The 109,872-nt window shown below is 37.7% G+C and overlaps 4 protein-coding genes and 2 long non-coding RNA genes across 7 annotated transcripts; 2 read left to right on the top strand and 4 right to left on the bottom strand.

Annotated features, from left to right (window-relative positions):
- Positions 1-1,373: 1,373 nt before the first annotated feature.
- LOC117296881 lies at positions 1,374-4,342 on the top strand. Its single transcript, XR_004519809.1, has 3 exons — positions 1,374-1,458; positions 2,000-2,078; positions 4,224-4,342. It is a non-coding gene; the product is annotated as an uncharacterized LOC117296881 (long non-coding RNA).
- Positions 4,343-7,023: 2,681 nt separating this feature from the next.
- Positions 7,024-10,654, bottom strand: LOC117296314. The gene is made up of 4 exons (XR_004519740.1): positions 10,606-10,654; positions 9,305-9,430; positions 8,391-8,518; positions 7,024-7,358 (listed from the first exon to the last, which is right to left on the bottom strand). It is a non-coding gene; the product is annotated as an uncharacterized LOC117296314 (long non-coding RNA).
- Positions 10,655-19,748: 9,094 nt separating this feature from the next.
- LOC117296258 (trophoblast glycoprotein-like) lies at positions 19,749-36,144 on the bottom strand. Its single transcript, XM_033779102.1, has 4 exons — positions 35,957-36,144; positions 25,814-26,631; positions 24,350-24,867; positions 19,749-20,063 (listed from the first exon to the last, which is right to left on the bottom strand). Exons 2-3 carry the CDS (start codon positions 26,489-26,491, stop codon positions 24,355-24,357), a joined length of 1,191 nt encoding a protein of 396 aa, XP_033634993.1. The 5' UTR covers positions 26,492-26,631; positions 35,957-36,144; the 3' UTR covers positions 19,749-20,063; positions 24,350-24,354.
- Positions 36,145-39,053: 2,909 nt separating this feature from the next.
- On the bottom strand, positions 39,054-63,702 carry LOC117296894 (inhibitor of Bruton tyrosine kinase-like). The gene is made up of 20 exons (XM_033780000.1): positions 63,578-63,702; positions 61,988-62,608; positions 61,586-61,807; positions 60,976-61,172; positions 60,200-60,402; positions 59,483-59,654; positions 58,845-58,968; positions 57,937-58,120; positions 57,072-57,282; positions 56,184-56,289; positions 55,148-55,650; positions 54,271-54,475; positions 53,508-53,706; positions 52,610-52,788; positions 51,425-52,026; positions 49,847-50,071; positions 49,391-49,534; positions 40,855-40,956; positions 40,408-40,534; positions 39,054-39,551 (listed from the first exon to the last, which is right to left on the bottom strand). The coding sequence occupies exons 2-20, from the start codon at positions 62,312-62,314 to the stop codon at positions 39,417-39,419; spliced, it is 4,167 nt and encodes a 1,388-aa protein (XP_033635891.1). The 5' UTR covers positions 62,315-62,608; positions 63,578-63,702; the 3' UTR covers positions 39,054-39,416.
- A 1,774-nt stretch (positions 63,703-65,476) lies between these two features.
- On the bottom strand, positions 65,477-77,052 carry LOC117296740 (sulfotransferase 1C2-like). Its single transcript, XM_033779783.1, has 7 exons — positions 76,991-77,052; positions 75,742-75,957; positions 69,101-69,318; positions 68,723-68,846; positions 68,204-68,301; positions 67,650-67,839; positions 65,477-67,425 (listed from the first exon to the last, which is right to left on the bottom strand). The coding sequence occupies exons 2-7, from the start codon at positions 75,920-75,922 to the stop codon at positions 67,316-67,318; spliced, it is 921 nt and encodes a 306-aa protein (XP_033635674.1). The 5' UTR covers positions 75,923-75,957; positions 76,991-77,052; the 3' UTR covers positions 65,477-67,315.
- Positions 77,053-83,549: 6,497 nt separating this feature from the next.
- Positions 83,550-108,074, top strand: LOC117296344 (xaa-Pro aminopeptidase 1-like). Of its 2 annotated transcripts, none has more exons than XM_033779217.1 (22): positions 83,550-83,792; positions 85,504-85,598; positions 86,053-86,169; positions 86,772-86,832; positions 87,138-87,263; positions 87,767-87,877; positions 88,188-88,430; positions 88,763-88,876; positions 89,413-89,494; positions 90,150-90,238; positions 90,666-90,808; positions 91,091-91,177; positions 91,525-91,590; positions 91,905-91,975; positions 92,708-92,785; positions 102,511-102,582; positions 103,463-103,523; positions 104,381-104,450; positions 104,878-105,054; positions 105,895-105,989; positions 106,433-106,531; positions 107,154-108,074. In XM_033779217.1, the coding sequence occupies exons 1-22, from the start codon at positions 83,738-83,740 to the stop codon at positions 107,361-107,363; spliced, it is 2,322 nt and encodes a 773-aa protein (XP_033635108.1). In that variant the 5' UTR covers positions 83,550-83,737; the 3' UTR covers positions 107,364-108,074. The 2 variants fall into 2 exon arrangements, with proteins under 2 accessions (XP_033635108.1, XP_033635107.1); XM_033779216.1 differs by having other exon boundaries at positions 85,501-85,598.
- The last annotated feature ends 1,798 nt before the right edge of the window (positions 108,075-109,872 follow it).

The following is a 109,872-nucleotide window of genomic DNA, read 5'->3' as shown; positions in this document are numbered from 1 at the left end:
GGCGGACAGGAACCTTCCAAAAGAGAGATACCATGGCCCTCATGAGAGCGTATTGGGCTGGGATCCCTGGACCCTCACAAGTAGCCCTGCTTATTAAATAAACCTTACCTCGATGAATAGACCAAATTTGAATCTAAAATAGATTGCTTGGAGTGGTGTACTTAATTAAGATCATGAGTCCATTGAGAAATCACTATTGCATTAGAATCATTCTCTGTTCAATAAGAACAAAGCAAGACTAATGCTAGAATAGTTGCTTTATTTTACATAGGACCCAACTGCAAGGTGGTCTAACAACTGCATCTCCTAAGGAGCGCTTGTCACCCACAAAGCAGCTCCTAAGTCAACAGTGTCAGTTCGTCAACGAGGCCTGAATGAAGGAACCCAGGTAGAGGCACGCTCTACTGAATGGAGGGCTGATGTGTATACGTTGAGGTAAAAATAAACTTAGCAAAAATGTTTTGTTTGATGCAACTTTAAAGAAACAAGTTTGTTTTTCATTTTTGGCCCAAGTTTGGATAATTTGCTGGAATTACCCCCTGTGATTGTTAAAATAATTTGCAAAAAATGATTAAGCTGCTTGACTTGCCCCTTGTGTTTTTTGTTACAATTATAGGCCCAAACCTGCTGGACTTACCCAGGGTTTTTTCTTCTAAATTTTAGGCCCAAATTTGATAAACCCTTCAGTTTTGTTCAATTTTTGGCCCAAATAAAAAAAAAAACAGCCCGGACTAGTTGAATACCAACTTGCGATTTTTTGTCTTCATTTGGGGCCAAAATTTGATTTAACTTGTAACCCCCCCCCCCCCCCCCCCCTGCTGGTAACCCCTTTGATTTTTCACATGTTTGGCCTGAATGTTATTAAACTGGTGAACTTGCCCCTTTTTCTTGTATTGTTGTGTCGTTATGCTTGTAGTGGTGTTATTATTGTCCCCTTATATTTATGTTGTTGTAGTTTATATAGTGTACTTCTTTGTAAAGCGCTTAGAGAATTACGTGTTAATTATTAGGCGCTATATAAATCGAAAGTTATTATTATTATTTTTGTTTCTTTGATTTGTTGCTCAAATTTGATAAAACCTCTGGTTTTACTACCCCTTTTGATTGTTTTATTTATTAATTTTTGCCCAAAATTTGATTCAACTACTAGACATAACCCCTTGTGATTTTTTGCCCAAATTTGATTCAACTGCTTGAGTTGTCTCATTTTCCCTTGAATCAGAAGTTTGTTGTAGGGGATGTATTTGTAAGGGTTACCCTTTTGATTTTTGAATTTGTTTTGCCAAAATTTGATTAAATTGCTGGACTTGCCCCTTGTAGCAATCTTTGTATAATGTGTGAATCTTTGGTTTTTATTTCAGGAGTTCACATATCTGAAGACAACTCCTCATTTTACAAATCACGAAGAAGTTCACCTTCAGAGAAATCAGCCATCTACAATTACAACTTTAATCAGAGGTAAGATGTGTATTTATTTTACATTTTAAATGACCTAGGTTTGGATTGAATATTTGGGAAGAGGTAACCTCTAGAAATACTTCCCATAAAACAAACTTTTCTGTTTTAAGGGAAAAAGTGAAGCACCTAACAAAGCCTATAGTAAACAAGGTTATCTCGATCAGAGCTGAGGGACATTAGAAAATGTTTTTGTCTTTTCATGCTTTATTTGAATGAAATCAACTGAAGGCATCGGCCATGAAGGTAAATAAATTGTAAACCAAAGATGATTCTGGTCTTAACCTATGGGGACTTATTTGAATCACAATGGGTAGTTCATTTCTTTTGGAATATTTTAGTTTGGCACAAATGTAAGAGAATTTTTTTTCAACCAAGGTAAGGGCTAATCTTATACAGGACTCTTCCTCTGTTCTGTGGTTTAATACAAAAGTGAAATGATGCAGGGCTACCTTACTCAATGCGTCTTAGTTTTTAGTCAAACATTTTTGTGCATTATTTTCATGATTGATTAACTATGCCAATCTTTTGTCTTGTCTTTCAGAAAGCTGCTCAATTGACATCAACTACACGTACATTTATCATTAGTACAAGAAATGTCTGAAATGAGAGTCAAGGAGCTGGTAAGATTGGCATTAATTATGGCCATCCATAATGGTTATTATATTGGAAAAAAATTCCAGATGGAGCCACCACTTTTTCATTCAATATGAAATAATATATTATCTAATTTACCTCAATGAGATATCCCTTTTTGTAAAAATGAGTGAAAAGGGGAGGTGACGATATAATTCAAAATAAATGTTGATGGTCTTGAAAAATTCTATTCTCTGTACAACCTTGATAACTGTGACCGTTCTGGATGACTGGAATTAGTTAATCTTTAGAGAAATTCTATAAAGCAAAATTTATGATCACAAATTCATTAGTATGCATTGTGCGAAGGGTTTTGGTGTTATAAGAAAATTTTAAACCTAAAATACACTTATTTAAAGTCTATATACTAGTATAATCCTCCTAGTTGCAGAATTAATTCCATCTGAATTCAAGAAAATATTGTTTAGAAGATCGGTTTGGTTGGTTTCCACAATCAAAATAAGCCAAATATGAACATGCAAAAAATCACTGTAAAACATTCAACACTAAAACTGTGACCCAGATGACATTGGTTTTTATGTTCATTGTTAAACTAGAGGATGGGAGTTAATTTATTCTTCCAAGAAACAATGATGTACTTTTCATTTAAGTTTCATCAGAACTTAATCAAACCCTACACTCAAATAGAAAGAGTTTTTGTTTTATTTGGGACAAACGCTTATTTGTCTTGTAATAAATTAGTATCGACTGCTTGTAATAAATTAGTATCGACTGTTCAGAACTCTTGGTTGGAATATGAAACACTTTGTAAAACACGTTTGTGTAAATAAACAGCGATCTCTTATTTTTTATGCCTGGTGTCAGAAATCTAGTAAACCAATTTTAGTTGCCTGTGTCCATTTCTAACATGTCCAGAATTTACAATCTTCCCCTTAGCAAACACTACCCAAACCCCATCCAGTCACTTCATCCCATTACTTACCACTGAGCTGAAAGAGTGAAACTTACTAAGTACAAACTTCCCCCTGGAAGACACTACCAAAACCCCATCCAATCTCCAGTCACTTCATCCCATTACTTAGTAATGAGCTGAATGAGTGAAGACTTTCCCCATAGGCCTTACCTTGTCCTGTCCCAATACCTAGTCATTAGACTCCTGCGCCTGCTGTATACTTAATGCACTGAGCCAAGTTAAGAAAATTTTCTAAGTATAAATTTATTCTTTATATATTAGAAACAAACACATTTTGACGGGGGGACCCGATTGCTCAACAGGGTAGACCGTGCGTTAGGAACCAACTGACCCAGGTTCAAATCCAGTGCGTGGACGCCGAACCTGAGGTCCGAGCTTAGGAAACTAGAATAAGAATAAGAAAAAGAAAAAGCTCCTTTTGCTAAAATTTTACTTTTTCAATTTAATTCGTTTTTATAAAAAGCCCAGAGTTACACTCAGGGGAATTGAACCCAGGACCATAGCGCCTGGAGTCACTGAGTCCTTCCACTGGACCACAAACTCCTCTTAAGAAACTTGCATCTGACGTTAATTAAAACCCTTAGAATGGACACAGGCAATGAAAAAGAAAATGTAACAGAGTGGGGTTTGAACCAGGGACCCCAGCATCTGGAGTCACTGAGTCCTTCCACTGGACCACAAACTCCTCTTAAGAAACTTGCATCTGACGTTAATTAAAACCCTTAGAATGGACACAGGCAATGAAAAAGAAAATGTAACAGAGTGGGGTTTGAAACAGGGACCCAAGCATCTGGAGTCACTGAGTCCTTCCACTGGACCACAAACTCCTCTTAAGAAACTTGCATCTGACGTTAATTAAAACCCTTAGAATGGACACAGGCAATGAAAAATAAAAAATAAAACGCAGTGGGAATTGAACCCAGGACCATAGTGTCTGGGGTCACTGAGTCCTTCCACTGGACCACCAACTCTTCTTAAGAAACTTGCATCTGAGGTTTATTTAAACCATAAGAATGGACACATGCAATGAAAAAGGAACATTTACAGAGTGGGAATTTCCTGATTATCATTTTATGAAATTGGCCTCTAGACCACAAAAGTGGGCTTTGCTGTTGTGTTTAAACCATGATTCTATTTCTATGGTTTAGACTTAGAATTACCTGGTATTCATTTCACATTACTTTGTCTACTGTTACAGAAACCAACTCATGAAACCATGTTGAGCATTGATTAACTGGACATCAATCTGTAAAGCAATCCTAGAGAACTCAGCCTTGTTAACAAAGTGGTAAGCACCACATATGCAGCTACTAAGGACATCTTGCCTTGGAATAATTGTCAAAGCTAATGTGTACGTGACAACCTGTTGTGTGTAACATTTGTGATGGTGAAAAATTGGTAGAAGAATTGTGGCTAAAAAAATTTATTTGCGGTTAAACTTGTGAGCTCAGTGTTTTTTTGACCAGAAAAAACATGCATGGGCTTTTGAGCAAGGAATTTGGGTTAAAAATACTACAAGGGGTTAAACTTGTTATTTTGAGCAATTTCTGATCATTTTTGTTTTTTGGAATTTTTTTCAAAATGGGCCTTTTTGAGCCAGGGTTTTTGGTTAAAACTACTGCAAGGGGTTAAACTTGTTCTTTTGAACGATTTTGGATCATTTATTTTGTTTTGCCAACTTTTAAACATGGGCCTTTTTGAGCCAGGATTGTTGGTTAAAAATACTGCAAGGGGTTAAACTTGCTCTTTTAGGCAATTTTGGACAATTTTATTTTGGCAATTTTTTCAAAATGGGACTTTTTGAGTCAGGATTTTTTGTTAATAATACTGCAAGGGGTTAAACTTGCTCTTTTGAGCGATTTCGGACCATTATATTTTTTGGCAAGTTTTTAAAAAGCCAGGATTTTTTGTTAAAATTACTTGTTCTTTTGAGTAATTTTGGACCGTAATATATTTTGCAAAATTTTTTAAAAATTTGGGTTTTTGAGCCATGAATTTTGTTTAAAAAAATTGCAAGGGGTAAACTTGTAATTTTGAGTGATTTCAGACCATTATATTTTTTGGCAAATTTTTAAAAATGGGCCTTTTTGAGCCATGATTTTTGGTTAAAAAACTGCTAGGGGTAAAACTTGTATTTTTATAGCTATTTCAGATCATTTTATTTTTTGGCCAATTTTAAAAAATGTGCCCTTTTGAGCCAGGAATTTTGGTTAAAAATACTGCAAAGGGTTAAACTTGTTCTTTTGAGTAATTTTGGACCGTTATATTTTTGAATTTTTTTTTAAATGGGCCTTTTTGAGCCATGAATTTTGGTTAAAGAAACTGCAAGGGGTTTAACTTGTAATTTTGACTGATTTCTGACCATTGTATTTTTTGACTGATTTCTGACCATTGTATTTTTTGGCCAAATTTTTAAAATGGGACTTTTTGAGCCAGAATTTTTGTTAAAAAAAAACTGCAAGGGGTTAAACTTTTAATTTTGAGTGATTCCGGACGATTATATTTTTGGGCCAATTTTTAAAAATGGGCCTTTTTGAGCCAGGATTTTTGGTTAAAAATACTGCAAGGGGTTAAACTTGTTTTTTTAAAAGCTATTTCGGACCATTATGATTTTTGGCCAAATTTTAAAAATGGGCCTTTTTGAGCCAGGATTTTTGGTTAAAAATACTACAAGGGGTTAAACTTGTTCTTTTGACAATTTCGGATCATTTAATTTTTTTGGCCAACTTTTCAAAATGGGCCTTTTTGAGCCAGGATTTTTGGTTTAAAATACTGCAAGGGGTTAAACTTGTTCTTTTGGGCAATTTTGGATAATTTTATTTTTGCAAATTTTTCAAAATGGGACTTTTTGAGTCAGGATTTTTTGTTAATAAAACTGCAAGGGGTTAAACTTGCTCTTTTGAGCGATTTCGGACCATTAAATTTGTTGGCCAATTTTTAAAAATGGGACTTTTTGAGTCAGGATTTTTTGTTAGTAATACTGCAAGGGGTTAAACTTGCCCTTTTGAGCGATTTCGGACCATTATATTTTTTGGCAAATTTTTAAAAATGAGCCAGGATTTTTTGTTAAAATTACTGCAAGGGGTTAAACTTGTTCTTTTGAGTAATTTTGGACCGTAATATATATTTTTTTAAATTTGGCTTTTTGAGAGAGAGCCATGAAATTTGTTTTAAAAAATTGCAAGGGGTTAAACTTGTAATTTTGACTGATTTCTGACCATTGTATTTTTTGGCAAAATTTTTAAAATGGGACTTTTTGAGCCAGGATTTTTGGTTTAAAATACTGCAAGGGGTTAAACTTGTTTTTTTTAAAAGCTATTTCGGACCACTTTTTTGTGGCAAATTTTTAAAAATGAGCCCTTTTGAGCCATTTGTATTTTTTTATTCAATTTTTTTTAAATAAGTGTTTTTAAGCCATGATATTGCTGTATCCTTTTTTATAAAAAGTGATTTCCTTACATTACCGGAAGTTAAATCTTGGGCAACAATGAATTAAAAAACGGTGGAATGCCATTTTCATTTTTCTGTTTGATGGTGATTTATTCTGCAGCAACTCTTTCTTTCGAGTGTCAACCTAAATTAAAAAACTAACGGTGTATTTTTTTAATTACTTAATAAACAGTTGGAAAGACACAAGCAAACATATGGAATATAATTCTTCCCGAATTAAACAAATTGAGCATAAATATTAATAGTCTTCACTTATTACAACTAATTGTAAAAATTGTAGTTGTAAGTACAGCATTCACAAGCGCATAATTTCATCCTGGTAAGGTTAGTAGAAAGCAGGGCCACCACATGCAGGTCCCAGGATACCAGCCCCATCGTGTACTCGGAGATTGTCAAGGCCATTGCAGCTCCCCTTCGGAGGGGTCCTGTCGTCCACCACCCTGATTGCCATAGACCCAAATTCACAATAGAATCAGGAACTACTCCCTTTTGCCAACCAATTTTGTGATAACACCAGAACCATCTCCCTAAGGAGAGCCTGATGCACCTTTAAGATCAACAACCAAGTGTGCCTGGCCGGTAGTGGGACTCCACATGCCTTGGTCGCATGTGTCCAAGCCCCTTTAAACTAATCGTAACTCCGCCCATTAATCAAACACGGCGTTCTCGCAATGGTGTTCTTACAACTAGTTAAGTTTACATCAAAATAACACTGAGTCATCTTAAATCTTAAAAAACATAACAGATGTCTTGGTTGTTCATCCAAGATCCCTTGACTAGCAGGATGTCTTGAAGACGTTTGGTGTTCCCAAGCATTGACATCTTTAACACCCTGAAGCCTTTGTCATGTCAGTGGAGGTTGTTTGCTCTGCATCAAGCATTTCTGTTGAAAAAAAATGCATAAAAGTAACTTTTTCAACAATATTCTGAAATTCGTGTTTTATAGACACACAAAGGTTGTGTGCTTTCAGATGCTTGATTTCGTGACCTCAAATTCTAAATCAGAGGTCTCGCAATCAAATTAGTGGAAAATTGCTTCTTTCTCAAAAACTACGTCCCTTCTCGCAATGTTTTATCTACTAACAGCTCCCTATTACTCGTTACCAAGTAAGTTTTTATGCTAATAACTATGTTGAGTAATTACCAATAGTGTCCACTGCCTTTAAAGACACTAGACTCTATTGGTAATTGTCAAAGACCAGTCTCCTCACTTGGTGTATCTCAACATATGCATAAAAGAATAAACCATTGAAAATAATTTGGTAATGAATCTCATACTAGGTTTAAGGGAACACGTTGCCTTGGATCGGTCGAGTTGGTCTTTGAAAACCGTTTGTAACCGTTTGTTATAAAATGCATATGATTGAGAGATATTTTAAAAGTAGAATAAGATGATCCACACAAGTATCACTCAACGTTGCATGGTTTTCCGTTTACCTCGTCAAATAACACGGTTGGCCAAATTTTGGACTCCCATAAATGGGCGACCGTGTTTAGTTCACAAAGTAAAAGGAAAACCCTGCAATTTCGAGGCAAATTTGTGTGGATCATTGTACTCTACTTTTAAAACATCTTTCTAACCATATGCATTTTATATCAAATGGTTTCAAACACTTTTCAAAGACCATTTTGACCGATCCAAGGCAACGTGTTCCTACACAAGGCCTGAAGGCCACTTCAAGGTGTGGGGTACAAATTATCTGTTTTCCAGGGGCTGTTGCCGCCTACTCTGAAACAGGGTTACCTCCTTTACAGTCCATACGGATGTAGGCTTGGGTATCATCCATCAGAAGCCTGGCTGGTAGAGCAGGGCCACTACCTCCCCAACATTATCTATTAAGCGTTTTGGCATGTTACTTTGTGTACACATACAGTGCTGAAAAAGGCCCACTATACCAAAACGAGGATGACTTACTTTAAGTTACTTAAATATCAGCTTCACTGTTGTTGGACATCTATGCTGCCGACACTTTGGCACGTGGTTGATGATGCAAACTGGTGTTTCCCGGACTTCAACATTGTTGACTTGGTAGACCTGCAGTTCTACATATGCAAATAAAATAACATGTTTTGTGAACTCCCAGTCTTATGTGGGTTTTGAAAATGGGTTTTGAAAAGGCGGGCTTAATTTTAGGCTGCCCTGTCAAAGAATTGGCCACCCTTTTAAAGTAATTGATGGCCCGCCTGCCAACATTTGACAAATCATGAAAGAATTCATCGCGCAATGCTGGTTATAAGTTCCACAGACTGCTGGTTACACAGTCTTTTTCCCGCCAGGCACACACTGAAATGAGTAGTTGTTGGGGAGCTCGCAGACTGCATTGTGACCACCCTAGACCAGCCTTGCACACAGCTTAGTTGACAGCCCCAGTAAACAGCACAAGTGTGGCATCAAATGTCAACATCAAATTGGCGCTGTAAGTCCAATAAATAGTCTGGCAACAAGAACGCTGCTACACAAATCACACAGACGCACTTCGTTGGTTTGAGCTTTACTGTATGTTTTGGTTTTATTAGACTTTAAATTAAAATAAATTTAAAAAAAGGTTATTGGTTAGCATATTCCCCCCCCCCCACAATCTTTGCCTTCGCACTGAGGGCCGTTGACAAACCATTCGATGACGTCAACCACCCTCCCAACAAAAAGTCTGTGGAGAACACTATTCCCGTAAGGATTATACTAACAAAGAATTTCAACAACATTTTCAGAATGGAAACTTCCCCGAGTGAAATCTTTACTTCATCAGAATCAAACTGAATCTGGGCTATAATTATACGAAGTTATGATCCTTGTTAAAAAAACAAAACCGACATGCAAGAACTACCTACTGTTGCATCAGTGAGAGACATCTACATTTTTGGTGACTGGTAGACATTGCACAGATACTGTGATCTTGTAAGTCTCAGAGAGTGACCTTGATGTTTGGTGGATCTCATTGGAGAAGTGTGTGTCCTCTGTATGAAAACAAATAAAACAAATTAATTAATCAAAAGTAACTTGTAATTTAATATTAAAATGGATCAACTTTTGCTGGGCTTCAAACTATAACTACAAAGTGTTATGACAATCATTCAAGTCAGTCTGCCTCAAGTTCCTTTCATTGTAACCTTTTTTATAGCCCCATTATTGTTCAGACCAGTGGCCCTAATACAAAAGACTTCTTTAGGGGTTTACTTCTAAGACAATCAGTCAAATCCCTGGTAAATGTTAGACTTCAGTGTAGCCCTCAAATTTAATTGTTCCCACAATTAGCCAATAGGTTTCATAACGACCCGTTAATTCAAAGTTGAGTATAGTGATTACCAAACCTTTTGTTTTAACTCCTTATGGTAGTCCTCACTTTTGGGTGGTGGACCAGAAATTTAAGTTGTCTACAAGGTTCTCCTATCACGAGCTACCTACAAACACCAATGCTTTTGCTTTCAAGCCCCAATTACCAAAGAACTGTAAATCTACATGACAAATCATGAAGTTAACTCAAGTCTTGTGATGGCTTTTCATCAGAAACCTTAAAACTCTAATGACTTCTTTGGAAACTTATGCTTGAGCTTTCATCATCATACAAAGCACCCAAATTCAGTTTGCTCCCTTTGGTTTCCACTAACATACCCAGCAAGATTCAAGACAATCAACGCATTATTAATTATTTCTGTTGTGAAATCTTCCACGGAAAGTGCTCTAAAATAAAATCCCAAAATGGTTTAGTCCTGCAAAGACAGTCTACTGTGCCTTAGGCCCTATAGCAGGGATTGCTCACTTTTTTTGGCAGCTCAAGATATCTTTGTAGTGGATATAAACACTGAAGAATTTGTCAAAAAAGATTTTGAAATCCAGTTTTTTAGTTAACAAATTGAGGTTGATACTGTGTATGGAAAGCCTTTTGAGCACCACGCACGGCAGCTCAGGGCTAGATTCACCCCAGGGAGCTAAACAAAATGAGAGTAATGGTGCCAATAATGCCACAACATTGTTATAGTTCTCTTAATTAATAGGTAATGAAGTGTGTGTGGCTGGGGTGTCACACTAACTTTAAGAAAGGTGGACCTCTCAATGCCTTGTTACATTCAAGATGTCTAGCCTAGGACACCATTTCTTATTAAAATAAATGAATTCTACAAAGACAACTTACTTTTTGGCAGCTTTAGATATCTTCATAGTGGATGGGTAAACACTGATTTTCAGGACTGAGACATCACCTTGCTGTTGTTGTGTAATAAAATAAAAAACATACCTCAATGAAATTTCTTCCACCCTTTCACCAAATTTGTTTGAGTTCTCTTATTATTATGCCATGTGTGCAAGGGTCCACATAACAAGGACCCACAAGGTATCAGCATGGTATCACTATCAGTGACTTGTGATATTCATTTCTGGAAAGCTGTTGTAGTCTATCGAAAGACTGTGTACTTCTAAAAGCCCATTCAATTATATACATGCTTCTCCTACCCTGCCAATAGGTGGCGCTCTAATGGGACAGTCAACTCAAAATACAGGCTTTGATAGGTTTCACATGCCGTTTATGTTGCAACCAAAATGACACAAACAAACCCATGACCCATGTTTTTATTAACTCTGTTTCAAACTTTCCTACTTGAAGTTGCTTACCTCAGGCCATGGGGCGACTCTGCCAGTGTCAGTGTCAGTAGGGCGACTTTGAGAGGGGCAAGTTATGAGTGAGGTGGCGAGTTTTTGTGTGGGTGGGTAGGGGAGGGCGACTTTGTACTAGTGGGCGTGGAAAAGTTTCTGTATGGCGCCACCACTTTTTCATTCGAAATAAAATAATATAGTATCTAATTTACCTGATTGATATATCCCTTTTTGTAAAAATGAGTGAAAAAGTGGTGGCGCCATACGGAAAGTTATCCGTGGGCGTTTTTGCCGGGGGCTAGTCCTGGCTTTCGAAGGGAAAACAACAAACTGTCATTGCCTTCCGCTCATAAAACCATTTCAATTGAGAAAAGTAAACAGGCCAGATCTGACATGTATTTGATCAGTTTAATATTTTTCGACAAAAACGAAAGAAGGAAACAAGCAAATCATACAAATAATATGTGGTTGGTGGGAAGCTAGGAAAGCTACTTCTAGAAACTAGCCTTATAGTTTCTATAAGTAGTGGGAAGCATTGCGCAGCTACTCTAGTACTACATGTACATGTTCCTTAGCAGATGAGCAGATGACTTGATAATTTCTGGAAAAATTGTGCATTTCTAATTTGGAATGAAACTGTTTACTTTTCAACACAATACATAGACAACAACTCACCGTAAAAAATTGCAACATTAATTGTACTTTACGAAGCTTACTTCCCATGATGTTTCCTGATGCAGTTCAGTGCATTTAGTTGTCATCTCGTGGTTGTGCAGACATTTTAGAAAAGGCCGCACGTTGCCCCTGCTGTCTGGCACCCGACTCCTTGACAGCGTAAAGACTGCATTCAAAGTGGATGCGTTAACCCGACTAAAGATGACACGTGTGATTTGTTTACCATTCTTTCAGCCAATCAAACTCAAGGATTGAGAGAACTTATTATGGGATGTCGCCTTATTGAACAATACAGTAATTAAAACTTCCATATCTGTGTGTGTACACTACGCGTAGTATAGTTCACAAATAGTTGGTGGAAGTTTTCATTATAATTTTTTTAATAGGGGCCTAGTCTACGTTGTAGTGAAGTTGAACTCGTAGCCGACCCTAGAAAAGACAAATTGTTAACTAGAAATTATAATTGTTTCCCTTTTTTCTTCGATACCCTTCTTGCGCTTTTGCCGCTATTTATATATCGAATCCTTGTAATTTTTTCAAGTTGAGAGCATGCAGTTTTCATACAGTATAGGGAATTTGTTAATGTGTTTTTCATTAAATCAATAGCGACTTTTAAACGTAAGCGATGTGGGGGGAGGGGGGCATTTTGACCTTTCTCCAATAGTTGGAGATATTTGTCTTTTTATCGGGGAAAATTATTGGATACTGGTATAGCCGCTCATGCCTTGCCCCTTAGACACAACGCCAATCAGCTATACTTAACACCTTCGCCAAAAATAGGGCTTCATCATCAGAAGCTTTCCAGACCGGCTGCAAACTGCCATCAACCCCCTGTAGAATTCATCACTCGTGCCGTCAAGCTCATCTGCCCTTCCCACAGTCCATCATCAAACATTTACAAGAATCTTAAGTTATTTATAAGAAGTGAACAACTTAGTGATGGCGGCTAGAGGCTAAAAATGTATCCAAAATTAAAACCGGAACGAATGGTCGAAACTGCATTTCACCTCCACCAATGAAAGATCGAAGTGTATTGAAATGTGGCCTGACAGAGTGGGTGGGTCGGTTATAGGGAATATTTAGTGAGTAAAACAAAGCTTTATATGTTCTATCGCATACCACATTACAACAATTTCTTCTCCATTATGTTACCAGTGGTCATGTCACGGCATCCTAGTGGAAATATTTGACTTGGCTACAATCAAGTCAAATGCCAACACAACGGTATCATCGATTAGCTCGAGAGGAAAATAATATCACATTATTCAATGGTGATTGTCTCATGAACCTGGGCAGAATTTGTTTAATGAAACAACAAATGAACACATACATGTACTCAAAATGCTTCAGTCATAAAAAAATCCGTTTCACTTAAAGGCAGTGGACACTAATAGTAATTGTCAAAGACTAGCCTTCACAGTTGGTGTATCTCAACATATGTATGAAATAACAAACCTGTGAAAATTTGAGCTCAATCGGTCATCGAACTTGCGAGATAATAAGAAAGAAAAAAACACCCTTGTCACATGAAGTTGTGTGCGTTTAGATGGTTGATTTCGAGACCTCAAATTCTAAATCTGAGGTCTCAAAATCAAATTCGTGGAAAATTACTTCTTTCTCGAAAACTACGTCACTTCAGAGGGAGCCGTTTCTCACAATGTTTTATACCATCAACCTCTCCCCATTACTCGTCACCAAGAAAGGTTTTATGCTAATAATTATTTTGTGGAATTACCAATAGTGTCCACTGCCTTGAACTGGTTCAATCGAAAACCCATAGCATCTTCTTAAATTTCTAGGCAGCACCATACATGTATATTCACTGTATGCAAATGACCAAAATACCAACTAGTACCCTACCTTTACATTTACGAACGACCCTCCTTATTAGTCAATGGATGCGTTCGTTCAGCTTCCCTGGGTCAACCCCGGTGTGTGGCGTTTTTTTTTCCAGGACGAACGTGGGTAATTATCTGCACACGTTTGTCCTGGGAAAAAAAACCTCCACACACCGGGGTCGACCCAGGGAAGCTAAACGAACGCACCCAATAATTCCAGCCAATATCAGGTTCTGTTGACACCTTTCCACAACATCGACCACCCACAACTTCTCAAGGGAAATAACTATTGCTCGGGTGGGATTGTGGGGGGAACACGTCCTAATGTAAGTTCTGGCGCCAGATGGGGAAACTGAGAAAGAAAAATATAGACATGGTAGGAAATTAAGTAATATTATAGGTTTGTCTGGAAAGGATATTACTCATTACCATGTCAAATCCCTACTTGAATGTCAAATTAGCGTTTCCTATAAGAGTATAATTACATGTATTTCATTCTAATTTAATATTTAATGGAGGCAAATTCCTTAAATGCTATGAGGAGTTTCTCATCAAAATCTATACTTAATTCAATCTTAGTGAATAAATAAGCTAGCTTAATGGTACATTCAATAGTACTTCCTCAACTGATATGGGATACACTTCATGCTCAACAGCAATCAAGTTACAAACAAATATCATATGTCATTGTCCTGTTTTGGTCTTTTAATTATTCGTAAACAGATGGCTACATAATGTTTACGCCTAATTTGAGTATAATAGTAAATCATTAAATGTTCATTGCATAATATTATGTACAACAGAATTCACATTTCTTGAAGAATACAGTGAGAGATCATCAAGATTAAGTACCACTCGAGTATATGAAACAGTAAAAATAATGACTCTTGCACCAGGCAAGGAATTGTATATAGGTGGAGTCTTATTTTAAAAAAAACACCTTAAAAACATGTTCAGTACGTACTATTGTTTTTGTGTAACAAATTGAAAAATATGATAAGGGTTCTGGGGCCAAAACGAGGTACACATGTATTTTTTAAATATTAACCTAAAGTGGACACAGTATGTGTATTGTTAAGCAGCTAAAATAATTCACATGATTGGTAAGGCAAACTGAAGCTGCATTCTTTCAAAAGTTTATTTTATAATAAACAACCAAAGAAACACGACACATAATAACAACACCAATAATCAATGAAAATTCAGCTTTATCAAATGGGTATCACTTTATATAAAAAAAAAACTAACATAGCATAACAAAATAAATGGTTCACTCAAAAGTAAATCTATTCACATTTTTTGTTCAAAAGGCGCGCCATACGAGTCACAATGTTTTTTTTCCACATGGTTGGATTTCCAAGTGGATACTATACATGTCACTAGATTATTAACAAACCTCTTTTAGAATAAATAAAGTTGATAGATACAAAGAACGGATGAGCAAACAAAATGTTTTTTGCAGGTAGTGAAATTTGTTTCCCTTTCTGAATGATTTTGTAACACCTTGGGGTGTTCTGTGCCCAATTTCAGAGCTGCTTATGCATAAAACAATGTCAACACAAGTTCTGCTGCTAAGCGCAATTTAGCAGTAAACCAGTCATAAACTGTGTATGTGAAATAGTAATTTGGTTGGAAACCTAGCTGGTTTTTTTTGTGCTTAAGCAGCTCTATGAAATTGGGCCGTGGTTACCGTCTCTGGCTGGTACCCTGTTTTAGTCTAGCTTATTTCCAATCATAAATTCAAATACATTTCAGCCTTCAATTATACTATGCATAACTTCGAAATATACATCAATGATTCCTAAACTTAAAAAACTACACTCTACAGGAATCTTAAATACTAAAAAAATATACTAAGGCAAAGTTACATTAAAAATGCAAGAACTACAGTTACTTGTCACACTAGGAAGTGTAGAAATACTGAAAATTATAATGTCCAATGTTAACAAATAACGGGAGACTTTGAAAAGTTCTAGGTGGCAGGGGACTTACCAGGTAAATCAATTGTTCAAGGAAAAGTGATCATACTCTTACTTACGCTAAAACAATGAAAGTTTACCTGGTAAGTCTGCTGCCACCTAGCATTCCAAAGTCTACCATTGTGCATAAGGCAACACAAAATTATGTACATTATTAAAAAATGAAAATGCTTCTATAAAGATGGCTATATTTACATGTTCTAAAATGCATGCCAAAAAGGTAAAAACAATGATTAAACTATCAATTACGAACTAATCATTTGGGATGTAATCTGGACTCTAATTTGAAAGAGCTGCTTATGCACAAAAGGTAGCTAAGCACAAAACACATATGCTTACCAGAATAAGGTTACCAGGCAAAATACCATTCCACATCTACTGTATTGTATGTGACTGGTTTCCTGTTAATGTTTGCTCAGCAGACAATAATAATGAAATTGGGCCATGGATTTTGAATTCATAATGGGCAATTTTGAAACTGGAAAATATCCCTAAATTCGTGTAAACTATGATTTTTTCCCCCTGCTTCGAGTCTACAAATTATTAATTCTAGACTGCAGTATTTAAAAATTATCTTAATTTGATCATCCCTGATTTCTTGCTTAATGATGCTGCATATCTAAACATTATCTTCAGGAATATCATTGTGTTGTGCTGAAACATCAAGCCATCTGAAAAATACATCAATTAAAATACTTGAATACATGTACATGTACCAAAGATGCAGAATTACTTATATGGGAGAGAAAAATCCGGCTAGAATAACTTGCCACTTTAAATTTCTTTGAATCAACATGAAGACAAATATTGCAGATACTTTGTCGAAAAGAATAATAATCCAAAACATTATGACAAGGATTTAGGGTTACTAAGAATGAAAAACAATAACATAGTTAAAAAGTTAAAGAAAGGATCTGTCCATGTGATATTAATGTCAATGCATACCTTCTATAGAATTATTAATATCAGTTGTTCTGTTATTTTAAGACACATGCAAATAATTCATGCGTGTTTGACTGAGTGACATATAAGATAGACAAACCAAAATAACAAATCCAATCAACTGTTCATTATTATCAATGCAATACTTCCATTAAATAAGATTGAGTTTTGTTATGCCATAATTCAAGGTGAAATTCATCAGTGTTCAAATTGAATTTCTGCATGCACAAAAAGGTTCATTACTTTCTCGTTACTAAATGCTAACAAACAATTATTAATAATGCGCAGTTTTGTCGTATCATTATATCATCATGAGGTCCCCAGTCAGTTGTTAGCAGCTCAAGCCATCACAACAAAGTACAGTGTATGCATTGACTTTCTCAACATCATGGATCACAAGCCGCTAGTATACAACGCACAACACAAGCAGAAATCGATAGAATTTTGTTTACATTTGTATTCATTTTAACTTTCAGATATGTTTTCATTGAAATTCATTGTTTAATGGTCAACTGTTTTCTCAATTAAGCATGCAATAAGTTTTGAAACTCAACTTTGCTCAGAATCAGTACAGCTCTTAAAGAGAATTATTTGAATGTTGATTCCGCAACCTCACCTCACTATGTCACATTTTTGACCAGAATTTATAATTTGCTTAGCAGAGAATCTTTTGGCAATACTTCTGCACAATTCACAAGAGTCATTTCAATTACAGCACAACATCAATAGTCTACCACAGATAACATTATTTGCACTTCCCCTGATACAAAATCAATTCCCGGAAATACCCCCTACACACTTTACACTGACCTTTATATTACTACATTTTAATTGCTATAGTTGTATGTAGCTTATCAAACACATTGTTGTTCCTCTCCTGACCAGTCAGAAAGCAATTATCTGAGCTAGGACCCATTGCTGTTACTACTCCCCCCCAATCTCACATACATAAATGCATTCCTGATATCCACATACTTTTAAGTGTTATACAAATGAATGAAAGTTGTGTAAATGTTAGTGCACCATTTTTAAATTTACAATCCACTCAGTCAGTTATTGACTTGTGCAATATTTTAGAACATCATAAAAACAAACATTTTCTGCATTAAATATTGATGGCATGCAGTTGCAAGTGTACTTTGAATGAGCGAAAGAGTGAAGTGTCCTCTTCAGGTAATTAGTGAGCAATTGTACACATTGTCACTGTCCTTGCTCAAATGCAAACACTGCCTGGTAAATGTTTACAACCTATCATAACATTACAATGTGCACTACGAGATTGCATATTATGTATAAAATGACAAGCAGTTTGTATAAATTAAGGGTTGAATGACATTTTACTTGATCCAATAATAAATCATGTTGCATAAACATCCATGCAATGTATTTGTATAAGAATCAAGGATGGTATAAAAACATTAAATATTTTACATGTTTTACAAGATTACCCTAGGTAAGCTTACTAGGAATTACCCATCCTTATTAACAGTTTCAACAGTGGTACATTATCCACAGCCAACCCAAATTTGATTTTTTTTTTATATTTCTTGCCATTAACTTGCTTTTGTCACTCTTAAACATGAGACTTGGCTCAAGTGAAAACCTTTCCAGAAACTTTCCACAAACTATTGCATCTTTAAAATTGTTATGATTTTGTAAACAACAGTGACACATTTACAGAGTTTTCCCCCATTGTATACAGCTTCTTTATATCTTTTAAGGTGGTGTGGGTTTTGTAACATTAGAACTACCAAAAGGGTACATTACAACTTAATGAACAGGTACAAATATAATTGGGGGAATTTTTCTTTTCTTTATGCATCCAGCAGTCGTCAAAGGAGCTTGAGACGTTGTTTAAACAGCTTAGCTATCGACAGAACTTTGAAATTGAGAGCCTAGCTATCCCATGAGAAGAAATGCTTTCTGTGGAATTGAGGATCAGGTTTCGGAAAGCAAGCCAACTAAGGGCCTTTCAGGAGTGACTCGAATAAACTCCCAAACCCGCGGGATCTTGGCTTGGTTTTTTATAAAAGATGGATCAATTCAAGAGATCAGTGGTCGATGATGGAGTAACTTTGTGAAAATATGCTAGCGGCTAGAAGCTCAATGTGAGATACACTTTACTCAAACTTGTTATTATAGCGGAGGGACCATCAAGTGTTAGGTTTTCTATAATAGTGCATTCATTCTCCTCTTAGCTGACAAAAAAACACAACCTAGGGAGATTTTGTTAGGATATCTGCTTTAAAGCTTATCAGTACATACTTTGATAGGTAGAGTTTTTTAGTGTTCTTGCAAACGGTTCATATTTTTCTGAAATTTTAGAAGCATTTTGATTTTGTGCAAGGTAGAGCAATCTTTAAAGGTAAGCAAAGACACCTAGGAATGTCCCTGCTAAATCATAATGGCTCGCAGAGAAAACTGGAACTGCAAATTTGTACACAATTTTTTTTTCTTTACAAATTCTTCTTAGAGTGTTTAAAGACAACTGATTTAATATGCATCCCTAGTGAGTCATAATTTCTAGCTTACTATAAGTTAACATCTAGAATGTAAAATGGAGGCTGGATATATAATGTCTTCAATTTAGCCCTTTGCACTTCTAAACAAGTGCCAAAACATGTAGCCTACATCCATTTCTTTCTTTAAAAAGCCCATCATGAGTACAATCCTCATTACATAAACCAAGTAGCAAAAATTCTATGTACAGAATTGTATAAAAAGGTATTAACATTTGAAGAATACAAATTTGAGCATAAAACTGATATGTTAAAAAATTGACACAAACTTAAAGCCAGTGGACACTATTGGTAATTGTCAAAGACCAGTCTTCTCACTTGGTGTATCTCAACATATGCATAAACTAACAAACCTGTGAAAATTTGAGCTCAATTGGTTGTCAGAGTTGCGAGATAACTACAAAAGATAAAACACCATTGTCACACGAAGTTGTGTGCTTTCAGATGCTTGATTTCGAGACCTCAAATTCTAAACTTGAGGTCTTGAAACCAAATTCGTGGAAAATTACTTCTTTCTCGAAAACTACGTCACTTCAAAGGGAACTGTTTCTCAAAATGTTTTATCCTATCAACCTCTCCCCATTACTCTTTACCAAATAAGGTTTTATGCTAATAATTATTTTGAGTAATTACCAACAGTGTCCACTGCCTTTAAAATGCATTCCCACTGCAAGCCATGTTTTTCATATTAAAAAAAAATACTTAATGGTGTTTCTATGCACTTTATCTTTTAAAGGAAAACAAGCTGGGCAATATTTCTGACCTTTTGTTGAATAGTATGATTAAACGGTCAACCCTGATGCTACAAGTACATGTAGTCCATACGTTTCTTTATATTCTATAATTTTACCTCTTCATTTTTATAGGTTTGCACTCTTGCTAACAAAAAAAAATATGAAAACATGTTCGCCCATATTGTTGAATACTTTTCAAAACGCTGGTGGATGTTCTGTGTAGCAAACTCTTCTCCAACTGTTAAATACTGGTCCTGGTTTTGTTGAACATGCAAAATGTCGGTTCACCAGTGTCCAAACTTTCTTTATAAATCTGGTGAGGAAGAAAAAAGTTGGGCATTAAGTTAATAAAGTTTTCATTCACAAAATATTAAATGTTATATGAATCGCCGGAATATGTCGGCAGGCTGGCACCGGATGTGGCCAGTTTGATTTCAAAATAACAAAAACATTGGTTGCTCGGCCAAGTTAAAATGGAGTAAATATTTCTCAAGTGACTATGAAAAATCTATAATAAAAAAAAAATACTTTCACAGATTTGTTATTTCATGTATATGTTGGGTCACGTTAAAGGCAGTGGACACTAGGTATAATTACTCAAAATAATTGTTATCACAAAACCTTTATTGATTACGAGTAATGTGGAGAGGTTGATTGTGAGAAATAGCTCCCTCTGAAGTGATGTAGTTTTCGAGAGAGAAGTAATTTTCCACGAATTTGATTTTGAGACCTCAGATTTAAAATTTAAGGTCTCAAAATTAAGCATCTGAAAGCACACAACTTTGTGTAACCATGGTGCGACAAGGGTGTTTTTTTCTTTCATTTATATCTAGCAACTTCAACGACCGATTGAGCTCAAATTTTCACAGGTTTGTTATTTTATGCATTTGTTGAGATCAAATTTTCACAGGTTTGTTATTTTATGCATATGTTGAGATACATCAACTCTGAAGACTAGTCTTTGACAATTACCAATAGTGTCCAGTGTCCAGTGTCTTTAAGTGTAGATACTGGTCTTTGACAATTACAAATTGTGACACATGCTTTTTAAACCTGAGCTTGGTTACACAAAACACCATGATCCATCTAGGATGTGTCAATTTTGACATCACACTTTGCTTTTAGCAATAACAATTGATACACATTTTAAGATCACTGCAGCTCTTTGTGAAATTAAAGTACACCTGGGTTTCCGATGCCTGTGTTTTGGCCTTGATTCCCTCTTAAAAAGTTCAACCCAACAATTATACATAGAACAACTGCACTTTATGTAACAAATTACGCGAAAAGCCTTTAAGCTTCACAGACTCAAATCCAGGCTTTTCATAGAGTGTACATGTGTCTTCTATGCCCAACACAAGTTTGTTCATTGAAAATACGTCGACTGCCTTCCAAAAATGACAATTAGATTTGGAATATGGCTTTTTGAACACACCTGCCTCAGCCTGCTGCTATAATTTAATAAGCTCCACTGCTGACTCAGTGTGAAGAATTTCTTCTTCATTGTTACTGTTTTGGAGGGGAGAATTATGTATCCCTACGAGAATTAGTAAATCTAGGCTGCCTTCATAGTGAAGCAACCGTCTTGTTTGTCTGTAATTCTTATCAACGGCCATTTTCTAATGAAAACAGGTTACAAACAGAATGTGCTATTGGCCATTTTCGAAGCCATGGAAAGCAAACATTCGTTTAACTGACAACGCCTAAGCCCAAGCAGTGGTTCCAAAAATGGCCAATGTTAACAAATCAAGTGAGAACTTTGTCTGGCCTCTTTTACCCAAAATGAAACAGCAAGTGCTAACTTATTACACACAGAATGTGCTATTGGATTCCGGTTGACAAATATTCAATGGTTTAGGATGTTTCTAACTTGGCGGCTGTGGCTGGATCACTGGACCAAAATGCATTGAAGAGTATGCTGCCCTTAGCTGTAGCCGCTAACTCCGCCATGGCTTTAGTTGCATGATACATAAAGGAAACTAGAATGTTTAATGGCATTCCTACTGACTTGCAAATAGCATCATCAATCACTATAATGCTGCATTACATGTACTTTAAATTACAGCAATGTAACTGTGATGTGTGTACAATATTTCAAGTTACATTTATGTACGTCGTAATTTCAAATTTATCAGCCTACTTATCTCTTATTCCAATTAAAAATTTAGGTAAATGATGCACCATTTTTCAAGTCTAAATTCTTGCTAAATATATAACATCTTGTTTTCGGCAAGAACCCATAACATATTTTGTGCAGTTTGACACACAAACTGCGAGGATTAATGAAAGAAAAAAACACCCTTGTCGCTTTCAGATGCTTGACTTTGAGACCTCAAATTCTAAATCTGAGGTCTCAAATTCAAATTTGTGGAAAATTACTTCTTTCTTGAAAACTAGAGGGAGCTGTTTCTCATAATGTTTTATACTATCAACCTCTCCCCATTACTCGTAATCAAGAAAGGTTTTATGATAATAATTATTTTGAGTAATTACCAATAGTGTCCACTGCCTTTAATACAAAAGAGTTTCTAGTGGCTTGTCATGAAATTGTATTTTTTAGTTGAACAGCGATAAAGTATGTGGCAATTCAATTACTATGTGGCTCACCATGACAAAAACACTTAAGCTTGAGGTTCATTTCCTTTGGCTTGTACATTCTGAAAGACTCAAGTCAAAATTTAATTTTCGCAACTTAATCTCACAAACAAAAGTATGCTCCTTGGGTAAGCATTAATAAGAGCCATAAAAAATGATTAAAGACGAAGTGAGATATAAAGAACAATAAGGAAATGAGTGAAACAGCTTGCCAATAAATATAATAATAATAATAAAATATCCGAGACTAGACTTTCTGCTGGTAAATAAATCCTCTTATTATTTTGTGAAATCTTTTAGAATGAATTATGCATTGAATCTAAGCCACATGGCATGGCCATCCTAAATAACAGCAAGATGTGAGGAATAAGGATGCAGGTCTGATGCTTCATTTCATTACTGTAGCGAGACTGGACTAGATTGTACATGTAGCAAAAGGATCTCTATGAGAGAAATTTAAAATTTATTTCATTTTCATTTCATTCATTATTTCTGGTTGTGAAGACTTTTTTCTGACTCTCAGACTTAACCACTGTTACAGCCCAATGGAGAGAAGACATTCTATTATTGCTAAGGTTTTAATTAGGGAATAACAGTGAGAGGACCCGGTCTTCACTGTGTGGTAATGACCAGGTTGGTGGCTGGTGCTGTTAACAGTCCGAAGTTGTAATGCTTCTTGGCAAACTCCCCTTTTTCAAATATCATAACTTTCACATGTTAACCAAAAAGCATGACATACTTTTTGTCATACTAGTTGGCCAAACGTTTAAAGACGCTGAAACTGATTAAAATTAATAAAAAAGACATTTGACCATGTAAATATCGTTTCTAAGTTCCTGTCTGTGATATTTTTTGATACTTAATATATCAGCACATCATAATAATTCATATAACCAAAACTTGGTTTTTAAAACATGGTTTGATCTGGCCTGTTTACACCACTAGTTCAGAGAGCGAACTGTACGTACTTGACCTAAATGTGTAGTGAGAAATATTGTTCACCCAATCAAAAATGTCACACCTCAGGGTCCCTAGATCCACACAGCTGGATAAATCTGGACCTACTTCTTTGCAATGTTAGTAAGCAGAAAATCAGTGCTTACCATACAGCAGAGAGAGGTGCTTGAAACTTATGTTAACCGTGCAAAATTATGCTTATCATGCAAAGCTAGCTTAGAAAAAGTGCTAACTGTATCAACAGAGACTAGTGATTGGAGATGTGTACGCACACAAGGTGCTTGTAAGAAGAAAAAAGGATGGTAAGCATAAAATAATGTGGTAAGCAGCACCATGAAACTAGGCCTTGCCTGACAGGAAGGTGAGATGTTCAATTAGAGATGCAGCATATTCCTCACAACTTCCCTGGGGTAAGGCAAATCTACCAAATCAAACTATTTATAGAAGACTAGCAAGGGAGAGTCATTGTGTGACTGATTGCTCTCCAGCATCATTCATTAACCTTGAATATTTCATTTTAGAAGGCAGATTTTCCCCAGGATTTGATTTTCATTATATTACTTTTACATTCACAGAGGGAAATCTGGAGTATTGTTAACTGATTTTCTCAGAGAGAAGTCTGTAGATTGGACCAGTAAAACCTTGTTGTGAAATGCGCTACACAATATTTTTGTTATTATTACTATATTATTAATAGTCGTTTGCAAATGACATGAGCTAGAAATCAGTTCAATATGGCCCCTCTGGTTAGCATTATCTTATTGTGCTGAGCTTTTTTTCTTGCCTAAGCAGCTCTATGAGACTAGGCCCTGCCTGCAGTGTTTACAATACAACATAGGAAGCGGCAGCCAAGAGATCAGCTTTAAGGGGCTGAACTTAATTCTCACAAAAGTATTATTTGTATTTGTGAGAGATTTTAAAACCAACTGTCCATGGCACACATCAACAATTCTCAGCAGATGTAGCCCAAACACTGGGATTAAAATAATTGGTGTATGGAGGGGATCAAAAATATGTTTTTAATAAAGCACACCAGAGATTAATTACCTCATTCAAACTTCAGTTGGTGCCATCTCAGGTGTTTCCCGACGTACCCTGTGGATTTCATCATAACCCTGGCGACTGTTAAATGCCTCTTTGCTGGTTGTGTAGAACTCCACAAAGTAGTCCTTAATGTCATTCCGCCTCATGTACAGTACAACCAATGCCAGGAGACCAACAAGAGTCAAGATGATGCTGAGTATGATGTAAGAAGATTGTAACCCATCATCAACATTGACTACTTCAATCTCGGCACATTTTAAATCGGCGTCTATGATGCTCTTATTGATGCTGGAATGCAAGACAGCATCATCACATCGCAGACCGGATTTATCAGGGACAATCGTGGTGTTGAGGAGCCAGGTTTGGAAGGCCGCCAGTTTGCAGTTGCAGAAGTAGAGATTGTTGCTGAGATCAAGAGACAGGTTTGTAAAGGTGTCAAGGTCCTGGATGGTGGTCTGATCTATGCTTTTGATCTCGTTGGAACTTAAGTTCAAATGACGAAGATTCGGGAATATCTTCCGCTACATATTTAAAAAAAAAAATAAAGAAACAAAATTTATCACATAGTTTTATGATGCTATCAAGAACGCTTAAAATAAACAAAAACCAGCAAAATATAAATAATGTACTGCAGTACTTATTGGAACTTGTTAGCATAAAATGGGGGAAAAAACATTGAATGTTACACCTTGTCCGAAGATAGCGCCCGTCTACCAATGCTTCAACACTAGCAGACACTCTAACCAACCATGGAGGAAAAGTTCCATGAACAAACTCTTGCTGAAGTCGCCGTTTCGGACTTGGCCTTTGGTTTTGATTTGTAAATAAAATATGTAAAGTGTTGTGCAAGTAAAAAATGTTTTTAAGGAACAGGTAGTGCAGTTGCTGTCCTAAACATAATTTTGTGGATTTTTGCCAATATTTACTCTGCCTTAAGTATTAACTACAAAGCCAATGTATTGTTATATTGAGTAAAAACCATAAATGTTAAATAGAGTTACCAGTCACAGATAGTGTCCAGTTAAATTCTTGATGGGTTATGAAAATTTGGCCGTGACCTCCAACAAGTGTAATAATTCTATGTTGGTGGTTTATTGTTCAATCATGCATCCCAATTCATTATGCCGGGTTTGCCCCGTAGTAAATTTGTATGAAATCTCTCAAGTTCCAGAAATTGTTTAATTTATTTAGTTTGGCCAAATTTCTCACACATTCTGTCTATATTTATCTAATTAGTATTTGCCTTTTTCAATAATGAATATGAATGTTTTATTGTCACTTGTAAAAAAACAAATGTTTGTACAGTGAAATGCATTTTGGTTTGCGTGTCTAAAATTATGTTATATAAAATACACACAAAACATTTACCATTTATAAAAAAATAAATGAAAAATAAGATGCCCATTTAAATGTGAATTTTATGAAATGTGTGCAATATTATCACAATCAATAATAATTATTTCTTACCATGAAAGTCCCCTGTAGAATTGCTATGAGGCTACTGTTGAAGAGGTTCAATCTTTGAAGTTTGGAACTCCCAGAGAACTGTAACGTGGTTGGTGTCAGTAAGCCCAACTCATTATTATCAAGGCGAATCTCAACAAGGTTGGATAAGTTTCCTTGTTGCAGAGCGTCCCTTAAATTGTTGCAGAGCATCTCCGTGTAATTCCTCTTGAGGGCGCCATTTAAACTCAGCAATCGCAGCTTTTCGGAAACGTCTCTAAATGTTTCTGCTCCGCTGAGGGTTATGTTATTGGTGTCCAGGATAAGCTCCTCCAATGCTGGGAACTTATTGCGGGTGAACCAGCGTGCGTCAATCTCTACAATAGCATTACCAGTGAGGTCTAATGTTCTGAGGTTAGGAAGGGTGGTTCTGGGTTGGATGTTTGTTCTAAGATGTCTTGTTTCTGAGCCTAAAATCCTGAGGGATGTAGTGTTTGATGGAATATGCGTCAGCAGAGATTTAGGCCATTTGCTGCAGGTCAGGCTGGTGCCTGAGCAGCTGCAATAGCTTATTGATAAAGTCAATGCACAAGGCAAGTCCTGATCGGCATTAGGCGTGTCTTGGGCGACACTGGGCACCACAGACCAGGCTAGTGCGATAACAGTAAAGAGGAAGGCAGTGTCCAAACTAAAACGTGCCATACTGCACCTCTTTATCTCACTTCGTCACTTGTCTAAGTTTGATTACCAGCAAAGCTTACTCTCAGGTCACTTATCATTTGTTGTTCACTTCAAATATCTCCTTGACTCCTTTGAAGATGAGATTCCAATAGTGTATGCACCTACAGAGTAAAACAAACCAAAACATCATAATTAAAATAAATCACACAAATCAAAAGTCCTTTTATGATTCACTTCCATTCCATCAAAGCTCTTTAAAAAACAAAATTAACAGAATGAAATGATTCAACAGCACTTTTAGATTGACTCTAGTGACTTGATGTTACACAAAGAAACATTTCCACTTTGTACAAAGCCTGAGGTGTAATATAAACGTACACACTTGAGCTTAGTCTTACTCTTAGCAACTCTTATATAAAAAAAAAAAGTGAGAACAAAAACCTGAATATACTACTCTTGATTCTTCAACCGACAAGTCCACCTACAGAACTGCATCAAGCAAACTGGTTGCTGATGCTGTTTCACTAGACATCTTCCAATGTTTTAATCAGAAATTCACATTGGTGCTTCAAACTAATGAGTCAACTGTAGCCAAGATATGCCCATAAAAGATTCTGCATCATCATGGCGCACTGGGCAAGTAGGTGTGAAATTTATGATGAAGCGTTAAACAAAGTCGACACGCTCAGGTAACTATCATGATGGGGCAAGGGCTCGAATGCCGAGTGATTGTGATATGAAGAAACTGATGATTGCATTTTGTTATCGTTAAAATAAGGTGAAACTGAGCCTTGTTAAGATCATCACTAAATGCACCAACTTTTCTTAGAAAACGGCCTTTAAAGCATTGACAAACAAGTTTTCTCAATACTGCTATTGTAGTAGATAGTTTTCTCAATATTGCTAGTATATATGTAACACAAGTTGTTCTTTCCAAAATTGATCCATTGGATGGGTAAACAACTCAGTTTATTGCAGAGTGTATATATTTACCGTATCACACATGGTGCTCTGTACCCTAATCAATGAGCACTAAGCAAGCAACACTACATCAAAATGCCATTCATGTGTACATTGCCTCCTGGAAAAGGTAAACTACTCAAAAATAATTAAGTTGCATCAAATGTTAAAGTAAACAGAATGTTTTTGTCCATTATGTATTTTAGTTTTCTATGATTTTCGGTAAATTCTGTGTATGAATTAAGTGTTTGTTTTGAAAAAGCCAATTAATCAAATAAAAACAATTAGTCAACAATCAATCAATCGATGATCAATCAATCAATCAATCAATCAACCAACAATCCATTAAACAAACTATAGTACCAACAAAATTGATCTACAAAGGTACATGTATAGCCAGAGTTAGTTTACTTGAATACTGGGTTCACCTTTATGCAAATCGAGTTTGCCCTTCAACTTGTGAGCTGAATAGCTGATCACTATGGAAGATCAGGCAGAGAACATTATTAAATAATTTAAGACAATAGCACAGCAAATTGCATAGTGGCGCTCAACAGAATAATATGATCGACATGCCTAAAAGCATAGCAAAACGTTATAAAATGTCTCACCACTTCATTATGCTTTCCTCAACATAATTCTTAACATTTAAGCAATACGGATTTCAATATGATGTACATTTAAAACACTGGCCATGTAAAGTTTCTCCCAAAAGAGCAAGGCAGTCTGAACAGGGTCTGTTTACCTAGGCTTTTATTATTTCAGGAAATATCAAGTTTTCAGAAGATACCCCAGCCGAAATGCCAAGTTGAAATAAGCGGATATAGAATTCCTCCCTGAAGAGGAAGGCAATCAGCCTGAACGATCTCAATGGTGTGCTCCTGAATCCCAAATCATACTTAAATAATTCATTAGATACATCAGAGGGGCCCCCTGCCTGATGCGACTGACTTAAACCCTTGATATCTAAGTACACACTGACCATCTCTAGTACATCACTGATGCAATGCAAATTGGAATACTAAGAATCATTGACTGTTGAGTTCCAGACTCTGCATTGTAGTTTTGTATGCCTCAAGGGAATTGTGTATAAAACTGTGACTTGTGCTTTTAGAACACAATCAATTGCACAATATCGACCTTCCAAATTTATGACTACTCTTTGTATCTTGCATGGCTTGTTTGAGGTCTGAGCACATTTATGATACATGTACCTCATATATTAATTAAAGACTGCATATTTCAAAATGAGCAGTAAAGCTGTCACTGAATAATGCATGTAAACGATCCAGCTTCCTTCACTACGATACAGAAGCAGGTTGCTCAAGTGCCATTGTATTAGCAGCAATATGCACCATGGCAATTTGTAACCTTAAAGTTCAGTGCTTTGTTAGGGCTCACCAAAATGAGCATAGAACAAATGTCACACAAACTAAACAAGTTTGTTACCACAAATTTTGACATCATATTTTCCATACACTTATCACAGTTGCATCATAGCATCATAAACCTTCACAGCGTCTTAATCTTGTCCATAACTTCATGTTTCTGTTTGTTTCTCGACACAAACCATAGTTGGTTATCATTTATTCCCACTGGATTGTGTTGTACACATACTGCCTCATATACAGTACAATGTTAACCAGACAAGTTGGCCACCATTTGCATTCAAACTGGCCAGTGAGGTAATGTAATGTGCAACTACACCTGGGTACATGAGTCTACATATAAGCAGTGGCTTTTGAAGCAAGTAATTTAAGCTTTGACGGCCTCTCAATTTAACATCAAGGCACCTGCATCAAGATGTCAAGAGACAAAATCTACAATTCTAATAAATTGGACATGCCAATTAGCATAGCTGCTTTACATTTAACTGAGGGAAAGTCTCGTTTGACACTTATCCTAACAAATTTTGGGTTGAACAAAGACAATTGCCTGGAGTGGGATTTGAACCTGCGACCTCCGGTGTAATGAGGTGGCGCACTACCAATTAACACTCTACATGTAAATATTAACACTATACAAATATAATGTACAAAACCAGCGACAGTGTTTCCATTGCATGAAACTCACATAGATGATGTGCAAAATTTCAATTTTCAACCATACACAGAAACATGCCCCTCCCCTTGTCCTGCCCAAACAACCATGTATGAAGATAAAAATAATGTAGGAGTCTATTAAGGTGATCCCTATACTACTGCTTCTCAGAATGTAGCATTAACTTGGGTGTGACTGACCCCTGGTTAGATACTACAGTTTAATGTTGAATGGTTTCTGACCTGCACCCAGTAGGAATTTGTGAAACAAAAGTTACTGGGATAAACAAACATGTCCAAACCTCATCACATTAATCAATCATTTTGAGACAAATTTGTTTTGCAAGCAACAGGAAGAAACCTGTCTCAGAAACTAATGTGTTTTTCTACTGGCATCAACCTTGATATAATATCTTTAAATTTTGTCAACATAGTTTCACATTTAAGCACTTTCCTACCCTTTACCTACCATTGGCTACAATATTTAAAATAATCTATTATTTCATATATAATTTTCATTGCTGAAATAGAGCTTGTCATTGTTCCCTTAACTTTTTTTAAATATTAAGCAAGGTGTGTATTTTAACCAATGCATGCAATGTAGCTTATTGGCCCTTGTATAATGTACCCACCAGTGCATGCTAACCTGTTCACTACTGCCGGAACAAACTCAATTACCCCTTGGTGAGGTTCAGAAGCTATACACTGCACTTCACAGGCAGCCGGCCAGTTGCGTCACGATCACACAGACAGCAAATACACAATCGATAATTATGAAATGATCAAATATTGGCCAGTGTATGAACATGTTGTTGAACAAGCCGCATTAGCAGGTGTTACTGCAAAGTCATTAACAGCCCATAAGGGTGCATGCTGTGCATTGGTGTGTGGAGTATTTAAAGACAAGTTCTAGTGCTGTCGTCATCGCATTACATCCTTGCTCTATGGTCGCAGCAAACATGTATGCATGACAAATATTTGGTGTCTGCAAATACTGACAAGTACATGTAGGTACAGTTGCAACAGTTGCAACCAGGTACAATTGCAACAAAATGTTTCAGTTGTGACTAAAATTTCATAATTTGCTACTCAAAATTAGTAATCAGTAATTAGTGTGCACAGAACACTGTCAGTTGAGATACTTTGCTAGAGTTGCTGGACATTATCATTCCTTGTACATCACGTTGAATTTGTGCCAAATATTACATTTCTGAGGGCTAGTCTGTTGTAGCTACTAAACTAGTAATTGAACATTATGCTTTAATGTAAATTTTGCTTTATATTATAGTGTACATTTACATGTCACATTCCATTAATCTGGCATACAGTTATACACATGGCAATCTCTACACATTTTTAAAGAAGTTTTCATATCTTGACCACAAATGTTAATTCAATCATTATTTGAGAATGAGGTAATACATGTATCTTAATTATGAGAAGGCTGGCGCACAGCTTGTGGCTTTGAAAGAAATATGAACACAGGTTGTTCCATTTTGATTTGCAAGGATGCGACTTAAAGGGATAGCTTTGCAGTATTATGATGTATACATCAAATAAGTTTTTGAGAAATTGTTTCTCTTTTTTCGGAATGTGGATTTAGAGAAAGGGATTAAAAAATATTTCAATCTGAGATGAACGTTTCGCAGATATCTGTAGAGTGTCGCGTCCGAGTGGTTAAGAGCATCAAATTCAAGTTCTGATGCTAAGTCACCGGAGTGTGGGTTCGAATCCCGGTTGTGACACTTGTGTCCTTGAGCAAGATGCTTTACTATAATTGCTTCGCTTCACCCAGGGGTATAAATGGGTACCTGCGAGGGTAGAGATTGATATTGTGAATGAAAAGCTTTTGGAGCGCCACGGCAGCTCGGGGCTGTATACTCCCTATAATGGGAGCTGAGAAAGATTAAAGGGATGTTTATTGGCCCAATGACCAGGGGACTAATGTAAAGCACATTGATACAGTTTATTGTGAAATGCGCTATATAAGAATTTGTTATTATTATTGTGTATTTTAATTACGGTTTATTCTTCCTGCATGGACATTTTTAAATGTTAAAACCTGCTCCATTTTTTGGGGGTCTGAAAAATGCAACCACCTTTCAAAATGAAACCTTTTGAAAAAAGTTAAATGTGTATTTTAAAATATTTTTTTACAAGGATTCAAACAATCAAACAGGTTAAAAAATAAAAGGTATACTTTGCCTTTAAGCAAATTACATCCTTATCCTTGAAGCACAAAATCGAAACCACTAAAGAATTTAGAATATGTTTTGAATACAATCTATCACAGCCAAGTTAGTGTACGTGTTCTAGGGCATTAACCTTTAGCTGTGCGATTTAACATTCCTTAATTAATCTTCCAGCTCAATATCCTGGCTATGAAGAGTGCAATGCAACAGCCTACATTTAATCAGAAACTACCGTTTTCCTCCTGGTCACTCACTGGCTTGGTATTTTTTAGCTTTTTTGCTTCTTTGTTTCTTTATGTATAGATTTGTATAGTATTATACTTTTATGCCAGTGTAAAGTCTAATAAAACTAAAACTAAACCTAAACCTTAATTTGTAGGTGTTTAAGCAATTATGAGCAATATGAGCACAAACACCTCTTGATTTTATTACATAGGTGTTCCGCCCATCAGCCTTTTAATTTGTTTATATTTCATAATCTTCAAACTGATCAGTAGCATGCATCATTCTCTTAAACCATAGCTGTGTGATGATTTAAAATATCTTCAAACTTCTGACTGACAATGATGCAAAATTCTTTTTTCCTTCTCTCATTAACTTTGATACAATTTTTGTAACATAAATAGCCAATCTTGATATTTCACTACAAGCAGAGCATGAGTTTGGCAAATAAAATTATGGGTATTTTATGGCAAACTTTTACACATTTCCCATGATATATAATTCCATTATTATTTCTTATTTAAGGCTGGCTTGTTGACAAGAGAACTGTATGTGGAAATGATCAATTACCAGTCAGACACTCTGGCAGTACACACATTGAATACTTCAAAATGAGATACATCATCAGAAGGGATCAGCTTCCCTGAAGCACATAACTGTTATTCTGACCACCAAAGGTTAATCTAAATTGAATTCAAGCTCATGTGCCATGGGCAGCGAAGGCAGTTAATCTGTCTTGAAGGATCACAGTTGGAGACAAAAAAAGCCATTGCTCCTGGAATGTCTGTTGATGTTAGGAATCGTGATGACATGCATAGCTGCACACTTTCTAATGTACAGCAGTGTGTTTTATAACATGCAGTAGGCTGATACTGATTGGATGTTTTCATCACTGTACAAAAATATAGTGTGAATATTTTTAATTTGAGCGACCACGATTTGTTAGACATAAAATTTAAATGTAGAAAAATGTTAGTACACCTCTGCTTATCTTGTAAGTAAATAAAATTAGATTAATTATAACTCGTCAAATTAGAAATAAAAGAAGATTTTCAAAGTAAACTCTATGTTTTTCTGGAAGTAATGACAGTCGATTTGACAAAAACATTTTATCACAATGAGTTCTTTATGATTGCCTACTTGTTTTCTGATAAAACACTATATAGCTCTCGTTAAATAAGAATTTACAGGTGACTTTCCTTCCTCCATGATAAGACATGCCAAATAAACCTGATGCGTGTTGATTATACACTTAATTGTTACCATATTCTGGCCTGGTGAAACACATTTCGATCCAGGTCTGCCACGCCGCCATTTTAGTCGTGTTACTCATTCAGTCATTTGCAATGACAAACAGTTTAACACTAACTCAATAATTGGAATCCGTTTAAAAAAACCTACTTAAGAGTCCCTGCCTGTAAGAAGTACCAAATTAGGGGGGGTGTGATTCATGGGTTCGCAGATCTTCTTCTAAAAATTTGGGATCTCGTTGGCGCGTATTGGCGCGTGGATTTCTAGACGACGCAAAATCACCCAAAATAGGCAGTACTTTAGTGTAGTTTCATATGACCTTTGACATATTGGTGGGCCAACATGATCCCAATTATTTTTCAATTAAAATCTGTTTAGGAACACTCAACTTAACCAAATACAAGAAAACATTGATTGGATCTTGTTGGCACAGATACTTACAGTGATGAAAAAAGTGAATGTTGTGCCAATTTAGGCCAAAATGTGTGAAATGGCAACAGCTCTGTTTTTGCTGTTTTCTCTTCAGATCTGTTTGAGACATCAAGATTCACATCGAAGTATGAACTGGGCCATAATAATTTAAAAACTGTGATGAATAGGCCTGGGCGACTAGTGAAAAGGACCAGTGTCCAGTGAGCAATGAGACGCTCGCTATCATCTCAAATCAAAAGTCTGCCATTGAATGATTGTTCATCAAAATACCATACAAAATACATGAATTCGGGTCAACTCATACCCAAGTCAACTCGTACCCAAGTCAACTCATACCCAAGTCAACTAGTACCCAAGTCAACTCGTACCCAAGTCAACTCGTACCCAAGTCATCTCGTACCCAAGTCAACTCGTACCCAAGTCAACTCGTACCCAAGTCAACTCGTACCCAAGTCATCTCGTACCCAAGTCAACTCGTACCCAGGTCAACTCATACCCAAATCAGTTTTTACCCAAGCTAACTTGTACCAACTATTTGTTAAAATAATGTTGTTCATTTGATTAAATATAACTTGATGTTGTTCTCTTAATGTTGCACGTAACGAACAATACTAAGACTAAGCGAATGGCACAACAAATGTCTTTGGGTTTTTTTTTGGGGGGGGGGAATTTGTTAAAAAAAAATTTACCAAATTTATTCTGAGGGAGTGAGGGGAAATGTGTTTTCGAATTAACTTGGGGGTTTTCTGTTGGAAAACAAAAACCTGTTTTACCCAAGTCAACTTGTACTGATATACATATTGTTTTATATTATAAATTGTTTATTTATCCAGTCATTGTTGCAATGATGTTGTTCTCTTCTTCTTGTTGCAGGTAACAAACAAGATTAAGCAAATGAATCAACAAATGCTTTGTTTTAGTGGTGAAATTTTTTTGAAGGGATGATTCACTTTTTCCGAGGGGAAACGTGTTTTAATAAAAATTTTGGTTTGTTCTTTCGGAAAAAAATTATCAGCACTTACGAAAATTTGTATTACATTTAGGTTTGGAAAAAAGTAATGGAAACAATATTTGAAGAAAATGTTGAACATCAAACACTATTAAAAAACGAAATTGTGAGAAGGGATATTACTGAAAGTGAGTAGAACATCATTTCCTATCGTTTATAAAATCACGCCACACAGAAATTCTCCGTTTCGGCATACAATGTACACGTTAGACGGTGACTTGGGTACAAGTTGACTTGGGTTAAGAGTTAACTTGGGTACGAGTTGACCCGAGGGAAAGGTTTCCGTATCACGCCACTACTTTTTCATTCAAAATGAAATAATACAGTATTTAATTTACCTAAAATGAGATCCCTTTTTGTAAAAATGAGTGAAAAAGTGGTGGCGTGATACGGAATGTTATCCGACCTGGGTACGAGTTGACTTGTGGGTACAGTTTTTTGGGTGCGAGTTGACTTTGGGTACAATATTTTGGGTACGAGTTGACTTGGGTACGACTACGACGAGTAGATCTATTTCCTTTTAATTTACATTACACTGACCTGCTGACATTTAGTCACAATAATAGTATTTACTAACTTTAAATATAATTTATAAATTCTTTGTTGTAAACAATTTAACTTTAAAGCCATTGGACACTTTCGGTAATCAGTATTGTCCAAGGCCCACACTTCGTGTATCACAACTTCTATATAAAATAACAAACCTGTGAAAATTTAGGCTCAATCGGTCATCGGAGTTGGGAAAAAATAACGGGAAAACCCACCCTTGTTTCCGCACGTTTCGCCTTGTCATGACATGTGTTTAAAATAAATCCGTAATTCTCGATATCGAGAATTGATATTGGTTTTTCTCAAAAAAAGGGAGGTCTTTCACCATTACCTTCTGTAAACCCTGTAAGTGCAAGTTATTTGTAAATCTAAGAACTTTTAATTTTTGTTCTGTACCGAAAGTGTCCAATGGCTTTAAAAATGGACAGGCTTGTCATGGACAAGTTTCCGTATGGCGCCACCACTTTTTCGTTCGAAATAAAATTAATATAGTATCTAATTTACCTAATTGATATATCCCTTTTTGTAAAAATTAGTGAAAAAGTGGTGGCGCCATACGGAAAGTTATCCCTTGTCATTATTGAAGCAGAATTTCAAGAATATTGCAAAGTATAATTGCTTGTAGTTTCCACTGTCGGAAAAACACGACACACACTTACACTTGTGCAGCATTCTAGTTCGCTACAACTGACAACACTAAAAAAACTTGGCATTGGCAGACAACTTTTGTGGTGGCGGTTAATACCAAAAGATACCAGTAAAGACTAGATCAAGACTGTGTCAATGACAACATGATTCTGAGTGTAAATTGGAACTTAGAAAATGTACAAACCTTCAATCCAGTAATACAGAACGGGGAAACCTCAAGATGAATTGACTGAGAATCATTCACAAGGCGAGGAATGTTCTGTTCATTCGAGATCGAACGTGCATTTGTTGTATGTTGACTTGACTCACTGCCTGCCGTCGTGTGTGTGTGTGTACGCCGTGTGCGCAGCAGACGACCTCAAACGACAAGTGTATTGTTTGTGAGCGCTTTCTTCAAAAGCCAAAGTGTCAAACCGCAGAACAGTCGATTGTACAAATAGGGAGATCGTTTTCTCATTTAGTTCCTAAATTGTTTCCAAATCAATTACTAGCAACTTAACTAAGAACACGTGAAGTAATCGCAACTTTAATATCCACACATTTAGAATTGACATTAGTCTATTGGAATTTGAGCTTTTTTATGTACCCGTCTCGTAAATGAAAATCTGGGAAATATATTGCACCCCTTAAAAGTTGTGGTTGCGTCCAAAACCTGTCAAAGAGACCGACATTGGGGTTTAATCCCATACGTACTGCACAAGTGGGATTTTTTTGGCCAAGACACTATTGTAACCCCCAACAAAAAGGTAACAAAAGAAAACCCTTGAAACTAAACCTCCATTCAGCTTATTTATATCTTGTTAAAAGTGCCTTTCCATGAGTCAGGCCAGGGCCAAACTTGCCACCCACTGGCTACTCCACAATTCAGAAAATGTAAATGTGAAAACTGGAAATTACAGGACCCCCCCCCCCCCCGTCCTTATAAATAGTACAAAAATAACTCTTGTCACGAGTTTTTTGTTTTAGGGAAAGAGATGTTATTATTGTGTGATTATTATTTTATACGCAATTAATAATTCATACTAAATATTCATGAAAATTTGCACTATGTATGATCGCCTAAAATATTAACCACTTCTAATAACCATAACTTAAAAGGTAATACAAATTATTTGCAAAATTTAATTAAGTCTTTCATTTATTATTCATACACTTTTGGCATCAGCAATTCCTAGTAAATACACTTTTGGTTTTGAAGTTTTATAAATCAAATCAACAGTAATTTATAATTAACCTAAAGGCAAGTACAAATATTTTTGTAACATTTTCAGATTTAAAAATAATCCAGAGTAAAAATAAACCAGTTAAACAATCCAGTCCTATTGTCATTCAAAACAAAACTAGTCAGGACATTTTGCCATTATAATAAATCCACATTCGAACAATCACACTTTTAAATAATTGTGCCCCCCCCCCCCTTAAGAAAACTGAGGTCATTGCTATATAACATTCACAAAAGTAATCTCTTGTGGGGTTTTTATGTGTGCTTTTTTTCTTCTTGTTGAAAACACATTTTAAAAAGGTAAAATACCTGCAGAATCAGTGAAAGTTGAGGGCTAGGATTTCTTAACTGCAATAGATTGCAAAATGATGGAAAGCTGGATATAAGTTTGGAGTTCCAAAGTGCAAGAGAAAAAGCTGACAGAATATCTCACAGTACTGAACTAAAAGGAAAATCAGCTGGGTGCCATATTCAATCATGACAAGTACTGAAATTTCAGCAGGGGATATGACTTTAAAGATTCAATTCAATTCATTATAAACTTGATTCGTCAAAATTTAAATGTTATAGGATAGTAAACACATCTCAAAATGGTTGATAACCTTTTGTATATAATTTAAAGAAACATTTTTTTTGTATACAATATAAGACATATATTAAGTTCATTGTAAAGATTTAAGCAACTGAAGAAAAAAAACTAAATAGAGCAGAGATCCATTCATTTCACAAAGTTCTTATTGTCTTCTCTTCTCTTTCAGAGATGTTTCATAACTGTTTTTTTGAATTAGTTAGTCTAACAATAATCTTATACACAATAAAACACCCTAAGTAGACTGGTCAAAATAGACAACTCAACAGTCTGTCTCCCCACAGGAAAATTTGTGTTGGATGACCCCACACAAATTTACGTTGGATGACCCCACACAAATTTTTGAAGGCTTATTTTGTGCAAGGCACTAATTTTGATTCATAAACATTTTATAAAAATATTAGTAACCCGAGTAAGACCCAAAAGCATTATTCTTTAACCACTTCATGTCGGTAATATTTTACTTTTCAGACTTTCCAAGGTTGAGAATATCGTTGTAAAAACAAACCCTGACATCTTCATAAAATGCCCCAGATTTTTGTCATTTTTTTAAAACTAGAAATACTGCCATGTCTAACTACGAGTAGCCCAAAACATTGCTGTATAAGCCAAGGCTGATTGGCCATGGTAATCTATGACATGCCTCCCATATCCCGAATACAATGATAAACAAAGGTGGCAGTCTATAGATCTCTCCCAATCCTTGTTTGTACAACAAAAGTTTGGAATCAGGGAGTACATAATATTCCATGGTAAAGGGAGATTTCAAGCATGAATTCCAGTACCCTTTATCCCCCCTTGTGAAGGTGAAATGAAGCTTAGCAGGGTATGTTCATGCCGGTTATGTCTGTACATGCTACACAATAGATTGTCCGAGGGCGTACGCCTGGTCTTCAGATAAGAGTCAGGCAGTCAAATGAATGTAACAAAAAGAGAACATTCAGACGTTCTTTAAAAAACTTAAATGGGCATATTGTTCAGTTTGAAAAAGCTTGTTTGAGAAAGACATCATCCAGTGTAAAGTGGTAAACAACTTTATGTGCTTAGCATAAACTAATAAGGAGCAATTTCAACCAATATACATTTACATCCATTGGCTGACTGGCCAAGAGATCAGATAGTTCTGCTTAGCATAGATAGATAGATAGATAGATAGATAGATAGATAGATAGATAACAGGTGTATTCACAATAGTCATCACAGCATAAAAACTGAACTGCAAATATTAGACATCATTAATAGCATCATTGTTCTGTAGAATCTTTGCTTAGCACCTTTAGGTTAATGGACCCTGAAGCCCTCCCAATTCATGGAATGTTATTCAAAAAGTGCAGTATAAATTTCAAAGTTAAAATCGCTGCTTGGCAAAGAAGTAAACAAATAATACGCGCAAACAGTCAAGTTTCAAATGTAATATTAACAAAACAAATTTGTTTTTTATTTTATGATACAATCAATACAACCCCCTGAAAATAATTGTCGGTCACCAAAGTGGCTTCAACACCTCTCCTAAAGAATATACCCTGGCAACGCCCCTGTATGTCATACATACATTGTTCTTGAAAAAAGAGAAACGGACAAAATTGATGTCTGGCTTTTTTTAAACACAAAATCAATAGTTACAGTATGGGAGCCAAGTTCTGTAGCTACAATGGATGTCCAGTTTATTGTTTATTTAGAATTGACCATTGATATGAGCTCCCAAAGTATTGGAAGTTGACAAACTAGTTCCTTCAGCTTTGCCTCGAGAGCTAGTTGTCAACTTCCGTTACCAAGGTGAGCTCGTTTTGACTGTCCACCCAAAAACATTACTATAGTTGTGTATAAAACTTGTCAGCTATTGTCTTGATCTTTCTTCCATAGGGGAGTAGCAATGACTTTAGAGGCTCTCTCTACAGTGATGAACTCATCCATGTTGTCCTGGGTGCGGTAAAAGGCACGTAGTTCTTCCAAAGCCTTCTCTTCAATCTATCATATCGAAGCAATATAAAGTACTATTAATATTTATTAGAGCCATTAAAACAAGAACAGAAGTAGTACTTCAAGGTGGGTTGGAGCAACAAAACCAAAATGTGGTCCTTAAACTGCCCTAAGGTTGACCCTGCAGCAGCGACACAAAGAGCAAGTTCGAGTGTGCACCATGGTTAACTAAAGGTTGACTATTTTGACTGAACCCAGGCTGGTCAACCATTGGTTGACTACTGTGGTTGACCATTTGGAACCAGCCTCATGACCTTGGTTTCTTCTGTGGTCCCGATAGCCTGTTCCATGCTAACATGTGTAAAGATGGAAGGGAGCCAGTGACATTATAGCGAAAAGGTGGAAGGCAATGTAAGTGTTGATACGAGGTACCAATGGTTGATTAGACTTTCAAATGAGTCGTTCAAGCGAGTGCGTCACTGCGCATGTACACTGCTGGTCAGAGAGTTGAAATAAACGGCTCTTATCAGAACCACCCCAACTAATTAGAGATAATCATTTTGGCGTTACCGCAAACCTTTCCATATCAAAGATTGTAGGAAACTGACACTTCAGGATGATGCAGCACTTGAGCTTGACCTTCTGAATTGTATCAGTCCCTGATTGTTTAGGACCCGAGTACAAATGAAGTTAAGATGATCGGCATCAGTTGCAGTCAGAAAAAGACCAATAGTAGCAAAAGTAGAAAAGATCCTACTTCTGCAATGTTTTCCATAAGGGCAGGAATCAATCGCAGTTGACCTGCCTGTAATTGCGACGTCATACATCCGTTTTAGTTGCCAAAAGCCAAACAAAATGAGAAAAAGTAAGCAACAAAATGGCAGTAATGAGTGAAATGTTTTACCTGAATGAGTGAGAATGGTTTCTTGAGTGTCTTAGTAAGTGATTCTTGCTGCTCATTTTCTTTCTTGATAATCTCAGAGAAGCTGACTTGACTGGCTGGAGGAGAGCTGGCGCCAAGAATCCATGGACTGATGAAGAAAAGGTCAACAAAATGTTCAATATCCCACAGGTCCAAACTTCATTATCAGTGTTATGGACTGCAAATCTGATGCGTTTTCAAACGGTGAGAGCTTTCAAAGTGCAAACTTTTCCCCCCTCACACGTTTATGGGCATGACCACAACCCCCACCCCAAAACCTACTTCTGACCTCAGGGGTCGATTTCACAAAGAGTTAGGCTAGGACTCGTCCTAAGTTAGGACGAGTAACTCGTCTTAACTCGAGATAAGACTAGTCTTAACTCTTTGTGAAATCCACCCAAGGACATTTCATGAAACATTATATCTTACTTTTCAGGCACCTCCACATGAATGGCCTCAAGAGGGCTTGCAACATCTGATGTGATGTGATCAGACTCCGAGGCTTGCCTGGTGTGAGTTACAATTCCAAAACTGCAATGAAAAATTATGACTTTTAACACAAAATTGGCATTATAAGACGTTTGCACACAAAAAAAAGTTTCCAAAAAATTGTATTAATTGGGTTTTGGGTTTTAAACAAACGCACTACAATCACCTAAAGATTTAAAATATTATTGAAAATACTTGATTTAAAAAAGAAAAAGTTTTATAAGTGATTTGTGCACATAAGTGATTAGTGTAATCTTGAATTTTTTGAATTTATTTATTTGTGTATTTATTTATTTATTCTTCTCATTTTATGTTTTGTTTTTCTTTTCTCCCCCACCTCCCTATGGTGCATGTTAACTCCTTGCATTAAACAGCACTTCAGACAAACAATTTATCTAGTTAGTACTGGTAAATACGCAACATGCTAAAATAATGTTCGTCTCCTGAGCTGAATAACTATTTATGTGACATTGGTTTACTCATTTCTCAAAACCTTGGCACCTTAGCAAGTAATATTTTTAAGGGAAGCTTTCTACTCCCATTATCTTCAAACCATGTAAGTTTAATGTAAATTTGTGGACATTGTGCTTTGTGTTACAAAAAGATGCAAAAAGTAACCAAACCCTTTAAGGTGCCCCCTGTACAACTGCCACCCTGCAGGTTGTTTGTTAAATGTGGATGTGGTTATGCAGCAGCCTAATGTTGCATGGCTTCTGACTGGCACCCATTCTAAGCTATTAAAAAAATTGTTTCATCACACACTATTTCAATTCACAATTCATGATGATCAAAATCATGTGACTGAATGTTTTGCTGAGCACTCTGGAAAAAAATACAGAGGCTTAAAGAAGCTATGTGCCTTATATCATTTTCTAATATTTTTGGAGATTTTTATTTTTTTACCCTCATATCAATATTGTTATTAATATTAAAATTTAAACATCAGCTTGTTGATTCAATTATCACTGTTTATTTATACGCTTTATTATAACTTTTAAGAAAAAAAAGGGAAAAAAACTAAATAAAAATCAGATTTTAAAGCCAATAATTATTCACTTTTTATTAAATTATTTATTTTTGTTATTTTTTGCAAATTACCATGGTAATTTTTAAAATGTCATTAAAAAATATTTTGAATAAACGAAGTCAACTGCTGGCTATAGAGTCATACACAGAGTCTCAAAGAACACTTTTAGTCACTGCAGATGTTTCTTCCATGTATGGCTTCAACGGGAAACCATACTTTCTTGTTTGCCATGAAAACAGGAAAAACTCAAAACAAATGGGGCCAGTTGAAGTCATCGAAGATCGGTGTGTAGTGTGAACATGTCAATGTCCATCAAGTTTTAATATATGTTTGCATACTTCATATTAACAAATAAAGATAATTAGGGCATTGGTTGATACATGGCTTCATTATTTTTTTCCCAATTCAAAGAAAAAGGCATAATAGCGTGAAAACTGGTAAGAGGAGGATATATTTCTTGAGAAGTAGGCATGATATTCAACACTTAAAACTTACACTCAGAGCCTACTTACTACAATTATGGGCTTTGTTGCAGTCAACAAACCTTTTGTACACAAAATCACTTCTGTTGAGCTTACTGTTGTGTGGCAAGAGTTAATCCAGACTATGAAATTACCTCATATAGTCCTTTATTTCTATTGGGAAAACCAATTAAAAACAGACTGATACAATAATTTTAATAATATATGTCAGGGATTTTATAAACAATATTTTAAAAGGGTGAGTAATCAGAACTCAAGCTGACGAGGCATATATCTAAAGGCACTGTACACGTTTGGTAATTGTCAAAGACCAGTGTTGTCACTTGGTGTATCCCATCATAAGCATAAAATTATTATTATTATTATTATTATTAATTAACAAACCTGTGAAAATTTGGGATTAAAGGAACACGTTGCCTTGGATCGGACGAGTTGGTCTATAAAAAGCGTTTGAAACCGTTTGTTATAAAATGCATATGGTTAGAAAGATGTTTTAAAAGTATCACTCAAAACTGTACGGTTTTCTTTTTACACGCAAACTAGCACGGCCAACCATTTATGAAAGTCAACATTTTGACTCCCATAAATGGCCGACCGTGTTATTGTACGAGGTAAACAGAAAAGCACGCAATTTCGAGGCATATTTGTGTAGATCACTGTTTTCTACTTTTACAACATCTTTCCAACCATATGCATTTTATAACAAACGGTTACAACACGCTTTTAAAGGACCAACTCGACCGATCCAAGGCAACGTGTTCCTTTAATTGGTCATCAAAGTTGCGAGAAAATGATGAAAGAAAAAACACCCTTGTTGGACGAATTTGTGTGCTTTCAGATATAAGTATTTTATTATTTTAGTGAGAAATCATCCCTTTCTCAAAAACTACATTACTTTAGAGGGAGTCGTTTCCCACAATGTTTTATACTATCATCAGCTCTCCAATGCTCGTTACCAAGTCCGTTTTTAAGTTAATATTTGTTTTGAGTAATTACCAAACGTGTACCTTCTGTTTAAGTAGCATGCACACAAGGTAGGGTATAGCAAAATTTGTAGCACATTAATGCATGCAAACATGAGTCTGGTACTACCACCATGGTATATCTTGCTTCTAACAAACATACATTATAGGCGCTGAAATAATGTACAAATTCAGCTAAACAGCAAAATGCCTTTTGGATGTTGCAGGCGATTTCAGTTGTGTTTGCATGCTGAATATTGTGTGTGGTTTTCTACTATTTTCTCCTGACTCACAACGGATTCAGCCAAAGAGGTTTGTTATTTCATGTAAATGGTTGATCACACAAAACATGAACGCTGTCTACGACTATTTCATTGGTATAACAAATCCTGTATAAAACCATTAGCTCTGTGTCAAAGAATACTTTTTTGGTTTTTACCCAAAATTAAGGCGTGATTAGCGAGCTTTCCCCGAGCTCAAAAGGTCTTTTCATACTACCTCCATTTCGAACCGCATTGAAACCTACCCCGGTCCTCTCCGGTTCAGCCTCGCTTCTTTTCGACACGGATCAAAGATAAGCAACATTCACACTGGTCTTTTACGTGAACCGGCTAATGCGTGAACCGTATAACGAAAAATGTAATTTCAATCCGGATTGAGATTTTCAACCCTGGTCCCTGCCAGGGTTGATTTCGATCCGGCTAGAGCATGCTTCCCGGATCGGAGGCAGATTGAAATTGTTACAGTGTGAAACGGGTTGAACAAAATCTCCGGTTCGGAACCGGTTCCGACCGTGAGATTTTGGATAGTGTGAAAAGGCCTAAAGGCCCAAAGAATCTTAAATGGCATTCTGTTTCAAATCAATTTTCCTTTGATGGGTGGTACTGCAACAGGGAGTGTCAGCTCCGCGATTGGCCCAATCACAAATCAGAATGTAACCTTGCCAAAGCTACCATCAAGTCAATGGCCAAGAAGTTTGCAGTCATGAACAAAACATTTGATCCATCCAGGCTAGTTATGCCATGGTACTATGCTAAGTCACCATACTACATGAGTATCTTTCCTGCTGTTGATTTCCTTCAGCTTGATAATAATGAATGGTCTGAGGTGGTTAGTAAGAAAGACTTAGTGAGAGACTACCATGTTCTCTCTGTTGCATCTGGGACTTTGAGTAACACTGTGCTGACGGTAGCTTCCCTGCCAGCCAAGTATCGAGGAAGTCTTTACATCACTCTCAATGACTTTGATCCTTTTGTCATGGCAAGGAATGTCTTGTTTCTCTTTATGTTGGTTCGGTTTGCAGACACTGAGGGAATTGAGAGCAGTCTGACTACCATCTGGTACTCAGTTCACATTACAAAGAAAGAGTATGACCTGATCAAGACCAGCTTGGATGAGCTCATTCAGATGACCCCTCAAAGTCTCACAGAGGTCACTCAAGGGTTGGTCAAAGTTCAAGGTAAAGATCTTGCAGTCATGAGTCAAGTTTGGGACAAATGGAGATCACTAGAATGCCAACAAGGGAAACCAACCTCCGTAAATAATAGAGCAAGACGAAAGGCATGCTGGGAAGAAGAAAAAAGCAGCAAAAAAGTCTACGTCAGCCGCTTAACAAAAGTCCAACAGCCATACATTCTAAAGTGGTTCGATGACGGTCTGTTTCTCCCAATGGCGGCAAACGAAGCAGATATGCCATTTGACAACCCAACACTCACTGAGCCTGGTTACTACTATCTGAAAGATGACCTAAGAATGCTAAAAGATCGCTCATTCATGTACTGTCTTAGAATGGACTTAGATCATTTTTTTGCATGGGATTGCCAGAGAGTGAGGGAGTCCGAGACCAGATCCTGCTCATCCCCAATAGTGATGTACCATAACTACATCACAAACCTCATACAGAAAGTCAAACATTTCATCCAGCAAGGAAGACTTCACGTCCAAATTTCTGTGGCAGACAGCTTGGACTTTCCATCGGTACATAAATCTCTTAAGATGCCAAACTATGACAGGATCTTCACATCTGTCCTTGCTGATTTTGTTGGCTTTCCAACAATTCTTCTGAGATTTAAACCACTACTCAACACCGAGAACAGATTCTCAGTTATCGTCACAGCATCTTCAACCTGGGGAGCTCACTCAAAAGAAGTCTACGTTCAAATGAATGACGCCACTAATTCCGATATAGCTCATTGCCATGATACTCCAATGTTTGTGGCTTATCTTATAGTCAACTTCATGACAGGAGCAGTTGGATCAAAGCCTGATGATAAGAAGCTGTCATTTAATGATGTGAAGACGTACAACAGAATGAAAGTGCGTGATTTCCGCAATGAACTGAACAAACTTGTGCCATTTCAGTATAACCACCTTGCAAGATCCTTGACAATTATGAGTGCATTTGAAAGAGCTGTAGAATGGTGCCTACCAAACAATAATGCTTAGGAGCAACTGCTCAAATTCAACATCAAATGTTAGAACCAACTCAAAGTATTGCCTTTATCCACAATGAAATACTAGCACTATTTAATCATTGCAGTACTTTCTGCTTACTCACATGGTTTTAAGTGCCTCAAGCCACTGGGCTAGCTCAGTGGTCTAGTGGTAAGACATCTGCTCTAGCAGTGTAAAGGTCATGGGTTTGAATCCCACCGGAGTGATTTGCCAACACATAGGATTCAAACTGCCTCTAGCCACTGGGCTAGCTCAGCGGTCTAGTGGTAAGACATCTGCTCTAGCAGTGTAAAGGTCATGGGTTTGAATCCCACCGGAGTGATTTGCCAACACATAGGATTCAAACTGCCTCTAGCCACTGGGCTAGCTCAGTGGTCTAGTGGTAAGACATCTGCTCTAGCAGTGTAAAGGTCATGGGTTTGAACCCCACCGGAGTGATTTGCCAACACATAGGATTCAAACTGCCTCTAGCCACTGGGCTAGCTCAGTGGTCTAGTGGTAAGACATCTGCTCTAGCAGTGTAAAGGTCATGGGTTTGAACCCCACCGGAGTGATTTGCCAACACATAGGATTCAAACTGTCTCTAGCCACTGGGCTAGTTCAGTGGTCTAGTGGTAAGACATCTGCTCTAGCAGTGTAAAGGTCATGGGTTTGAATCCCACCGGAGTGATTTGCCAACACATAGGATTCAAACTGCCTCTAGCCACTGGGCTAGCTCAGTGGTCTAGTGGTAAGACATCTGCTCTAGCAGTGTAAAGGTCATGGGTTTGAATCCCACCGGAGTGATTTGCCAACACATAGGATTCAAACTGTCTCTAGCCACTGGGCTAGCTCAGCGGTCTAGTGGTAAGACATCTGCTCTAGCAGTGTAAAGGTCATGGGTTTGAATCCCACCGGAGTGATTTGCCAACACATAGGATTCAAACTGTCTCTAGCCACTGGGCTAGCTCAGTGGTCTAGTGGTAAGCCATCTGCTCTAGCAGTGTAAAGGTCATGGGTTTGAATCCCACCGGAGTGATTTGCCAACACATAGGATTCAAACTGCCTCTAGCCACTGGGCTAGCTCAGTGGTCTAGTGGTAAGACATCTGCTCTAGCAGTGTAAAGGTCATGGGTTTGAATCCCACCGGAGTGATTTGCCAACACATAGGATTCAAACTGCCTCTAGCCACTGGGCTAGCTCAGTGGTCAAGTGGTAAGACATCTGCTCTAGCAGTGTAAAGGTCATGGGTTTGAATCCCACCGGAGTGATTTGCCAACACATAGGATTCAAACTGCCTCTAGCCACTGGGCTAGCTCAGTGGTCTAGTGGTAAGACATCTGCTCTAGCAGTGTAAAGGTCATGGGTTTGAACCCCACCGGAGTGATTTGCCAACACATAGGATTCAAACTGTCTCTAGCCACTGGGCTAGCTCAGTGGTCTAGTGGTAAGACATCTGCTCTAGCAGTGTAAAGGTCATGGGTTTGAATCCCACCGGAGTGATTTGCCAACACATAGGATTCAAACTGTCTCTAGCCACTGGGCTAGCTCAGTGGTCTAGTGGTAAGCCATCTGCTCTAGCAGTGTAAAGGTCATGGGTTTGAATCCCACCGGAGTGATTTGCCAACACATAGGATTCAAACTGCCTCTAGCCACTGGGCTAGCTCAGTGGTCAAGTGGTAAGACATCTGCTCTAGCAGTGTAAAGGTCATGGGTTTGAATCCCACCGGAGTGATTTGCCAACACATAGGATTCAAACTGCCTCTAGCCACTGGGCTAGCTCAGTGGTCAAGTGGTAAGACATCTGCTCTAGCAGTGTAAAGGTCATGGGTTTGAATCCCACCGGAGTGATTTGCCAACACATAGGATTCAAACTGTCTCTAGCCACTGGGCTAGCTCAGTGGTCTAGTGGAAAGACATCTGCTCTAGCAGTGTAAAGGTCATGGGTTTGAATCCCACCATAGTGATTTGCCAACACATAGGATTCAAACTGCCTCTAGCTACTGGGCTAGCTCAGTGGTCTAGTGGTAAGACATCTGCTCTAGCAGTGTAAAGGTCATGGGTTTGAACCCACCGGAGTGATTTGCCTGTGGATTATTTTAACAGAACTTGGGAAAGTACTTGAGTATACAGTGCTTAATATACAGTGTTTGCTACTCATCATACAGTGCAATGTTTTTGTACAGCTTCCTAATAAAAATAAGACATATTTTATGTGAGGCGCTCGAAACAATAAAAAAGCAAACTCCGTGGAAGGAGTGTTATAAATATAGTACTATTTGTTTTTTACCCAAGCACCAATATGTACCTTTGCTGTTGTTTTTATAAGAGTAACTTAGCTAGAATTATTAGTTGAATTAATTTGGTGTTTATATCATTGTTTGTTTATATCAGTTAGAGGTGACTGCATTGTATTATGTTTTTGTGTATTATTTTATCACTATCAAACACTATTTTGTTATTCGTTTGTATTTACTGGTCTGCTTAGTTGTTGATATTTACTTTAGTTTTATGATTCATTTTCATTTATTTGTTTATTTTAAAATGGTTTAAGAATGACAGCCATTTTTTGACAGATTTTCTTTCAAAAAAAAAAAAAGGCTTCTACTGTACAGAGGGGGGGGGGGGGGGGGGGTGGGCTACCAGGGCAAGATAAATTGATTATGAAATAATGTATGCCATATCAACTTTATTCTCTGTCAAGGGTGGATCCAAGATTTCAATTTGTTTTTAAATGAACAAGCCATTAGGCCTATATTTTTCTACTGCACAATTCTAGAATGGATTAGTTATAATCCTATAGGATTTTGATTTTGATTTTGAAATCCAAAATACAAAATCCAATTTTTGTGTCTAAATTGATTATGAAATAATCTATGCCATATCGACATTATTCTGTCAAGGGTGGATCCAGGATTTCAATTAGTTTTGAATGAACTAGCCATATTGGGCAACAATTCTAGAATTGATTAATTATCCTATAGGCCAATCAATTTTTAACACCTAAAAGTGTATTAAACCCAAACCAAACCTCATCACCATTTATGGGTAACATGTTATGCAACTTACTTGTTGTTTGTATTTACTGCTACATATTATAATTTTATTTTATTTTATTGAGAATTCATAGTAAACTTTTTGGAATAAGAAGGTACCATTTCCATATTAAATCATTGTCTTTGTAAAAAAAAAATCAAATTCAGTATCATCCATTTTGAGCAAATGAATCTTGGGCTTAATAAGCAGCAGTGATTTCTTGACAGGATTTAGTCTAAATCCTGTCACAAGAAATCACTGCTGCTAGATTAAAATATTTCTGTGGTACTTAAGCCTGTATGAAAACCTAACTTGGCTGAAAATGTGATGTCATTAACAATTATATAACTAGTGAGCCTTTAGATTGAAACTAATCCAGCAATTTTGTTGTAACAGTCCTAAAATTTGTCTGTAATTTGCTTGTGTGTCATGGTTGGGTTAACATTAAATGATAAAATTTGAACACCGTCCCAAATTCTTGAATGACCCCCCCCCCCCCACACACACACACACACAAACTAAATACATGTATTTACCTGAACTGTTGGGCAACTTTCCTGGACTTTGAAGGTGGTGATGTTGCCATGGTTACTGATGAGGCACTTCCTTTGAGTTTTTGCTGTTCTACCTGTAGTTCTCTAAATGATGTCGAGGATGAGGAACTGACGGGTGTACGCCCCCTGAATAACAAGTAGAAGAGAAAACCATCTCAGAATACAATTTAATTTAATGGATCTTCTTTGCAAAAGTCACAATAGCATGATAAATAGACATTCAATGCTCTACACGTGAGATAGAGACATCATGCTTACTTTAAGCAAGAATATGCTTATCCTACAAGCACAAATTTGTCCCTGACTGTAAGCAAATCCATGAAATTGATGACAATCAACTAGCTGAAGGATTTGGATTGACTGTGGCTGATAAGGTTTTAAAACATGTATGGTTACTACAAGATGATTTTACTGCATCGTCATAAAGCAACCACTCACCATGGGCACACTGATTTCTTTTCCTCAATGGGAGATGGAATGGTTGGTGATGTCACACTATCTGCTGCCCTTTCTGAATCCTTCTTGCGTTGTTTCTGTGACTTCTTAGCTACATGTGCGTTGACTCTTTGGGAGGAGGGGATCTTCCGGGGAGACGTTGATAAGGATGCCTCTGATTGCATGATGGTGCGGAGGTCTACTCCAGTCACATCTGGCATACTAGGACTGAGAAAATCATACCAAATACAAAGTTATTTTACATGGAAAAGAAACAAACCAGAAAGGAAACTGACGGGGTAAATTTAAATTCAAGAGTGCTGGTACAGTAATCCAGTGGTCGCAAGTTCAAATCCCATTCTAGTAAATTTTCCCTTGTTCACCCCAAAAATGGAGTAGTGGACAGCATGCGTAATAGTAGAAAAGCTTTGATTAAATTTCTAACTCTTGAAGTAATTTTCTGGGATCATTTCTCATTCTAACAAAATGGTCACTCAAAACAAAGACTGTTGCACTCTAACAATGGTGGTATGCTTAATCCCACGCTCAGCATATTAAGTTTACTGGTGTAGTCCTTAGTCCAGCAAAATCAAACTAATATGTAGTTAATAAGCAGAGTCTTTCTCGAAGGCTAAATGACAACACAACAAACAAGTTTGTTGTGTTGTCTTTTAGCCTTCGAGAAAGAATTTGTTGTGTTGTCATTTAGCCTTCGAGAAAGACTCTGCTAGGGTCGAAACTCTGCTAGGGTCAGGCCATTAACTATTTTTTGCATTTATACTATCGGTCCATTTGGTTGGTAAGTTGTTTGCAACAGCTAATTCTGTTTTCTTTAACATTGCCTCAGCAGCCCACAGTCATAGCCAAGGCTAAAGTCACTTGACTCACACACTGTGTTTCATTCTTTAATACTTGTACCAACTCGTCACCATGAAAGCTTTAAGTAATGTTTTTTTCTGCAGCTGGAGAGCTTTTTATTGTATTGACTCCCATTGGTAACTTTATGATCACTGCAATAACTAGAATGGGACTAAACTTTCTTACTGTCAAATCTCATTTTGGTATTGGGTATCCTGGATTCATCGGGTCTGTTTACATAACAAATAGTATTTTTAAGCTTGTATTTTTCTTTGTTTTCAAAATCGTCCGTATAGAAAGTACCCATTTGTGTTCTAGCTCGTATGTAACTGGTCTGTTTATTTTTATTTAGTTTTCTAGTGTATTGATTATATGTTTCTCAGCTTGTCACTTTTCTGAAAAGGTTTTGAAATATGTCAAGTATTTTTCTTTTCTGAAGTAAATTTTAGTGTTTTACATTTTTAATCTTTTTGATAACTGACCTGTTACTTTTGTCTGTAGTGTATCTTTGTAAATATCGGCAACATCATGTAATTCAGCCATTTTGGGCTGCAATTTTATGTTTTTATCAATAAACCACTTGATAACAATAAAATAAAACACAGCATTTTTAAATTGAAAAATGCATCGAGGGATCTATGATCCAGCATGCACTATCCTACAAATGCTGTTTTATTATTGTTATTATTATTGAATATTAAGAACTGAAAATGTGTCTCATACCTCTGCCATCCCTTCTGCTGGTTCTCATCAAAGTCCATTGAAAAGCTTGTTGTTCGCTTGACAGTTATGACCTCTGACCTTTCTTTCCTCACCCACTGCCCCTCTGGGCTCCGTGTAACTCCTGTCTGAAGTTCAGGAGTGCTCGTTTGTAATGCATCCATGTTGGATTCCGGAGTTTCTTTCTGTTCTGTTTTGGAGACACCGTCTTGGAATGAGTCTGACGAAGAAGGTATTGAGCTGTGTTTCAAGAGGCTGTCGCCATCTTCACTAAGGTCCATCTCTTTCAGTAAGTCGTCTGTTTCCATGGCACCAGTTCTGGGAATCACATCAGGTAGTGCCGCAACATCCAAGTTATCTTTGGAATTGCTGAAGGATAAACTCTTCCTCTTGCCAGTGCTCGTTCTTCGTCCGATTTTCCTCCTCGCTTTCGCCTTTCTGATGATCTCGTCAAAGTTCCCTTGGTCGAAAGTGATCATATCACTTACCTCTTGATCTTTGACATTAGTGGAGCTGTTGTTGTTTATGGATGGTTCCTCTTGTATGTAAGTGATGTCTGGTGCGTCTTGGTATGGAGTGATAATGCGATAAGGCATGGATGGAATCTGGAATACAATCAGATCGACAGTTTCTTCAAATCAATTGATATTATAAGAGTCGACCAACAATGTCTCGGCAACTTCACTGGAGTTGTCAAGAGAACATGGAACCTACATGCCAAAATAATAAAAATGTATTAAGCAATTTTAGTAAACCTAAAATTCAAACAACTATTCTAATTAGATGATTTGGGAATTACAGAACAACTGATGCTTGCTTAACTTTGGGGGAAAACAACTTGAGAATTAACCTACTTTCTATTTTTTCCTTCAGTAAAAAAATGAGAAATAGTTTGTGGCTTAATGCATATTGAATAAGAAGAAAAATTAAGATGAAAATATATTAAGCTGTTGCAAACTGGTTAGCGACTAAAAAAGGACCTGTGATACAAATGCCCAAAATGTTTAAACGTATGCACGCTAGAAGAGTCTTTCTAGCAGAGTCTTTCTTAAAAGCTATTGAGACATTGAAGACAGACATTAAAGACACTGCTGGGTTCAAAACATGAGGACAACTTTGTTATAATGATAGAGAACTCCTTCACTCACTGCTAAAATGGAAATATACATATTTTTGGTTGCCACTCACCATTTCTTTATAAGTCTTTGTGAGTTGCAGCAGTACATCATTGCTCAGTACCTCCAGCGCCCTCGCTTCCAGTAAACATGGTAAGTTCAGACCAATATACTGATGACAAGTCTTTTGGAGTTGCTCAGCTCGATGGAGAGATGCAAACTCAAGAAGCTCAGCCACATTCCTCAGGGAAACTGTTCAATAGTTAAAAATAAACTCTGACTTTAGGAGTAGTTGTGAAACCTATCGTCTGATTTGGACACTATAGAGTTACAACAGTGAAGAAACACACAGCTACGCACAGCATGATTTCCCAATGAGCTACTTTCTTTTGACCATGGCTCCATTTCATGGCTCTGCTTACCGCCAAATTCTGCGCTTACGATCACGATTCCCCCCTTATGTGCAAGCGTCAAATTTCTGCGTAGAATGCCTAGTTACGTGGAGTACGCACGCGCAGAAGCCAAAATTTGCCGCTATCCCATAAAATATGCTTCCTTAAGCGCCGATTCTCAAGCCACGAAATTGGGTCCAGCAATCGAGGGTTCCCTACTCAAATAATGTCATGTGCATAAGGTCTATAAACAATGTTGTACTAGCCTCAACATCTGATGTCACACTTAGAGACTCCGTGATTAATGGCAGATACCCACCTAGAGTGCTTGCCAGGATTCTGCCGAATGAACCTTTGACCTCACATCCATTTCACATGGAGATTCGCAGTCAATTCACTTGTACATGTATACATATAAAACGTGCCTGTACATGTACACATATACAAACATTATGCAACAGATATGGAAAGCTTACATCACTGCATGTTTACCCATCGATATAATTGGGTCTGTAAGACCAGTGCCTGTCTTAGACAGTGCCTGTCTTCGACGGGGGACCAGTCTAATGTTGTACTTACTTAGATCAACAAGAGCCACCTCGCATATCTCCTTGAGTCGACCAATGAGCAGCTGATCAGACAATGTCAGTGTGTTACACAGTAACTCTATATCAGTACATGATCTAACCATCGGTGCATCATTAGTGTAGATATACTCCAGTATAATAGACAACATGGCTGAAGGAATGGGCATCTTCAATGGGTCACTTGACGAGGCCTATAGAAAAAATATAGTAACTTTATTTTCAAATATTTATAGTTTTGCCTTAATACACCCACAGAGCCCTAGATGGCACTTCCTGTGCCTGGTAACTCGTCTTTCTTAGGTAAGCAATTAAGTTGTTTAAGCAGGTAAACTTGCTTAACAACTTAATTGCTTACCTAAGAAAGACGAGTTACCAGGCACCTGCTAAACAGTTTGATGAAATTTTGCCTGAAGCCATTATCACACTATCTTATACACTTTCTGATACATGCAATAATTTATGCACTGTGGCTAGAGGCAGTTCAAATCCTATGTGTTAGCAGCATGTATCTTTCCCGAGTTCTGTGAGAGAACAAACTGTGCTTAGCAAAAAGTTGTTCCGCATTACGAAATTGGACCCACAGCATTATCTGTCAATTCACAGAGTCCCAGACTAAGGCCGAAAGGGCAATTTCAGCTAAAGCTACGGCTAGATCATGCGCGCCTGCCTATTATTCTTCAACACTGGCAGAACGCGTTGATCTAGCCGTAGCTGTAGCCGAGGTCGCCGTTTCGGACACGTCCTTAATCTCTCACCTCAATCCAGCCTGATCCTAACATGCCCTGGAAATACTCAAGTCTGGCAACCAGTATACACTTATGACATGGGAATAGGATTCCTTCTTCAGAAGAGAGCACCACATCAACCAACTGCGAGAGTTGCCGTCGGTTGAAACCAAGCCTCTTTGAGCTTGGTCGGAAATTCTGCAGGCGACCATCTCTGTATTTGACCTGATCCAACCTTCATAGAATGTTACATTAAAATGTTCAAATAAAATATTTTTAAACTTCAATTTTAATTTTGATGACAAAAATTGTTCATGAATTTGTAGGTTTTAAAACCAGTTCAATTTTATCTATTCTTCAGCTTTTAGTTCATGCCTGTAACACGCCAATGAAGTGACACTTTGTGTGTATGTATGGTACTCACTACAAAGTGAGCTTTCTCAGAGGATATATACTTGTTCACTACCAGGGCCCAATTTCATAGAGCTGCTTAGGCACCCAATTTTGCTTAAGCAAACAAATCCTTGCTTAGTAAAATCAGACTCCACTCAATTGGTATGCTAAGTAAACAACAGCTAAATACCAGTCACAAGCAATGTATATTGCATGAAATTTTGGCCAGTAACATGTGTAAAATAAGCGAGCTATTTTCGTGCTTAAGCAAATTTTTTAAGCAGCTCTATGAAATTGGCCCCAGGCCTAAATTCATGGCTCTGCTTACCGCCAAATTCTGAGCTTACGATCATCAAGTGCCAAATTTCTGTGCTAGCCTTGTAAGCGTAGAATGCGTAATTACATGGAGTACGCACGCGCAGAAGCAAAAATTCCCTGCTAACCTTTTCCACCGGGAAAAATCCACCACAACTTCATAAGTAATGATATCTAATGAGGAAATTATTTCTATTACCTTTTTACTAGGGATCCAACACCAAACTTCTTAGCTACTTCAATCAAATTCCTCACTGGAATCATGGCATCAATCTCATCAGACTTCTTCCCTCCTTTCTTTGTTTTCTTCCCCCTATCCTTCCGTCCATCCTTCCTGCCGCCTTTCTCCCTTTCTTCTCTGTAAACTCCAAATGCAGATCTGTTCCTGTTGTGGTCATTCAGAGTCAAGTTGCCAAAGTCATCACTGACATTGAAATCTGATGAAGTTAATGACACCCCTGGTGTGTGATGACCGTAGCCTGGGTTGAATACATCGCATGTATCTGTGTAGATGTATTGGAGAAGATGAGTCAGAGTCTGGAAGTCAGTTTTGTCTGAGACGTTGTGTACTTCATCAGGGAGGACTGCCATGGTGTTGCTTGGTGTGGTGTTAGAGGGCGGAGTTTGAAGGAAGAGGCAGCGGAAGTAATCACTGCGTAGTGCTAGGATATATTTGTGAGCTGCTATCGTCTTGTGACCAACCTGTGATACCACGGACATAAGACATACCTGTTGAAGACTATGATTAATTCTAAATAAACTAATTAAGTTCTATTAGCTTGTTTTTTTGCCTTTAAACACCTTTTCCTGTTATGCAAGTTGCCCATCTACAAAGCTAAAAGCCAGTCTTAGTTAGGGGGCCACAGGAAGAACTTCTATTTTTCTTAATACAAACACTTTTAACATTTTACAAATAGGAAAATTAAGTGTACAAGTTTTTCATTCCAAACGCTTCCATTCATTCAGCTACCAAACTACAAATTAAAACAACCTTTTTGCTTTGCGTTACTCTCAACTTCATAACAAAATATGTTCAGGTAGAAATTAGAAGCTCAAAATCCTCTGGTCCTGTGGATTTTTTTATTTTATTTTGAGTGTTAAAGGGCCTATGCAATTTGTTTCGTTCACTAGTCAAAGTCCTAAAGTGTTCCTACCTGAAGGTTATTAACACGTTTTACCTACAGTTTCACAGCGTTTATGATATTTACAAAATTTAAACCTGTTTTTCTACTAACCTTAATAATGACATCATGTATAGGGTCAGTTGGATCTCCCTCTGCCAATAGCTGGGACATATGCTTGACTATCACAGATGGCCCTACCATGGGTACCTCAGTTAAACTGTAACACAAGCAATACAATCAATACAATAATACAATAATACAATCAATACAATCAATACAATCAATACAATCAATACAATCAATACAATCAATACAATCAATACAATCAATACAATCAATACAATCAATACAATCAATACAATCAATACAATCAATACAATCAATACAATCAATACAATCAATACAATCAATACAGTCAATACAATCAATACAATCAATACAATCCACTGTTTTTTAAATGAAATGAAATTCAATTTTGATAACATTTATTTCTTTATTGCAAAATCAATAGTACAAGTAATAAAAAAAAAAAAAAAACACAGATTAATGCCAGAACTGTACATCACTATATGCCAGCCTGCCATATGATGGTGAATATACCTACACAGTGCAAAAATGTACACTTTTATTTTAATGCAAAGCTGCGCCATACTTGGTTTGAACATGCTTGAGATTGTTGATCAACTCACTGGATGTTATCAAGAGCTTCGTGCGGTGTGTACCCTTGATGCCAAGGGACTTCTTTATTGCTTTTGGTTTCCGAATACCAACAAATTCTTCAAATTAATTGATGAATTATATATCTGTACATCCTCGTAAAGAGTGAACAAAAGAAAAATTTGCTAATAGGGGATAAATGAGTAGGATTTGAAACTTTGAATGGCAAGAATACCATCCAATCATCTCACAATATCTTACAGTGGCTTTGACATAAAAAAAAATGTGGTTGAAACTTCAAGATGGTCTCCAAACTCTCCAGGATATTCTTGAAATCCTTACCTGGCTTTAGGGTCCGCTTGGATGACGGCAAAGTTCAAGCCATTAGGTTCACATGCTACCCGTGTAGCTCTGTGTACTACAGGGAGTCTATTTAGACTAACACGCTCCGTCTCTTCAGGATTTCCAGACCAATCTTTAAAAGGTGATATTGTCTCCCCCATGGGTGGGGGAGAGGCAGGGTGCTGGGGGGTGACGGTATGCTGAGTTGTATCTGTAACATAGTTTGTGTAAAATACCAATAGTTAACAGATCGATTGGATTGTTTAATATATACACTGCCCCTAGGAGAATTTCTGTATTCAACAGAGATGTTGATAATAGGAGACTTTCCAACGCTAGGTGGCAGCAGACATACCGGGTAAATTTCCATTGTTTACGTAGTTCTGAACATGCGCATAATTCTGAGAACAATGGATTTACCCAGTAAGTCTGCTGCCCTCTATCGTCCCAGAAAGTCTCCCATTGTTAGCCCTGTGATCTAGTTAACCAAACAGAGTATCTGTAAATGCTGACTATATTGCCTTCTAAATCTTCAAGTCGTACCAAGCGCTATATAAATGCATGTTATTAGTATTAATACTATTATTAATATCAGGTTGGCTCAGTGGTTCTTTCCCAGCCTTTCACCTCTGTGGACCCAGGTTCCAATCCCACTTCAGACCAAAGCCTTGCAAGTAGAATCAGTCCCTACCTGATTGCATGCACTTTTTCCCTATTGGGGTTTCCTCCAACATCTTAAAGTTAACAAACCTGTTAATGGCGCCTACAGTGTTGGATGTGTAACAAAATAAACTTAATAAATAAATCCACTCAATTTACAACAAAAGGTGAAACATCACATGTTTTTCGCTAAAGCAAAATTTACCTTTGGTATTGCTTGGAGATGTTAGTTTCTTTTTTAAGAGGAACCTCCCAGAGAAAGCTTCTCCATCCTCTGTGCAGAAGAGGACTCCTTGACTACTCAGTGCGATGTCAGACATGTAGACTTGACGTTTACGGTTCCACATACAACGTTTGAGGGTACGGCTGCTAGATCGCCAACTGTGCACCTACCATGGGAGGAACAAATGTGAATGAAGAGCTATTATATTGTGTGGACTTAACATAATGGGCTTGCAGTTTAGTGATAACCAGTAGTCTCCAAAGTAACTTTTGGCAAAAGAAACATTCAGTTTAAAGGAAAATATGCACTTCTGGATTTTGAATTGTTTTCTTTTGAACTGTTCATTTTTCACTAATTGACCTTTTGATTATTATTGAGTAAGAAATTGAAATTAACAAACTTATAGCACTGAGCCGACGATTAGCAAATTTTTGACTTCACCAAGTCAAGGTCTTCAGTCCGGAAAAGATTGAGTTTCAAGATTATAACATTGCATTTGCATTCAATGTACCTTGCTTAGAAAAGTAAGAGAGATTTACCATAAACCATAGAATTATAGAATTGTTTTTGAACCTAATTGTATACTCAGTACTTTCCAGGAGTTCTGCCAAAAAAATCCACCAAAACAGGCAAATCACTCAGAGGCTTTCCAGTCTCTGGATTCAATGGTCAAGTCAGAATAAGTGGCTGTGGCTGTTGCTTGTTTTTTTTTAAGCCATAATTTTGATGACTTCAATCATCCTTCAGAAACTTAATGTTTTATAATGTTTTTATAATGTTTTTATAATGTTTAATCGTAATATTTTTATCAATCCTGTCATTGGCGCTTGCGCTGTTGGACGTTGTATAAAATAAAATAAAATAAAATAAAATAAAAATAATGTCCTTACCAATCCACTTTGATTGAGGACTAATAAGATCAGCTCAGTCCCTCCATGTTTCTCTATTGATCCTTCACCAAGATCAGAATCCAATGATCCTCCACAGGCAACAACCTTCAGCAAATTCAGCTGTCTGCAAATCAAAAATACAAATGCAATCCTTAAAATTGACTACTAAAACAAAAACAAAAACCACACACAAAACACTTAAATGGTTCTTACAATTTAATCACAAGCTCAAACAGTGCCCTGACGAAGGTCAAAGAAAGACCTATCTCTCAATGGTTGAGAGTTGTGCATGGCCCACACACATGCAAGTGTGTAACGGCCTCCAATCCTGAACCCTCTTTTGTTCAACTCTATGTCTTGACAAACATGGAACCCATCAGGCATTGAATTTTGCTCTTGAGGGGCACAGCAATTTCCCTCTGACAAGGGGCACTTCTATAAGGAAAGTGTAAATTTGTACAGGAACCTTAAACACAGGGCAACACAGCAAAAGCACAGGGCACCACGGCAATTGCTGTGGGTGCTGTGTAGGTTATTTTGAGGCCTGACTAATTCTGATATTATACCATGGGTGGTACATTACAAGTTACCAGTATCAATGGGTTATACTCATCAAGAGGGAATAGGAAATATCTTACTTGGATGCAACTTTACGACATTGGTACTCATTCAGTACATAGATGTCTCCTGCTAATGTTGCACACACTGTTGCAGCATCACTTGTTGTAACATGAATCAGATGCACTTTGTCATGATGCAGGGTGGTTACATGACGTGGGAAGACAATGTACTTCTCACCTTTGACATGCCCTGTATGTGGAATGAAAGAGAGTCAGGGACTAAGACGCAAGTATTTGTTGATCAAAGGATTATTGCGCAGGCAGTCTATGTCCTCATGGGCTATACAGTGTAGTGCACATTTTAGGCCCTGCAGCAAAATGGTGAGACAGCAGACAGCAGCTGCTTGTGATGTTGGTGCAACGGGTCAATAGAACATCAGATAGCAATGTTATGGCTCTGCTTACTGCAGATTTGGCATTTTTCTCTGCTTATGCAAGGTTAGCACTGATTTGTAAGCTAGCTGTTTAAGCCAAGAATGCTTAGGACTTGAAGAATGAAATATAAGCATAAAGTCCTGTGTAACCTTTGAAATACACTTATGCTAAGCATACCAACAATTTAAGCATAGACTTTTCACTTACAGAAGCAAAGCCATAACATAGGGTCCAGATGTGATTGTTGAGGATAGATTGGTTTGATGGCCATGTGTACAAAGTAAAACTATATAACATAATTGCAATTGCCGTAATAAAATTTACATGAAACCAAAACACTGAAAGTAAATTTTTTCTCACCAAGTTGTCCAGCATTCAATCCAAAGGTAAACAGAGCCTCCTTGGTGTACATGACTGAATGGAAACGCCCTGCAGCCACACCTACAATGCTCTTATTCTTAAGCTGTTTACTAGAGATGAGTTTTGGTGTGAGAGCCTTAACACCCAGTGAGGAATGGCCAAGCTGATGGTGGCTATTCTGACCACAGGAGTAAACTGTACCACTAGGAAAGAGAATATTCAAAATAATAAAGACCAGATCAAGAATGTAACACTTTTGAAGACTATTACTGATTCCAATTGATAGTAATATTTTGAAGAAAAAAAAATTGATGCGGGCCAACCTCCATTTTAAAGCATATTTGACAGGAAATTTTGTAAAGGAAATGTTAACCTTTCATTGATGGATACAATAGTTTAAGGATCTCAAGGAAATAAAAGACAGTGTCGTGGCCAAATGGACCAAACTAAAGCTCTGGTGTTTCTGTTCAGCAGAGTATGGGTTTGAGTCCCGGTCGTGACACTTGTGTCCCTAAGAAAGACACTTAACTATAATTGCTTCTCTCCACCCAGGGGTAAATGGGTACCTGTGAGGGCAGAAATGGTTTTTGTGATTAATTTAGCTTAGTAGCGCATATTTGTTAAGCAAGCTGTTTACTCCCCAGGGAGTTAAGATAGGAATGAATTAAATGGCCCATTGACCAGGGGTCATAATGTTGGATGCCCTATAATAAAAAGCGCTATATAAAAACTGGTTATTATAATTATATTATTATATTATTATTGTTGCTGCTTACTCATCCAACAGGAACATAGTGTGGTCTCTTGCTGCAGCTACAGTTTCACACACCTTCTTCTCCATAGCATTCACAGGGTGTGGTTTCAGACAAACCTCCTCATTGTTATGACCAAGACGTCCTCCTTGTCCAAGTCCACAGGTATAGACCCTACCACACTGGCTCAGAAACACTGTGTGGAATTTACACATCACTGCCTACAAGACAAACAGTGGAAGTGTGTAATGTTTGGTGGAATTCAATTGAAATGTAAATTTGTGAGCATTTTTTCCTCTTCCTGTTCGACCATGATACCAGGGAAAGGAGGGCAAATTTCATAAAGACGCTTAGGGACAAATATTTGCTACGCACGACAAAATAATGCTTACCAGAATAAGGTTACCAGCCAAAATACCATTTCAAATGTACCATTTTTGACTGGTATCCTGCTCAGGTTTGCTTAGCAGAAAATTGTTAAGCACTTTTTTCTGTTTAAGCAGCTCTCTGAAACTGGGCCCAGTATTTAGGCCCGGTTCACTCACTAGCTCTGCATGACACTTTACAAATATGAGTCTGCGAGTCTTCAGATGGTGAAAAACAGGTGGATTTGATGGGAGAACAAAACCCTCACTTGTTTGATGCTCTGCTCATCTTTCTTTAGCTGGTCCACAATATCTGGCTGGCTTCGACTCTGTCCTCTACCATGGCCCAAGGTGAAGTTAGCATTGCTTCCCCATGTATACACCTGGCTAGGGCCATGCAGATCATACTGTGCATACTTAGGGTGATCCTTCATGGCAAGTTCTAGAGCTGTCAGGTTCTCATTGTCGTGTTTCTCCAAGCTGGCTCCATGCTACAAAAAAGGAACAATGACACATTCTCTTACCAAGATGAAAACAACACAGGGAAAACCTTGCGCTTTAGCTTTTGATACTTAAATCACATTATGTTGTTCCATAGTTCCAGATATGTGGGTATAGTATGTCAGTATGTACAGGATTAATGGAATCTCCCCTTTTTGTTTGGTACTTACATGAATGAGGTAAACTGCAGCTATGACCTGCCCATGGAAGATACTGCGATGCAGTGCCGTCCAACCTGACTCCAGATCCTCGGCACTAAGACTTGCATGCTTCTCCAACAACAACCAATCCACAATCTCAAACTTGCCGCAAGATGCTGCCATGTGCAAGGCGTTGCGGCCAAACCTGTCAGACACATGCGAGGCATTCTGGCAGGTGTTGAAGTAACACTTGATCTGATGAGTTGTCCCTCGTGTTATTACAGAGATCAAGTTAGCTGCGCACTTTGTAGAGCGACAGCGTGGCGTGCAGTCGCTGTCCAACTTGGTATTCGTCATGACTTTTGATTTTTTTTTCCTTTTACAGGTTTTTGATGAGCTGTTAAATTGTTGGATTTAACAACAGGAAAAATGTGTAGCTGGATTCTTGAGATGAAGGAACCTGTTGATGTATTTGCATCTTGGGGTCCTAGAGAAGCAGTGTCAGCAAACTTTAAGCAACCAGTGTTGAGGAGAGTTGATCTGAGCCTGGTTGTTAACTTCTACTTGAATCCCAAGCTCAAACCAAGCCAAGTGTAGCCTAACAATGCTACCAAAGGCTACTGGGCCTCCATAATTGCAAAAGGATGTTACCTGCAATTTTCAAAAAGGAAAATATATTTTAATATTACAGCCCTATTTTTTTATATATAAAAACAACTTTAAAAACAATTGAGAAAAAGACTTATGATGCAAAAACATTTCCTATGAACAATGTGCTATTAATTATGATGGGGAAACTCTTTTCAGTCATCAATTCAAAAAGCATAGAAACTAAATTTTGGTTAAAGCATAACTAACAAATTCAAATTGGAACTTTTTGGCATTCACCCAAAGTTTTATACTTGTACAACATGTCTGTAATTAAAAGTTTTTACTTTGAGTTTAACTAAAATATTGTTGAGGGTGCCCTTTGCCCTTTGGTTGCAAAGATACTGAATGTTTTACTTTAGCATCTTTAAATTTTATATTTAGAATCTTGTCCTTTAAAGTTAAACCCGGGGCCTAGCTGGGATGCCAGACATTAGACAATGTACTTTCGATGTCAAATCTTTTTTTAAAACATGACACATGATATTTGCTATCGATATGCATACAAGTCATCTCAGGTCTAGTTTATAACCATGGAGGTAGGTTCTATCACGTCAGCCTATCTCCATGGTTTAACACAACGGGTCGCTGCATGGGACAAGATAGCCCCACTTGTGTGGCCAAGGCTAGCTGAATCCTTAGCCACACGTCCACACCATTTCCTCATGCAGCTAAGAAATAACCAAAATAAAAAAAAATCTGGCGCCTCCCCTACGAACCAGAATTTTTTTAATTTTGGTTATTTCTTAGCTGCATGAGGAAATGGTGTGGACGTGTGGCTAAGGATTCAGCTAGCCTTGGCCACACAAGTGGGGCTAGGGACAAGACTAGAGGACCCCCCCCCCCCCCCGCCCCACCCCGACCCACAACATCGTTCATCAATGTAATTTGACATGTCATCATCAAAATAATGTCAATCAATGATCTGAATAATATTCAATTAAATACTCTTTAAAAAAATACTTGTCTCACCCTGTGTTATTCCATGTTGGCTGTACTGTTCATATTCAAATTAGAAACGAAACAAGGGCATGAAGAGAAACCAGCGTCAACAATGTTGCAATTTTGACCCATCTCGAGAAAATCCAAGGTCCAAGCTACAAACAACAGTGCCACAAGTTGTTTAGACTGGTCCCTGTCTTTCCGCAGAGGGCAAGAAGTACGAAAGAGGACAGGCACTGTTTCTTTTGCAGACGATCCCTCACACACAATCAATAGAGGGCGGTATCAAAATATTTTGTTCACTAATTGTTCGGCGCGTGCTCAGTTTGTCACTTTTTCACATTATCGTCTGCTCATCCATTGAATTTGTCACCTTCTCAGATTATCGTCTGCTCATGGAGGAAAAATTGCACCTCAAAGTTCTGCTCAGTCGGGTCAATGCTGCTAGCTAGAGAGAATGCTTGTGAAGACTGCCGGGAAGACATACTTGTCATCTGCTGAGTTTGCTTGCAGGACTAGGAAGAAAACACATTTTTGTGACCTGGATTTGGAAAGCTTGTTGTAGAACTTTACTAAGTCTCAGTTAGTGATGACTCATCATGGTCATACAATTGAAACTTTTGGTAAGTTTTCAGAGTGTTTCAACGGCATTTATAACTTCAAAATTTTATTTTATTTTAAATTAAACTAATTTGTCTAAGGTTGTAATTTCGTTCGTTGTCAACATACAAGATATGCCCTAGATAGAACGTTAAATACTGACTTACTTACAAGTTGCAGAACATGACGAAGGACCCGACTTTATGGACTGACTTCTTTCTGTTTTTACCAATAAGCCTCTTACAATTATTTTGCAATTAATAACTGCACTCTGACACGTACATGTACTATGTCAATGATGTAGTGCTAGTGGTGTGGCTTCAGAGTATGCAATAAAGAATTTCAAAGAAAAATGCCATATTAATAGCCCAACGTTTACAACTGTTTTACTACCAACAGCGCGTATCAGTGACACGACAGTGAGGCTGCCGAGTTTTTATGATTCTGTTGTTTCATCTCACTCAGTTGTTCTGAAATACATTGGCCTGGATTACTCATGTAGCCTAACATTTAAAGGAAGTGGACAATATTGGTAATTGTCAAAGACCAGCGTTCACAGTTGGTGTATCTCAACACATGCATAAAATAACTACCTGTGAAAATTTGAGCTCAATCGGTCATCGAATTTGCGAGATAATAATGAAAGAAAAAAACACCCTTGTCATACGAAGTTGTGTGCGTTTACATGGTTGATTTCGAGACCTCAAGTTCTAAATCTGAGGTCTCGAAATCAAATTCGTGGAAAATTAATTCTTTCTCGAAAAATATGGCACTTCAGAGGGAGCCGTTTCTCACAATGTTTTATACCATCAACCTCTCCCAAATACTCGTCACCAAGAAAGGTTTTATGCTAATAATTATTTTGAGTAATTACCAATAGTGTCCACTGCCTTTAAAACAAGCTGAATGATTGCAGAGACAGTAGCTGTTAACTACTTAGAGTGTAGTTCATACACTCTAATTTATTTTCTTCAGCAGTCCATTCCTGCTCCGTGGTACCCGTGGGTAAGGGTAAACTCCATATCACGGCCTTGGTTGAAATTACATCATTTCAAAAACCTCTTAAGAGATTTTGAGATTTGAGATTTTTTATGTAAGACGCTATATTAAAAATAAATTATTATATTTTAAACTTGGATCCTTGTTTCAGACTGATTGTCTTTTATCTGAAATAGACCTTATCGCAAATACCAATGCGCAAGCGCAGACTGTTGAATGAGGTGCATTGTGGGATATATATGGATCAAATTTGGATACCAGCTAGACCACAATGCACCTAATTCCAAGCTTTACGCGCGCGCCCCGGTATTTGCGAAAAGGTCTATGGCTCTCACCCGTGACCCCTGTGTTAGTATTGTATCAGCAATTTGGGCATCTGATTGACTACTTTTTGTAAGTCTTATCAGTGGAGAACGGCAGTAATGTCGCCCTCTTGTGGTTCAGCTGCAACTATTATTTTGGGTGTTTTTTTTTTTGCCAGAGCCAGAGCAGAAAGGTGAGGAGGGCAGAAAAAGGTCTAACTGGTTTGGTTTCTCCCTTTTTACTATTTTGGAGAAGATTTTTTTTTATTCAAATAAGTCTTAAAGTTTGTTGATATCTGCCTTAAAAATAGTTCATTATTTCAATAAAAAAAAGACCATCGCTACCAAGAAATAATCATTATGATATGACCTACACACTATATAAGCTGATCTTTTAGAATAAGTTTTTTGTTTTTTGTGGTTTTTTTGTTGGGGGGGGTATCGTCTAGTTCGTTGTAATTTTTTAATGAAAGATACATTATAATTTAAAATAAGTTAAAGGAAAACTTAAATTTGTACAATCCATCTGCTAGTATTGTGGTTGTGAAGTAGGCTTACCGTTTTCAGGGGTACGGATTCATTTGTCGACTGTAATGCCATTCACAAACTCTGTTGTTGTTGCTGTTTAAGTATTTTGTTGTTTTACCCAAGAAAGAACCAGCTTAGCTCCATTTAATTCATACAATAATCTACATGTTAATTCAATTAAGAAAGAAAGAATTGTCTAAATAAAAAGTTAAAAACATCTATGACAAAAACTCTTTAGAGTACCAAAACTTGTTAGTGTTAGCTAAATGTATTTCCAAACAAAGGTCAGTGATCACCACTATTTCCCCGGCATTCTTAGATGCAACGGTTTAAAAAATTAGCATCAAAATCATGAAGAAAAAAAATCTTGTATGTAGAAGTAGGATTCAGCAATAATTTTTCCTACGTCTGAATTTTGTGCGGGATTAGCGGGATTAGGCCATGTTAGAAATAACGGCGTCGGTTCCGGTGTGCGGCAAGATATTCTGTCCCCCATACGGCAAACAAATGTGTACAAACTACTTCTGATAGCGCCCTCTTTTGAATCATTCTCCTACAGCCCACGTTAATTTCCCATTTATTATGGTGAAACGCAAACTGAGTAGATCCGTCCCAAAAGTTTTAGTGAAATCGATTTAGCAATCGGTGTCGGCGTTGGCGATAATCAAAACGCGTCAGTGAAGTCGGCTCAAGGGGCCGTCACTAAAGTCCCGTTTGTCACACTTGCGATGAGATCGCAAACTACAAATCCGTCGCTCTTGCTGACGTCACTGATTTTGCGTTTCACTTAAGTCATCGTAGTTGCCATGATATATAAAGGAGCATTCAGTTAGAGGATAAAAGACAGTGAACTTAATCGTCCGTCGTTGTATGGCACGGACGTTGTTATACGTCAATATTCTGCATGCCACGGTTTGATTACAACAAATAATTGAAGTTAACGTAGTTGAAAGTATATCCGACGAAATCAATTACGTAAATAATTCGTACATGGTGAGTACGGTGCTGGTAGGCTTCGTAAAGTAACGAGAGTAGCTTTTTAACGATTATTTTATGACGATATTAACTTTTTACTTGTAATTTTGACCTTGTCATCAGACATAAGCCAATGACTTTGAACTCATACAACGAAGTAAAACAAAACCCACAAGATTCAATAAAATTGGACCCCATTTCAAGAGTATTACCCCCATTACCCTCAAATCTGTCGTATAAAAATGTCTACAGGTCTTTAAATATGAGTATTAACTTTGTTCATGGTGATAATTATCTATTAATTGAAATTAAAAGTATAAACTAAAAGTTCTGAGACTGAAGTCTAAAGCTGCATGGGGACTGCTCACTCAAATTGCAGACGGAGATGAGTTCCGGTCATTCTTTGCTTGAACATCTCATCAAATGCTCCACTTTGAGCGGTTGTAAACATATTTTTCCAGTCGCCAACAGTTCCTAAAGAATAACAAGACACAATGCTGAACTATCGTATGGAAAAGTAACGAGCAAATCTTATAACCATGCAATGACATCGACTGATGTACCGCATTTGATTGTTTTCGTTTGGATTAATTAATTTTCATAATTTTTTTTTATTACTGGAATTGTGTTAAATTGTTATGCGCTCTCGAACAGGCTGGTCCCGGAGAGAGCGCAATAATAAGTTCAATAAATTATACCTTTCCTTATAATGTGGGGGATACCGATTTTTCCATGCGTTGTTTTTTCCCCAAAGGTTCCCTCGCCGTTAACGAAAAAAGTTGTCTTCATTGTTGCGACACTGGCATTTGATACAATCCTATCCAGGGCTTCGTCACTGAGAGAAATGTTAAGAAATCCCGCAATCTTTAAGACAGCACCACGTGTATCCTGATAGAGGTGAGGAAAATAATTAATTTGAGGAATTAAATCCCTGTCAAATGTTTCGATTTGAACTTGTTGAGACTCATGAAGAACCAATGGTTTGTTGGAGGTTTAAACCTCGACTTCGTCTCGGTAAAATGATCAAGAACCAGGCCTCGTTGGGATTAAACCACTAGTTGAAAACCTCTTCACCACACATTGATTCCCTTATTTATTTATTTATTTATTTGTTTATTCTTTACCCTGGGGAAACCTCTCAGTAAAACACTGTTTTTCCAGAGGTGCCCAGCAACTACATACACACTAAACAAAAATGTATTAATATAAAAATATATTTATTTATAACATTAATTAATATTAAAATACATACGGACTTCATATCCTCGTACTTCAGCAACAGAAGATTCTTATAATCTGACATTGTGTTAACGAAACTGATGGTATGATCGAACCAGGAACCCCATCTCACTGGGTGAAATACAAAAACAAGAGTTATCTTAGCAACAATATTTCCACATAAGATCTTCAGAACTGTCACGTCATGCATAACATAGTCGTCATCAATTTTTGCTTGGATGCATATTATTCTCAAAATAAAATAAATGATTTTTGTGATAAATGTATAATGTTTGATTGGACTTAAAGAACACAAAACATGTATGTGTAAACCCTCACGACTATGAGAAGTGAAGGAAAACGTTTTGGAAGATACAATATTATTAGACCTTTCCTAAATACTTCAATTTATCATAAACAAGTTATAGGCTAGATAATTGGACGATAGCTGTCGGAATAACCTGTCAAATCTGTATTCTGAAACAAGTTTTAAACACTCAGTTTTGTTACCTTAACTCGTCACCTTACCGAAATCAAATCCGACCTAACTTACTGTTTTCAGTGCCATACAGCTTGACGAACTCATCCCAAGAACAGAAATTAGGATACTTCCTTGGCTTTAGGAAGTGATAAAAGGAGACTGCGCTATCCTTTGGGTTTCTGATTAGAAATATGATCTAGTCACAGAAAGAGGAGAACAAGAATTTAAGTACCAAGGCTGCATGTTACTTATATCACTCACAATATTTTTAAAATTTCAACCTTGTTTTTTTCTTTTTTTTTCTTTTCTTTCTTCGAATCCGAAAGATGTGTCTAACAATGATTTAATGTAACTGAAAATCAGATCGAAATAGCTCTCCACCTTTTCGGTTAAACCAGCCATTATGTTGACTGATTTGTAATTGCTTAAAAATAAACACAGTAGACATACTTTTCCTTTGCCTTGACGAAGCTGTGTTGGTAACAAGGGTTCATACAAATGCGAATAAAACACTCTAGGTGACTCCCATCGCACCGCCTCTTCATACTGGGGCTCTCTGTCGAGGTACCTGTCGTAAGTTATTGGAGTGGTCAATCTACTGCGATCTATTTTGTCCTTGTAACCATCAGCATGTATTAGTTTAACAATTTCACACAGCCAGTTGTTTCCTGATAAGAAAGCACATTGAAAAGCGTGCAACTGTAAATCAGTTTGTACTCCTGGCTGGAGTGGAGCAATTAATGGAAATTGCATCCCGGCATCTCAGGTTAAAATTGCACAGCAGCTAGGTTTGAGGCCGTGTCCGAATTAGCGGCTACAGCTATGGCTATGGCTATATTTCCGTGTCATCATGCGTTGAGGTATAGGACGCCCTTAGCAACACACTTAGCAATAGCCGTAGGGAGGAACAAATGAGAAATGCCTGACTAAGCCACACTCAGCCCTCTGCGCTGATAGCGATGATGTTACTATGAATTAAGTCAGGGAACTATGCAATTACTCAAATGGGAGCGCCCTCTATCTATTTATCTATCTATCCATTATGATCTGCCCACCTCCTAGGAGACTGAGCCAATTCAATAAACCTTAAAGCATTGTCCTTATTAATCTTTAATTTTTGTTTGCTTACACGTATCCTACTACCATACCAATAAAACATTCTTCAGACTAATATGCCGCAGATGATGCTTGCTCAAATAAAATATACAACATCAAGAAACAAAACGTTATTATTTTGAAGATTTTTACGAAATAAGAAAACCATGGAGGTAAACAAATCAGTTGCAACGATGTTTCAAAACAACAATCGAACAAAAAAACAAACAAGGGGTGAAACAAACAAAAAAACAGCCAAACAAACCAACAAACACCAAAACAAACTTCGATTACAAAAATAAATACGTTTGTTAAAGCACATAATTTAAAGAACCAGATTGTCGGGTCGCGATAAAATCTGACATGATTGTATTTTCACGAAAAATCTTTTAAAAATTATCTTTGGCATTTTGTTTTTGTCTGTGTTCAAAGTAAACATAATATTACTATACAACATAAACTGTTATTTATATTAAGTATTTTTAATTGAATTTTTTTTTAAAACATCAGAAAGAAAGTTAGGCGCAGCTATTTCAAACTACAAACAAACAAACACGAAGATGTCTCGGACGGTTAACCGGCACGGGGTCAGCATTTCATCATAGTTCAACCATGGGCACAAACAGTGCCTCGTACCATCTTTAAGACCTTTTCAGTGCACCTTTTCTCTGTAAGACAGTAACACAAATGATTGTCATTGATATTGGTGATTATTTCTTCCACTATTTTGTAACACACAAAAAAAGTGGGGGGAAATATTGGAAAATCAGTTGGTTTGAAGAACACAGGGCGTAGGTTGTATTTAAGCAATTTGTCCAATAAACGTTATTGTGGAAATTTGTTCAATAAATTTGTTGCATTATATCGCACATGTTGTCGTGCTTGAGTTTCAAGGGATAAACAAATCACCTTTCCTCTTTTTCTTTTGGTTTTTGAGCAGCAAGGGATAATAAATCTATCCTTTCCTCTTTCTGGCTTATAGTTTGTGCACCCGACATTTATTTTGTTCTCCCAAATGAAAACATCTTCTAGAAAAGTTGCTATACTTAACCAAAAGAGATAAACAAAATTATGAACCTGTAATTGATAAAATTGTAGCCCTAATTCTATTTCAAAACTTGATTTTACCTTTAAAACAAGAAAAACACACACAAGTTTAACAGCTTGTACAACTTTCTTCTCTATACACAATATCTGCTTACCTCTGGTGACATTCGTATTGTTTCTGGGACCGTTTTTTGTTGTTTCATTATTGTGATTTAAATTAAAAAAAAAAAAAACCCATTAAATCCAAATTAAAAAGCCCTCTTGGGGGTAAGGAAGTTCCAGGCCGCTCCTATCCATACGCAATAAGATCAAACAAGCATGACCTTGTTGATGGTGATACCACGGAGCAACAAAGTGTGCAAGGGAAAAAAGAAAACAAGTATCATCAATTTTTTATATCGTTTTCATCCTTACAGTTGATTAGATTCTCCTCATCTATACTTTGTTTCCTAATTCTTTGGAAAACTTGTATGACGTATAATTTATTGAATTTGTGAAATACAATACTGATCGCTTGGACAGAGGCCTTGCTTAACTATACGCACCTTCTGGCCCAGATGCTTAAGTCAAGAAAATCAAATCATTCAATTAAATAATACACTCTCCAAATTGGTTTGAAGAAAAATGTAATAGAATGTACTCTTTCTAACGCTGTATATAAGTAGTTTTTCACAATGCAAAACAGTCGTTTGGAAAAATTCTTCAACAACGAAACACTTAAAAGTTACTCCGTCCGGTATTATTTTTACCATAGCCAATGCAGTTAAGCTAAATTATTTTGTTTTTAAATCTTGGTATTGTCCCTGTGACCTGCATGCTGTGTTGTTTTTGATACCTATACTTCAGTGCATAACACAGCGAATGGTCCAGAAAGTATGCTCAGCTTCTTTCAAGCATTGATAATAACCTGCTATGTACAGAGCCAGCCTGTGTATATTATGTGCGTTTCTAGATGCCATCTCATCAGGATATTTATTTACAACTCGGTTTCAAACTGTCATTAAATGGAGATTGTTTTTTTTACTCGTAAAGAAAAGACATGGATATACAGCTAGTTTTTTACACCATGTGTGTATTTCAATGCGACGTATAAAGGAGTGATGGTTCGGCACTTATACAAAATGCTGCTCTGTTAGCTCCTATAACTTCATCACTGACATGTTTTTATTTTTTTTATTTTTATAGTAGGCCTATATGCATCATCAGCATTCAGTTGAGAAAATCCGTTTTTGTTAAACATTATAATAGTCAAGACCATGAAAACGCTTGATCACGGTATGTGTATACATTATGCATTATCACGTTTTTGAGTTTATGCATTTGATATTATAAAAAAAAAACACACACACCCCCTTTTGTGCAACACAATTATGCACAAAACGTTATTGCCATCTGGTTTTGAATATTTAGCATATTCCCTCTTTCAGCCCATGCGGTCTAAGAATCGTTTTCGTTCAATTAAATCTGGATACAACCGTACTTTGCAGAGTTTTTATCCCACAGCTGTTCGTGTTCTAAATGACAGGTTTTAATCATGAATGTCTATTTCTGATTTTAATTCTTCGCACTATTTTTATCTTTCGTATTTCGCCTGTATATTGTAATACTTTTCAGAGTTGTTTATATTATATTTCCATGTATTTTTGTAAATGGTTAATTTTTACGGTAATTTGTATACAAAATAATATTTTAAGACACGCAAAACCAAAACGAATTTCACTGTACTAATATTTGTTTTCTTTTACAAGTGACAATAAAACATTATTCTATTCTATGGTTTCTGTGACATGCATGCTGTGTTGTTTTGGATACCTATACTTCAGTGCATGACACAGGAAATGGTATAAACAATGCCCAGCTCCGGTCAAGTATGTCTTCCTCCATGGGTCAAGCATTGATAAAACCTCCTTGATCTATGGCCTGTGTATGTGCGTTTCTAGATACCATCTCAGCAGGATATTTATTTACAACTCGGTTTCAAGCTGTCATTAAATGGGGAAACGTGTTTATAAAAAATCGTGAAGAAAAGACATGGATATATACAGCTAGTTATTACACCACATGATTGTATGCGACGTATAAAGGAGTGATCGTTCGACACTTGGAACAAATGCTGTTCTGTTAGCTCCTATACTACTTTATAACAACATGTGTTTTACATTGCATTATCAAATTATCGAGTTTATGCATCGATTGGCATAACATCTCCTAATTTGAATTATAAAAAAATTAAAAATAAATAAAACACACACATACGCTTTTGTGCACACAATTATGCACAAAACGTTGTTGCCATCGGGTTTTGCAGTTATCGGCGGGAAAACACAGTTTTGAATCTTTGCTACATGGTCAAGACACCTGTGCTTACTAAGTAAGGCCTACTTCAGTTTGTGATGTCACAACAGCGTTTTGGAGTAGGACCTAAATTGAAATGAAATTACACCAAATTACGTTTTCATATTATATTCTCCCTCCTTTAAACCTCGTTCAATCGACACACGTTCCCTTGGCAGAGAAGATGACGAATCTTAGGTATTGGTGGCTCGAAAAAAATAAGATAAGTGTTTGTTTTCTGTTCAAATTCGAGTTCGGCATCTGGTGATAGCGTTTCCCAAAACAATGGCAAGGTGTGCAGCGCAGTGAAGAAGTCGTCCTCAATACCATGTTTATTCGCCCGATCAACCGTCCACAGGATGGAGTACATTGAAGAGACATCATTTAGGTAAAATGCAAACAACTTTATCGAAGTTAGTTATAACATCATATCAGCCATACTTAATCATTAACTACACATTGACCATCATTGTAAGTTGAACTTTTACTGTGGCATAAAATCTAAGTGCACATGAAATGAACTTAAATGGTAGTTTAACCATGGTTTACAAACACCCACGACCAAGGGTGATTCAAAATGTCCTTATACCACCATGCACTAACTATGGAGGTAATCCATATAGGGCTAGTGGAGTAATTGACCTTATTGTCAACACCATTGACAGCCGGCCAGGGACAATCGGACATCTAAATCTATGTTTTCATGCATACATGTAATTCTATTTTACAAAATGCGTTGGGTTAAATCATCGTTGGGTAGAAGTTTACTTTAATTTTGTTTACTCAACTTTTGGGTAAACCAAGGTAATGTAAACAATTATTTCATTACCTACATTTTATGGTGTAGAAATCCAGTGGTAAAAAAAGTTTTAAAACATGTGGCGGCCATCTTGAAATTCGAAATGGCCTCCACTGGCAGATTTGTTTGCTTCATATCTCAGTAGTTTTACATTAATAGTTTGGTAACTTATACCGCTCACATGTTAACCTTTTCATTTACTTAAAGCCATTGGACCCTTTCGGTAAACAGTATTGTCCAAGGCCCACACTTCGTGTATCACAACTTCTATATCAAATAACAAACCTGTGAAAATTTAGGCTCAATCGGTCATCGGAGTCGGGAGAAAATAACGGGAAAACCCACCCTTGTATCCGCGCGTTTCGCCGTGGTCAGGACATGTGTTTAAAATAAATCCGTATATAATTCTCGCTATCGAGAATTGATATTGTTTTACTGTTTTCTCAAAAAGTAAAGCATTTCATGGAATAATATTTCAAGAGAAGTCTTTCACCACTACCTTCTGTAAACCCTGTAAGTTATTTGTAAATCTGTGAGCTTTTTTTTTCTGTACCGAAAGGGTCCAATGGCTTTAAGTAAAATTTACGTAATAAATTGAAACTTATAGTTTCCGTTTATGAACTTTTCACAACTGATATAAAATGCCCGTTTTACTCATGAAACGTGTTTGTCAACTTTCTTTTACATCACTTTTTTAACATTCTTTTTCTGAGTGCAGGTTGTGTCAATTGGCACCCCTCATAGCCAAAGTGGCTTTTTGGTCTACCTTGTTGTATTGATTTTACTCTCTGTACATAGGAGTGTAGATTCTTCACGAAGGGTGCCAATTGGCACCCCTCATATAGCCAATGTGACTTTATGGTATGCCTTTTTGTATTCATTTTACTCTCTGTACATAGGAGTACATGTATGTACTCTTTCCTGAAGGGTGCCAATTGGCACCCCTCACCCCTCATAGTCAAAGTGACTTTTTTTATATTCCGTTTATTATTTGTACATTAACGACAAACTTTATTTTTCAAGAAAATCACCCTGTTTAAATTTGTTTGAAACATTTTGTACTTTGTGTCTTAAAAGTATTGAAGATCGTTCAAGTGACAGTTTGGTGGAGAATAAAGTACCATCTGAAACAACATTAATGCTTTTGCCATTATGTCTGTTATTATTTCACAAATTTTGAGTTTTCTGTATTAAATCCATCGCAAAGCTTATTTTGAAGCCAAAAGAATGAGTTTCATGAAATGAACAACTTAAATGTTGCTTTGTTGAATTGTAACTTAGTAAAAAATAACTGAGATGGAGAAACACAGACCTAAGTTACATTTAATTTTCATGTTTCGATTTTGAAGGAAAAGTGGAAGTTTTCGACAAAGGTACGTTTTGGTAATGCAAAAACTGTGCTCGTGGAGCTACATCGACTTTTTGATTGAAAAAAAAAGAAGAATCATTAAAACATTTCTACAAAGTGTAAAATTTGTCTGTGAAAATGTTAAAAATGAATGATTTTGGTGACAAAAGAGAAAATTTTTCATACAAAATCTGCAAATCCAATAAAGACCAAATGTTTCCATAAGCACTTGACTATAGTTATCCATTATGGACTAATGGCAAATCGTGTCAACTGTCCTGTGACAAATGCATGTTAAGATTTTATTGTCGCAGTCATACACCATTTTTTTTACTCTGCTTTCTTTCAGGTTTGCAAGCAGTATTATGCTGTGCACTGTGCTTTTTTAAAACCCCAAAACGTTGCACGATAAAAAAGGGCAATTCCCAAGCAACACGCCGAATAAACCCGAAAGCAAAATTTACATACCTGCCTTTGGATATGCACAAATCCATACGTCATCGTGACGTACGTCATAGTTTTTAACAGCATTCAGTGATCGCTCTGTCACAAATTCAGCATACAAGATGCCTCCAATGCGTTTGCACCCCAATGCTTCCTGCAAGTCTATGTTATTATTAACATCAACATCATCCTTGGTGTTTGCCATGTCGTAACCCGCCAACGTTTACCTGGAATCTGAGACTGTAAGTGAGGAATACTAATCATAAATAATATCGGAGACAATGGGAGACTTTTTGAGAGCTCTGCCACTAGAGGGCAGCAGACCTACCAGGTCTAAAAATTCAAAAATTCAAAAATACTCGAAAAATATTTAGAAGTCTCTCAGCCTCTTGAAAATTAAATCAGATACATTGTCATACAACTAAACTTCAGATTTCTTCTGGAATCTGAGACTGTAAGTGAGGATTTCTTCTCAATTTTTGGTAGGTCAGCATTTTGGAATTTTTGCTAGAAAAAAGAAACACTCCCAAAAACTCATGCACACCGCTTGTTTTCCTTGGGGAACTCGTGTCCAGTATGTCCTGTTCCAGAACAGTTTGGTTTATGCTGGCAATGTGTTATGAAAAACAAAATACAGTTTGGCTAAATCTAAAATACAAAATCAAAAACACGCAAAACACAAGGTATTTGCTGTCAGTGACCGTCACTCATGCTTCCTAAGTTGTTGACATTACCTGGTGAAGAGCGCACGCTCTTGGTGATTGGCAGATAGTCCAAAGTTTCCCAGGTTTAAAAAAAAAACCACCCCAACACCCCAAAACACATTCAACAATTTTGGTTCAATTTCAAAAAGCCTGTAAGCATAAAAACTTGCTAAGCACCAAAATATGTTGCCAGAAACTGGTCACCAGTGACCAGCCGGAATTCTTAAAGTTTACATTGTTGCAACTGGTGTCCCACTTTTTTCTTCTTTGCAAATTCGCTAAACAGTATTTTCTGGTCCCAGCCAGGTCGAAGACCCAGCAATCAGATACAGAACGAGCGTATTTTGAAACGTTGAAGACACACGGGAGCAAACTAAAATCAAATCATCAAGTAAAAGTTGCGCATACGGAAAGAACTTGTTTTGCTACCAGGGTTTTAGATTGAAACATGCCTGCGTTTAAAGTAGATGTGATATTGATAATGAAAATATTATTTTAGCGAAAGATTGCGGTTATTGTAAAAGTAATGAAACGTAATCGAAAACGCTGATCTCTTCCCAGAATCTTACCTCAAGCTCTTCAAAGGAGAAACACACCGTCTCGTTGCAGGTTCCCTTGCACTGGGTTTGAGTCCCAGGCTTAGTCGATCACCCTGATCCCGCCAATGCATGCCACATTATTCATGTTATAATATGATAAGCTGATGATATTAACATAATTATGGCCCGACTCAATAAATCAACATCTGAAAGAACAATTGCACGATAGCCTTGGGAAGCCGCTGGGTCACGAGTTAATTTCATTCAGCGATTTGCGCATAGCGATCTGAAGAGGGAATTCCGAATTGCATCACAGCAGACAATAGCCATGTGCAGTTTTATTGTATTACATAATACAAGCAAACAACAGAAATCAACAAAATTATACTGCATTATTGTCGACGGTTCCGGGAAACGTCGCACTTTGCCTTATTAAACTAAACAATTAAAACAAAAATTGTGACAAACGTCGAATTTATTAAAATAGTTTGTCATTACCCTTGTTGGTTAGTGGCGTTCATATCGTCTTCTTTTAAAATGGCACACAAGACAAGTTAGTTTAATTCTGAAGTCTACTTAATATTAGAAGTTGTTTATAATTCTGAAGTCTACTTAATATCAGAATTGTTTATACCCATCCCGGAACTTCAGCTACGAAGAACCCTCGCAGGCAAGAGTGCATGCAGTTGCGGCACTCGAAACATCCTCCTTCTGCCCAAGTAAATTTCCCATGGGAGACAGAATCTCCGGCAGACAGATTCCCTGAAACGGACACCATGCGGCCCCTGCCCCACCCCCTTCCTCCCCTGCGTATTTTCTGACAGATGACAGTTTTCTCACAAAATACTGTTCAACTCCATCCCCCAAAATAAAAAAAAACTTATCTCCGAAATCTGCCTGGTTGGGGCCGTATGTAGGATCTGCGACGCGCGCACCCGGGCAAATTTGCCTATCACTGTATCTTTTTTCCAAGAAAGAGAACAAAAATAGTAGACCAGCCAAACTTTAAAAAGTGCTCTAGAAAAAAAAAAACGGCATAGTTTGTTAATGGCTGGCATCCACGCTTGATGCATGGATCATGGGCTCGGGAAGACGATTAGGGTGGATGCCCAGCTTGATTTTGAATTTTAAGGTCATTTTGGGGTAAAAAGGTCAAAAAAGGTCAAAAATAAATATTTTCAAAATTTGTGTCAAATTTAATCACATTTGATAGATCTATCCATAACATGTATTTTTAACTTTATGTTGGTACTACAAACCTATGTAATTAACGTATAAACTTTGACCTTGTGCACAAATGTATAGCAAAACGAAGTGTAAAAGTGTGATTATCTTGAAAAGGGTACATTTTGAGTATACCAATGTTTTTGCACTCCCCATCCTCATTGGTAATTGCGACTGACTCACACACACATACTGGGATCGAGGGTGTGTGTATCGTCCCCGTAGCTACGCCGCGCTGTAACTACACACCGCGCTTAACAATTACCGTCTTGACTTTAAGACTAACACTCGGTCCGCCGGTGTGGCGAACTGTGTACAAATTTCTTCTGATAGCGCCCCCTTGTAAATTTTCCATGATGGGGACAGAATTTCGTCCTCTGCGCCGCTGTCAGATGCAATTGTGTCCGCCATGTAATACTGTCCGCTCTGGACACTTTTGCATGTGCAATCGTGTCCGGGACTATGCAAAAACCGTTCGGTGGACATGTACATGAGTTTGAGTGTACATGTACATGTGTGTGCGCGCGATAGTATTGCATAGACATAATAATTGCATGCGACACTAGTCTTGAATTCAAGACGGATTGTTAAGCGCGGTGTGTAGTTACAGCGCGGTGTAGATGCGGGGACGATACACACACCCTCGATCCCAGTATGTGTGTGCGAGTCAGAGCTGCCTCGCGCTACCTACGACTGTTGCATGTGTAACATCGCACTGTGACTGTTGCATGAAAGGCAGACAAATATGCAGCGCCTAACGACTTGTCATCAAGTCTAATGCGACACCGGCGGACAGAATGTCCTTGGACACCACGCCATCCCTAGGCCTAGGTTGATCGGTTTTCTTCTTTTTCCTTTCTTCTGTGTATAACCTTCACTCGAAGAAAGTCGCACTGCCAGGGCACCGGGGGTGAACCCCTTCTCTTTACGATAAGTGTGTACTGGGTATGGGGTGTGTTGCACGCGTTGATAGTTCGTTGTAACAACACACGGGACCTACAGCTTTACGTCCCATCCTAAGGACGAAGCAGTGGTTGAGTGTGTTTTCAGGGCGAGGGGGGGGGGGGGGAGTTCGCCTGGCGCAATGGCGGACGGTGCATTTCCATAGACCTTATTGCAGATAGCAAAAATCCGACGGCCCGCAAAGGATTGTGGGAAATATTTTGCACCTCCAGTTATACGGTCGTCACGTAACGTGTTCTACAAAGTTTTTGTGTAAACAATAAGTTTGTAAACATTGACATTGTTTGTGGTGGACGGTCATGATTCTGTGGCGGAAGACAGTTTCACCCACGAATGGGTGTACCTCCATGCTTTATTTAGCCATGTCAGATGTGTATTATTAATACAAAAAACTACGACAATAATGCCATCGGACCAGTGTGCTTTGCGACTCAACGGAAGAAGTACGTACATACGTAGGTAGGCCTAGGTCCATGCATGTTTGTTTTTACTTTGAATGAACACAAAATAGTTTAATAAAATATCAATAAAGCTTGTTGATGATTTAATCATGACCGGGTCATGATAAATCATCAAGCATGTCAAGCCCAACAAGCTGTAGGCTACAATTTGAGTATTGTATAGGCTAGATGTTTATTGTATGTGTGATTGGTGGTAGAAACTAAGAAAGAAACATAGGCCTATTCAATTCTATATTCCTCAACTTTTTTTGGAGATATTGATATTATATTCAGAATATAATATCAATATTCTGATAATGATACTGCTCATTAATTAGCTCATAGTCATATTAGTCATGACTGACTTTCAGGGCAGAGTGTTTGGTAATGATTTCCAAGGCAAAAGATCATTCATAAATACCTCAATTAGTTTCGCTACTGCATTCCTGTTGTGGTGGAGAGCGCTTCACGTGGGGTGGGGGTGTTTAAAGTTAACGAGTGATAAAGACCAGCTGGAGCTGTTTATAACCGGTTGTTTTCGGATATGTTTAGATGCATAATATGCGCTGGTCTTGGTGCTAGATGTTTCACCGTTACGGGCGATGTTGGTGAGTTGGCCGCGCTGGGTGTGAAAGCAAAACAAGAAACATCTTGCACCAAGACTAACTACGCACACACCACACAATGCATCAGAAAACTGTCTCAGTCATTAAAATGCAACACATGTCAGGTCATCAAATAAGATAAGTAAAGAGGAAACAAGGGCTGAACGACCACGACCCTGCCTGTTTTAAACGCCTTTTTAAGAACTTGTAACCACTCATTTATTCCCTTAGTTTTTGTCTGCTTTATCTTTCAGATAATTACTTGTGCATCAACATGCTTCGTGACAGCACTCATATTGGAAGCAGTTACTCTCCCAGTTCTGTGTTCACTCCAAAGATGTGATCTGTACTGTTGTTTTGTGGACTCAACTAACCACATCCTACTTCTTTTGCTGCAGGAGAGCTCATTGACCATCTTCTGAATTGACTAAAGGCTGTGTGTGACTGTGTGTGTGTGTCTTCATGCTCTTGAGGCCATTTTTGACTGATGACACGTAAATTGGCGATGAAGAGATAAACGTTAATTGCAGAGTGAACTGTGACGCAAGCGTTCTGTCGGCTGTTGGGCTTTGAAAACACCTAAAGGTATCACAAGTGCTTCTAAATATGCCTGTGCGTGGCGTCCTGTGGTTGTAGGCTACAATTCTCAGAGAAAGTAGAAGTGTACAATACAAACAATAACACTGTCCAAACGTCCATTTCCACTGTCTTGAAGAGTTTAAAGCTTCATTTATTCTGGTTACTTAAATCATACAATAATACTTCATAATGCAAAGATTTAAATAATACCAAGGGTTGCAATTGCAAAGATCTAGAGGGTTGTAGTTAACCGCCTCAGTACAGTCAACATGAACAATACCTGAGGCAAACAAGGGTAGATAATAATTGAGTGAAGTAAACTGCAATGTAAGTGTTTTTAAGGGGCCATGAAAATACCAAGTGTGTTATAAAGTTAATATAACCAATTTAAATATTTGAGGGAAAAAAATTAAAGGATGGAAATTGTAAATAAAAAATTGTTTGTAAACAAATATATGGAACAAAAAGTGTGACAAGTTTGGATTTATTTTCAGCAAGAGTTAAATTATGTGTACCCACAGTTATCAATGAAACCTTTAAACTCTCACCATAAAATGGGTCAAATAATTACAGATGCTGGTTAGATTGTGAACAATTGTTTTCACACCAACCCCGGGAGTTAAATTCACAACATGCATGATATAGCATTCACAAACTAGAATTTGTCACAGGTTTTATACATAGCTGCAGTTTTATCATGGCGCAGTCATCTTTAGATTCCATTCCAACCTGTGGGTGTAGCAGATAGTCTGACCCCTCTTCTAGAGTCTTTTTGTGAACAAGGACTCTGACATGCATGACGTTTTTGCCAAAGTTGGCTGCAGCTTATTAAATATCAATTGTTTTAATGTTGGCTTTGTGAAGTCATGAGACAGCTTAATACATACAAGTTGCCTCTGGCAGTACTGAACCCATTATTAGTGGGCCCTGAACCACCTGACCACAGTGCCAGTCTACTTACTTGTTAATTTAAATCCAGATTTTGAAGATGCAGAGTTTGCAGAGAATCACATTTAAGTGCTCACAATACTTCTTCTTTGATGGCAAGGTTTGAAATGACTTTTCACCCACTTAAACTACAAAATGAGACCTATCAGTATAAAAGTTTAGAATCAGGGTTAACAGATGTACAAAATATAGCCTAATATTTATAAAGAATATAAAAGCGAGTTACTGTATAAATAGTCCTCTCAACATGGCTTTTTATTAGTCTATCATAACCAAAAATGTATTAATTGGGATAGTTGCCCCCAAAATAATAAAGTTAAATGGTAACAATTTCTAAGTAAAACCAAAAGGATTTATTTTTGAGGATGCCCAATGCAGAATCAATTTTTTTAATTGAATAAATCAAACTTATTTAAAAAAAAAAATTATATTCTTTTTTCAAATTCCTACCTTAAGAAGGGTTTTGCTCATGTGACCTAGTCCTTGCTTTTCGAATTACAAACCTACAAAAACTCATGGTCTCATATCATATGATAAAATTATAGACATAACAAACATACCATTATTACAGTACCAGTAGGGTCTAACAATAAAGCTTACAACTTGATGCTTTATGGTACAGTGTACTAAAGTATCATGTTTGTAATACATGCACAAAACAAAACACTAAGTATGTAATTATATTATGCACAGAATCATGTTCGTACAATACGTGTACATCAAACTTGTTTAAACTGAACCCTTGATAAAAAAATGTTTATGCTAGGACTACTTCTAAGTTCTAGAAACTAGAAGTATGCTAGGACCTATACCAGAACCTTGTCGTACTTGTCATGTCATGATCTATGGTATAACCATGGAGGTAGAAATAGATTTATATTAATAAATATAAGTATAAACCACAATTACTTAGTCACTTTTGGTCACTTTAATTTTGAACCATATCAGTGGTAGACCTAAAAAGTTGATGGTGTGAGAAATAAGGAAAAAGTATCATCTGCCACATAAAGTTTTTAAAATGTACAACTACCATGTATGATTGAAAGCCATTCTATTTACGTTCACGTCATTGCTGATTAGTGGCATACAATTACAGATACAATCGAATCAAGACAATGTAACCATTGATGGGCTTTATCCATAGAGCTATATCTAGACTCTAGTCTATACCAGGAATAAGAAATGATTGTATTTTTTGTAAAACAGTCATGACAGTCCTCGATCATCATGACCTTGGCAATGTTTCTCTGTTTTGTAACAGAAAAAAATGTCTTACTTTTGTCATGGAGGTCGTCCATGCTTTTGTCAAAGTATTTATCAGCACAAATCGGAGTCACTGGTGGGAAGTTTTGGTTGTTATTTCCGATCCCTCGAGGGTGACTGATGGTTGCGGGAGGGTCACTGATCCGTGTTGCAACTTCTCGCCATTGACCTTGTCAATGTCAGACGCCCTACACTACAGACGTAGACGGGCAAACCTAAAAACAGTAATTTTATCGCGACAAAATGTCGCCTTTGGATTTTGTCTATAACTACTGTGTCTTGGCACATTCACTTTAGCTAAAGATTACCTTAGTTCGTCTATGCCAGAACTATTTATTCTATCAAGCAGCTCTTTCTCGGTCACTCCTGCCACATCCATTTTGCAAACCGATCGATCGTGTACGAACGTCGAACGTTGTTTACTTTTTTGAGCGAGGTGCCAAATTTTTCCCACAGTCCTTTGCGCGCACATGCGCAGTTGTTCAAAATTGCTATCTGCAATAAGGTCTATCACGGACGTACAGTGAAATAGCGCCACCACTTTGTGCTTGAACGAAAGAAATCAACATAACAATAGCGATATCAGCTAAAACGGTACCACAGTGTACAATCGAATCTGACATGTTTGAATGAATTTCTTATCTGTGAGTCATTACGGTGATCGTCGCCATTTGTTTGAAGTGGAGGATACCTCAAGTTTTGTGGAGCATTTGTGTGTTTTTCAAATGGTTAGAAGTTAAACTTCAGTCCGAAAAATGGTCCGGGGAACGATTTTACGCTGCGTGTTTGTGTTGGTGGTTGTGACAGCAGGCAAGTACATTACAAATACAAGTACTCAGTGAAGAATAGTAATGGGGGAAATTCGTATTGGGAATGTAATGTGGTACAGCCTTGCACAGAATTTACGTGCTATACTGTGCTTAACCAGTTGTGATATATGTGCATTGTGTAAGGAAAACAACAGTTTCGCTGCTACCCTTAAAAAAAGCCATAGGGAAAAATGTCCATATCCTGTCACCATTTTTGTGTTCGTTATGAAATATTGAAGTATTTAATTTACTAAAATCATATGAGATACTCCTTTTTTTGGTAAAAAAGAACAGAAATTGTAGTATAATTTATAAATTAAATCTTGTACTCCCTCCTGGGCCCTCCTGGGGAGTCCTGTATGTACTTCTAGAAATATAAGGCTCCCCTGTTACGTCCTCACTTAAGGATTCTGCCGAGTATCAACGTAAACGCAAACGTAAACGTATAGTTTCTAGAAATATTCTGTATGTACCATGTATGTATGTGTACTGACAATTACATGAGTCATGAATGACTGTGAGTGTGAGTTCTTCGGGAAGTATTTTCCTGTATTTTTATAAACATGTATGTTTTTTGTTGGAGGTGTCTGGGAGGGCACATTGCTTTGATGACAGTTTTTAAAACTTTTGCCTTACCCTGGCAGCCCCTGCCAACAAAGAATTATGTCAGAAGATTTAAAATAAATAAAATAAATAACAAGAAGTCCGAGTCTCTAAATAAGCACAAAATTCTCTATTATATATATATTTTTTTTGTATGTTATTGATTTGATGCCCAAATATTTTTAATATGTGTTTTGACAAAAAGTCTGCCGTCACAAGGGCAATGGTTGGTTTGCTGGAAAATACGTCTGCACCACAGACAGTCACAGTGAGTGCTAGCTTGACCACAGATGAGAGAATTAGAGAATGCCGTCCAATATTTACAATACAGTCAATACACTTACTCAGTGGCTGGGCCCTTATTTTTCCATCCCCGCCGGCTAACCTCTGTCGATCAAATTAAATTCCAAATTGCACATAAATAGTTTTTAATTCATTCTTGGTATTAATTTAAATGCAATCATATTTGTTCCCCTCCTTGTTATGTTTTGTTGGAAATGGTTGTAAAAAGTTTTTAATTTTGTTCTTGAAAGTTATCCGTCTAGCTTTTTCTATCACAATTTCCGCAAAGGATACCAATCAAATAGCGATCAATTTACACGAAGCGCAGTACATAATTCACTATGCGGTACAGATCATTGTCTTGGGCCAAGACTATTTCAAATTCAGGAAAGCGCTCTCTGTTGTCGATGTTGTACAAGCCCTGTGAAAATGCAAGTTGGCTTTGCTGCTTATTACATAAATTTTTCACGAGAAAAAAAACTAATTTTTTTTAGCTGAAATCTAATCTAAAACTGATGTAAACTTTCTTTAAGATATTAATACTTTACAGTATAAGTCCTATGCCTCTTTTGTGGATTTAAAATTTATATTGGAGGATTGACGACAAGTTGACGGCTCCTCCAAGCGAGTTGACGGCGGCAAGTAGTAGGACCCAACCCGAACTCAAATACTGCAACAAGATGGCACATAAGAATTAACTAATTGTATAAAATACAAAGTAAGATGGCACACAATATTGTTACTATGAAAGTGTTTATAGCCCATTTATGTCTCTGCATATTTCATTGACTGTTAATCTCTGTATATTTCTCTGATTTTGTCAGTAGTTGTGCAGGAATCTATGAGTGCTTCCGTTGCGAAGAAGGTGCTCAGCAGAAAAAGACGCACTACAGCTGATGTTAGGGATTGTCGCCTGCCAGTGGTAAGTACAAGTGTTATATACAGTGACAGTAGTTTATCAATAGCTGTAAATCTCATATAAATTGTGACTTTTTCATTAAACCAATATTTGAAAGAGAGTATTTCAGGAGGATCATTTATTTCACAAAGTCTTAAAAACACAATGATTTATGCACACATCACTTGTAATCTTGGCCTTTGAGGACCTGGGAAATAGGTCAGGGCAGAAAATTGGTCCAGCGCATTGGGCTTGGTTTTTGTACATCGCTGGCTATACCCTAGTACCGAACCGATATATGGGGCATTTGCCAATCAACAATCTTCCTCGTTGCAATAATACTTTTTCTCTGAAAATAAATTTCTTCTCTTGTTTTGAACTTTTTTTTCCATTTAGAATATTACTTAGTTCAAGAAAAGACTTATTATAAAGATTAATATAATATAAAGATATATTGAAAATGTTTTTTTTTATTCAGAAATTGCCTGAAACTGCAACAGACACAACTGAACGCCTGAGAGATTTAAGGAAGCGAATGAGACACCGCAAATATGACTTGGATGCTTACATTGTCCCCTACTCAGATAGACATCAGGTAAAGTAACTCAAATGTGAGAGATAGATTCAGAACATACAGCACAGCTGGTGACCATGCATTCCAGGCATGCGAACACGACACTGGAATGAGCTTCCACAGCTGCTCTTCCTTGGACACTTTTAAGAAGGCTATCAAAACTCACCTATTTGAACAATGACTTCATGTTTATTAAACTATTATTCTGGGTTTTTTCTAGACTCTGTTAAGCCCTTTGTAACCATCTTTTGATGAGTAAGAGTGCTATAAAAATGTATGTATTGTGTTTAACTCGATTGTATTGTTTCTGTTTAGACTGTTTTGGGGGGGGAAAAAGAGTTGATGAGCTGGTGTTTACTGCGTTATAATGACCGGGTTGGTGGCTTGCTAAGATTCATTAATAATAGCCAGCCACCAACCAACATCATTACCACGTAGTTCACCCAGCTCTGTTATTGTTATCACAAAAACCTGTTAAAATCATCAGAATTTGTGATTTTTCTTTCATTGTTATTTGTCTTGAAAATGTTCTGTTCACGTCCAATGGTCATTCCTTGTTTTGGCTGTTAAATTTTTGCATTCTAACCCTTTTTCAGAGCTGTTATTTTTACTCTTTGTTTCAGAGTGACTTTGTTGCTGATCATGACAAACGACTGGAATTTCTCACAGGATTCAAAGGGAGTGGTAAGTATTCCACTTTATCAGAATGTAAAGAGACCTGATAAAGAGACCTGAACATCAGTTTATTATTAACAAACTAATCCATTGGTTTTTGTGAAATAGTAACTCATTTCTAAATACATGTGTCTCATCCCAGTTACCCAGATGTGTGGAGTATTTTTATTTGTCCAAAAATGTCATCATGTAGCGATTGTGTACTTTCTCAATCCATGAAAGGATTTTCTCTGATGGCCTGGTCGACGCCATTGACGGAATCAAATCAAATCAAATCAAAACATAACATTTAATGTGTCTTCCTAATAATGCAGATGCTTTAGCCGTTGTAACAACGGACCAACCAGGGGAAAGTGGGAAAGCTCTCCTCTGGACAGACGGACGTTACTGGATCCAGGCAGAGAGAGAGGTCGATTGCAACTGGGATTTGATGCGCTTTGGTATGTCGTTTTTTAATACTGTGATAGGTCTCATGACCAGCTGGTGTAATGCTTTAGGCTCAAAATGAGCTCTGAATTCAAGAAAGTCTTGCGGGGTCAATTTCATCTTCCTTTCATATCAGGGCGTTTCCTATTCACTAAATTCACCTGATGCTATCCCGCAATATATCTTGATTGACCATTTTGGGAATCTGACTCTTGATGCGTGATACTGTGTTGTGAGCATTTTAGGCAATGCTTATGTAATTTTCTTAAGCATTCTTGATCTGTTTATCTTAAACTGTTCTGTATTTTTCTGAACTTGCTTAAATGTTTAACCTCTGTAAAGCGCCTCGGGACTCTTTTGGGGTTAAGGGGGCTATTTAAAAGCTGTTTTATTATTATTATTATTATATATCCACAAGGGGGTTGGCAATTCAAACGACGAAGTCAAAGAGGGAGACAAAGACAGTAATTTTTGAACGAAACAGATTATTTTTAATTTCTGGTTTTGTTTTTGACAGGTGATACTCGAGATGAGACTCCAGCAGAGTGGATCAGGGAATATGTTGATCCAAACAATCAATTGAGTCAAGTAGCTAGAGTAGGTTACGACCCAGAACTTCTGTCAATACGTGAGTATTTACCACAAAATTGCACAAATAATATCATTTTGCCATGACAATTTTGTCTTGTGTAAATTAATCAGGCTTTTTTAATAGCCTTTGAGAAAGACTCTGCTAGGATTGAAACGTCAGACCATTAACCATTTTGTTGCATTTATACCCTCGGTCCTTTTGGTTGGTAAGGTGTTAACAACAGCTAATTCTATTTTCTATTGTTTTGTGACTGACAAAAAAAATAAAAGACAAAAAAAATTTTGACTCTAGAAGTTCAAATACTGGGGTGTTTTTTTCATTTATGATTTGTTCATGTTGCCATCAGATGATTTCTACATCTTCAATCGTACTTTTGAGGATTATGAGCTTAAGCGGATTAAATTGATACCCTTGGATGACATCCGGATTATCAACCTCAATCCCCAACTTCCTGACCCTGATCTCATCAATGACGATAACGAAGAAGATGACAAGAATGATTTTATGATTGACTACATCTGGGCTGACAGTCAACAGGTGGATTATGGAATACAACCACTGACAGTGTATGATACCCAACTGTATGCCGGTGAGTGTTTAATAATTGAAAAAGGTCTAACTTTGTGAAAGTTTATCTTATTTCATCTACCCTCCTGTAAGTAACTCATTGATGAGCAATTTGAAAGGTCCGTATCAATTTGATATATCTACTTAATCTACCTCAGTCTTTCATTTTGAGAAAGACTTCATTTCCAATGCATGCACCAAAAAATTGGGTTGCATAGAAAAAAATTGACTGGAGCTGGTCTTGAACCTGCAACCTTCTAAAAATATTGCCAGCCAGTACTCTACCAACTGCTATCCTATGTTGGCGGTCTGCCTATCAATTACTTTGTTCATTTCATTGTGGAATATATTTAGGTGAGGCTTGGGAGGACAAGATTTACCGCAAAGATGGCAAGATGAACATCAGGGACATGATGGAAGACCAGAAAATAGATGCTGTGGTGGTGACTAAACTGGATGAAATCGCATGTAAGAATAAATCTTTTGTAAAGTAAATACTTCTAGAATTCTCGTCATTACTGTTCCCTATTTTTCACTTGATAATGAATCTTGGGAGTCTGGTTACGACACTGATTGAGTACATGCAACAAGGCTCAATGTCATAGAGCTGCTTTATGGTAAGCACATTTTTTGCGCTAACTGTACCAGAAAAATTTGCTAGGGTGTCAGTGTATTTCACAGGTTAGCATGAAAATTAGGCGGCCATTTTGCGCGTTCACAATGGATTTGTATTGTTACGTCAGTAATTTTCATGCAGAAAGCACCGGAAGGTTAGCATGCCTTTTTGTGTGCTTACCGTAAGCAACGTTATAAAATGGAAGTTGCGCAGTTAGCACAAAATCAGCCGTTAAACAGCTCTATTAAATTGGACCCTCTTTACATAGCTCGCTCGTTATTGATTTAGGTTATTTTAAAGGTCAAAGGTTGAGCAGCTGCTGTGACTTGTTCAGGAAAAGCTTTATGAGAATTTAACTTAAATGTTTTTTTATTTATTTCATCTTCAGGGCTGTTTAATTTGCGTGGTCGTGATATCCAGTTCAACCCTCTCTTCATGTCATTTGCCATTATTACTGAAGAACTAATCAAGTAAGTCATTGTAGGCATTGCTTGATGTTATACAATTATGAGTTTCTGCCAATGTTAAAGATTATACAAATCTTGAAAGTATAATTATGAGTGCATTGTTGTAGATTATAATCAAACAGTGAAATCTGGCCTATTCCTTTTTATGGACCAAACGCAAAGTGAAAGGGAAAAAAACAGATTTCGCCAAGTGATTATAATTTGCAACAATGCACGAACCAAATGCATCCTATATGTTTTATGTAACTCACATAGATCCTTGTCATTTGAATTTTGTTTACAATAAACACAAAATAAACACAGTAACTCACTGTTATGTTTGCGGAGTAGAACAGCTGCCATTATTCCTGTAAGTAGCAGCAAAAGATTTAAGAATTTAGAAATAAAGCTGTTAATTTATTGTTATTTTTTTATGCAAGAACTAACACATCATCTTATATTGGTTCTGTAGATAATGTATATCTCAATCAACCTAAAATTTAAATGCTATCTTCTGGTTTCTACACAGTTTCTTTGGAACCCTTACATACCCCAAAAGGGTTGTCATGTTTTGCGAAACCCTGCTAATTAATATGTTTCTGGAATAAAACTCTTTTCGAGTGTTTGTAATTGTGTGAACAGAAATTGTAACTGTCTATTAAAACTATTGTTTATTTAGCTTATATTTGTATGAACCAACTCGTCGTATGACCAGCACCATCAGGGAGCATTTGAAGATTGGGGCTAGCTATGGATGCCCAGAAACAGGTACAGCCATCTTGCTTTTACTCCCTTCAAATCATTGCAGTCCAAGTGAGGTTGAGTGGAAATATTGATTCTTCATACTAGTGGGGCTGGGTAGAAATATTGGTTCACCATACTCACTTTGATAACGGTATTCAGTAACTGTTGAGTAAAACTTAAAACAAATTCAAGTATTTAGGGCAAAAAAGAATGCATTGGGGACCCTGGTTTTCACTCTGATCTGACCTTTTGTGTACCTTATTCATTGTACTCGGTCATGTGGAAACTTGAAATGTGTAAACTACATAAAGACTGTTGTTATTTTGGAAGCTCATGCTAGTTTTTGTCATTAGTCTTCAAATGTTAACACCATATTGTACAACTTTGTAGAATTATGACATCATAAGACAAATCCTTATTTTATTTTGTATTTGTGTGGCATTTACCCCAGGGACTCTACTGCCTTTATGCATCAGAGTATATGACTATACAAACTTCAAGGAAGGACTTCGTAATACCAACAACAAAGGCTCTATCCGTAAAATCTGGATTGGAAATGACACAAGTATTGGATACCTGGAAGCTATTGATGAGGTAGGTTCAATAAGTGCTGACTGAATAAAAGATGACGATTTAATGGTCAATTCAATTCAATTCTTTATTCATCATGCCCAGCATGAAAATCACTTTCTCGATTTGCACATTAAAATACAGTTATTAAAAATAACACAAAAACATACATGAATCGTAGAATTTAAAACAGCAACGATATAATAAAAATATCACATGGCACACCATACTTTGTAGGATTCTGTCCTCAATCCAATCTCCGTGTTTGCAGAAACTTTCATAATTATGTTTATATTTTGGCCATAGAAAAAGCGTGTGGTGTCGCCGTCACTTGTCCAACAGCTGAAGGCAGTCAAAAACGACAAAGAGATTGAAGGAATGGTTGACGCTAATGTAAGTACTTACAATATTTTAATTACAAGCTAAAACATTTTGAAACATCTTAGGATTCACTAGAGTCACAGGCACTTGCCTCTGTACCCCTAAACCTTGAGTTTACAAACCTTATACTTCACTGAGTTAACAGAGTACTTGTTTCCTTATCCCTGGTCTAAGCCCCAATGCTCTTTGAATTTACAAATCTTATACTTCACTGAGTTAACAGAGTACTTGTTTCCTTATCCCTTGTCTAAGCCCCAATGCTCTTTGAGTAATACCCCGGGTATAAGCCTTGATGTCTATGGAATTTACAAGTGCGTTATTCTCTTCTAATGACTGTTTTGTGTTTCCTTGATGCACAGATGCGAGATTCAGCAGCTGTCTGTGAACTGGCTGCATGGGTTGCAGAGAGACTCCGCTCTGAAACGGTAAGTCATACTGGGGTAGATATCACTAAGAGTTAAGACTAGTCTTATCTTGAGTTACTCGTCCTTACTTAGGACTAGCCTTAAGTTTTTAATATCTCCTGACTCTTTGTGAAATTAACCCCAGTCCAATGTTTTTGTTAAGTTGGATTTGAAAAAGAATTCCTCTGTGTGAAATGAACAACATAATAATTTTGCTGATTTTGTTTGTTTTCCAAACACTTGAGATTCACTTTGCTTGCTGTTTTTCTGGTATTGTACTGATACTAAATGAATAAACACTGGATGTGTCTTTGTTGTTGTCTTGCTGTAATTAGAATCCGAGCACCGGTCGAATAGAAAGATTGAGCGAGAAGATAGTAGCTGAACAAGCAATAGAACTAAGAAAGTAAGTATTGCTGGTATCACAGGCTTTGTTTACTGACTAGTCCACTTCGCTATTCATTCATTCCTTTTCTTATTATTTGCATTAGTTAAACAATATGAAATTCTTTGTCCTGGACTGTGCAAAAATGTAAAGTCGATAGTTTGTGACTAGCCTACAGGAATCAGGTTTGATTAGCTTCCTGGGCTATCTAAGAAGGAAGCTTAATGAGCCTGCAGTACTTTTGACTAATGTTTGTCGACCAGGGGCTGATTTCATATTGCTGCTTAACAGTATAGGCAAATTGTATATGCTATCTAAAACAGACACATTTGCTCAAGCAGATACAAATTCAAAGGTTTCAAGATAATTAGGCAGCAAGCTTGCATGTTCACCATAGATTTGCATCGTTACATCATTCATTTTCAAACGGAAATTGAGCATCGCAAGGTTAGCATGCCCTTTGATGTGTTAACTCTCGCAGTAAGTACAAAATCAGCCATTAAGCAGCTCTATGATATTGGCACAGACTTAAGTCCTGTATCAAATGCAATCTAAAGGTTGATCCTTCATCACTCTACAAATATCTCTTTTGCTGACTCTTCACATCCCTGCAGATTATCAGAACTACTTGCTCAGACATTCTTTGGTAGTCTTATTAGCTATGGTCTCATTTTCCGCCAATTTGTAGAGGATTTTTTTTAAAGGATTTTTAAGAAGAGCATTGTTTGAGATTTTACTTTTCTTTATTTGCAGGCAAGTTACTGGTTATGTCATGCCAAGTTATTATCCAATTGTTGGATTTAGTTACAACGGTGCTGTCCCACGATACAAGTAAGTAGTTTCTTAAGTCCTCAGTCATAGTCATTCATTGGTTTATGCACAGGATAAGGTATTGACAATAGGAGACTTTCCAACGCTAGGCGGCAGCAGACATACCGGGTAAATTTCCATTGTTTACGTAGTTCTGAACATGCGCATATGTAGAGATGGCAAAACTGATACACCTTCCAAGTGTAGAGAGGTGTGTGGATTATCAGTGTTAATTGCCCCCCCCCCCACTTTTAATTTTGTAATAGAACTTTGACCCTACCTTTAGAATTAATGGATCAGTCCAAGATTGCCACATCAGCAGAGATACTCTGGACAGGATGTTGGTCTGATCATTCTTATACCAGTGATGACCAGTAACAGACATTAAAGGAGTTTCTTCTAGATATATATCGTGACAGTGGTTTTTCATTATTCTTTACAGGTATGTTGATTTTATTTTCTGTATTAATTCCATTGTGCTTTTTAATAGAACTATCTAGATTATTGAAGTTCATTATTTGATTTGTGTTATGAACTTGATCAAGACAATGTCACTTGAAGACAGTTGGGAGTTTTCACTCCAAGGTTACAAGATCAAGAAAGGATTTGTTTCAGACTTGGAAGACAGTTGAAATGTAGTTTAGAGTTTCCTTTGTTAAGTCATAATGGACAGTGATAATGATTTGATTTAGATGAAGTGAAATTGCTTTCTTTAAATACTGCTTGGACTTTATTTAGTATTTAAAGGTTACTTTTATTTGCTAAGGTATCACTTTTCTAAGTTTGCTTTCAAGTGTTAAAGAGTACTTTATTTGTAATATAGACATTCATTACTAGTTTCTGTTTGAAGTATTTGTTGGAAAGAACTGTAATGTTCTTTCAGATATATTTTAGTTTGGAAGTATTGTTAACCAGTACTTTGACCGAACTCCATGTATAGAGAATATTGGTAGCCAAAGACCATTGTTTATTGGAGGTTCAAGATCTTCCTATACTAGACCACACAGTGTGAGCCCAGTGGCTCTGAAGTTGTTTATTGGGTGGTGTTGCAGTAGGGCAGGAAGTGAGATCAGAAGGCAAGAACACCTATTTTCTTGTGAATACTTAAGTAGCTGTAGGCAAGAACACCTATTTTTCTTGTGAATATTTAATTAGCTATGCCTTGATCATTTACTGCAGGGACAAGATTGTAATGATTATAGGTTGAACCCCTGTTGAAATGAGTTATTGTGTATGCATTTAAAGGTGTTTGTTTTATGAAGTTTATTCTTTGAACCATTTTTGAACCGGATTTAGAGATCAGTACATTTAATTTAGTTATTTGTTAGAAGTAAGTTTGAGTTTTATGCATTACATCTTCAGTAAAGTAAGTACATAGTTTTAAGATTGACAAGTACTTAATGTTTTGATAATGGTTGATGTAACGTCTTTCTTATACCAGTGATGACCAGTAACAGACATTAAAGGAGTTTCTTCTAGATATATATCGTGACAGTGGTTTTTCATTATTCTTTACAGTGGTCATCAACCCGATTTTAATGTGCTCCGTTTAGATTGCCAGTTTGGTAATTTGGCGGGTGCAACATTTGGAGGCACGAGAGGGATGAGCGTATTCTTCAACGCACCTGACCTGGCGTAGAAGGATGACAACGCTCGTCCAGAGATACGAACCTGATCATCAGTGACTTGCTGACGACTTCCATGACAAGATGAGCAGACAGTAGCGGGAAGGTCAATGTGAGTCAACTGGACGTGCCATAGTCAGGGTGTACCATCGGCCAGTGGGAGGATCGCCGTACAACGGGATTGCTGCCACACCGAACACGAAGGGCAGTCGCAGACACAGAAAGGACCAGCAAGCTATAATAATCATTTAGCATGGAAGACCTCATCAAGACTTTGGAGAGAGTAATCCTTGGACTCAGCAGCCTGTCCATCGACCAACTCATCCAAGTATGCACACATCTGGATCTTGAGGCAGAGGACGTGGAGAAAACACCAAAGGGCCGTCTTCGGATACAACGGCGACTACTGGCTCACATTAACAGTGAGGAAGTGGAAGACAGTGACGACGGGGGAGTGGAGCTACTCCAGACATTAGACAGCTTCATGAAAGACCTCAAGCAAGAGTCCGAAGATGAACCAGTCTCCATTGACCCAGCTGAGAAGAAAGACGACCCAAGCAGCCCACCTAAGCTTGAGAGTACAGAGCCCTCAACGACACAGCCGTCTGCAACACCGACCAATGTGGCCCACTTGCTTAGACGGGAGTTCAGAATATCCGGTCAGATAGGAGAGCCAGGCCAAAAGGATCGTCTTTCCTTCACCAGTCTTGCCAACCAAATCGAGGCTGGATTGGAGAAAAGCTACCCAGACAGAGATATCGTTCAAGGAGTGATCCGAGCTATAGCACCAGGATCATCACTCCGAAGCTACCTGGAAGGACGAAGTAAGATCTCTCTGCCCAGCCTTCGCCGAATTATAAGAGCACACTACCAGGAGAGAGATGCGACAGATCTCTATAAACAACTCTCCCAACTGACCCAAGGAGCCAAGGAGTCGGCCCAGGCTTTCCTGTTAAAGGCATTTGACATTCGTCAAAAGGTCCTTTTTGCTAGCCAGGAAAGTGATTCCAGACTTCGCTATGACCCACACCTGGTGCAGGAGATGTTTCGCCATACGATATTGACTGGCTTGAGGAGCGATGCCATCAAGACAGAACTCCGGCCCTACCTGGATGAACCAAAGACGTCGGACGAATTGCTCTTCGAAAAGATAAATGTGTTCTCCAGCCTAGAAGAAGAAAGACGGCAGAAACTCACCCAAAACAAAGCAACCACAGTGAACGAGATCTGTGAAGTAAAGGACAAACAGACCATGCCAGCGAAACCAGGGCTACTGATGACAGAGATCGCAGAGCTGAAAGCAGGGATTGCAGAGCTGAGTTCACTGAAGGGCCAAGTAGCAGCACTCCAAGAATCTTTCCAGAGGACACCACAACAGCAACCAGCACAATTTGATACATCCTCATCCCGAGTTCGTCGAGGATGCCACAAGTGTCAAGAAGCGGGAACCGGTTCTGACTGTGACCACTGCTTCAAGTGTGGGTCATCAGAACACTTTGCTCGTGGATGTCGGAGAAGCAGAGACCGTACACACCAGGGAAACGGTTCAGGGTTACGTCCGCGGGACAGGGAGTAGCCAGGAGAGAAAGACAGTCCCAACCACACCAGCAGGATCGAGACCCCCGACCCATAACTTCAATATGCCACATCACACCCAGACAGCATCGGAAGGTGACAAACCTCATCGGACCAAGATGTACCGTAGATTGCTACCTCAATAATGCATCTACCACTGTGTTATGGGATACCGGAGCCCAGGTTTCCTTAATCAGTTCACAGTGGCTTCACCAAAACCTACCAAATGAACCAATCCGCCCCCTTTGTGATCTTCTTCAGTCCGAGAGGAACTTGGATCTCCGAGCTGCTAACGACACACCAATCCCCTTTGAAGGCTGGATTGAACTCGAGTTAAGAATGAAGACGCCTCGGACGTGCACACCAGTAGTGTTTCCAGCATTGATCACTCAAAATAGGATCCAACAACCGATTATTGGATACAATGTGATCGAGACCCTTGTACATCACTCAGGTGAAGACGCCAGCAGTATTCTTGGAGGAGCAATGAAGAACTTGGAACCCACTAGAGCTGTAAAGTTGGTTCACTTGATTCAGGCTAATGATCCAGAAGAAGTCTGCAGTGTCATATCAGGGAGGCAGAACATTATGATACCCAAACACAGCAACTTTGGTATTCGATGTTTGGCACGAGCTGGCTTGACAAACGGCAAGATAGAAGGACTGTTCGTACCAGACGTTGAACAGCAATGGCCGGAAGGTCTTCAGGTAGAGGAATCAGTGGTGAATCTCCAAACAGGTACGGCGACCCCAGTCGTAATCCGAGTGACGAACTCCACAGACCGAGACATCATGTTGAAACGACGTAGTCTGTTGGGCCACATACAGCTTGTCAATTCAGTATGCCCCATGGAACCCTCTATGCTGAAGACATGGACACCATCACCCAAGCAAGGAGAAACCACTGTTTCCAGTATCTCCACCGAGAAGGAATGGATTCCCCCTGTTAACCTGAGTCATCTGACAACCTCACAGAGGTCTGCTGCTGAGAAGCTTCTTCGAGAGGAGTCAGCCGCTTTTGCCAAAGATGACTCGGATCTGGGACGTGTCCCCGACTTGAAGATGGAGATTCGGCTACGTGATGAGGAACCCGTCAGAAAAACGTACATGTCAATGCCCCGCCCACTGTACCAGGAAGTCCGGACGTACCTAGCAGACCTAATCAGCCGTGACTGGATCAGGAAGTCTTCTTCTCCGTACTCATCACCAGTAGTGTGTGTTCGGAAAAAGGATGGAAGTCTCAGACTCTGTGTTGACTACCGAGAGTTAAACCAGAAAACCATTCCTGATCGTCAGCCAATCCCTCGAATCAAGGACGTGTTGGACAGCCTAGGCGGCAACCAATGGTTTTCAACCCTCGACCAAGGTAAAGCATATCACCAGGGTTTTATGTCAGAGCAAAGTTGTCCACTCACAGCTTTCATCACACCTTGGGGACTTTACGAATGGGTCAGGATTCCATTTGGGTTGACAAATGCACCAGCAGTTTTCCAGCGATTTATGGAGACTTGCCTTGATGGACTCAATGGTGAAATTGCCATGACCTACCTTGACGATGTTTTGGTGTTTAGCGACAACTTTCAAGCCCACCTTGATCATCTTCGGCAGGTCCTGAAGCGTTTACAGAAGCATGGTGTAAAGTTAAGACCCAACAAGTGCGAGTTCTTTCAAAGTGAAGTACGCTACCTGGGTCGACTGGTATCAGCAGAAGGTCATCGACTTGATCCATCCGACATATCTGCTGTTCGGTCCCTCAGCGAAAAGCGACCAGAGACTGTTGGAGATGTCAGGAAGTTACTTGGACTACTGGGCTACTACCGCAGTTACATCCAGGACTTTTCTCGCATCGCACGACCATTATATGACCTACTGAAAGTGACACCGAGTGAGGAGCAAACGACCCAGAAACTCAAAGCCAAGGGAAAAGCAAGCTCGAAGATGAAGTCGGCGCAGAAGCTTTCGAAACAGAAAGTGGAGTGGAAGGATCATCATCAAAAGATACTTGAGGAGATTCTTGGGTTTCTTATGGCACCACCAATAATGGCCTTTCCAGACTACAATGAGCCGTTTGTAGTTCACACTGACGCATCGAATGATGGACTGGGTGCAGTACTTTACCAACGACAGAAGGGGAAGATGAGAGTCATCGCATATGGGTCCCGTACCCTCAGCCCGGCGGAGAAAAACTATCATTTCCATTCTGGTAAGCTGGAATTTATGGCACTAAAATGGGCAGTGACCGATAAATTCAGAGACTACTTGTACTACTCATCCGCTTTCACCGTGTTCACCGACAATAATCCCTTGACATATGTGTTGACTTCTGCCCGGCTGAATGCAACAGGTCATCGATGGGTGGCGGAGCTAGCAGACTTCAATTTCAACATAAAGTACCGCCCTGGAAAGAGCAATGCAGATGCAGACACCCTCTCGAGATTACCACTGGACATGGAGAACTACATGAGAACATGTACGACAGAAGTCTCCCAGGCAGAATTGGAGACCACAGTCCATGCCATCGAAGCTCAGAGTCAAGGAACCGTCACATGGGCTTCTGCGATCACCACTGATCCTGAGACGTTGCTACCTACCACATTACCAGGTAATCAAATGTTCAGTAAACGTGATGTACAGCGTGCGCAGAAAGAGGACCAGTGCCTAGCCAGAGTTATCTTCTTCCTTCAGAGAGGTCAACGTCCAAGCAAGCGAGAGTTAACAAAGGAGCATCCCGATACCATTGCCTTACTGCGTGAATGGGTTAACCTGAGGCTGGAAGAGGACATCTTGTTTCGAGTAAAGGGCAATAGACACCAGATGATCATTCCCTTGACGATGCGACAAACCGTCTACAAGGAGCTCCATGACAACATGGGACACATTGGTGCTGGGCGTGTCTTGGACCTTGCCAGAAACCGGTTCTACTGGCCCCACATGCAACGAGATGTTGAACATTATTGCTCCAAAGTCTGTCCTTGCCTGAAAGACAGAAAACCCGCACAACACACGAGGGAACCCCTGGGAACAATCATCACGACGGCTCCCTTTGAACTGATTTCCATTGATTTTCTGCATTTAGAACGGAGCAAGGGTGGATTTGAATACATCTTGGTGATTGTTGACAATTTCACCAGGTTTGCCCAGGCATATGCAACCCGAGATAAGTCTGGGAAAACTGTAGCTGATAAAATCTTCAATGATTTTGTTCTTCGCTTCGGGTATCCTCAGCGAATTCATCATGACCAAGGAGGAGAATTCGAAAACAAGATGTTCAAACGACTCCAACAACTCTCGGGTATTATACCTTCCAGGACGACCCCATACCATCCGCAGGGGAACGGTCAATGCGAAAGACTGAACAGGACTCTCCTCGGTATGTTGCGGACCCTCACTGAAGCCCAGAAATCTAACTGGAAGGAGTCACTCCAGAAAGTGGTACATGCATATAATTGTACTACTAGCAGTGCAACAGGGTTCTCACCGTTCTTCTTGTTGTATGGACGCTCCCCTCGTCTACCAATTGATGTTGCATTTGGCCTGGACCCAAAAGCTGGACCGAAAGAAGAGGACCACAACCAATTTGTGAAACGGTGGAAAACACAGATGGAGGAGGCTTACTTGATTGCAGAACGCCAGGCAGCCAAGTCGACTGAACGAGGAAAGAAGTATCATGACCAGAAGGCCCACAGTACCGTTCTCTAACCGGGAGACCGTGTCCTGATCCGCAATGTTGGACGCCATCTTGGACCAGGTAAACTCTGCTCCTACTGGGAGGACAATGTCTACCTCGTTGTTGGTAGAAAAGGAGAACACTCTCCAGTCTATGAAGTAAAGCAAGAAACGGGTAACATGAAGCACCGTGTAGTCCATCGCAATCTCCTTCTCCCCTGCAACAGCATGAGAACAGATGTTGAACCCAAGAAGACGCTTCCCCAACCACAGAGACGAACTCCAAAGCCCAACCGTCGACGAATCTCCAATGAATCCAGTCCGGCAACGAGTGACGACAGTTCAGATGAAGAAGTTACCATAGTAATGAACACTCCATCTGATCCAAGACCGTTCCGAGCAATGGAGGAAGTGAACCAGCCCACATTGAATCCTGCAGCAGTGCCCTTCCCATGGAATGCACCAGACGTGGAGCACACACCTTCTATTGAGCCCCTAGAGCTTATCGATGGCGCTGGGGATAACCAGAACATTGAGGAACCTGATCCTCTGATAACTGCATCCGACGCACCTAAAACAATTTGTGAGGACACTCCCGCTGAACAGCCCCCACAACCAGCTGTATCCGACGCACCGGAGCCGAGTGATGACACTTCCACAGAACAGTCCCCACAACCAGAACCGGAACCAGAAGCACCCTCTGAAGGCAGACCAATCAGACAACGACATCCTCCACAACTGTTTGGGTATGCAAGTCTTGGTGAACCTTCGATGCAGAGCATGGACCCTCGAGTGGCTGCTGTTCAGGGATATCCTGTCCCACCTCAGTGGATGCTGCCTATGCAAATGCCTATGACACCATGGTTGAATCCTTATGTTCAGCAGGGTTCACCTATGATGCCACCGGCATGGATGTGGCAGCCAGCTCCACCACTAGTACGAGACGCACAGAGTTATTAGACGAGGACGCAACAGCATGACGAGAATCCAGGCTAGCAACGCAATGAAGTTCCCACAGCAGAGTATGGACGGGACGTAGGAACATCAATCAGTAGCTTCAATGGGAGGACTACCCACCGGACTGACTTGATGTTCACTGGCGATGTTGCATAGCTTTCATCCAGTTCGAATCTATTTCTTTATCTTCTTCACAAGAAGTTCGGAGATGAGGGGATGTGGAATTAGCTACTCCATTAAACTTCTCTCCAACTAGTTGCCTTGATGAGGAGGAATTGTCAAGTAATTAGTGAGTATTTAACTCTAGAAATGGACACTCAATGAACTGTTCCTTGGATGATAAGGATTGCCGTTAGAGGTTTTGTTCATAAATTGATCTTAATGTATTATTTGTAATGTTGAGGACAACATTTATTTTGAGGGGTAGTATGTAGAGATGGCAAAACTGATACACCTTCCAAGTGTAGAGAGGTGTGTGGATTATCAGTGTTAATTGCCCCCCCCCCCACTTTTAATTTTGTAATAGAACTTTGACCCTACCTTTAGAATTAATGGATCAGTCCAAGATTGCCACATCAGCAGAGATACTCTGGACAGGATGTTGGTCTGATCATTCTTATACCAGTGATGACCAGTAACAGACATTAAAGGAGTTTCTTCTAGATATATATCGTGACAGTGGTTTTTCATTATTCTTTACAGGTATGTTGATTTTATTTTCTGTATTAATTCCATTGTGCTTTTTAATAGAACTATCTAGATTATTGAAGTTCATTATTTGATTTGTGTTATGAACTTGATCAAGACAATGTCACTTGAAGACAGTTGGGAGTTTTCACTCCAAGGTTACAAGATCAAGAAAGGATTTGTTTCAGACTTTAGAGTTTCCTTTGTTAAGTCATAATGGACAGTGATAATGATTTGATTTAGATGAAGTGAAATTGCTTTCTTTAAATACTGCTTGGACTTTATTTAGTATTTAAAGGTTACTTTTATTTGCTAAGGTATCACTTTTCTAAGTTTGCTTTCAAGTGTTAAAGAGTACTTTATTTGTAATATAGACATTCATTACTAGTTTCTGTTTGAAGTATTTGTTGGAAAGAACTGTAATGTTCTTTCAGATATATTTTAGTTTGGAAGTATTGTTAACCAGTACTTTGACCGAACTCCATGTATAGAGAATATTGGTAGCCAAAGACCATTGTTTATTGGAGGTTCAAGATCTTCCTATACTAGACCACACAGTGTGAGCCCAGTGGCTCTGAAGTTGTTTATTGGGTGGTGTTGCAGTAGGGCAGGAAGTGAGATCAGAAGGCAAGAACACCTATTTTCTTGTGAATACTTAAGTAGCTGTAGGCAAGAACACCTATTTTTCTTGTGAATATTTAATTAGCTATGCCTTGATCATTTACTGCAGGGACAAGATTGTAATGATTATAGGTTGAACCCCTGTTGAAATGAGTTATTGTGTATGCATTTAAAGGTGTTTGTTTTATGAAGTTTATTCTTTGAACCATTTTTGAACCGGATTTAGAGATCAGTACATTTAATTTAGTTATTTGTTAGAAGTAAGTTTGAGTTTTATGCATTACATCTTCAGTAAAGTAAGTACATAGTTTTAAGATTGACAAGTACTTAATGTTTTGATAATGGTTGATGTAACGTCTTTCTTATACCAGTGATGACCAGTAACAGACATTAAAGGAGTTTCTTCTAGATATATATCGTGACAGTGGTTTTTCATTATTCTTTACAGTGGTCATCAACCCGATTTTAATGTGCTCCGTTTAGATTGCCAGTTTGGTAATTTGGCGGGTGCAACACATAATTCTGAGAACAATGGATTTACCCGGTAAGTCTGCTGCCCTCTATCGTCCCAGAAAGTCTCCCATTGTTTATGAATTGATTGTTTTTATTTCACAGTGTTTCTGATGAGTCAGATCAAGCTATTACCAACCAGTATCCGTTAGTCATCGACTCAGGAGCTCAATTCATGTAAGTTTCAATCTCTGTTTTTCTTATTCAACCTTCGTGGGTATAGCTAGCAAAATAATTAACTGAAAGTATATAGGACTTGAGGCATTGCATGGTTAGGTATCAATATATATTTGGTTTGCGGTAACACCATGTGTGTATCTAGGTAGAGTTTGTTCTTGGAGAACTATCTTGCTTTATTCTACTACCGCTGAGTAGATTGTTCGGGTGTTCGGGAGACTTCTCAGTTCTGAAAAGAACTGTCCTGCTTATCAACTATTACCTGGGCGGATGGTATAGAAATAAGCTGGGACTATTACTTTAGCTTATAGGATCGTAATTAGCTGTACTACCGCGGAGTCAGTTCTGAATTGGTCTCAACGTTTCGACTAGCTTGCTCTAGTCATCGTCAGGAGACTTGAAAGTATTAAATGCATTACTGTGTACAACTTTCCAGTTTCTTGCTCATCTTTTCTTCTCTGCTCTAGATTGTTAATGCTTGTAGGTTCAAATTCTACCCGAGTAATATGCCTGTGGATTTTTTCCCCGTGCGTTACACACATCAATCCAATAATATGATATAGAAAGTTTTGCGGTAACACCATTTAATGACTATCTCTAAATAGTATACTGATCGAAGCGTCGAGTTGAAACCAACGGTTCTTTTCAGAACCACCCCAACTCATTTAGAGATAGTCATTACATGGTGTTACCGCAAACCTTTTTATATCATATTTCCACCATGCAAAGTATCAAATCCTACAAATAATATTACATATAATTCAGCTTACTTACTTTGTACTGATTTTCTTCATATTTCGGTGTTGTGTTTTAGTCTATACTGAGTCTTGAACTCTGTAAAGGCAATTCATGTATGACATAAATTATCTTTTTTGTTCAGGGATGGTACTACCCAAATAGCAAGAACCTTTCATTTTGGAACACCAACTCAGTATATGAAGGTGAGTCCACTGTACAAAAGGATCAACATTGGCCTTTTTGAATAATGGTGCACTGTTTGGTTTGGATGTACACAGAAAACCTACATGTAACAGTGTCATTGCAGGGATGTGTTCAACATATCTCATAATGGCTTATTGGCCTATTAAAGGTCTGAGTTACTGCTGTCAATGCCCTAACTTGTTGGAAGCATTCCAGATTTTAAAACGTCAAGGGTGCCCACGAAAATAACTACACATAACTAGTCAGTAGAAGCCTTCAATGGTTACTAGTTGAACACCAACTTGCACTCAAAGTCCTTCTCATCACCTTCCGTTAACTGAATTCTCCTAAACTAAAAACATTGCTTCTCTCATCGACATCCATAAGCAATCCTGCTAAGATCTCAGGAGTCGATTTCACAAAGTGTCCCAACTTAGCACTAGTCCTAGGAGATGTTGAAAAACTTGAGGCTTGTCCGATGTTACACCCCAACTCGCGATGAGACTAGTCTTAAACTCTTTGTGAAATCAACCCCTGGTCTTTCTTTGATCTTTCATAGGGTGATGGAGTATTTGCTCTTGCCACTATTCGCTTGTGGAACAATCTTAACCCAGTGAAGACTATTGAAAATCTAAAGCCCAAACTGAAATAAACACCTAATGCACGCCATTTTTAGTTACTCTTCTGTGTTTTGAATGTCTCGAGCACCCAGTGGGTGAATATGTTTGTGCATTTTAAATATCTTTATTACTATAAAGTTTACTTTGTCAATGGAGCTAAACATACCTGGGGTAAATTGTAAACACAGTTGCTTGCTGCCCATGACCCACAAGTAATATTATCAATGACAGAGTATTATTATTTATTTTCCTCTCAGGATGCATATACAAGAATCCTCATGGGTCATATCAATCTTGCTTCAACCATTTTCCGCTCTGATGTCTATGGTAAGTTTCTTTCATCAATTAGGGCACTGTTCAATTATAAACCTGCAGCAAACGGTAGCACTTTCCTAAGTAAACTGCAAGATGAAAACTAGCAGAAGAGTTTCAGACGCTCATGTGTACTGCAAATATAATGCACACCTTAAGGGGTTCTTGTTTAATTTAATCCAGGACTGTATTTCTATGAGAGGATGGTTTTTCTTGCTTTTCCCGGACAATAGACCTTAGGCATTGACGTCATCCAGCCGCCATCTTTGAGGTCAAACGGTGACGAAACAATCAAAACTCACATAGATTGACCAATGAACAATCTCCTTTTGACCTCAATGCGGGGGCGCCGTACTGAAATGACGTCATGTGCATAAGGTCTATACTTATCCACCAATTTTGACAAGGTCCCTAAGTATTATGTTCTCTTTACCTTTTACAGGCAGAGATCTGGATGCAATCGCCCGTACTCATCTCTGGGAGTTAGGCTTGGACTTTGAGCATGATACTGGCAATGGTGTAGGACACTATCTCAGCGTGCATGAGGGCCCAGTTAGTTTCCGTCATGGCTACAACTCCCAAGACCAAGCATTTCTACCAGGAATGTTTATTTCTAACGGTAGGTTGATTTTTTTTCTTATTCATACTCTCGGACCAACAGGTGTCATTCAAAACATGTGTCCTTTTGAAAGGTCAATGTGGCATATCTCGTTATTATTTTATCCAGTGGTGGCCCGTGGACTTTAAGACACGAGACACTATTGGTAATTGTCAATGACCAGTCTTCTCACTTGGTGTATCTCAACATATGCACAAAATAACCTGTGAAAATTTGAACTCAATTGTTCGTCAAAGTTGCGAGATAATAATGGAAGAAAAAGATACCCTTGTCACACAAAGTTGATTTTAAATTCTAAATTTTGAGACCTCAAATTCTAAATCAAATTTAAATATTTTAGTGGAAAATTACTTCTTTCTAAAAAACTACGCTACTTCAGAGGGAGCTGTTTCTTACAATGTTAATACTATCATCAGCTCTACCTTGCCTGTTACCAAGTTAGTTTTTATTGTAACAATTATTTTGAGTATTTACCAATAGTGTCCAGTGCCTAACCCTTTAAGTTACACTTAAAATAGGTGTTTGCATCATAGGGGTTATATTTGGATGGAAGTCCACAAGATTGCAGGACTTGTAGTTAAAGGTTTCAGGTCTGGTGTGAGTTTACTGGCCCGATGCTAAAATCAGGGCCTGTTGCCTAGTGTAAATTTCGAGCCAGGCATCATCGTTATATATTGTATCCCTTCGTAGGGGCCATACATCAAACCCTGATTTATATTCTATTGGTTTTGTTCTCACCAACATGCAGGACCACATTGCCTCAGAACTTAAGTTTGCACAAAATGCTTTTTATCCAGATTCAAGGGCCCTGCATTTTAATGTATCCTATTTACATTACAGGGCCTGGGTATTACCATGAGGATGATGAGGACCTGAGAGATCAATTTGGACTTCGTATAACGAGCGTCATGGAGGTCAAAGAAATTAGACTAGAGGTAAAGCAACATCTAAAATATGCTTCAAACAGTGTTTTATACTTCCAAAGTTATTTGATCAGCCGTCGATTTCACCAAACTCTTCCTAACTTAGGATTAATCTTAGGACTTAGAACGTTGAGACCAATTAAGAACTTACTTGTGGTAGTAAAGTTAATATATTCTATAAGCTAAAGTAATAGTTCCAGTTGATTTTCTACCTTCGGCCCAGGTAGTAGTTAAAAAGCAGGACAGTTCTTTTCAGAATTGAGAAGTCTCCTGAAAATCCGAAAATCTACTCCGCGATAGTAGATTATAGCAAGACAGTTCTCTAAAGAACAAAATATACCTGGCAAGTAGACACACACATGGAAACCAAATATATATTGCCAATAAACTTACTATGAACGTAGCTTTCAGTAGCTTCCTATGGATCCAAGACCATATTTTGTTCTCTTACACAGAACCGTTTTGAGGACTACACCTTCATGAACTTTGTACCAGCAACCCTTGTTCCATTTGAGCCACGGTTAATCTACTACTCAAAGCTTAGCCCACGCCAGGTAAGAAGCTCTCATTATCATGAAAACCTTAATGAATCTCTACAGAATATTAATTGTAGCCCTATCTATTTCAGCCCTTTTTAAATTGGTGTTTGCAGAAACTATAACTCTGAAATAGTGAGTGGTGTTTATTTAGAAATAAACTCTGATTTGAAACTCACATAGAAATTGGGTGCCTTATGTTTTCTATCTTTCATTTGTATTGAATCTTCATATATAAATCTGCTATATTGTGCTTATTAATAAAGATCCATATATTTTTTCTTTATTAGATTTTGTATTGTTATGTTTGACCTATTATTCTGACCCTTCTGATGACCCTTGCAAACTGTACAATAGAATATGCCTGACCTCAAAAATACTAATTGAATGAGGTTGTGTTAGAAGCGGCGACATCGGCTAAAGTTGCGGCTAGATCAGCGCGTCTGCCAGTGTTGAAGAATAGGCAGGCAGACGCACAAGATCAAGCCTTTGCTGTAGCTAAAGTCACCGTTTCAAACACGGTCTGAGAAACAAGTGTTATACTTTGGTCAATAACTATGGGTCACGATAACAACAAAACAGTGTAATGTAGTTGTTTACCAAGGTGCTACATTATAAATTATTTGGTTCTGTTTTTCAGATTGACTGGCTGAACAGCTATAATCTCCGTGTTCGCTCAGTGATTGAGCCCCTCCTCAGGACCACATCGGCTAGAAAGTGGCTGGAGAGTAAGACTAGGAAGATTGAGTATGACTTTAAGATAACTGGTGGCAGAGGATGCATGACCACAGTGGTAAGCACAACCCTGGTTATGTTCTCAGCGCTCACGAGCTATGTGTTGCAGCGCTAGAAAAGTTTTTGCAGCTATGTGCATTGGCGACGGACGTCTTCATAGAAGCCAATGTAGTTTTGTATTTGTTCGTAAGCAGTGAAGGAACCCTCTTTAAGACTGATGTAAATGGTTTTGTATGATAGGGTTTCTACGTAAGACTGCAATGCGTCATACTGTGATGAATACATGTGCATCTAAACAGTACTATTAGTTTTTCCATCGACCTAAATGTTAGGCGTTATTTTGAAAGGTTAGACTACATGTATCGTGTAAACACCTCTATGAGTAGGAGTGTTGTAGAGGAGTATTCAATTAAAAATTGAGCATTAGATGGATCAAAATGACATAAAGAACCAATGATATTTTCTTGGTCCAGTGTTTAAGATTTTTTTTACTACTGTTGTCATTTTTGTGTTAAGTTTTAAATGCCTTGTCTGTAAATATTTGAGTTTGCACAAAATGCTAAACTATAAAAACAATCTGTGTGTCAAAATCATATTTGTAATTGAAAGAAATATTCTGTAATTCCATAAAGATAATTCAGGGTTGTCAAAACTGATATTCATGTGTACATTTAAAGTTGAATATTATGATGAGTGGTGTGTTTTTATCAAGATTGCTATGCTTTTTCCCCATGTTTAAAATGTACATTTAAACAAAACTGTTTTATAATGATTTTTGTGATTGGGAAAAAGTTTGAGCTAAAAAGCAGTTTGACACTGATTTGGTGCTTAAAACTTAACAGTGTTTTACACGATTCATTGAGAAAATACCAGATACAAAGGCTTGGAAAGAACATGCAATACAAACCCTCTCAATATAGATGCATTCCATCGCAGCATTCATTTGTTCTTTCCCTTGTCCCTACACAAAACGTTCAATTACTTCAGCAAGTTTGGCAGCAAGCTAGTATGAATTTGTTGGTTGAAAAACAAGGTACAGAAAAACTAGACGACCAACATTTCTTAGTTTTATTTACAACTGGGGGTGGGGGAATTTTTGTAATGTCTATCGGGTAGTACTATAAAATCATCAAACACTTTTAACAAAAGTACTTGATTCAAACTAATAACGAATAATACTTTTTGTGATTTCCAAAATTGAATTGGAGCCACAGTAACAATTGAACCATGTGATCTTTAAACATACTTCTAATTGTAAGAACTGCAAAATATAATAATAATAATAATAATAATAAATTATTACATAGATTGCTGTATTTTTCACCAATCATGTGCAGGTATTCACTTATAATTGGCATTAATTCCAGATGGTGTTTAATGAAAAACTATACTTGCATTTTAATTTGTGTTGAATCTTGTGAATTTGATTGATATTGCTTATGATGAAATAGTAAGTTATTGAATGAAGAATCAACCTTGTATCATGGATACCAAAGATGATGTTTAAAGTACTGTATGTCCGCGCTTTTTTAGTTGTAGCTGGTGTCAGTTTGCATAAGCTTTGTTGAATGTGTATGATTTTGTTAGCGTTATACACAGTTTCGCCATAGTTCTGTGACATGGTCTAATGGTAGCTCAGTGCCCAAGTGTTTAGCAAAATTGAGCTGGGTGGGCCTCAAAGTACCGATTCAAACAAAACCATGAGTTATGTCCATCTAGATTTGTTTGGATTTACATAGTTGCCCCTAAATCCTATTGAATAAATTGTCTTATTAATGGACCGGGTGAATTAGACTGTTCGAAGCTAGAGTATTGAGTTACCACGTGCTGTGGGGTTGTAGTTGATAGTGGAAGGTTACCAAAAAGATCTACCTTATAAAGGAACATTACAGAATTGGTAAGAAAAAAACATGTCTAAGATTACAGTTTGACATAAAACTTACACTGTCTAATGATGATGATAGTAGAAAACACCGCTTGAAATGTCATTTTGGATGACAAATAAATAAAAATAATTTCCTGTTTGGAGTTTATCGCTCAGTGAGCATTTTTTTCTTTTAATTTTTTAATCAATGTCTTGCAAAATGTGTAATCGTTTTCTCACTATTTTCTCGTGACCCAGATGGCCGATCGATCTCAAACTTCTACAGGTTTGTCAGTTTATGAATAAAGTTGATTACATAAAGTGTTTTTACTGCCAGCAGCTGTTTTGTTAGCAAAAATCTATTGTGTAATGTTCCTTTAAGTTAAAGAGTCAATTCACAGTGGGTTAACATGCAATTGTGTTTCTTTTTTTGCAACTTGCTGTACAATAGCCAAGTATAAGAGTCTTTATACGATAGTCTGTGTCTTCTCTGTCAACCTTAATTAATGGTGATGGTTTTCTAAACTTTATGGATGATTTATTTGTACAATTTGAATCGGTAAAAAATAAGCAAAATGATACCAGATTTTTCTAAATTAGTACTTTTTTAAAATGTAATTTAAGTCAAATCTTGTATTTTTGAAAATTCAATCTTTTCAAGTAGGTATTAATATCTGTATATATCGTGATGTCAATGTTTTTTACAATTTTTGATTCTTATTACTCGTACATAAATTGTATGAAATAAATGGCTGTGTGT

This window comes from Asterias rubens, chromosome 11, assembly GCF_902459465.1.
Source record: "Asterias rubens chromosome 11, eAstRub1.3, whole genome shotgun sequence".
Classification (NCBI taxonomy): domain Eukaryota; kingdom Metazoa; phylum Echinodermata; class Asteroidea; order Forcipulatida; family Asteriidae; genus Asterias; species Asterias rubens.
This window is presented reverse-complemented; position numbering and strand designations above follow the sequence as displayed.

What these genes read in the sequence shown, in the direction of transcription:
- LOC117296740 (XM_033779783.1), bottom strand. Translation starts at nt 75,922, where the DNA reads ATGGCAAACACCAAGGATGATGTTGATGTTAATAATAACATAGACTTG. An exon ending in TTGTGCATATCCAAAGGCAG is followed by an intron (nt 69,319 to 75,741) that starts GTATGTAAATTT and finishes CTTTCTTATCAG; the next exon opens with GAAACAACTGGCTGTGTGAA. An exon ending in AGTACGAGGATATGAAGTCC is followed by an intron (nt 67,840 to 68,203) that starts GTATGTATTTTA and finishes CACCTCTATCAG; the next exon opens with GATACACGTGGTGCTGTCTT.
- LOC117296344 (XM_033779216.1), top strand. Translation starts at nt 83,738, where the DNA reads ATGGTCCGGGGAACGATTTTACGCTGCGTGTTTGTGTTGGTGGTTGTG. An exon ending in TGATACCCAACTGTATGCCG is followed by an intron (nt 88,431 to 88,762) that starts GTGAGTGTTTAA and finishes GAATATATTTAG; the next exon opens with GTGAGGCTTGGGAGGACAAG. An exon ending in CAAGCAATAGAACTAAGAAA is followed by an intron (nt 91,976 to 92,707) that starts GTAAGTATTGCT and finishes CTTTATTTGCAG; the next exon opens with GCAAGTTACTGGTTATGTCA.
- LOC117296258 (XM_033779102.1), bottom strand. Translation starts at nt 26,491, where the DNA reads ATGGCACGTTTTAGTTTGGACACTGCCTTCCTCTTTACTGTTATCGCA. An exon ending in TTCTACAGGGGACTTTCATG is followed by an intron (nt 24,868 to 25,813) that starts GTAAGAAATAAT and finishes TTAAATATGTAG; the next exon opens with CGGAAGATATTCCCGAATCT.
- LOC117296894 (XM_033780000.1), bottom strand. Translation starts at nt 62,314, where the DNA reads ATGACGAATACCAAGTTGGACAGCGACTGCACGCCACGCTGTCGCTCT. An exon ending in GTTGGATCCCTAGTAAAAAG is followed by an intron (nt 54,476 to 55,147) that starts GTAATAGAAATA and finishes CATTCTATGAAG; the next exon opens with GTTGGATCAGGTCAAATACA. An exon ending in CATGTGGAGGTGCCTGAAAA is followed by an intron (nt 40,535 to 40,854) that starts GTAAGATATAAT and finishes TTTCTTCATCAG; the next exon opens with TCCATGGATTCTTGGCGCCA.